The 135,530-nt window shown below is 42.0% G+C and overlaps 1 protein-coding gene and 1 long non-coding RNA gene across 3 annotated transcripts; one reads left to right on the top strand and one right to left on the bottom strand.

Moving 5' to 3' along the window:
- Positions 1-567: 567 nt before the first annotated feature.
- Positions 568-66,454, bottom strand: FAM189A2 (family with sequence similarity 189 member A2). 2 transcript variants are annotated; one of them, XM_033237140.1, is made up of 11 exons: positions 65,965-66,454; positions 55,677-55,733; positions 21,863-21,973; positions 17,579-17,707; positions 15,992-16,099; positions 15,745-15,878; positions 9,868-9,997; positions 9,602-9,680; positions 7,690-7,842; positions 4,559-4,851; positions 568-1,438 (listed from the first exon to the last, which is right to left on the bottom strand). In XM_033237140.1, exons 1-11 carry the CDS (start codon positions 66,376-66,378, stop codon positions 1,235-1,237), a joined length of 1,812 nt encoding a protein of 603 aa, XP_033093031.1. In that variant the 5' UTR covers positions 66,379-66,454; the 3' UTR covers positions 568-1,234. The 2 variants fall into 2 exon arrangements, with proteins under 2 accessions (XP_033093031.1, XP_033093032.1); XM_033237141.1 differs by lacking the exon at positions 15,992-16,099.
- A 15,388-nt stretch (positions 66,455-81,842) lies between these two features.
- LOC117099324 lies at positions 81,843-95,503 on the top strand. The gene is made up of 4 exons (XR_004443763.1): positions 81,843-82,045; positions 82,610-82,752; positions 87,111-87,249; positions 95,354-95,503. It is a non-coding gene; the product is annotated as an uncharacterized LOC117099324 (long non-coding RNA).
- Positions 95,504-135,530: the final 40,027 nt, after the last annotated feature.

Here is a 135,530-nt window from a genome sequence, read left to right on the forward strand (position 1 = left end):
ATGTAACTTCTTTACTCAGCTCCTCACCTCCACTCGTGTCTGGCCCAAACTATTCTCCATGCAGCATGGTGAGCTTTTGAAAATATGCTGACATCCATCATTCTCCTGATGAAAACTCCTTAACAATATCTCATTGCTAGCACAACAGGCAGCCTGTGCAGCTACTGCCCACCGCCACCCTGACTCGGGGCTGTGGTCACAGTGGCCTCTGGTGTTCTTCGCCTCTCTCTACCTGCAACATTATTCCCTGACCCGCTAAGTCATGACTCAGCTCAAGTGTCATTTTCTCGAAGAAGCCCCTCTAACCACCTACTGCTCTTTTTCAGCAATAATTCTCAATCTGTAATTACTTTATTGATATTTATTTCATGATCCCACGAGAAGGCAGCTCCACGAAACCATCCAGCCAAGCGCTTGCTGAAGGAATGAAGGACACGTTATCCACGGGTTTTAGGTGCTTTATAAATTAAACCGGTTCAGTGGCCTGCCCAGTGAGCCTGACCAGCACAGTTCCAAGTTCCCAGCCCTCTGTACGGTAAGGCCTGGCTACCTAAGTGTAAACAAATATTACACATCAAGCCCAGTGGCCCAAAGTAAACATTTTTATTCTCAGTTCTGCCTTAGGGGTCTCTAGTTTTGCAAGCATGAGTAAATGGAATCAACAATAATCCTCTCCTTAAATGTCTGGCATTAAAATTTGTCACTTAAAAAGTTTCTGGTTTTGCCTAAAAAGAGTGTGATTTGAGGGTGACCTGAAACAAGGTTTGAGGCTTGTGGACACATAGGGTTAATCGCCTTCTTTCCTGCCAATTCACAGAGCAGTGAAAGGCCACAGGCAGCTATAAATAGCGGTCAGGCAGATCTGTCCTTCCAAGAGGGAAAGAACTTAGCAACAAAGAGAGATGCGAGGGGTGAGGCGGGCAAAGAATCATTGGCCCAGTTTCTGCCCATGCCAGGGCATGTGACCCTTGGGAATGCCGCGAGGCCCAGCAGAGGAAGGAGAGGATCAATGCTTTCATAACCTCCAACGCGGTGCATCCCAAACCCAGACAGGCCTGGACCGACCTGTGCATTTACTCCTGAATGCCCTCGGTCAGCAGACACGGGAGCCAGCAGGTGGGAAAATGTGTCCTCCAGAGTGCTCCTTTTTTTGAGGGGGACCCAGTTCCCAGGCAGGAAATGGCAGAGAGGAGGTGGATCCTTTCCCTTGGAGTGGTCTTCCGTCTTCCAGGGTTCACAGGACAGTCTCTCGGATGACCCCAATGAGGCTGTGTGGCCGCTCAGCCTCCACTCGCCGGGACCTCCTCTCGGCTCGGGGCCTCCCCGCCGGTGTGAAGGTGCTCAGGTCGCCGCAGCTCTGGAGGTGCAGCAGGCCAGGCTGTCTCCGCGAGGGCAGCGTGCGGGCCCTGGATGTGCTGGGTTGCAATGGGGCCATTATCTTTGGGAAAAGAGAGGGTGGGGAGAAGTTAAGTAAGCTTTACCAGATGTGGCCCTTTGACCCACCTCCTAGGTCCATCCACCTATCTTAATGTGTAATTGCTTTGACAAAGAAAGAAAAAAGGCATTTTCCCAACGTGGAACTCACCTGGAATTCCAGGGGTTCTTTGTAAATCCTCCAAATGTTCTACCATTTCCGCTGTAGACCCATCAACCAGACTCAACTGATTTGTCCACTGCAATTTCTTGCTTTAACAGTCTTCTCATAGCTTTTCTCTAATTTCTCTGAAGCCTAAGTCAGTGATCCTCGCTGGCATCTGAACATTATTACTGGGTCAGGGACAGACGGGTATTGTCAGGAAACATGAATTCTCTGCTGAATTGCCACAGAATTCCCGTAGCAATGGGAACAGTTAGCCTGGACTCAAGAATCTGCATTTTTAACAAGAATCCAAGTAAAAACCACTGGTATGTGATTGGGACCAGGTGATGGGTTTATAAAATGTCAACCAAGTCAACCAAGTATAGGCACAGTGGCTCACACTTGGAATCCCAGCACTTTGGGAGGCTGAAGCAGGTGGATTACTTCAACCCAGCAGTTTGAGACCACCCTGAGTAACACAGTGCGACTCCATCTCTACAGAAAAAAAAAAAAAAAGCTGGGCATGGTGGTTCATGCCTGTAGTCCCAGCTACTGGAAGGTTGAGGCAACAGGATCACTTGAGCCCAGGAGTTCTAGACCAGCCTAGACAACATCGCAAGACCTCGTCTCTACTAAAAATAAGAAAACTTAGCTGGGCGTGGTGGTGTGTGCCTGTAGTCCCAGCTACCTGGGAGGGTGAGGCAGGAAGATCACCTGAGCCCAGGATTTCAAGGTTGCAGTGAGCTATGACTATACCACTGCACTTTAGCCTGGGTGACAGATGGAAACCCTGTTTCAAAAGAGAAAAAGTCAACCCAAACCATCCAATGATGCTTCAAATGGATCTGATAATCCTTTAATAAACAATATAAAAACTAGGCCAATTTATTTGTAAAAAGTATTTAAGAATGATTCTTTTTGCTAGATCTATTTTGCAATGTGTCACAAACATAATTTTGAATATATAATAATATCACTTACTCTGTAAAAATGGCAAAAATATGAAAAATTCCTCATCCAACTGGGACTGAAGAGGAGAAAACTGTCCCGTCAATTTTTTTTTAAATTGCACAGCCATGTCTGTTTGACCTGTAATACTGTCAGCAGCTCAGGAAAAACTCGGGGCTTTACTGTTACCTAACATCACAGCACAATCATTTGGATGACTTTTTATTTCATTTGTACCATTCTGAGCTTTTAAGGTCATTCAAAGATTATTCCCCCAAAGATGGGAAATTAAATTTTATTAACAATCTACTTAATTACATCTGTCTTTAAGGTCTGTCCTTGTCTCCCGATTAAGAATAAAAGTTCAACATTCATAGAAGTTGACTGTGCTACACAGTAAGTTAGGACAAGTGGTTTTGATATCAGTGAAAATTAAAATGGATCTAAAAACTCCAATATGCAAAGCCCGCTGGAGTCAGAAATAACCGGTCTCCTTCTGCTGTCCTTACCTTCTTCTGCCTGGGAAAAGGTGCGGAATTGTGAAACCTCACCTCTAGGGTCCAGTCCTGGAAGGCCCTGCAGACGACCCAAAACCCATCGCAACAATCTCAGCGCCTGAACTTTTAAACTGCCTGGGGCACAAAGATCTAGCAACCATTTGTGATGATAGCATCTAGTGAACTGTGTAAGTGCTTGTTCTTTTTCCCCAGAGTTACTTCCCAGGGAGCAGGACTTTGCAGAAGGTCCAGGCCCACTGCCTGGTGAATGCTCCAGCTCTTAGCTCATCAGAGCTTGGCAGCCTTCCAGAAGCAGCTCCTGTTTATTGGGCTCTTGGGGCCAGAGAGAGGGAAGGTGACAGAGAATGACATCTGGAGTAGCTAAGGGACACGAGGATGTAAAATGTTTCCCCTACACAGGTTAGTAACTAGAGCCTGACCCGGAATCATAACTGATCACTCTTGCAGAGTGCAAACGCAAGAGGGTCTGTGGTTCATGTACCTCTTCATGCGAGGAATCAGATCATTCCTCCCCCTGGCCCCTGAGGGACTGGGAGAGCGTTTGGCTTCTGGCTTCTGTAAGAAGAGACCAGCAGGTAGAAAGGGGAAACAGAAGGGAGAGTGAGAAGGGTATTTACTCCATCTGAATTAAAAATTTACCTACATCCTGAAGTTGGTAATTACCCTGAGAAATTAGCCCACTTCAATTGAAGAAGTATTTGTTGGACATTTAATGCACAAAGACAGAGAGTCACATAACATCCATACGCCATTGTGGGGTGCTGTCTACGACATCTACCCCACTACCTGCAGCAATGAAGCCAACACCTAAAAGGGAATGGCCTTTTAAAAAGGTGGAGAGAAGGCTCCTTCCAGAAGGAAACACCATTCATTCAGAAATAAAGATGTAGAGACTACCTAGTCCAACCCTTTACTTTAAAGAGGAGAAACCTGAGACCCAGCTGGATTATGTTCGTGCCCAATTCTGTCTTTTCTCCAAGTGGCTTCAGTTTTGGGGATTGCCTTGTATTTTTTAATCTATAAGAAGAAAGGTGTTTATTCCCTTAGGACCTGTTGGCTTATCTTGCCAAACATTTCATGGGAAGGTGAACAGCCTCTCAGAATCTTGTCAATATTAAAATTCACCTATGTCATCACTTTCAAAGGGCTGAGAAAACATGCCTTATCAAAGGAAACCTTCAATTCAGGAAATCAAATGTTGAATGCACTCCCCACTGTCCATATCCTCCACTTTTATTCCTAGCATGCACTCTTTTCTTTTTGCAGACATGCTTCCACATCCCAGAAAAACTGGATTCTCTTCCCTTGAGCCAAGAATGACATGGGAAAGTCACCACACTTGAAAGCTCCGTGGCTTCCTCTCTCTCTCTCCCTCCCCTGACCTCCCAAACCCATTTCCCTGAAGACTGTGACCATGAATTTACTCTGCCTTGGGCAGGAAAGCAGAGAAGCCACTTTAGCTGCTATAAAAATAAGTTATCTGATTCACACTTGAGATTAATAATAGAACTACCTGTTCTAGGAAACTGGCACTTGTGATGGCTTCCTCCATGTGCTCCTCATCAGACTTCAAAACAGATTTAATGTTTTCTACAAGTTCATGGATGTCTGGGGTCATGGTACAGGAGGACTGCTCCAGGAACCTTGCCACCAGCAGCTTGGTGTCCAGGTAGGATTTGTAATCTATCAAAGACTGTGGTCTGCATCGCGAAGCTCTCGATCTCAAGCCTCTCCTCAGAGTCACCGCAGCCAGATCCAGTCTCCTTTCGGTCTGTGTCGCAGCTTCACAGCTGAGCACTGGGGCAGCTGTGGGCAGAAACAAACAACACGTACCCATTGGCCAACCCCTTTTGAACACATGCCCATACCTGAAAGCACAGACCACAAAACTCAACATGGAAAGCATCTGACAAATGCTGATAGCCATGCACATCCTGCTTTTCATCTTGCAGAAGGGGGGAAAACAATTATGACACAAGGTTATTCCCTGAAGTCCAGTTCCAATAGGATATGGCCCAAAACATGTCATCGTGCCATGTGACATCACCCGCAAGGTAAAGCCAGATGGTGGAGAGGAGAATCCAGAATGCAAACCATAATGAAGTTAAGTTTCATGGAGTATGACAAACAGATAGGCATGGATGGGCCAAGCAGGAAAAATGTGGCTGACCCATGAAAGGATGTTCCAAGGAGCAAGGATGAAGTAGTCAATTAAGAGAGGAAGGGGCTGAAGAGAGACAAGACTTGTCAGATGAATGTAATGCTCTGATCACTTTGACTATACCTTTGTCCCAAACGTCCTCAAGGACATTGTACTGACTTGTGCTATCGATGCTCACACCATGGATATGAGGTAGATCTATAGCTATTACAGAAAGAGAAATTTAGATGCAGAAGAAGTACACATCATGCTGGAAGTCAACAGAGGGCCTGGGAAATCCATCACAGGCTCTAATTTCCATGGCTACCTACATCAGCAAGGGTGTAAAGACCAGCAGAATGCTTCTGCACTTTGAAGTGGGTGAAGCAAAACTCAGATCTGGTCATTATGTGTCCAGAAGCCAGCCAGCAGCCTTCAGCATACACAACACTGGCATCAGTCTATGAAGGCCTGATAAGCAGAAATTTAGAAATTCAAAGAAGACAAGAAGCAGGGAGCAAGAGAGCAGGTGGAAGAAGGGGAGCACTCCTTTTCCTCTGGAGAAAGGCAGGCGTGGGGAGCTTTAAACCAGGATTCAAGACCGTCCTCTCAGGCAGCCATATGCATGTCACAGAGAGCAAGAGTCTTCCAGAAGCACTCGCCAAAGACACTCATGTGTGAGGACAGAGTCAGGGTCTCCACTCTTCCACTTGAAGGCAACCTGGCGCCTTCCACAATGGAGGGCTCCAGCAGCTGCTGTCTTCACCCCTGCAGGTCTGCAGAATGAGAAGGGGTTCCAGAAAGATTTCCCTAAGCTGTGCAAACAGCTAAGTTCCCGCTGAGGCTGGAGTCCTCAACTTGCCAGGTAGGGTGTAGGAGACCCACAGTGAAGGCAGGTCTTGGGAATCAGAAGCCAGGCTGCCCGGCCACTGTGCTTCAGAGACATGCTCAGTACCAGACGGCAGGATTTCCTCTCCACTCAGAAGCTGCTGTAGAGACAAGAGGAATGTTCTCTCTGGCTCGAACATGGTCAGTCCAGAGCTGTGGCAAATAACACACACTGTCAGACAGGCAGAACCAAGACTGCAAGGGCTCAAGACAGGACCCTGAAGAAAGCAGGGTGGAGGATTACCAAAGTTTTATTTGCATAGGTGTTTTAGAGGAGCAGAGGTCAACTCTGCTAGACTACTTCACAGGAAGAAGCTGGTGCTGGTGGAGTTACAGGAGGTTTTAATTTTCTTCCTTTAGTTTATTTTTTATAATTTTCTACAATGAAGAGATATTTGGAGATGTTCAGGTATTCATATATTCAGGAAAAACTCAGTGTTGTTATTTTAATTTTTAGTTATTCAGGTAACAGCTATACACAAACAAACTCAACACAGAGAGAGAAAGTGTGTGGGTGCGTGTATTTCATTCTATCCAAAGTTCTAAAAACAAGGTCAGATTTCAATAATTTAATCATCTACTCATACATATTAAATATATAACAAATTATAAAAGAGGGAGTATACAAAAATCTTTTTTTTTTTTTTTTTTTGAGACAGAGTCTCGCTCTGTTGCCCAGGCTGGAGTACAGTGGCCGGATCTCAGCTCACGGCAAGCTCCGCTTCCCGGGTTTACGCCATTCTCCTGCCTCAGCCTCCCAAGTAGCTGGGACTACAGGCGCCAGCCACCTCGCCCGGCTAGCTTTTTTTTGTATTTTTTAGTAGAGACGGGGTTTCACCATGTTAGCCAGGATGGTCTCGAACTCCTGACCTCGTGATCCGCCCGTCTCGGCCTCCCAAAGTGCTGGGATTACAGGCTTGAGCCACCGTGCCCGGCCACAAAAATCTTTTTGACTTTTTTTAAGACAATGCATATTCCCATAGTATTGCAGCATCTAGAAATCAGAACTAGGTGTGCATAACTGTCTTCATGTAGTACCTAGCATAGTATCATGTACAACCAAATTCTTTTGATGACAATGACTTAAAAAACAAAAAACAAAAAAACCCTACCATCTTTTTTTTTTTTTTTTTTGATACGGGAGTCTCACTCTGTTGCCCAGGCTAGAGTGCACTGGCACAATCTCGGCTCACTGCAAGCTCCACCTCCCGGGTTCACGCCATTCTCCTGCCTTGGCCTCCTGAGCAGCTGGAACTACAGGCGCCCGCCACTGTGCCCGGCTAATTTTTGGTATTTTTAGTAGAGACAGGGTTTCACCATGTTAGCCAGGATGGTCTCGATCTCCTGACCTCATGATCCGCCCGCCTCAGCCTCCAAAAGTGCTGGGATTACAGGTGTGAGCCACTGCGCCCGGCCCCTACCATCCTTAAAAGACATGGTAGATGTATAATCTTAACATGGAAGTAGAATATTTTACTTTCCCAAGACCTCATAAACTCCTTCAAATGACCACTTAAACTGCAGGGTCTTGAGCTGGCCAGAGCTACCCCTCTTCACCTGGCTCCTTTAAGCAAACAAGCACAGAGCCCTGCGCAGAGCTTGGGGAATGACGTCACCTCTCTCCTCAGAATGATGAAGCACAGGGTCACTCTTCGACCTCGTCCTCAGGGCTGGGAGGGCTCTCCGGCTTCTCATAGGACGCACCAGGGTTGAACTGGGAGTTGACATGGATGCGTTTTCTTCTGCAGGTATGTTAGGAATGGCCCCACCTGATTAAAAAAAAAAAAAACAGAGGCGAAACATAAATTATTTCACCAGCTGCAGTCCTCAAAATGCACAGGAAACACCTGTGAGCCTAAACCTGCCGGGGCAAGGGTAATATAGTTAATAACATTTACTCAGGCTGCTGGCCCAGTAGGTTTTTATATCACTGCACTATGGGAAAACTTGCCTTTCCAAATCACCCCTCCACACCTAAAACAAACAAACAGAAAAATTTAAATCCAACAGCAAAATAAAGGAGTCATGCCAAAATGTCAGGGTGTTTTTCCTAAAGGTGCTTAGACTCTTCTCCAGGGAGCATCCTGGGGCAGTACTGAGAAGCACCCTGACCTATCAGGAGAGCCTGGTTCTGGGAAGGTAATACCTGCACAGGTGAGGTGGCTGTGGGCTGCAGAACTCCCGGAAGGCTGCGTTAGAGAGTCAAGTGTCCACTAAACAAATCCATAAAACCCCGCTGGAATTGGATAATTTATGCTCAGAAAAATAAAATTGCATCATTTGTGAGCCTGAGTTGCAATTCGGGAAACTTTTTAAAATGGAAAAATTCGCTGGGCACAGTGTCTCATGCCTGTAATCCCAGCACTTTGGGAGGCCGAGGCAGGCAGATCACCTGAGGCAGGAGTTCGAGACTTGCCTGGCCAACATGACAAAATCCCGTCTCTACTAAAAATACAAAAATTAGCTGGGCATGGTGGCAGGCGCCTGTAGTTCCAGCTACTCAGGAGGCCGAGGAAGAAGAATCACTTGAACCCAGGAGGCAGAGGTTGCAGTGAGCTGAGATTGTGCCATTTCACTCCACCCTGGGCAAAAGGAGCGAAACTCTGTCTCAGAAAAAATAAATAAATAAAAATAAAGTTAAAAAATAAAAAATGGAAAAATTATGAACATACTTAGGAGACAGAACACTGCTTCATAATTCTACTTAGGATGGAAGGTGAACAGAACACAAAGTATTACATTACAAATAGTACTGCTGAAAAATCACCTTCATCTAAAATTGCTAAGAGTCGATCCATTATTTATTGCCATTTGCGATTTTGTCCTGCTGGACAATTCTCTGGGCCACTTAAAACCTCCCCAAAGAGAGAAGGCCATAACAATGTTCCCTTAAATTACAAGGATAAATGTAAACTGACTCTAGTACTTACTATAGTACCGAAAACCAGATCACTAACTGCTCAGGCAGCATGACCTGGGCCCTAGGTTATAAATGACACAGCACAATCTCACTGCAAATCACCCTGCAATAGAGGAAACTTTTTTCCCCTGCCAAAAGTCTAGCTAATTCTAATAGGAGGAAGAAAATTATAGATCAGAAAACACAGGAATACCAAATCAAACGCTGTAACCTATTTCATGGTTCCTGAGAATAGTCTCTGGTTCATAAAAATGTCTAAGGATATCTTTTTTCAGTTCACGTATTTTCTCCCATTTATAAGCCCTAATAGTTGGCGGCATTTTTGCACCTAGAGAAAAAGGTAGAGCTTGAACTATTTGCTCCAAGAATATCTGCCCTCCAGCAGAATACCAGACATTATTATTATTATTATTATTATTATTATTATTATTATTCATTTGTAGAAACAGGGCCTCTCCATGTTGTCCAGGCTAGCCTCAAACTCCTGGCCTCATGTGATCCTCCCATCTCGGCCTCCCAAAGTGCTGGGATTACAGAGATTAGCCACCTTGCACAGCCTATTTCATCATGTTTTAATCTACTGAATCATGTCACAATGTATCTATTACCTTGAGTCACTTGTGTGCAGCCTGGATCCAGTGGGATCATAGCAGCTTCTGCTCCTTCTGCCATTTGGAATGAAGATCCCTGTATCACAGGAAAAAAGAGGGTTATTTTGTTGATGTTTGACTCACCGCTCATTAGACCCAGTTAACTGCTTAAAAAGATGTGTGGGGCCCGGTCTCCCTGCTGTCCTCTGGGGGCAGGGGTTGGGGAGATGCTGTGTTTACCACTTGCAGTCAATGTACTTAGAGAGATGTGGAACAGACAGTACCTGCTCCTGGTCCATCTGGCTCACCACAGCTTCATACGGCGGCGGGGGATCCAGAGGACAGAATACTTCCACACCTTTGATTCGAGCTCCATAGATGTGTGGCAGGGGAATAACATCAGGACCAACCATCCTAGGAAAAGGAACTTGGTGTCAGAAAGCACATTCTACAGACTGACCACATGACTGCAGTGATGTCTGGATACTGGCTTCACTCTAAACTGTGGGCAAAACCACTCACCTCTCCATACCGTGGTCTCCTTGGCCAGGAGAGGGAGAATAATAGAAGCTGCTCTCTGACGAAGTGGCCAGAGTTCCTTAAGCAAATGACAGTGTATAAAATGCAACCCCATCATTCCTTTTAAACCCATCAGTCAAAAAGCAAATAATCCATAGTGACACAGAGCAGATGAGTGGTTGCCAGGGGATGGGGGAGAAGGGAATGGGGAGTGACTGTTTGAGGGGTATGGGGCCTCCTTGAAGTACTGAAAATGCTTTGGAACTAGATAAAGGTGATGGTTACAAAATAATGTGAATGTACTAAATGCTACTGAATCATATACTTTGGTTAATTTCATTTTATATGAGTTTCACCTCAATTTAAAAAACAACTAAGGATTCAGGAAAATTCAATTATTTCTTACATTCTACATGGCTCTTGTTTTTGGCCTGTGGGTAAAGAACCGTCAACAGCAAAATTCAAAATAATAGCAAAATCCTCCACAAGATTTCTCACTAGTGTTGATAGAAAATTCCACAAATCTCTGCCCAAGGTGCTAGATGATCTAGATAATGATGAACCTAAGTTTTAAAATAATTTATAAAATACATATAAAAGCCAGAAGACCTGTATTCTGCTATGGAGTATCAAAGAATGAAAAAAAAAAAAAAAAAAAAAAAAACCAGCAAAAGTTTGTTCTTCAAATACAAAAAAGGATTTTAAAAAGCTAAAAGAAATGGATGAGAAAACAGATTCTGGGGCTAGTTCTTGCAGGCACTGCCTTTTGGGGAGCGGTGTTCTCTGAATTTATAGTTGTTTCATTTTATTCTTTGTGGCCATGTACAAAATGTGATTGGTGGAAGAAAAAATTTGAAAAGGATGTCATCTTCTTTCTCCCTAACAATAAAACTTCTGGAATTCTGGGACTGAGAAGAACGAGACTGCAACCTGAATGAAAAGATGAGAATGCACTCCCTCATTTTCCTCTATATTTGTCTGTTCATAAGCAAGGCTGTCATCTCTTGCTTGACCTGAAAGGGAAGGCAGAAGGTGATGTGCTAACGCCTGACAAGGAGATGTTTGCAGGTTCAGCACGCAACACGTCAAGCCTCCAGTTGAACGCGAGGCACTAGCACAAAGGGTCCCTTCGTTGGAGAGGGGTCCTGGCAAAGTTATCAAGAAAGAGAGACTCTCCCCTTAGAGCAGGACTTGCCAACAGGGTTCATTCCAACTCCCATACTCCACCGAAACTGTTTAAGAACTATAAATGCTGAGTGACTCTGGGAAGCCAGACCCTTCTTGGATCTAAGAGTGAAGATTCTTTCCTGGCAAATGAACAGTGCAATTTGTTTTCATCAATGAGACCTATGGACTTCTACCCTCTCTAGAGGGCCAGCCTTCCATCTTTAATGAGCATAGCCCCCATAAGCCATCTTCCTAGCACTTACAAACACTTGACTTTTTCTCTCCAACAAATGACACCTGTATTTCTTTGCTGCTGTGTCCCCTGCCTGGAAAGTTTCTATCCCAGCTTTGTTACCTGTTTCTTAGCTCTGATGGTCCCTGTTTGGCAGTCCCAACGCAATGGGTACCTATGTGTCCAGAGAGAGAAGAGGGCTTGCTGAGGGGCAAGAGGTCAGAGGAATAGGCCCTGTTTTAGATCCTAAACTATTGTAGAATTTCTTCCAGAAGAATAGCTTGGGAAAGAGGGGGCATACTTTATCCAAGTTGACCACAAAATAAACAGCTTCTATGGTAGTTTTGATAATGCCCATAAAAGCCTCACTTTGAAGGAAGATGCTGCTAGAGTTGACATAGAAGAAAAGTTCCTTTCCAATTAAGCAATTTCTTGTTTTACCTCATTTGTGTTAATGAGGGTCTGTGGAGGGAAATGGGTCTGCTCCATACTGGCAGGTTTTTTGTGTGTGTGTGTTTGTTTTTTGACTACTGTTTCTTTCCCCCAGATCCCCATGGCTCTCAGTCCTGGCAAGCTGAGTAGAATCACCTTGGGAGGTTCTAAAACTCTGGATGGCCCAGGCCTCACTTCTAGAAATTCTGCTCTCATCGCCTATGGTGGGGCCCAGGAATCTGCCCATTGTCAGTGCTCCTAGGGGATTCTAATGCACCATCAAGATTGAGCACCATGGCAAAAGCAAATGGATAATCGTGATTGAAATTAAAGCCCTGTTCTACTGGGAAAGTTGATCAAATTTTTATTAAGAATGAGGGTCTTCAGAAGATAGTTGCCTAATAAGGTCAGGCTAAGGTTAAGTGCTAAGTGTTTCTTAAGAGCAGGACACGTATTGAGAGCATTTTAAAACCCAGAACTAACACTGGGAAAGCCCAGGCTAAGATGCTCTTTTCAGAAAGCTTCTTAAGTCCATTATCTCATAACAATACTCCCCGCAGCCACATGACAACAAAGGTGAATGAGGAAACTGAGGCTCAGAAATGGTGAGAGACTCATCCTGGGTCACCCTCTGCAGAGACTCTAGAGCCTGGGCTCTTTCGAATTCATCACCAAGTCCCCAGGAAGCCTTCACTGGTGCAGGCTCAGGAGCACTGAAGACGGAAATGCAAAGCATGTTCTGCTTTCAGGCTACAAATAGGCCCTGGAGACTTACTCGGGGAATGCAGCAGCGAATACACCGTTGACCAGAGAATCCTCCTCCTCCTGTACTGGAAAACTGTGCCCTGTGACTGGGTACAGGGTTGCTGCTCGCAGAGTGGGAGAGAGGGAAGGGCCCTCCCGCCCCCTCTCTATGGCTGAGCACAGACTCAACCCCAGCACTGCCGGACTCCACTTGAGTTTGGGTTTGGAAATTCTTAGGAAAGGAAATGAGTGGGGTTTTGTTGGGGCTCTGCTTTAAGAAATGCCCACGTCAACCATGTCAATGCCCAAGACCCCCTCAGCCTTCAGTTTTCTTTAATAGGGTACATCCCCAGAGTAAAAACCAGGTCCATGTTCAAGAAATAGGTTGGAGACTCCTTGATTCCTGGCTCAAGCCAACTTCTGAGAACAGAGACACCCTGGAGTAGTGGAGGTGGGGTGCACGGCCCCCTCCTGTATTACGAATCAATTCACAAAGTAGCGAATCCATCTTTGGACAGAAACCTCAACTGCAATCAGGCTTCCGTTTATGACAGTAACTCGAGAAGCCTTTTCTCAAGGAGATGCCAACACACGAAGTGGTTGTATTTATAGAAGTTAAATAAACCTCTTCTGAGAGGTCATAATACCTTACAGGAAATGGGGAGCTTCTGTTGTGTGAAAACTCTGGATAAAACTGATCGTAGAAATAGTAACAAAGACATTCGTGAATATTCTTGCCTGCCTGCTTATGAGAAAGAAAATTACCAACTGAGGTTAAACCATTAGTGTCTATAAAGTTGATTTATACTGTGAATCTAGCGAAATTGGTCACATTTTAAAATATTTTTGATAGGACATATATTTAAATGTGAATAAATTCAGCCCTTTTGAAAAGGAACGTGGACTGCACTCTGATATTGGTAAAATTTCCAAAAATTAAGGTGTTTGCCCACTGGCAATATGATTATAGGGCTCTGGGCACGTTTTAGACTGGGCAATGTCTTCTTTCTCACAAGACTGTTTAGATTTAACTCCCTCCTTCTGCCTTCTTTCTAGAAAGTTCTGAATAATAAAGCCCTTGATGAGAAGCTTGTCTGTTTTCTTCCAACCTAGATTTGGCCAGAGGCTGTCTCAAGACTCAGAGAGACAAATCCGAGGATGTACCTAGATCTTAAAGAATGGAAAGATCTGCAGTGACGAGCACTATTACAGTGAAGCAGAGAAGAGAAAGAAAAGCGAGGAGACAGGAAGGTCAGGAGTGCTCAAAGCACACTGCTGGATGGCTCAGCTCCTAAACCCACATGAGTCACTTTCCCCTTCTGCCACTGCAGAAACTAAATCTGTCTGTTGCCTCCTCCTAGGTCAACAGAGTGCTCATCTGCAATCTCAGCGTCAAAGAATTCTTCTTATTGAAGAGGGTATTTCTCATCCCCACCAAGAACTATCAGTCATTTTTACTATCCTCCAATGTACCCTCTACAGACAGCCTGAGATGGTGCTAAGATTTTCACAAATGTGTCCTCAGGTACAGAAAGAACATGTGTTTTGCTGCTGTATCTCTTCATCCTCTGTCATTCTTGGCTCATTTCCTGAAAGATTAGGGAAGTCATCCCAGCCCCTGAGGCTTTGAAATTCCAGTAGAAGCCACTCCCTGAACACTAGAGAGGCCAAGCTGTCCCACAGGCCTAGCCCAAGCCACCTGTCACCCAGCTGACACCCCCTCCAGCTTTGCGGTCATCTCTGCCGCTGCCTGGGCAAGTGAGCTGGGGAGGGTATAGAGGTAGGGTTCAGGTATAACTCTAAGGGACGAGTCAGCAGCTAAGTCACTGAAAAGAACACTAACAGTGTCTGGGTGGCAGCCCCACTGGTGACCGATCTCAAAGTCACCTACAGTCACCCTGGACATTAGAAAATACTTCTCTAAAAACCTCAAGCTCAGCACCAAGTTGGTTTGATAAGTCTCTACATGTACTACAGGGATTTAAAAAATAGAAATTTCTGGCCCTCTGAATACGAAGCCAAAGACACTAGTATTTCTGTGGAATTGAGAGATTCTCTTTCAGAAAGTTCAACAGAGGTTTGCTTATCCTTTAAACTCAGCTTAACGTCACTTCTTCCAGGAAGCCATCTCTGACTGCCTCGCCACTCTGGGTGAGGTGGACCTTCTCCGTGCACCTAAAGTCCCTCTTTTGAATACTACGGTGATCCTTCCAACACATTTTAATGACCTAGACTGTGAGCTCCTTAATGGTAGGGGAGGAAGCAGGTCTAGCTCATTTTGAATTCCAGTAACCCAGCACAGAGGATTCTGTTTGTCGAATGAATAAATGAAGTCATTCTTTAAAAGAAGGTTTGTTTCTAGAAGTTGCTAACAATCAGACAAATGTATGTGGCATTTCAACGTACCAATAAAAATCCTTGATATTTAAGAAGGTCAAAATTTTGAGTTTGAAATTTGAAAAGGAAAATAAGTACAGTATCTATTTTTTCTAGACCAGGGAGAGACAATGAATAATTAATCTCTTTTTAATGGCTAGGAAGAATTTCATGATTGTTGAGACCTGCTGATGGTATTACAATGAAACATCGATTTGGCCTAACTGGGAGTGTTTCCAAGGCAACAGCGACTCTAAATCATGTCAAATTACAGCTGTTATCTCCCTGGGTGTCAGTTTCCCTTAGAAAGCTAATTGAAATGGAAAATGTCTACCTTTAGGTCAAAGTTTAACTTCTCTTTGGATTCATCTGTTTTATCAGACAAAAAGAGACAGACAAAGTAAGACAGAAAACAGAGAGAGTTACAGAGAGAATAGAAACCCCTGAAAAACAGCACAATTGTTTTTCAGTTTTCTAAAGAAGGCTGGCAGAGGTGGACTCTCTAAAAGCCATACCTCAGGGTTCACTAGCTGATTTTGTCACTCAACGGGCTAATGTCCCTTAAGTCAGGAACAATTTTTCTTTTTCTTTTTCAAAGCAAAGTGAGATCTCATGCTGTGAGTTCTAGAGACACTTCAGTCTTCAGAACCTACAGCTACCACTCAGACTGCAGGGAACTCAGGAACGATACCTGCGGTTCATCCGGGGTGTGCACGAGTAAAATGTGGCAAAATAGGAAGGGGGAGGCACAGGCGGCACAAAATCATCAGGGTCCGGGATGCGTCCATGATCCTCTACTTCTTCAGCAGAAATCTGGGATTCATCCTAATTAAACAGCAGCTCAGTCAGTCAACAGTCTTCATTACAAAGGCACGGGGAGAGAGGCAGTGGAGGACACGAAGCGGTCCATGGGCTGGCTCAGCGGAAACATGACTTACGATGCAGGATCTCCTGGTTGCGAATATCTGGAGGTAGCGGAGGGCGGCGGCCACCAAGCAGACGGTGGTGGTCAGGGCATTCAAGGCACACAGGGCAAAGAGGACTTTCTGGGGCAAGGAAACAATGGTACCACTAAGTCCTTCAACACACATCATCAGAATATAATGCAGAAAATCTTAAAAATAATAATAACGCTGCCTCCATAAGACAGTTCTCAGGAGAGGCTGCATGTAAAGGATTTAGGTGATGTCTGGCTCGTGGAAAGCGCCCACATAAATGCTGGCTATTTTATGACCCTCATGCAATAATGCTCACTTCTTAATTCCAAAAACTTATCTTAGAAGCTCCCTGTCACAGAACGACCTGGTATGACAGTATTTCTTTTTGCAAGCATCGGAATACTGTCGGGAAACATTCCTTCCGGGAGAGCAGTGAGTTTCTCTTCTGAGGCTGATTTCCCCAGGGATAGCAATTCCCAGCCTCCTCCCTCCCACAGCCTCCCACCAGCACAGCGCACTGCTTAATTTGTGGCCACTGATTCTATTTCAGGAGCAATTGGCTGTGCGGCCCCATGCACACGACGAGGACGCTGCAGGAGCCAGCCCAGCCAGAGTGGAAATAGGACTTCTCTCCACTAAACACACATCTCAAAATAGCAAAAGCCATTCCAAACACTTCTGTTGGTACAGTCCTGGCTCCTTTAGTGGGGCTTTCCCCAAGCTAAGTCCTGGCTCAGAAAGTTTGGGGGTGACTCAGCAACCAAAAATGCAGAAGCCATGGAAAGCAGGCCATTTCTACATCCCACACAACCCAGAGCTGGTAGCTTGGAACAGTTCTCTCTTTGCTTGGAGACTCTTCCTCCCCACCAAAATGAAACCCAAAACAAATATCTAAAGAAAACCGGTGGAAGTAGACTCCCTAAAAGCCATGCCTCAGGGTTCACCAGCCAATTTTGTCACTCACTGAGCTAAAATCCTTAAGTCAGGGCACAATTTTTATGCAACTCCCTGATGAAGGCTAATTTTGTACTTCTTTTCAACTGGGATCATCCGTTTGTTTAATCTCTTTTGATTATAGTTGTTGCTTATTAAACAAGAGCTAAGGTGCTTCAATTTCCCCATATTTTCTGGCCAATCTCTCTCCTTAGTCTACGTGTTGCAGACTGGTAGTACTCAGTGGTGCATATGACCCACGAAGCAAACAAATGAGCATCAGAACAATGACACATGAGTGTGCAACTTAAAGGTTTTGCTAACAGCTACACCATATATATGTGTGTATGCACACATACGTACGTATGCATATGTGTGTGTGTATACATATACATATATATAGTCAGGCTCCTTTCCATTTTTTACTATCTTACAGTTCTTCAACACAAAGAAGGCTGTCCATACATAATTTAACACACACAATGATCTGTGGTTCTTTCTGCATTCAATTCTGTCTCTGGGGTCACTCACATGCGCTTTCAGCAGCTTAACTGTTTGAGGCAGGTAACAGAACAGGAATATTTCAAGTAATTTTGCCTTCTTTGGGGGCTCTGTGGTGTGTTTACCATGGGAGTGGGAATCTGTTTAAGGTACCTTAAGTAGAAGGTGAACAGCACTACAGGGCTGAACTGGAAAGAGTTTCAAGGCATTTTCTTTGTCTGTGCACTTGGCTGGTTGAAATTCTTCACAACAGAAGCAAATCTTGCCTTCACCTAAGTCCACCTTAATGGAGGAAAGGTAGAAAAATACTTTAATTATTAAGAAAAACACCCTGGCTCCACCATGGAGCACCAATCCTGTAGAATGAGATTATGGCAGGGTTCTGTGTCAGGCAATGCCTCTCTCGGTCAGGATGGGCCAGGGTATGGCATGGTAACAACCAAAACCTACATTTCAGTGGCTTTCCCAAAACAAAGGGAATTTTAATATTCCTCCTTTCTCCTTTAAAGTCTCCAGCTGAGAACTTCCTGTTTTCACACTAATCCCGTTTAGTACTAACAAATAAGCAGCTAAATGAGACGAAGTATCAGCCTCCATTCTGCTCATGTACACGAGTCCCACTCTTCCCCAAAAGGAACCAAACTCACTTTCTTTTTCCAACACGATGCACTCTGATTTTCATTTTTTGCACTTGGTGCAAGCCTCAAGATCTTAACCTGAAAGCTCTCTCTCTCTCTCAGACAATACGAGGCATCATCTTACATAGCACTCCCTTCCCAAACAAGTCCATTCTTGATACAAAGCGTTTAGTTAAGTGGGAAACCAGGCCTATGTGGGCTGCACCCATGTAAGTGCTTTATCCATATAACATAGATGTCCAGCTCTTCAGAAACTTCAGCTACCTGGAACCTCTGCAGTAAGCCAGTCTGGATGGCAAAATTTTCCAGATGGGTAAAATTTAATCCCTTTAAACAAACCTATTTGAAAGTTTACTCATATAAATGATCATGAATACCAACTAATTTTCCCACTGGATACAAAGAAGCCCTCAGACTCTGTACAAAACAATTCCAGGCAACTGTGCATTGTGCGTTCCCGCTCCCCTATTCCTGATCCTTGCAGAATCTAATACCTTCACCTCCATTCTTAATCCCATCTCTGCCCAATATTTCTAAAAACTTACTCTCGCTTCTCATCAGTCACTTTAGCCTACCCACAAACAAATCTGAAGTCTCCCTGATCCTAAATAATGAACATCCACCCTGCATTCTTGATGCTATTGCCTGAAGAGGTCAGATCCTTGTCTTCCCCCTGTCGCCTTTCAACAGTAGCATTCTTAACCCTACCAGCACATTCGAATTTTCTGGAGAGCTTTTTAAAAAATGATGATGCCATCTTTAGCACTCAGGGAACTACAAATTAAAGTGACAGCAAGCTCTCCCTTTGGCCTCATCAGACTGGCAAAACTTTAAAGAGAGAGAAACTCTTTTTGCTCGTGGAAATGTGGAGAGCCACTGGTAGAAACTCAACAGTCACTGCGGAGTTTAAGCCCTTTAATGAAGGAACTGACTATCCATTTTAAATTAAAAATACGTCCCCAACCACTTTGGAAAATTCTTTAGCACCACATGATCCAGCAACTCTATGCCTAGGTATTCACTCAAGAGAAATGAAAAGTGCCTCCCCAAAACAACCATGCTCACAGCAGCTTTGTTCATAACACTCCCAAACTGGAAATAATCTAAATGTCCATCAACAGGAGAACAAAAAAAAACAAAAAACAAATTCTGGTATTTTTATAAAATGAAATAGTGTCCTGAAGAAAAGGAACAAACAACAGATACAATATAAAAATATGGATGAAGTTCACAAACATTACTGAGCAAAATAAGTCAGACACAAAAATATTCAAACCATGTGACTCCATTTATATGAAGTTCAAGGACAGGCAAAACTAACCTATGGTGAAAGAAATAGGAACAGTGGTTGCCTATGAGAGAGTAGAGACTGCCTGAAAAGAGAAGCTAAACAACTTTTTAAGGTGATAGAAATACTGTCTGGAGCACAACAAACAATATTTTGTTTGGAGTATAGTGATTGTTTGGAGTATAACGTGAGTGTATACATTTGTCAAAATAAATGTATACATTGGTCAAAACGTATAATGAACTGCACACTTAAGATTTGTGTTTTTCACTGTAACTTTTACCCCAATTTAAAAACAATGGATAGAACAATAAAATGGTTGAATTTGTAATAATAAATGAGACAGGCAGGAGACAAGACACTGCTGAGAACAATTCCTTGTCCTGGGAACCGACTCCGCTTAGAACTAAAATCTCCCTGAGGATATACAGAATGATATTAATGGCAGCACTGTGTCTATTGGTCAAAACCCAAGCCACAGCAGGCAATAACAAAATAAGGAACTAACTTGGTAGAAGAAATTAAGGGTGTTAGTCTGTATTTAATCTTCTCTAAGTGATAAAAACAGGATGCAGGGAAGTACATACAATATGCCCATTTTAAAAACATCATGAACAACTCCACCCCATATATATTTATGTAATATTACATGACCATGAAAACATGAAGAAATATAATTCCCCAGCCTGTTACTAAGGATTTGGGGCGACAGATACGGGCAGAGTGGGAAAGAGGAAAGAACAACCCCTTGCCCGAAAAGGTTTCATTTGTCAATAATTTCCCCAAAGGAAAACAACACTTATGACATGATCCTGTTGACTATGTGCATTTTTGTGCATAAAGAGATGCTTAACACATGGCCAAATTGTTATCCAGGGATAGTGGGAATTCAAATGATATTTAAGTTCTGCCTTATACTTTCAAGGCTTGCCCAAACTTTTGTAATTATATCATCAGAAATAATCACAGAGTTGGTTTTGTGGTAGAAAAAAAAATTTATTAAAAATAGACTAAGTGCAAACCATATTCTGATATACAGAATATATAAAGAACTTCTACAACTCAATAACAAAACAACAAATAACTCAATTTTAAAATGGGCAAAAGACTTGTATAGACGTTCTTCCTTTAATGAAGACATACAAATAGCCAGCAGGCATATGAAGACACTATCAACACCACTAATCATAAGGAAAATGCAAATCGAAACCAAATGAGGTATCACCTTATACTCATTAGAATGGCCACTTAAAAAAAAAAAAAAAAGCAGAAAATAACAACTGTCACTGAAGATGTGCGGAAATTGGAACCCGTGTGCACTGTTGGTGGAAATATTAAATGGTGCAGTTGCTATGAAAACCGATACAAAGCTTCCTCAAAAAATTTCAAATAGAATTACCAAATGATCACTTCTGGTTACATATCCCAAAGAATTAAAACCAGGATCTCAGAGACATATTTGCATGCCCATGTTTATTGCAATGTTATTCACAATAACCAAGAGTAGGGGCCAACCTAAATATCCATCACAGATTAATGGATAAACAAAAGGTATCATGTACATACAATAGAATATTACACAGTCTTAAAAAGAAAGGGAATTCTAACACATGCTGCAACATGATGAACCTTGAGGAGATGATGCTAAGCGAAATAATCCAGTCACAAAAAGACAAACAGTATATTATCCTACTTTTTGAAGTACCTAGGGTACTCAAATTCATAGAAAGGGAATGTGAAATGGTGGTTATCAGGGGCTGGAGGATGGGCCGCTGTTGTTGTTTAATATGCATAGACTTTCAGTTTTGCAAAATGAAAAGAGTTCTAGAGATCGGTTGTATAACAATGTGAATATACTTACCTCGACTGAACTGTAGGCTTAAAAATGGTTAAGATGGTAAATTTCATGCTATATGTATTTTACAATAAAATTTTTTTTCTTTTAAGTTCAGAGATGGTACAAGTCCACAACCTCTTACTCACAATGCTGAAATCCAAAAAGCCCTGAAAACCAGAAGTCATGATAACAGCCTGCTGTCCCAGACTCCACTGGCATGCTACATAATAAATAGTATATGCAAAATATTTAATCTTCTAAAATTGGAAAAACTCTAAATGCTGACACACACCTGGCCTCCAAAGGTTCCAGATAAAAGACTGTTGACCTATATTCTGGCAATATCAAAATATCCATTTTTTTTCTCTTTAGATGAGGACAGTCAGAGACTGATCGCTAGTGGACACCTAATCTATCTATTCACTAACTAACGATGCATTATATCACTATGGTTCCGGGGTTTTGCTGGCTGGTCCCTGCTTTGGAAAAAGTGATCGACAACTTGGGTGAAATAATCAGCAGGCAGCTCTTTGTTTTGTTTTCCCACTTCCTTTTACCCATTTCAGGTTTCACTTCAGGACAGTTGCCTGGTGCTGAATGTTGCAAGTCTCGCCAGGAACACCTGACAAGCCAGGGTCTGCCTAGATGCCCGGTGACGTTTTAGGACTGCTTACCAGATCACACCTGGGGACGCTGGACACAAACTGGGCCCCTTGGCAGCCTAGGATAAATCCAGCTAGATTTAAGAGGACACAAACCACAGACAGCAGCACAAAGAGGTTTACCTGAAATGGCAAGAGAATGACAGTTACTAAAAGATAACAGCTAAATTCAGACAAAGTTTTATCTAATTTTAAAAACTCATATTCTCTTCCAAGATGAAATTTTTTAAAAAAGATCAGAACTGTGTTTTTAATGTGACAAACTTTTTTTCACATTTTAGAGTTGTTAAAATTGTGCTGAGGGATGCCATTGACTCTTAAGTCTTCTCAATAACCTCAAGTCCTTATTTTTTCCTCTTTGAAAATAAGTCTTACTCCTTCATCTTTCATCCACACATTACACTAAGCCCTGGCTATTTCCTCCTTGAGCCATTCTTATTTTTTTTTCTTTTAGTTTTGTGGGATCAGCAGCAAATAAACAAATGGAGAACTTCGGAATATAAGTGAAACCCAGGTACATCAAGGAGCTCAGAGCCTTTACTATCCAGAAATCACAGTATGCAAATGGACATAAAGATGGGTCCTTTTTTCAGTTCTGAACACTTTAGGTACTAAAGAATACGTACACAAAGATTTTCCTTGTGCTTTTTTCTGAAGTTAATTACTACAAATATTACGCCAAATAATTAAAAAATTGATAGTAGTCAACTGAGAAGCCAGTATTTACTTAGTACAAGTTAGAGATTATGCAGGCTTTTCAACTTGAGAGCCATGATTATTAAGAAAATCAAATCTTGGCCGGGAGCGGTGGCTCAAGCCTGTAATCCCAGCACTTTGGGAGGCCGAGATGGGCGGATCACAAGGTTAGGAGATCAAGACCATCCTGGCTAATATGGTGAAACCCCATCTCTACTAAAAAATACAAAAAACTAGCCGGGCGAGGTGGCGGGCGCCTGTAGTCCCAGCTACTTGGGAGGCTGAGGCAGGAGAATGGCGTAAACCCGGGGGGCGGAGCTTGCAGTGAGCTGAGATCTGGCCACTGCACTCCAGCCTGGGCGACAGAGCAAGACTCCGTCTCAAAAAATAAATAAATAAATAAAATAAAAATAAATAAAAAAAGAAAATCAAATCTTATTGCAAATACAAAAGATTAGAGGAAATAATTATAAGTGTTAGAAGCAAGCGTCAATTCAGGTAGCTGATACGTCAGAGTTGGCTGGTAAACGAGTTCACATATGAACACTAAGGGAGAAACCTTGTTCTTTAACTATTGTTATTCCAAGTCAAGCTTGAAAGCATTTCCCAAGACCCATTTTGAGTCAATGTTTAATATCACATGATGCCACTTTACCTAGGGGGAATTCCTTCTTCTCTCCAAGAGAAGTTTGGCTTCTTTCCTTTTATTGTTAATTTGGATACAGCCTGCCATCAGATTTTGGGGAAAATACTAATGGAAGCTGCTGTTGTTACTGTCTCCCAGGCTGGATTCCTCAGTGTCTACTGGACTGGACTTGAGCAGCATATAGAATATGTCCCCTCCTGCACTGTATCATTTATGATTATGCCACAGTTTCTTGGAAAAGGAGAATACATAATTGGCAAAGGACAGGGCTTGATCTTCCCACATGGGCTTCTATTACACACTAGCAGTTGCTACTCAGAGAGATCGAATATATCTGGAATCTTCATACCCAATAACACAGTCACTGTTACTATGGAAAAGTCTTGAGTTTTCCTGAGGAAGTTTTCTTTTAAGACAATGTACAATGCCTTGAAAAGAAAGTGTGGTTATAATGCTCATCAGCATGCCAATAAAAATTAACATCATCAGCTATAAAATGGGTGAGGGCCCATTACTCCTAACACCAAACCCAAAATCTCTTCACTAAAATCTTAAAGCCAGCCCACTGAAGGACACAGTTAGGAAAATCAATAGTAGGCAAGCTACAGACCGGTAGAAAATATTTTCATGCATACATTCAACAAACAACTTGTGTCCAGAATATACAAGTAACTCCTCAAATCAATAATAAAGAGACAAGCAACCCAATTAAAAATTCGGGCAAAAGACTTAAATAGACATTTCATACAGACACATAAAAAATATAAGACTAGCCAAAAGGCACATGAAAAGGTGTTCAACATAATTAGTTGTCACAAGTGCAAAGTAAAAACCAAATGAGATACCATTTCACACCAACTAGAATGGTTAAAATGTAAAAGACTGACAAAACCAAGTGTTGGTGAGGATGAGGAACACTTGGACTCTCAGACACTGCTTGTCAAGTATAAGATGGCACAACCACTTTAGAAAATTGTTTGTCATATGAAAAAAAAGCTCATTATCACTGGTCATTAGAGAAATGCAAATCAAAACCACAATGAGATACCATCTCATGCCAGTTAGAATGGTGATCATTAAAAAGTCAAGAAACAATAAATGCTGGAGAGGATGTGGAGAAATAGGAACGCTTTTACACTGTTGGTGGGAGTGTAAATTAGTTCAACCATTGTGGAAGACAGTGTGGTGATTCCTCAAGGATCTAGAACCAGAAATTCCATTTGACCCAGCAATCCCATTACTGGGTATATACCCAAAGGATTATAAATCATTCTACTATAAAGACACATGCACACATATGTTTATTGCAGCACTATTCACAATACCAAAGACTTGGAACCAACCCAAATGCCTATCAATGACAGACTGGATAAAGAAAATTTGGCACATACACATCATGGAATACTATGCAGCCATAAAAAAGGATGAGTTCATGTCCTTTGCAGGGACATGGACGAAGCTGGAAACCATCATTCTCAGCAAACTAACACAAGAACAGAAAACCAAACACCGCATGTTCTCACTCACAAGTGGGAGCTGAACAGCGAGAACACATGGACACAGGGAGGGCAACTTCACACACCAGGGCCTGCCGGGGCTGCAGAGGCTAGGAAAGGGAGAGCATTAGGAGAAATACCTAATGTAGATGAGGGTTGATGGGTGCAGCAAACCACCATGGCACGTGTATACCTATGTAACAAACCTGCATGTTCTGCATCTGTATCCCAGAACTTAAAGTATAATAAAAGAAAAAAAAGAAAATTGTTTGTCAGTTTCTTAAAAATTAAATATAAACCTCCCATGCAGAAGAATTGCAAATAATTTATGAAGCCACTGCCAAATTCTACCAAACTTATAAAGAAGAACTAACACCAATTCTCCTCAAGCTATTCCAAAAAATTGAAGGAGAGGGAATTCTCCCTAATACATTTATAAAGCTAGCATTATCCTAATACCAACACCAGACAAGGACACAACAAAAAAAAGAAAATATCCAGTGTCCCTGATGAACATAGACACAAAAATCCTCAATAAAATTCTAGCAAACTGAATCCAACAGCACATCAAAAAGATATACATCATGATCAAGTGGAATTTATCCCATTCATGCAAGGATAGTTCAACATACCCAAATCAATAAATATGATACATCACATCAAGAGAAAGAAGGACAAAAAGCACATGATCCTCAAATTTAACATCCCTTCAACAGACTAGGCATAGAAGAAACATACCTCAACATAATAAAGACCATAAATGAAAAACTCACAGCTAACACCACATTGAATGAGGAAAAGCTGAAAGCCTTTCCTCTAAGAACTGGAACAAGAAAAGGATGCCCACTTTTACTACTTCGATTCAACATAGTACTAGAAGTCCTACCCAGAGCAATCAGGAAAGAGAAGGAAATAAAAGGCATCCAAATTAGTGAAGAGGAAGTCAAACTGTTCCTCTTTGCAGATGACATAATCTTATAGCTAGAAAAATCTAAAGACTCCCCCAAAAGACTCTTAAATCTGATAAATAAATTCAGTAAAGTTTCAGGATACAAAATCAACATTTAGAAAATCTGTAGCATTTATATACACCAATAACAAATGTGCTGAGAAAGAAATAAAGAAGGCAATCCCATTTACAATAGCTATAAATATATGTATACACACATATATATACACATATATCCATGTAACAAAATAGCACATTTAACCCATATGTCCATATATTATGTATCGATGTTTTAAAACTGCATTGAGTGAAATTAGCCAGACACTGTATGATTTCACATACTTAAAGTTTAGGAATAGACAAAATAACCTATAGTGATAGAAATTAGAAGAGCAATTGCCTATTTGGGAGGAGGGCAGGGAGGGAGGAGATTGACTGGAAACACATGAAAGAATGTTCTGGGGTGATAAAAATGTTCCACCTCTTGTCTTGGGTGGTAGTTACATGCAGTATTCAAATTGTCAAAATTTAGCTAACTGAACACTTGCAATCTGGAACAGGACTGTATATAAATCATACTTACCTTATTTTTTAAAAGAAAATCCTAAATCCAGCAGTCAAGGCCGGATTGTGAGATCATACAATGAATGTAGCTACTTCTAAAATATCTGATTGACAAACAAGCTGAGAGAAGGCTTCAGGGAGTCACTGCCTGGTAGGCTTCATTTCCCTCCTATACTGGAGGGGCTGCCAAGTACAAGTCAAAGTCAAATCATTAGAATGCCACTCCTGCAAAGCCCAGAAGGAAGACCTGGGGTTTCACTTGTACACACAGACTCTGTACAAAATCGCCATGCACTGTTCTTCAACTTCATTCCTGCATATGACTTTACTATTATGTTATTAAAACTCTGGTCAAACTTAGCCAAATGGTCACCTGAATTACTCTAGCACAGACAACTGTGGCATAAATCAGACATAGCTCTTTCAGAAGCTGGATCATCTTCCAGGATACAAAATACTGGAGTCCTAAAGAACTCAGGGTTTACAGGGACCTTCAGAATGGACCCCTCTAGCTTTAAACCGGTTAAAATGTGATCACTTCCAAGACCCAAATTTATATCCCAAGCTTCATCAAATGGCATCCGCCTTAAACTGGCGACAATAAAATATCAGCTGCCAAAGCACATTATAGTCACAAAGACGACTCAGCAACATCTGGGAAGGGGAGGAATTTCTTATATTTCTTATAAGAAATTACTCTTGCCTTAAAAAAAAAAAATCATTGCAGGTGATCGGAGTTTCTCTTGAAACTCAAATCTGAATTTGACATCTGGAGACCTGGCTCAAATTCAGTCTTTCCCACTTGTTTGCTATGATATCTTAGGCCAATTTTGTGAGATTTTTCTCATCCATTAAGTGGGTCTATCTTCCCACCTACCTCACAAGATTATTAGGAGAGTCACGTTAACTTATTTATATGGAAGTCCTTTATAAACTGCAAAAGACAATGCACACAGCTTTATTATTAATGGGAATTTCCTCTTTGCAGGAGCAGCTTGTTATTACAAAGTGAATTTCACAAAACACATTTCATTAAGTTTGGTACCAGAATTTCATTCTTTTGCTTGTGACACCTGAATTTATGGCAGCTGGAAGGGACATTCAAATTGTAAGATAAATCTGCAGTTATATTATTTCCAAAACTTGTCCAAAAAAGAATGATGTCTGCAGCCTCCTTTAGGAACTCGCTCTACACTGGACCACTGACATCTGCAAGTGGGGCATCTCCCTGTTTGCCCTGCCACAGCCTCTGTCCACACTTACCCTCCCTTTATTCTACCCATGGGGAAGGCTAAGCTATGCAGACTGGCTCAGTGGGGTTCCTCTGCCCTCTGGTTTCCAGTGAAGCTCAACCAACAGGGACCCCTGATAGAAAGAAGACCACAGGGAGGGAAGAGAGTGAGGCTGGGGTAGTTATTCTCCTGGTTCCTTCTCTGCAGCCTCAGGCTGGCTGTGTCCCTCAAAAGAAAGCCACACAGGCTCTCAGGGGTCCTCTGTACATGACTCTGACTCCTAGATTCTTGCCATCACCCCCACTCTTCCCTGCAGGCTTAGAAAAGGTTAACAGTTTCATCACTCCCCATACCCTGCACATACCTTTGTGAGTCGTCCCTTTATTAACCACTTGTCAATTGTAATTGTATTGTGCCATCTGTTTCCTGTTGGGAGCTTGACTGATCCAACTTCTCTATAAAATTTTTCCTTATATTAATATTTAACCTAATTTTCTTCCTGCTCATTAAGCCCCATTCCTATTGTTCTCATTTCAAATTAATCATCACTTGCCCGGTGAAGTGAACACTATGGATTACTGCTCCTGAATTCTACTAAAGCCAATGCATCATTGAGGTTTACTCTCGAGAAACAGAAAAACACGAAGTTGACAGAGAACTGTCTTTCTAGAACTTGTATTTTAGACCATGAGAGATGGTGGGAGCCAAAAATTAGAGGGCTTGCCCCACATTGCCCTGTGGTCTTTAAGACTAAGATGCAAAATCCAACCATTCAAGGATACATTGCAAAATCCAAGATCCAAAGAGCTGGTGCTCTCACGGGGACTGGCGACATGGGCGTATCAGTCAGGGTTCTCTAGATGTGCAGAACTAATAGGACAGATCAATATATAAAGGGGGGTTTATTAAGTAGTATTAAATCACACAATCACAAGGTCCCACAATAGGCTGTCTACAAGCTGAGGAGCAAGGAAGCCAGTCTGATCCCCAAAGCTGAACAACTTGGAGTTCAATGTTCAAGGGCAGGAAGCATCCAGCACAGGAGAAAGATGTGGGCCGGGAGGCTAGGCCAGTCTAGCCTTTTCACATTTTTCTGCCTGCTTTCTATTCACTGTCAGAGATTAGATGGTACCCACTCAGATTAAAGGTGGGTCTGCCTTCCCCAGCCCACTGACTCGAATGTTAATCTCCTTTGCCAACACCCTCACAGACACACCCAGGATCAATACATTGCATCCTTCACTCCAATCAAGTTGACACTCAGTATTAACCATCACAATGAGTTAAGTCTTCTATGCTTTTCTTATTTTTTGTTATTCATTTGAATCATGACTATTTTATGATACTTATACCAGGTGCCTTTATGCAAAATGAATTATGTTTTTCAATTCAGTATTTTGAATTCACCTCAGCTCTGATCTCTGGTAATTGTGCCCCCAGTTCATTCCAGGTCTCAATTAACTGACCCAATGAAAGAATGTTTGGGGAACCTGAGGCTATCAAGAAGCAACATCACCTTCAATTTGCCTATCCCTTCCTGCAAGGATTTCTTCATAATCCCTGTCACACTATATCATTAAATAATTATGCCTATCACAGCTTGGTATTGTTTGATACAAGATTTCATTCTTTAAATAGGCTGACCTTTCCCTACTGCCTAAGGACTTTTATTTTGCTCCTTGCTTCCCGCACTGCTCCAATCTCTAGATGCAACTTAAACTTACTGTGCAGGTTTAAATAAATAGTTCCAGTAACTGTGGGAAGGCAGAATAGTTTAAAAGTGAATAGGTTTTAAATGGTGAATTGAGCATAAGGATTTAGCTCTACTAGTTCCTCAAAACCCACCAAAATGACAGGAAAAGAAAATATTTTTAATGCAGAAATCCTTAAGGACACAGAGAACATGAGAAGAGCAACAAAATTTTAGAAGGTAGAAAGTTGGTGGACAAGAATGAATTGACTCAGTGGTCCTGAGAAAAGTGAATCCCACAAAAGCAATGAAGAAAGCCAAAACTCAACAGGATTTACTCTTCAGAATCCCCAGATGTTCAGAAATGGTGGCACCAGATACTCTTTGGAATGAAAGTGAGCCTCAAAATAGAACTGACAAGGGTCTATTTAAAAAACAATTAGAAAATGGTACAACCACAATGAAAAATGGTCAGCAGTTTCTAACAAAGTTAAATTTATACCATTCGATGACCTTTGCATATGTTCACAAAAAAAAACATAGACAAGAATGTTCATAGCACATGCTCCTAATGGCCCAAAACTGGAAAGAACCAAAATGCCAATAACGGAAGAATGGATGAACAAATTATCCTACATTCATAAGTGGAATGAAACTCAACAATAAAAAGAAACAGACAACTGATGCATATAAAACATGGATGAATCTCAGCAACCTTATATTGATTGAAAGAAGCCAGACACAAAAGGGCATGTGCTGTATGATGCCATATAAAAAAAGTTCTAGAACACATAAAAATAACCTATGGTAGAAAAAAATCAGAGCAGTGGTTACTCCTGCAGGGAGAGAGAGGAATCGACTGAGAAGAGGCATAAGGAAACTTTATAGATTGCTGGAAAAGTTCTGTATCTTGATCTGGATAATGATTACACAGGTGTATACATGTATAAAAATTCAGCAATTTATACATTTAAGATTTGTGTCTGGTACCATATATAAATTATCCCTTTTTTTAAAAAGTCACTTAGAACTCCTGATTCCTTTTTCTGACCACACCTTTGGACCCAGAAGAAAATTCTCAACCACAGCTTAAGGTTGAAAGATTTTTCCGCTGGAGAGCCAAAATTCTACGGAGCCATGCCTTCAAAATTTTCAGAGATAATTCCAATTTTGGAATTCTATACTTAGCTAAAAATGTTGATCAAGTTTGAATAGGATAAAAATATTTTCACTTTTTTTTTCAATTTACATATAAGATTTTTAAAATGTGTTTTTAACATACCCTTTTCTCAGAAATTTACTACAGGATGCTCCACCAAAATTTGTGGGGAGTTAGGAAAAAAAAGAAGCTATGGAATCTAGGAAATAGGGATCCAACTCAAGAGAGGTTAAGGGAATGCCCAGGATAATGGTGAAAGGATGACAAAGATGATAGTAACATATGCAGAGCCTACTGGACTGGCTAGTCCAGATAGAGCAAGTCAAAAGGCTCCAGGAAGGATGAAAGTGATAGAATATCCAACAGATGTGCTTGAATATATGGAAAAGCAACTTAAACAATAAGAGGATGGTTGACATTTGAATCAATAATACACAGAAAAATGAAGCAAATGAAGAAGGAGCACCTTTGTTAACTTGAAGAAAAATAAAATATTTTACTGGAGAGGAAAGGGGATAGTCAAAATAAAATAAGCCAAAATCATGATAGAACTGTATTGAGAAAAGGACTATAAAAGTATGTACTGGGGCAGAGAGGTGAAATGTAAATTTCCTAATTGTCTACAATGCTTCAGTGACTGATTGCCTTTAGAAATTGGTTGAAGTGATTGTGTTTGGAAAATGGGATAAAGAAGTGAGGATTTCTTCAGACTTACAGCATTATTTGACCCTTTAAACTATGTGCATACATAACCTTGATAAATGGAAAAACTAAATTTAAAGCATAAAAGGGAATAAAAAACATGAACTCAGAGCGAGATAAATGTGTGTTTAATTTCCAGCCCATTGGCTTACTGGACGAATAATCTTGAGCAAATTACTGAAACTCACTGGGTCTCACTTATTTACTTATAAAAAACGAGTAATACCTCAAATGGCTGTTGAAAGGAACAACCAAAAAAATAAAAGCAAAATAAGAACATGTCTATAAAGCTGCCCACAGCAGTGCCCAACACGTATAATACGTTCAATACATCTCTCCTCAACAGATGCACTTGTCAATTCACAAACTTTTAATAGATAGGGAACTATGGCCATCTCTCTGTCTTCCTGCCCATCACTCCAGCTTAGCACTTCTCCCTTCGTGCAGCTGTCATCCCTATCTAGCCTGTAACTGTCCTAACTGTCCCACTCTCAGTCCTCACACCTGTCCCTGACCTTTGCCATTTGTGTTAGTCCATTTTCATGCTGCTAGAAAGAACTGCCCAAGACCAGGTAATTTGTAAAAGAAAGAGGTTTGATTGACTCACAGTTCAGCGTGGCTGGAGAGACATCCCATCACGGCAGAAGGGGAAGGGGAATCAAGGCACCTTCTTCACAAGGTAGCAGGAAGGAGATGTGTCAAGTGAACAGGGAACAGCCCCTTATAAAACCATCAGATCTCATAAGAACAGGATGAGGGAAAATGCCACCAAGATTCAATTACCTCCACCTGGTCACTCCCTTGACATGTAGGAATTATGGGGATTACAATTCAAGATGAAATTTGGGTGGGGACAAAAAGCCTAACCCATATCACCATCTCACCTCAAGTTCTTAGTATGCTCATAGGTGGATGTTGGTATAAAGCAACTTCCCAGCTGGGTTTGGCCTCTATCACATCTGTCTGGCATCACATGCAGTATTCTAATCAAGAAAGGCTTTGGCTGGGCGCAGTGGCTCACATCTGTAATCCCAGCACTTTGGGAGGCTGAGGTGGGTGGATCACTTGAGGTCAGGAGTTCGAGACCAGCCTGGCCAACATGGTGGTACACGCCTATAATCCCAGCTACTCAGGAGGCTGAGGCAGGAGAATCGCTTGAATACGGGAGGCGGAGGTTGCACAGTGAGCCGAGATAGCGCCACCGCACTCCAACCTGGGTGACAGAATGAGACTCCGTCTCAAAAAAGAAAAAAAAAAAAAAAAAAAAAAAGGCTTTATTAATGCTTTAAAAAAATTTTCCTTAACAATTAAATATGTTCATCAAATGTGATGCTTCTTTTTAAATTATCAGAAATAACACATATTTTTCTTAAATGTTAACAATGAATTTGTGCAGGTATGTGTGTTGTTTTCATTTAAACATGAGCAGTTCACCAAATTATTTCCTCATGAGAAGAAACTTCTAAGAAACCAGGAACTTTTACTTCAAAAGGTGCTAATCCCACCCTAGAATTCTTCACTTTCACACTCTGTTTTGTCTTTTAATTCCCCAAGAAAATATTACTGGTCCTCATTTCATCATTGTGCCCTTTTTTCCCCCTCACATGCAGCCTTTTGATACTCTCAAAAATAAATTTTTAAAAAATGCTTTTCTCCAGTGGGGGAGAAAATCTGAAACAAGAATACAAAAACATAAGTGGTGGTAAATAATACTGAATGAACCAGTCAACCAATCAATGGACAAATGAAAGAAAATCTCTTCTTTCTGATAAGTGCTATCTACAGGTATCATACAGTCTTACTAATATTCTAGGACATATACAGACAGGCCTGAAAGGCAAACACCTGATTGACTAGCACTGCTAGCATGAAAATGGCTACCACCATTGCTTCTGCTGGGAACTCATCACTTCCCCAAGAAAGAAGACAGGAAGGGTTGGGACTTCAATTCCATTATGTCGAAGGAAGAAGTGAGAATGGTGGGTGGGTGGAAGAACAAAATACCTGTTCCTTAGAATTCAAGTTCCATTTTCCCACTGAAACAAGAACAATTGTGTGGTCATGCTGTGAATCTGCCATTTAACATGTATGTCCTCAGAGCCATGGAGTCCAAGTACCAAAAAAATCTGATTAGTCACTGGTTAATAAGACAAATGGCACAGGACCCACGACAGTTGATGTAACCACTTATTTAACTCTTAACATTTTACATTTTCATTTAATTTGGGGAAGTATTTCAATATAAAGATCTAGAATCATGAGCAAGTCATCTGAACACAACACAATGGCACTGGAAAAAAAGTTATTAAAGACAAGGCACCAAACTAAAATTTTTCTGAACTGGTCTAGCAAAATGAATGCTTGGATTGACAGCCCAGCACCACAGCAACCAACAAAACATCATAAATCACAACCACTCACAAAGCCCACATTCTCACCACTGTCAACCTATTTCAGGAGCTCCCACATGCACTCACTTGGTTTGCCTGTGTGCCTTTAATCCTTAGACCCCAACAGAACCTACTCCCAGTTTCAGTCCCTTGACACCTTTTAAACTTCTGCCAAAAGTTTGGCAGATACATTACCATCACCCAGACCAGCTCTCCTTGCCAACAAGCCAAACACAGGCCCGTTGCTGTGAACAGAACCGACTGTCTCTCTTTCCTCTCCAGCACGCTGAAGTGCCAGGTTTACTCATATTATGGAAGTCCCTGATTTTCTTTTTATAAAGTGTTTAAGATATAATAATAACCATTGGTTTCTCATTCCTCTTTCAACAGGGGTGAAAGGCCTCTTGCTTCTCCTACTAGAATGAGACACAAATATTTATCATTTGGGGACACAACTTTCAGGAGAGCTAAAAGCTCTTATAAGCCAGAGTTGCCTAGTCCTAGGGCAAACACATATGTCTCAAGGGCACTTTCAAGCCTCTTGTGAAAAGCCAATTCTGCCCTATCCCGGGTCCCTCAGTCCCTCCTTTTAGCACATTGTCTCTCATTTCTCAGGAAAGTGATTTTTTTTTTTTTTTTTTTTTTTTTTTTGTAGAGACAGGGTCTCACTTTGTTGCCTAGGCTGGTCTCACACTCCAGGCCTCAAGCTGATCCTTCCACCTCAGCCTCCCAAAGCACTGGGGTTGCTGGCATGAGCCACCACACCCAGCTGAAAAGTGACTTCTTATAAGCCAAGCAATCAGCCTCTGCAGAGAAGAGGGGACCCTCAGCACATATCTAGCTCTATAATTCCTCAACTCAAGTTGGGCATCACTGTCACCCCTACATTAACATGTTCTCATTAGGAATATGACCAAGACCAGGGAAGAGTCACAAGAGAAACAGTAAGTGAATCATGTGACACATGAGATTTATTGTTCCAATAAGGTGAACTGGTCAGGAACCCGATCTGCTATGCCCCTTGGGAATAAGGTGGCCAAAATAAATTTGGATGTGAAGATTAGAAAGGCAGCAGAAAGTTCATTATAAACAAAGTTGCATATCCATGGTTCCTGAGACTCCACTTCTCTGACTTCATTCCTCTTTTATCCTTTCCTCTGTGCCTCTCTAATTTTCTTTCTTTCCCTACTTCTGGCCCCTACTTTGCTGCTCTTAGCTTCTCAAGGTTCAGCAGGTTCAAGAGTCAGGTCATATGACTCCCCAACCACAAAGACCACAGCTCCTAAGAAGAATCTGCCAACCAGGGTCAGCAGTCTCCGAAGATGGCCAACAGCAAGTCCTCCTTCTCTGTATCATAGGGCGTTCCTCACATCAAGAGGTGAGGTCCAGTACATACCATGTAATCTCATTCAGCCATGAAAAGGAATAAAGTTCTAACACATGCTCCGACAGCATGGATAAACCTTGAAAACATTTTGGTAAGTGAAATAAGCCAGACAAAAAAGGATAAACATTGTATGAGTCCACTTACTTATATGCAATACCTAGAACAGGCAAAGTCATAGAGACAGAAAGTAGAATAGTGATTGCCACAGACTTGGGGGGAGAAGGAAATGGGGTATTGTTGTTTAATGGGTATAGTTTCTATTTGGGATGATGAAAAAGTTCTGGAGATGGACAGTGGTGATGATTGCACAACACTGTGAATGTGCTTAATGCCACTAAATGTACACTTTAAAATGCCACTGAATTGTACACTTTAAAATGTTTAAAACCGTAAGTTTTATGTTAGGTTATGTATGTTTTACCACAATAAAAAATGCACACACACACACAAAAGTAGGCCTCCTGGAACACTACTCACTTGAGACACTCCATCTCAGAAACCAGCCACCATGTTACATGAGGAGGTCACAGGGTCACACTCTAGTCACCAGCCCTAGCTGAGCTCCCAGGCAACAGCCAGTACCACCTGCCAGTCATGTGAAAGAGCCATCAGGGAGGTTCGGGGCAGTCAAACCTCTGGATGATTCCCAACCCAGCTGCCATCTAACTGCAATCACATGAGAGACACCAAACAGGAATCCTGTCAATCCACAAAACCATAAGAGACAAGGATAAGCTGTGGCTTGAAACCATTAGGTTTTCGGGTGGTTCATGATGCAGTCAGCCATGGATAATTGGAGTGCCTCACCCTGTCTCTCCCCTCTTCAACTCCTGACTGAGCAGTGGAATGAAAGCCAGATTATATGACTCTTCGGAGACAGGGATATTGCCTATTTTGAGATACGGTATGCCCCAGTGATCAGATCATTATAATCTGCTAAGTCAGGTATTTCTCTCCACGTGACATTTGAAATATTCTAACACCAGACAAGTAAAGAACCAATCAAACTTGAGAGTCCATTTCTATATATGTGTTTAATACAATGCCTGACATAAAGCAGGTGCTCGAAAAATGTTTACTGAGTGACTGAACAAATGATTTAAGGTGTTTCCCAAATAACTTTCCATTGATTACTTTTCTGGGAGGGCTTAATATGTAGTCTGTGGAGAAAGAGGCATGAAGTGAGATAAATCTGAGAAACCTTAAGTTAAATAAAGTTAAACAATTAGCACTTCCAAGAGCCATTATAATTTTACAGTAAACTAAATTATCATAATTAAATGCCATAAGTGAACCTTGATAACATCCCGTATTTTTTTTAAAGCAAGGCTACATGGGAGTATTTACACTGTAATAATTCATCACAGTATATGGCACTCCCTGAATTTATATAAGGCCCCCTTTTCCAGGGTTACCAATCTAATATCTCAAAGGACAGAATGGTTTAATGGATACGGTGTGGGGATCAATGGTTTAAAGACTCCTGCTTGCAATTGTTATTTATTGACATTTTTTAACATAAAAGGTTCAAGTTACTCAAGTGATCTAAGGAAGTGTCATCACTGACTGCCAATATCACAAAAAGAGAGACAACTGAACAATGTGTGCTTCCTGTTGGAAATACACACCACCACTGGTGAAGTGTTCTGACCCCAGAACAGAACCTGAATCAGATCAAGCCTCTAGATTTAACTATCAGTTACTGGAAATAAAGGGGACAGAGAAACATATTGAACAGCACCATGGGGATGCAATGTAACTCAATGGAACAAAGGACTCAGTTTCTTTAACAAATAAGTTGCAATGGGCCAGGTGCAGTGGCTCATGCCTGTAATTCCAGCACTTTGGGAAGCCAAGGCAGGTGGATCACCTGAGTTCAAGACCAGCCTGGTCAACATGGTGAAACCCCATCTCTACTAAAAATACAAAAATTAGCTGGGCATGGTGTTGGGCATGCTACTCAGGGAGACTGTAATCCCAGCTACTCAGGGAGACTGAGGCAGGAGAATCACTTGAACCCAGGAAGCAGAGGTTGCAGTGAGCCAAGATGGCACCCCTGCACTCCAGCCTGGGCGACAGAGCAAGACTCCATCTCAAAAAAAAAAAAAAAAGGCCGGGCGCGGTGGCTCAAGCCTGTAATCCCAGCACTTTGGGAGGCCGAGGCGGGCGGATCACCAGGTCAGGAGATCGAGACCCTCCTGGCTAACACGGTGAAACCCTGTCTCTACTAAAAATACAAAAAAAAAAAAAAAAAAAAACTAGCCGGGCGCGGTGGCGGGCGCCTGTAGTCCCAGCTACTCGGAGGCTGAGGCGGGAGAATGGTGGGAACCCGGGAGGCGGAGCTTGCAGTGAGCCGAGATCGCGCCACTGCACTCCAGCCCGGGCGACACAGCGAGACTCCGTCTCAAAAAAAAAAAAAAAAAAAAAAAAAAAAAAAAAGTTGCAACGGAGGAAACAAGAGAAAGAGGGACTTACTGATTAAAAGAAACTCAAGAGACATATCAGCTAAGTGCAATGTGAGTCAAATTAAAACAAACCAATTATTAAAAAAATATGTAAGGCAATGCCTAGATACTTGATGAGCCTGACAAATTATGTATCTGTTTTAAATATATACTAAAATATTTAAGGATTAAATGTTGTCAAGGCTGAAATTTATTTCAAAATCATCCAGTGGCAAAAGAGAAGGGAAATAGGGGTCCAGATGAGACAAGTCCGGACATGTGTTGATTGCTGTAGCTGGGCAATGGGTACATGGGGATTTTTGTATTTCTCTCAACTTTGGAGTATATTTGAAATTTTCATATCAAAGAAGAAAAAGAAGAACAACAATAACATATAAGCCAATTGGAGTAATCTCTACACTAATTCCTACAAAAAGAAAAAAAGGAAAAAGAAGAGTATTCTACAACACAAAAGACTAAAGAGACAGACTAATTAAATGCCATAAGCAAACCTTGATAGAATCGTGGACGTTTTTGCACATTATACCTACAGAAATGTGCACAAATCATACTTCAGTTACAAAGGTTTTGGTTAAGAAAAGTTATTTAAAGATTTTGAACCAAGTGGGGAAATTTAAACGTAGGCTGAGTATTAGATGACATTAGGAAATTTATTAGGAAAATTATAAGAAAGTTTTCTTAATAACATGATCATGTTATTATGGTGATGCAGAAGAATGTTTTATCTTTAGAAGGTGCTTCCTACAGCTATAGGGGTGAATCACCATGAAATCTGCAACTTTGAATAGTTGAATATAGAATATCTATTTATATAGAGACATAGCAAATGTGGCAAAATGTTAATGACATTGGAATTCAAGTGAAGGGCATATCAGAGCTTATTGTGCTATTTGCTCAACTGTTCTGTTGAGAATTTTCATAATAAAACATTGAAAAAATATTGAAGAGACTTTCAAAGATGCAAAAGTAATAGAGAGTACAAGCATTTGTCCACCAGCGAGTACTAGTGAACTTCACTCTGAGAGAGTGAAATAATCTGGCTTGGGGTGCAGGGGTCCTGGTGTGGTGTTATCTTCTTTTACTTTTATTTTTCTTAGAGGTAGGGTCTCACTCTGTTACCCAGCCTGGACTGCAGTAGTGCGATCATGGCTCACTGCAGCCTCAGTTTCCTGGGCTCAAGTGATCCTCCTGCCTCAGCCTCCTAAGCAGCTGGGACTACAGGCATGTGTCACTGTCCAGCTAATTTTTTAAGTTTTTGTAGAGATGGGGGTCTAGCTCTTTTGCCCAGGCTGGTTTCAAAGTCCTGGCCCCAAATGATCCTCCCACCTTGGCCTTCCAAAGTACTGGGATTACAAGCATGAGCCACCACATCCAGCCTTGTCTTCTTCTTTTTGGCATATTGGGGGTCATCAGCTTGCTTCTCTCAAGCACACACTAAAATGAAGCCTATCAATCGCTATGGCCCATTAAGCTGCACAGAGTTCTCAGACAGCTAGCTGGCCCTCCCAAACAAGCCTGCTATGGAACCAGGTAGTGATTAAGAAGAAAGACTCCAGAGACAGACCTGCTGGAACTGCAGCCCAGCTCTGCCACTTCTAGCTCTGTGACCTAGGCAAATCACTTAACCTCTCTGTGTCTTGGTTTCCTCAGAATGACGATACTAATAACACCTCATGTGATTAGTCGCTTAGTACATGCATCTCAGTTATGTGTTATTATTATGATTGCAAATATTATTGTAAATATTACCAATCTAGCTCTTTAGTTATGACTAGAATGAATGATCAAGGATCAACAGACATTCAAAAATCTAACAACATGGCTGGGCGTAGTGGCTCACGCTTGTAATCCCAGCACTTTGGGAGGCCGGGAGGGTAGATCACCTGAGGTCAGGAGTTCGAGACCAGCCTGGCCAACATGGAGAAACTCAGTCTCTACTGAAAATACAAAAATTAGCCAGGTTGTGTGGCACATGCCTATAATCCCAGCTACTTGAGAGGCTGAGGCAGGAGAATTGCTTGAACCTGGGAGGTGGAGAGGTTGCAGAGAGCCGAGATGGCGCCACTGCACTACAGCCTGGGCAACAGAGCAAAACTCTGTCTCAAAGAAAGAAGAAAATCTACAATACAAAAAAGAAGGACCTAGATGTCAACCAGAATCACTGACCCCAAAAAAGAAAACAGATTACTCAGAGAATAGAAAAATGTTAAATATATGTGATATGTATCTTCAAATAGGAAAAAAATACAGCATAATAACACAAGAACAGCTGCTAAGAAAAAGAATAAATCAGATCAAAAAAGTGTTCTTGAACATTAAAAAAAATAATTGTCAAACACTTCAATAGAATGGCAGGAGCAAAAATTAAGAAAATACATTAAAAAGACAAACAGAAATGGGAAACTCTGAAAAGTTAAGAAACAAAGAGGTTCAATCCAAGAGGTCCAACATCTGATTTTTAGATGTTCTAGAAGGAAAGAACAGAGCAAATGGAGGGAAGAAAATAATCAAGGAGGCTGGGTGCGGTGGCTCGAGTTTGTAATCCCAGCACTTGGGCAGCAGAGGCAGATGGATCACTTGAGGTCAGGAGTTTGAGACCAGCCTGGCCAACAAGGCGAAATGCCATCTGTACTAAAAATACAAAAATTAGCTGAGTGTGTTGGTGCATGCCTGTAGTCCCAGCAATTCCAAAGGCTGAGGCAGGAGAATCGCTTGAACCTGGGAGGCAGAGACTGCAGTGAGCCAAGATTATGCCATTACACTCTAGCCTGGGGGCCAGAGTGAAACTCGGTCTCAAAATAATAATAATAATCACAATCATCATATCATCATCATCATCATCATCAGGGAAACAAGAAAAATTCTCAGCGTTGAAGAAAGGCACATATATTCAAATCACAAAAGCTCACCAAATACTCAAAAGGATGAAGGAGAAAAGACTCCACCTAGACATAACCTCATGTAACTTCAGAATGGACTCCAAAAAATTATCTGAAACTTGAAAACAGGCAGAAGAGATTACTGGGTAATCTATTTACTGAAATGGCTACTTTACATCTGTAGGAACAGAGTTTAAGTTGTAGATGTTATTTCAATAGAGATGAAAATAAGGTTCTGTTCAATTGGAACTTCAGAAGTTACAGTTTATGGCTTTGCAGTACATTAACCAGTTTTGTGTCTATCCCAGCAATCTTCTCCCAACATTGTCAATAAATGCTAGTTTCTCAAATGCTCTTTGAACTAGTGCTCCATCGTTAATCAGTCATGTTCATTTTGTATTTGCCTGAGACTCATGATTTTATCTTTTTGAAAATCAAATTTTATTGATTTTCAAGGAAAAGAAAATATCTTAAAAGCTTCCAGATAGAAAAAGAAAAAGGTTTTCTACCAAGGAACAAGAATCAGATCAGCATCAAGATTCTCATCTATGACAAAAAGCATCAAGCAATGACTTCATTTTTTGGAAGAAAAGTTATTTTGAACCCAGGATTCTATATCCAGCCTAACTATTATTCAGGTGAGAGGGTGAAAACAAAGACACATCAAGGTGTTCAAACCCTGAGAGAGCTGTCTTCTGTCAATTCTTTCTGAAAATTACTATTTGAGAATGTTCTCTGGCAAATGAAAAAGGAACCCAAAGAAAAAGAATGCATGAGACCTAAGAAACAATGGATCTAATTTAATAATACAATGAAAAGAAATATTCAGATGACATCTGTGCAGCAGGCCAGAAAACAATTAAGTCCAGACTAGAACAGGAAGTGAGTGGTCTTAACAAGAAACACCCAAAAGGGAAAGTGGAACAACTAGCAAAAAGAACATGTTCAAGAAGCCAGACACATAAACCTCACACTTAGGGTCAACTTATTTTCAACAAAGGTGTCAAGATAATTCAATGGGAAAAGAAGAGTCTTTCTAACAAATGGTGCTGGGGCAACTGTATATCCACATGCAAAAGAATAAACTTGGACCCCTGCCTCACACCATATGCAAAAATTAACTCAAAAAAAAGAAAGACCTAAGCAAAACAGCTAAAATAATAAAAATCTTAGAAAAAATTTACAGGAGTAAGCGTTCATGACCTTGGATTAGACAAAGCCCTGCTTAAATACAACAGTGTAAGCTACAAAATTAAAAATACATGAACTGAACTTCAAAATTGTAAACTTTTGTGCTTCAAAGGGCAGCATCAAGAAAGTAAAAAGACAATCCAGAGAATCAAAGAAAATGTTTGCAAATCATATCCTTTGATTTTCTTTTTTGCAAGTCCCCAACTTGGAAAATCAAATCATTTTGCAAGCTGGGGACTTGCAAAAAAGAAAATGTTTGCAAGTCCCCAACTTGACAATGGTTCACCCCATAATATTTTGCCTTTAAAATAGTGTGAAAGCCATACTCATTCAATAGAAACTGTACTTCAAATATCCATACAACTATTCCATTTTTCATATTCAGTACGGTATTCAATAAATTACATGAGATATATAATACTTTATTATAAAATAGGTTTTGTGTTAGATGACTTTGCCCAACTGTTGGCTAATGTACATGTTCTGAGTTTGTTTAAAGTAAGCTAGGCTAAGCTATGATGCTCAGTAAGTTAGGTATATTAAATACATTTTCACTTACAGTATTTTCAATTTATGATGAGTTTATCTGGACATAGCCCCCATTGTAAGTGGGAAGCCTCTGTATCTGATAAGGACTCATAATAAAAAGACAAGTAACCAATTTTTAAATGGGCAATGGATCTCAGTAGACATTTCTCCAAAGACGATGTACAAATGGCCAATACACACATAAAAAGATGCTGAACATCAAATCAAAATCACAATGAGATGCCACGTCACACTCCAAAAAATGGCCACAATCAAAAAAACAGACGATAAGTGTTGGCAAAATCGTGGAGAAACTAGAACCTTCAAACACTGCTGGTGGAAATATAAAATGACACAACCACTTTGAAAACAGTTTAGCAATTTCTCAAAATGTTAAACATGTAGTTACCATATGAGTCAGCAATTCCACCCCTATACATATACCCAAGAAAAACGAAAACATATCCACAAAAAAAAGTTGTACATTAATGTTCATAGCAGCATTATTCCTTTTCTTTTCTTTTCTTTCTTTTTTTTTTTTCTTTTTTTTCAGATGGAGTTTCACTTTTTTGGCACCCAGGCTGGAGTAGCATGGTGCAATCTCCACCTCCTGGTTTCAAGCAATTCCCCTGCCTCAGCCTTCTGAGTGGCTGGGGTTACAGGTGCCTGCCACCACGCCTGGCTAATTTTTGTATTTTTAGTAAAGACAGGGTTTCACCATGTTGGCCAGACTAGTCTCAAACTCCTGACCTCAGGTGATCCACCTGCCTCAGCCTCCCAAAGTGCTGGGATTACAGGCATGAGCCACCGTGCCTGGCCCAGCATTATTCCTAACAGCCAAAGTGGAAATGTCCATCAACTGATGAATAAATAAATAAAATGTGACATATCCACATAATGGAATACTTTTCAGCAATAAAAAAGGGAAAAGTACTGACAGATACTATAGCATGGATGAACCTTAAAAATATTAAGCTAGGGCCGGGCGCGGTGGCTCAAGCCTGTAATCCCAGCACTTTGGGAGGCCGAGACGGGCGAATCACGAGGTCAGGAGATCGAGACCATCCTGGCTAACACGGTGAAACCCCGTCTCTACTAAAAATACAAAAAAAAACTAGCCGGGCGAGGTGGCGGCGCCTGTAGTCCCAGCTACTCGGGAGGCTGAGGCAGGAGAATGGTGTGAACCCGGGAGGCAGAGCTTGCAGTGAGCTGAGATCTGGCCACTGCACTCCAGCCTGGGTGACAGAGCGAGACTCCGTCTCAAAAAAAAAAAAAAAAAAAAAAAAATTAAGCTAAAAAATATGCTAACTGAAAGAAGTCAGTTACAAAGGATCACATACTGTATGATTCAAGTTATTTGAAATATCCAGAATGGGCAAATCTATGAAGACAAAAAGTACATTAGTGGTTTCCTGGGGCTGAAAGTGTTGAAAGGAAATCAGAAGTGACAGATTTTTTGAGGGTGATGAAAATATTCCATAATTGACAGTAGTGAAGTTTGCATAGATCTGGGAATATGCTAAAAATCCATTGAATTGTATGCTTTAAATGTATGAATTTTTTGGTATGTTAACTACATCTCAATAAAGAAAAAAGCAGCAGGTTGGGCATGGTGGCTCACACCTGTAATCCCAGCACTCTGGGAGGCCAAGGTGGGCAGATCACTTGAGCTCAGGAGTTCAAGACCAGCCTGAGCAAAATGGTGAAACCCTGACTCTGCAAAAAATTAAATTAAAAAAATTAGCTGGGCATGGTGGCACATGTCTGTAGTTCCAGCTACTTGGCCTGAGGTGGGAGGATCACTTGACCCCAGGAAGGCTGCAGTGAGCCGTGTCCACGCCACTGCAATCCAGCCTGGGTGAGAGTGAGATCCTGTCTTAAAAAAAAAAAAAAAAAGACAGAAGCAGCAACTAGATGATCTCCGAGATTAGATGCCTTTTTGTCAACAAAAAGAAAGAAAGAAAAGAATCATTTAGAACCTCTGAGAAAAATATAAAGATATACATCAAAGTCATAGTCCAAACATGAAGCAACCTAGAATGTGGCATGATATCAAGAACATACTAGAGAATAAGAAAAAATAATGCATTTGACTTGGCAAAGGAAACAGTCTTCCTATGAATAACATGGAATTACATTTCCTTCTCTTTAGTGTCAATCATTCTTCCTGGTGTTGCAGTAAATAATGTAGCTGGTCCCTTGAACAAGCAGGGCTTATGGAGGTCAACAGAAAACCACTTTGTTTTCTTGCTGCAATGTTGTTCAAGGCCACTCTGTAGGGCTCATTATTCCTGATTGTTTAAGATGAAATTTGAGTCCAGGACCATGACTTCTCTGATCAATATCAGGTACAAAAAGTCCTCCAGTTACTTCAAGTCACAAAACAACTCATTTCAGTAATTACAATCTCCAAGCCTGTGTCCCAGTCAAAACTTGGAACTTCATTTGAATGTAAGCTTCTCTCTCTGCCATCAGGCTTATTACTCTAGGCAGGGAGCAAGCCTGCTGTGGGAAGGCAAGGGAATGGCCTCAATCTGCTCTGCTTCCCTTTTTTCGTGTGGGTCTACTGCTCCCCCTACAACACAGTTGGGTCATTTTAGATAGAAGGGAGTGTGGGGAAGGCCAAAGCCATGTTGGTAAGCAAGGTAAGGGGCAGGGAGAGTTCACCTGCCTGTTATATTGGGACTTGGCAAGTGTTTACAGGGGAATCTCTCTGGAATGGAGCTTGCATTGGCTCCTCAGAGATACCTACTGCTGAGCTTCCAGCTCCCTTAACCTGAGCATCCAGGCCGAGCCTCCTTCTGCTGTGGTCCACTCACTCTCTATGGCCTCTCTGGGCAGGATGTGAGCTCACTCCACGCCTGCTATTTCCTGGGAGGCCCATCTGGTCAGGCTTAGTCTATGAACATAGAGTTATTTTACAACTACAGGCTTTAACTCTGAGGCCACATGGTGCTCCAATCCATCCTTTAGAATCCCCAGGCATAGCGACAATGGTCCAGTCAAACACCAAAGAATCCCTATCATATTCTCCAATTGTTTATCTTTAAATACTCCCCCTTTCCCCCATGAGAAGGTGGAAGTCAAAATGCCACAGCAATTCAGTAAGTTTCACCAAAACATTTGTCTCTTTAATCCCTAATCTTTTTCTAGGCTGGGAGATGGAGATCAGCTAAGGGTTGCAAAACTAGTTTTCACCCAGCAGCTTTGCAAGCCCTGCTTAGATAGTCTAACACAGACACTGGAATGTTGGCATCCCTTATACCAAGGCCTCAGGTGAATCTGGAAGTAAAGAATCTAATAAATGCCATTAGCGGTTTTCATTATCTGAGAAACAATTTATAGGCAAAGTTTGAATTATATAATACAGTTTAAGAGCAAAATGTAAATGTTAAGACACTGACAACATAAAATAATAATGTCACTATCAAAAACTGGGAAAGCAAGGTAAGAAGTAAAGAAAAGACATAATTTCTTTATCTTATATGAGAGAGGGTCAAAAGATACTATCCAAAGTTCAGAAATTAAGAAACAGAAGCTTATAATATTATCTACAACAATAAAGTCATTAATAGGAGTAACAAAAATAACTTTTTAAAAAACAAGAAAGGAGGGAAGTGGGTTAACATTAACCATGGCAAATTCCTCACTTTTAACAAGGTGGGACAACCACCAAGAATGCTAAAACCATAAAGTGTTTAAAATGTTATTTCTGGCCAGGCGCAGTGGCTCACACCTATAATCCCAGCACTTAGGGAGGCCTAGGTAGGTGAATCAACTGAGGTCAGGAGTTCGAGACCAGCCTGGCCAACATGGTGAAACCCTGTCTCTACTAAAAATACATAAATTAGCCAGGCATGGTGACACGTACCTGTAATCCCAGCTACTCAGGAGGCTGAGACAGGAGAATCGCTTGAACCCAGAAGGCAGAGACTGCAGTGAGCCAAGATCGCCACCACTGCACTCCAGCCTGGGCAACAGAGTGAGACTCCATCTCAAAAAAAAAAAAAAAGTGTTATTTGTGTGGAGTGTAAGTCAGGTTTAGGTGTGGGATAAATGAAGAGGTCTAATTATTTTTAATAAGAATAAGAAGGTAGGCCAGGCACAGTGGTTCACACCTGTAATCCCAGCACTTTGGGAGACTGAGACGGGCAAGTCACTTGAGGTCAGGAGTTCAAGACCAGCCTGGCCAAGATGGTGAAACCCCACTTCTACTAAAAACACAAAAATTAAGCCAGGTATGGCGGTGCGTGCCTGTAATCCCAGCTACTCAGGAGGTTGAGGCATGAGAATCCCTTGGACCCGGGAGGAGGAGGTTGCAGTGAGCCAAGATTGTGCCGCTGTACTCCAGTCTGGGAGACAGAGTGAGACTCCATCTCAAAAGATAAAAATTTTCAAAAAAGAGTAAGAAGCCTAAGAGCTCCCATTTTTTTAATAAAAAATATTTTCCCTCTTAAAAGGCACCTACTAAATTATAAAATATCACTGTGGTGTGTTTGAGATATAGGTAATGGATAAATAGAGAAATAATAGATTTAGATATATAAGTATAAATATGAAATAAATGAGAAACAGTCTCCGAGGGGTCAAGTATTATGCCAAATTATACAACTAACTACAGGACCCAGGTCAGATCTGGGTCTGACCCAAATCTATACTCTTTCCTCTCTTTAATGTGCAGAATGCCTGCTAACACATAATGCCCATTTAGAGATCATTATTTTCTCTTCACAAAAAGAGCTTTACCAGGAAACTCTTTGATATGATCATTGAGAGATTACAGCTCATAAGACCCAATTCTACCACCACCCATGCCCTGACACCCCGACCCAGCCTCCTTCACCTGACACTTCCCACCAATGCTGAGCTCACCACCAATCCATCTACTTTGCATGCCCACTGGATTTCTTGTTTTTCAACTGAGTTACCATGTGTCCAAATGTTTAAAAATGAATCTATTTAGTTTGAAGTATTTTTAATTATTATAAAAGTAATATTCATAGAAGAAAAATCATGGTCTTAAGCATTCAGGGTTCTTGATTCTGTTAGGAACAAGAGAAACCAACTCAGCCTATTTAAGAAGAAAAGGAATTTCTTGCAAGACTATCAGGTAGCTCACAGAATCCACAAGAACGAGGCTCAGGAACCCAGGAAGGAGCCAAAGAACCTGGGAGCCGGAACTTCTAGGAAGGTCATGCCACAGGAAAACCAGGTCCCTTGTCGTCAGCCTTGGACACAAGCTGCCTCCTTTGCCCAATAAGTTCCAAGTGGCCCCAGGGCTACAGAGCATCCACAGCTCCAGATTCAGAGTCCTGGGCTAGAGCTCTGGGGGGTACAGGTCATGGGCTCACAGGCTGGCTGCTGGCATTCAGAAACATAAGCACGTGTCCTCAGAAGCTGCATCGCTGGAGGCAGGGCCCCGGCTCACCAAGACGCACACAAAGGCAGAGACACCAACTCCAAAAAGGGAATTCAGACGTTGCAGGTACAGGGTGGCAAAAATCAAACAAACAATAACTAAACCAAAAATCTCCTCTTCACACAATACAGCACTATTTCCTCCAAATACAAATTGGAGAGCAAGAAAAGTCTTCCTCCTTCCCATTCTCATTTAACTCCACAGAGGGGCCCACTGTAAACAATTTCTTATATATCTTTTCAGAAATTTTCCCTGTAAGTACAAACACATGTATGATCACTTGTTTTTTAACATACGCACCACACACACACACATACACACACACACACACACACACACACAGATAGGACCGTACACATTATTCTGCAATATTTCTTGACAACACATAAATTTTAAGATGTTCCCCAATTCAAAATGGTCTCCCCTCTTGCCCCAAATCATTCATAATTTGAGAATTTTCTCATAGTCATATTCAGAAATTGATCACTGTACTCTGTTGGGCTCAGACAACCTGGATGCAGGACTGGTCAGAGGGCTCCCTTAAGCAACCCAAATACATATGTACTACTATTAGATTTGGTGCAAAAGTAATTGCGGTTTTTGCCATTACTTTTAAATCACAAAATAGTCTATAATGCACTTTAGCACTGGCAATGTGATATTATGTATGTACACATTGGTTGGTCTAAGCTACACCCAAGGATAGTCAAGAATTCATATTCTAGGATGGTCAGCTGCATTTATGAGGAAGGCCAAACTCCAAAAGCTTGCTTCCCTTATCTTGATCTCCCAACAACACCCAACTGATTTTGTTAAATTAGCAGAGTGAATATGGAATTGAGATGCCATTGATGAAATTATTAGCTTGTTTAATTAGCATAGTGGATGTTAAAAATGGGCTCTCATGTTTAATTGTTCATATTAAAGGTATATTACATAATGTTTTGATGTTGTGGTTTTGATTTTCATTTCCTTAGTGACTAGCGATGCTGACCAAGCTAATGATTACCTTTCCAACATCAGCTACTCAAGAGGCTGAGGCTGAGGTGGGAGGATCACCTGAGCCAGGGAGGTCGAGGCTGCAGTGAGCTGTGATGGTGCCACTTCACTCAGAAGCCTGGGTGACAGAGTGAGACCCTGTCTCAAAAAAACCAATCATCCAGCAGGTGCTCTAAAACCCTGTAAATATCCTCTCTTTGGCTCATCCCTTCTGAGAACTGACAAAGAGCTGCTCTCCCTTACTGAAGTGGGTCTTATAAACTTAGCATTGCTGGGTCAACAGGTTTTCAAGGAATCCACAGTGGTATTCAAGACAAGTGAATAGGAAAACGAGAGACAAAAACATTGTTCACACACCCTATTGTGTAAGCATGATACAAATCTCAACTCTCTCTACTTTAACCTTCAGAACAAAGGGCATGAACAATTTTTTTGTCTGATGGATAGCAATAAGTGTATGGATAGCAGAATTTGATCTGAGAATCAACTTCATTTGAACAATTAACTTGGCAGAAAGGTTACTTATAGGCTTTGGCAATTACCTGTAGCTACCAAATTAAACCCACTAATTAAAGCATACCCAAATTGGCTTAGGTCAGTCTGCAAAACAAGGTACTGCCCAGGTCTTGATTCTAACCGTAGGTGAACTATCCAAGACTGCTTTCAATTTCTGAGGATGCCAAGTTCTTACCCAATGCACAGTTCCTGGGAGAAGGTGATCAGAGGGGAGAAATCAAAGATCTGTTGCCAACAGACTAAATGCACTGTGATCACAGAGAAGCCTGAACCCAGCCTAAGACGCCTTCACAATACCTAAGTGCACATTTTTCTACCATGGGTTGTTACATAATGACACATCAAATTGAGAGGCCAGATCTTCTCTTGGAGATTTTCTCAATGAACGATTAAAAAATAATTCATAATGTGTTAACACAGCCTTAAATCCCATTTTACAGTTTAGTTTCAATGTGCATTACGATCCTGAGGAACGGGTATACTCCCATTGTACAGATGAGTGTACAAATTAGATCATTTCCTTGGCCACTCATTGGTTGAAATTGATAGGACTGAGACTCAAAACTACACCTTGTGTTACCTTGGTCGTTCCTGCCTCTGGCTCTTTTGAGTGAAAGATAAAATTCCCAAAACATTTGCCACTTCAGATCTTGAAAAAGAATTCACAAATAAGACATTCACAAATAAGACAACAGCTTATTTAATTTATATTCTATACCACAAAAAAGCCACTGTTGACCACAGTAAGATGGCTACCGATTGGCTAAATGTAAAATGTTACAATGCAAGAAGCAATGAGCTAGGAGCCCAAATCCCTGGGTTCTTTCTAAAAATCATTCAACTCATTGTGAACTGGACAAGTCTGAGCTAATATAAACTGCTGAGCTAATATTCTCTTATCCACATAAAAGGAATAATATCTGCCATGAGAAAAGGTATATGAAAGAAACTGGAAAATTCTTAAGCATTATATACATGCAAGAATGTATTACTAATAATTCTGAAGAGTAAGAAGAGTCTTCCATTTTATGCCTTAAAAAACACAGAGTGAAATAATCATAGTATTTCAGTTTATATACAAGGAGCTTATAATGACCAGTTGAAATGTCCATCTGAAATTAAATCACCATCAAGGTAATAAAGAGGACTCTGGAAATCTATAATATGAGAGCTGGAAGGAATCCTAAAATATTATTCTGATCTAAGCCACTTATTGGTTTAGACCTTGGGAAAATCTCTTGACTTTTGGGTCAAGAGATTTCCCCAAGATCACCTGACAATCAGTGGTAATGTGTCAGCATTAAAATCCAGGTTTTGTGAACTATCAAACAAGGGTTCATTTCAATTTATGGAAATGTACTTCAAAGAATTCAACTGCCAAAATCAGAGAGCTTCAAAAACTGCACATAGGTCTTCTGACCCCTCCAGCTCTCCATATCCTCAGGAAAGAAAAGACCACAATCTATCTCACAGCATAATCCACCTAAAACTATTTCTGACTTTTGACAAAGTAAGTATTCTATGACTCTCCATCCAAGACACAATAAGAGGAAAAATTCCTAGCTCCCCAAATGGCTTTGTGAGCAGAATTATCTTACCAACCTAGCCTATATGGACTCTTAGATGAAAAAAAAAAAAAAAATTAAGCATACCTTAAGCCATTTTGTAGTCTCTTTAGGTAATGAGGTTTTATCCTAAATACTATAATCTTGAAGTTAGAAAATAAACTGAAAGACCAATAGCCAATACATTTACCCTCATCTATTCTTGGTCTGGGGTACAAATCAACAGGAGCCACAGTTGGGAATAAGCCACACGTGTGTGCCCCGAGAACATCACTGGGGAAGAACCTTCGTTGTTGATGCTAAAGAATGGAGCTGTCCCTTTATCATTTTTAGGTCGTACTTATCCCATCTGGACAAGAAAACAGATAACAAAGCTCACATCACCACTTCATAAGGAACCAAAAATATAGGCAAAGAGCTAGGTGGACTTTCACAGTAGCAAATCTTACTAAATGTACCACCAAGGAAAAATACCTGCCACTAAAAATGCCTGTACCACAAAAGAAAAATTTTTTTAAAAATCTTATTAAGACCGTTCTGTTTTCTAACTGAGGTACCTAGACTAGACAATCTTTGAGGCTGTTTCTAGCATTGTCCGTCATTTGTAAACACTTACAGAACATTTTCTTAGCATGAAAGAGGAATGATGTCTAAAAGAAATAAAAATATTCTTTAAAAATGAAAAATATTAGCTCTTCATGGAAAACACACAACCTAGAATACTACACACACACACACACACGCGCACACATACTTCCTAGCTTATTCTTAGTCATAGCCATAAATAGCTACAAATATTTAGCAACTATTTTCCAATATGATCATTTTTGTTCTGAGCACACGAGTATGTTAGTATAAGAAACATGACCCGGTAAATGAAGGCTTCCCACCCTGAATTTCCATGAAAACTCGAATTTGAAGGAACTAGGTCACAGCGACCCTTCTTTGTTCAACCCAGTAAAAAACCTGATGTTATCAAGGTAACCACCACAAAAGAGGAAGCCCAAATGTAAATGGTTCTCAAAAGGGAATATTCATGTGTTCTAGACTGATGTGAACAACTAAAAACAAGGACGGCTTGCCTCTCCAAGGGCCCTGAAAAAGAGTATCCTTCCCCTCCAAACCTCCACCACCAAAATACTCCCTGATAACCTTGAAGTTCAAAAGGAATGAATACAAGGTTCTGGAGAACAAAAGCAAGTGAGAGAAACTTAAGACAAAAACAAAAGAAATTGTGAGAGTTTACCCAGGACCTAAATTTCTTATTGGCTGTCAAATTAACTCCACAGTCAACAACAAATGTGTATTGAGCACATTGGCCCTAGAGAAAGACAGTGAAAAAGACAAGACTCTTGTCCTCATGGAACTGACGATAGCCTGGGGAGAGGGGCAACAAATGTAAGGTACATAGGCTAATCACAGACCACAAAGCCAGTAAAGCAGTGCTGGGATATGGCTAGAGGCAAGGCAGGAGCCACTGCAATCAGAGTGGTCAGGAAAGGCCTCTGGCAGGAAGTGACTGCTGAACTGAGAGCCAGAAGAGAAGGCGCCAGCCAAGCAACTAGCTAGGGCATGAAAGTCCCAAGTCAGAAGGTGCCCCTAAGCCTACAGTATGGATGAGAAGGTGAAGGGGACAGAACTCTAATCAGCCAAGGCCAGGCCTGCAAGAACACAGACCCATGGGGTCCTCTGGCTCCCCTAATGGAGCATGGCCTCCCGCCAAAAAGCATGCAATGGCACATTCCCTAAACTTGGGAAACTGAGGCAGAGGGGCTTGGAGGGGGCGGAATGGAGAAAAAATATCCATTAAGGGAGGGGTAGGGTAGAGCTTCCCTTGGTATCACTAAATTATCCCCTCTGTGCCAAAAAGAAAACTAGGCTCAGAAGATTTCAGTGGCTTGCACACAGTGATGCTACTCTTAAAAGGATGGGCTAGGAATATCTGACTGGCATTTTTCCATTTTTTAACATAACATAAGCATCTGGCATGAGTTATAATGGTATACTATTAAGATTCATGTGAGCCAGGCATAGTGGCTCACACCTGTAATCCCAGAACTTTGGGAAGCTGAGGTGGGAAGATCACTTGAGCCCAGGAGCTCGAGACCAGCCTGGGTAATGTTGTGAGACTCCCATCTCTGCAAAAAAAATTTTAAAATTAGCTGGGTGTGGTGGCACACACCTATAGTCCCAGCTACTCAGGAGACTAAGCTGGGGGGATCCCTTGAGCCTAGGAGTTTGAGGCTGCAATGAGCAGTGATCACGCCACCACACTCCAGCCTGGGCAACAGAACAAGACCCTCTCTCAAAAAAAATAAAAGATACATATGAACTGAGGATTTTTCATTGATGATATTGACTAAGTCTCCAATTATCAATAGATAGAAAGTTTGCCCTTGTAGAATCCCTACAAATTAATGTATCTTCTTTATAAATTGATGCTAATTAACATTTCAAGACAATCTCTATATGACTTCTAAGTACATAACTCATAGCAGCCAAAATATAGAAGCTCAAATGTCCAACAATAGGGTAAAAACTAATGGTGATACAGAAATAAGGCAGAAGCCTGCTTACAGTTTTAAATGATAAGCATGTAGACTCCTCATACATGGAAACCTGATAGTAACTTAATTTTACATTAAACAGAAAAAGCAGTGCAGGACATAATATGTACACACTGGTTACAACTTTGTGACAAAATGCATATACTTAACAAAGATGAGAAATAAATGGATAAGAATGTAATAAGACCGGGCCATTTTCATTGAAGGCTGCTTAAACTTACATAATAAATATGTGAGGCAGCTTTTCAAAAGACAACAAGGTCAAATAAATGTCTTAATAAGTATACTTTCTTGAATCTATCCAGAACACACTTACACTCTCTTCATCATTTGGAATTTTCAAAGTACAAATACCACTGAAGATTTCCTTCTTTTAATTCAATTTAGATACTGGGGATTTGTATTACTGAGCAATTTAATATTGACTCAATGGAAAAAGACAGTGCAAAGGAGATTCCTGTTACCAAATATTCGTATAAACACTAAACACCAATCAAAATTTTTCACAGAGACTGTAAACCTAGAGAGTTATTGTGAAACACATTTTTGCCACTTATAACACAGGCTATACAACTCATCCAAAGTCTCATTTTCTCTCTTCCTGCTGTTTAATATATTAAAATGGTATGTTAAAAATTGATTCTTTCCAAAATTATTAAAGGAATTTCATGAAATACAATCATCAATGGAGATGTCAAATGTTGCCTGTGTCATCTTGTGGGCCTAAAACCACTTCAGGTTAGTTTTTCAAGACCATCAACACAGTATTGGGATCCATTAATTATTCTGACACACAAAGATTCCACAATGTGCTTCTTCTCTTTGTATTTAGGAGTTTTGCACTGATTGCCTGTTGCCTAGCAAACAACGATCTGTTTAAGATGAACTATTAAGCATATATACAAAATGACTTTAGAAAATTATTTAACTCCATTTCAAGATGGATGAGACAAATAAAAATAAGAGATACTATATAGAAAAAACATTTTAAGTATACCACAATTCAAATCTAATTTCCTGGACCCTCTATTTTATCTTTAAAAGTTGGAAACTCCTTTAGCATTGTCTATTTTGATTCACTTTAAATGGTAAGTTTAAACTTACCATTTAAAACTGTAAATGACAAGTTTACAGTCCCTGAATCAAAATGACATAGCAAATAAAAACAAAGGATGAACATTGGAAATGTTCTAAAAATGTCCCTGAATCGTATACTTTAAAATGATTCATTTTGCTATATAAATTTTACCTCAATAACAAAAAAAGGATAAAATCACCAGTATGGGCCAGGCGCGGTGGCTCAAGCCTGTAATCCCAGCACTTTGGGAGGCCGAGACGGGCGGATCACGAGGTCAGGAATCGAGACCATCCTGGCTAACACGGTGAAACCCCGTCTCTACTAAAAATACAAAAAAAAAAAACTAGCCGGGCGAGGTGGCGGCGCCTGTAGTCCCAGCTACTCGGGAGGCTGAGGCAGGAGAATGGCGTGAACCCGGGAGGCGGAGCTTGCAGTGAGCTGAGATCCGGCCACTGCACTCCAGCCCGGGCCACAGAGCAAGACTCCGTCTCAAAAAAAAAAACACCAGTATATGTCCATATTTCCAAGAGAATACAATATTTATGCGATAAAGAGATAATAGAGCAAATCTATGCAACAAAATTCTAAGGTTGTTCAACTCAAACATTGTAACAATAAAAAGTCATATATTCATGATTAATATATGAGATCTGCTTCAAAAGAATATAGAGGAGGCCAGGCGCGGTGGCTCACGCCTGTAATCTCAACACTCTGGGAAGCCAAGGCAAGTGGATCACTTGAAGTCAGGAGTTTGGGACCAGCCTGGCCAACATGGTGAAACCCCATCTCTACTAAAAATACAAAAATTAGCCAGGCATGTTGGTGCACACCTGTAATCTCAGCCACTCAGGAGGCTGAGGCATGACAATTGCTTAAACCTGGGAGGCAGAGGTTGCTGTGAGCTAAGAATGTGCCACTGCACTCCAGCCTGGGCGACAGGGTGAGACTGTGTCAAAAAAAAAAAAAAAGAATAACAGCCGGGCTTGGTGGCTCATGCCTATAATCTCAGCACTTTGGGAGGCCAAGGCGGGAGGATCACGAGGTCAGGAGTTTGAGACCAGCCTGACCAACACAGTGAAACCCCATCTCTACTAAAAATACAAGAAATTAGCTGGGCGCAGTGGTGGGCGCCTATAATCCCAGCTACCTGGGAGGATTGTTTGAACCCGGGAGGCAAAGGTTACAGTGAGCTGAGATTGCGCCACTGCACTCCAGCCTGGGCAACAGTGTGAGACTCCGTCTCAAAAGTAATAATAATAATAATAAATAAAAAGAATATAGAGAAAAAAGAACATGAGAGAAAATGAGTGGGAGTATAGCTGTAAAGATTGGCTGGAATTTAATCAGTATAGAACCTGGGCAATGGGTACAGGGAGTTTATTATATTATTCCCTCCACTATTGTGTATATTTAAAACTGCCCATAGTAAGTAGTTTTTTAAAAATTCTATCTTTAGGATGGGTTTAATGCTGGAACTAAAGACACTTGTATAGCACTGGGTACTTAAGGAGCTTAAAGTGAATCAGAAAACCAGCAACATTATTATCTTACTTACTTGTTATTATCATCTGACTTCTAATATTATCTACTGTTAACTTATTTTTTTAATGAACAAGGAAGCTTAAGCATTTCTTCAGCGGTTTATGTGAACAGACTTCCTACATAGCACATTTTATAAAGGACAGCAATTTATAAGATCAGTACATACCAGGAGTATCATAGGCCTTTTCCAAGTTGTTAATCCTATGATTCCAGAGAGTATCACCTGTAAAAATAAACTATCATAAATATAGAAAATGGACCAATTCCAATAAACAAATCCTCAGTCACAAAAGTACATATTTTTAAAGATACTGAAATTTTTAAACATTCTAAATCAAACATTTAATATTCTTCCTGGATTACAGGGTTCACCCTGGTAGACTACTTTGGACTTTTACTTCCAAGCCCTCAAAGCTTTTTTATTGACTTTAATTTTGTTTTGTTTTTAAAGATAGGGTCTTGCTCTGCCACCCAGGCTGAAATGCAATAGCGTGATCATGCCTCACTGCAGCCTTGACTTCCTGGGCTCTGGTGATCCTCCCACCTCTGCCTCTCCAGGAGTTAGGACTACAGGCGCACGTCACCACACCTGGCCTGTTTTTTCTTAATGTCAATTAAGAACACACAATCAGGCCGGGCGCGGTGGCTCACGCCTGTAATCCCAGCACTTTGGGAGGCCGAGACAGGCGGATCACGAGGTCAGGAGATCGAGACCATCCTGACTAACACGGTGAAACCCCGTCTCTACTAAAAAAAAATACAAAAATTAGCCGGGCGCGGTGGCGGGCACCTGTAGTCCCAGCTACACGGGAGGCTGAGGCAGGAGAATGGCGTGAACCCGGGAAGCGGAGCTTGCAGTGAGTGGAGATAGCGCCACTGCACTCCAGCCTGGGCGACAGAGTGAGACTCCGCCTCAAAAAAAAAAAAAAAAGAACACACAATCAGAAATTAGCCTCTCCTTCTGGTGAGTGAGGAATTACTATTTCTCAGCCAAAAGCTCCCTGTTCCTAGCAGCACCCAATCTGTTGCCAGGGTCAGCCTCATCAGATGCATGTCTGGCGGGATCCTTCCCTTCATCAGGTTCCCATCCACTATGGGACAGGTAAAGTCTTGGAAACGGGAAACAAGGCCCTTCAGGATTTTCTCTTACCTACTCTCAAGCTTGGTTTTTACATACCCCAGCCCCTCCACCACACACCTTCCTACCAAGTACCTGCCCTCCCTCGGGCCAACCAGGCTCCTGACATTCCCGGGCTATGTGCTTCTTTCTCTTTGCTGAAGTGCTGTGTCCTCCCAGCCTCCCTCTAGCTGCCTGAGAACTGTTACCCATCCTGCAAGGCCCCATTTAGCAGTCACCTGCCCTGAGAAGCCCTCACTGATTCCACCGCTCCACACTCATGGAAGCCCTCTGCACACACTTCTTTTTTTCCAAAAACTCTATTGTAATAATTGAGGGATGTGTCGCTATATTACCCACTAACTGTGAACTCCCGTCTTGTCTCTCTAAAGTCCTAGTGCCCAGTATTGTGCTCCAAGTGTTGGCAATTAATATATGTTCCACGGCATTTATTTCACAAAGTGGGAGGAACTACTGTGAGAAGGAGCCCATGTTGCAAAATGACACTTCGATAAAAAACGAGCTAAAAAATCTCGATAAGAAAAAAACAGGCTGGGCCTGGTGGCTCACTCCTGTTACCCCCAGCACTTTGGCAGGCCGAGGCAGGCGGATCGCCTGAGCTCAGGACTTCGAGACCAGCCTGGACAACATGGTGAAACCCCATCTCCACTAAAATACAAAACCTTAGCCAGGCGTGGTGACGCTACTTGGGAGGCTGAGGCACAAGAATCACTTGAACCCAGGAGGTAGAGGGTGCAGTGAACTGAGATCGCACCACTGCACTCCAGCCTAGGTGACAGAGCGAGACTCGTCTCAAAAAAAAAAAAAAAAAAAAAAAAAAAACAGTATTATTAAAAGGAAGTGTCCAGCTCCAGCCATAAAAACCCATAAAAGAGCGATATGCCTAAACTGTTCTTCTCACCTTGTCTACCCAGCCACAGCACCCCACCCTCCTCCATGTTAACAATCTAACATGTTTACATATTTTACATATGTATGTATTTTTCTCTAAATTCTTAGTACTACACACATATGTCTATGTGTATATATACACACTCACAGAGATGTGATTTTTGTGAAAAAAATCATAAAAGATATACTTTCCCTGCCTCTTCCTTTACTCTCTCAATAAATACTTCATAGAAATCTCTTCATATGCATTGGAACAGCTCTAATTCATTTCACTTCAGTGGCTACATAACATTCCATTGTGTGACTGTACTGAACATATTCAATCATTTCCATGTTAATGGGTATTCATTCTATATCTAGTTTTTTGCTCTCACAAACAATGCTGCAGTAAACATCTAGGAACACATATCTTTAAAAACAAGTGCTTCTATTTCAGCGGAAAAAAGTCCCAGGAGTGAAGTTTCTAAGTTGAAAAGTATTTCTAATTTTTTTATTGTAATAGATCATGACAGATTCAATTGTCATTTCAAATGAGGTATCTCTGAAACCAAAGAACTAAGCTATCCGTATTTCTTCCTTTGGAGGGGAGGTATTTTGTTTGCATATGGTAGCAAGAAACTATAGAAAACATAAGTTAAAAAATATGTACAAAATGTATATATGCACAAAATGAGAAACATCAATAATCTCAAAATATATATGACAAATATCTTTAAGGCCTCAGTGGGGAGAAATACAAAGTTTATCGTGCACTATTAAATAAATAGCCAAGTAAGTCAAGGCATATACCAAGTCTATGGATTGAAGACAAACTAAGAATGTCATTTCCATTTAAGTTGTTATATGGACTCAGCACATATTCAAGTTAAATCCCACCAGGATCCCTGTAAGCCACCGCTCTTTACAATGTTTTAAGAAACTATATTCCAGCTTCAGGCGGGAGCTATAGTTGTGGCTCTTCATTCCTGAACCCAGCAACAAAGGCACACACCTGTTTTTATTCAACTTCTCCCTCTCTTCAAGCCAGGTGAAGCCCTGAGGCACTTGGGGAACCCTGTGAGTGTTGATGGGGAGAAAAGCAAATAGAGGAAGCAGGCCTGGATGGTTAGAAGCCTCTCGAATGGTAATGGGAACAGAGGTGCTACAGTTGGGGATAAATTTTTTAAGAGCTCAAGACTTAAGGAATGATGCTTCCATTTCATCTGAAAGGGAGGCAGAATTCACGGATGGGGAAAGGAGTTGGGAAAAGAAGAGAAGGAGGCAGAGTATTCAATGCCTCCACTCCCTTGGTGGCAGCAGTAGCTGGAGCTCCATCAGAAATGAGTCAAAAAGGTCCCTTACCAATGTCCTTCCATGGCTCCCATTATGCCAGAATGCTATTACATGTTTAACCGTCAGTATCACGATGAGGGCTTGGACCTGTGCATACTCACTCACACACCACTAAAGGATCCCGGAAGGCACTCAGTTAGTTACGGCAAGAGTCAATGAGTGAACGAATGAATGGAGGCCAGAGAAAGGAGATGACCTTGCTCAAAGATGACTATGTAAGCCTAAACACATTTTTATCCCCTGTGCTTCCTAAAAGAGTACAGCAGCAACAAAAAGCAACTCCATCAGCATTCTTTCCATCCAGCGCAAGATGGAACTTGCCCTGAATGAACAGGTAAGAACCTATTTTCTAACACCAAACAATCTCTGTATTATTATAATGAGAGGTATTACAATTTTTGTTTCACTCACTGATAACCCATTTCTTGTAGCTTACAGGAAAAAGCAGAGGCCTTTCCTTTTTTCTGATACTACAAAGAAGGGCTCTGAGATACCCCAGGGGAGAATCATTGTTACCCACCATAAATGGTTAATGTGCTTTCATTTTCCAAAGTAAAAATCAAATCGTTAAGATCAGAAGCTTATAATTCTACTGCCCTATTTCCCCTTACTAATCCATTAACATGTGTTAGGGCAAAAACGTTCTGAATCATTTATCAAAAGCTGCTGTATGTAAACACAGGGATTTTTTAAAAGCCATGTTGTAAATGTCCTGTGTTACCTTGTAAATAAGCAGAAAATCATGTCAAACTTCTCAACAACCTACCCTGCCCTATAGCTCTTACAATGGCAATTTTTTTTTTTTTTTGAGACGGAGTCTGGCTCTGTCGCCCAGGCTGGAGTGCAGTGGCCGGATCTCAGCTCACTGCAAGCTCCGCCTCCCGGGTTTACGCCATTCTCCTGCCTCAGCCTCCCGAGTAGCTGGGACTACAGGCGCCCGCCACCTCACCCGGCTAGTTTTTTTGTATTTTTTAGTAGAGACGGGGTTTCACCATATTAGCCAGGATGGTCTCGATCTCCTGACCTCGTGATCCGCCCGTCTCGGCCTCCCAAAGTGCTGGGATTACAGGCTTGAGCCACCGCGCCCGGCCTACAATGGCAATTTTTTAAAAAATGTGTGTGTGTGTGTGTGTGTGTGTGTGTGTGTGTGGTTTTCTTCCCTATCTGTCTAGCATAGCTCATTTAAAAAAACACATTGAGAAAGTGGGCAACTGAATATTTCTAACGAAAACATGATGGTAACTATAATGTCCTACAAAAATACTGGCCTGTTCACTTTACTTTAACTATTACCTTGGTGTTTAAAAATCAGTGATAGAGGTTCCTGTGTATTCCAGGTCTGGTGCTTGGGTCCAGCAGTGATGCACTCTCCCATATATACTCTAGCTACACCTTCACAAAATCAGTCCTGAAGAAGCAGCAACCCACCCATTTTACAGATGAGTAACTGAGGCCGAGAGGCACAGAACTTATAAATGTGACTCTGCTGATATGCAAAATAAAGGACCAAAGAAATCAAAACTCATCCTCAAAATTATATTTTAAATATCCCTTAAATATTAAAGTAGTATTTGATTAGTATGATAAAAAATATTTACTATCATTTAACTGGTAGTAAGCATAATCTTTATGTTAGTTTTTCCTTTGGTCCATTGATTTTTCTTTATGTTTATTCACTGCGCTTTTTTTAAAAAAGGTTCACCCTGAAGTTCACCAATGTCTGTCTCTTTATATGAAAGTGAAACCTTGCCAAAGAATCATAGACTCAAAGAAGGATGATCATGAATTCAGACCAGTGACTTAAAGCAGAGACATGAATGTATACAACTGATAAAGAATAACAGGGCACTCAGTGAGGAACAAAAAACAACAACCAATTCTCTACGACTCACCTGAAATATCTCCTAAGGATCATGCATGTCACCGAAGTTAGGAATTTTGTTTCTGAAGGAGGAGAGACAACCCAATGCAACTCTCTCTCCTCTTTCATTAAATCTAGTGCAGTGTGGCAGACTGTCTCCCATACCACAGCGGAATGTAGTTAACCCCAGTGCAACCTAGTTAACTCCCATACCCCAGTGGAATCTAGTTAACATTAACGGCCATACCCCAGTAGAATCTAGTTAACCCCAGTGAAACCGAGTTAACTCCCATACCCCAGTGGAATCTAGTTAACATTAACTCCCATACCCCAGTGGAATCTAGTTAACATTAATTCCCATACCCCAGTGGAATCTAGTTAACTCCCATACCTCAGTGGAATCTAATTAACTCCCATGCCCCAGTGGAATCTAGTTAACACTAAACACACCCCCCAAACCGAGAGCTAGGACAGCACAGCTGAAGACGGACACTGAGACATTCCCTTAGCCACTCACCTCCAGTCAAACGTCAGATTGTTTTTCAAGATGGCTCATCTTTTAGCTTCATGAATTTTGGGAATAATAATATATTGAGTGATTTACCAGTGATACCAGGAGGAAATCGAATGCTCAGAGTGCTCAAAAACACAGACTACGTTAAAAACTCTCCCTTCAAGTTGCTGAAAGTATGAATGAAAACTATGAGAAAAGATGCTTTATAGAATTTGTTAATTCTTAAGTGTTTTAAAAAATAGATAAAATATACCTTCAAAGTTCAAACAAGTGAAAGAAGCCTCCAAAATCTCAGGCTCAGGGCTCTCTTAAGGAAATATGGATGAAAAAATATCCTTGAACTCTACGATGTTCAACAAATAGTCATTTCAAATAAATATATTTGTCTCTTGAACCTAATTTTGTATCAAATATAAAAGCAAAATTTTTCAATGAAGCCTAAAGAAGATGTGTGGGTTCAGTTGATATAGCAGGCTAAAGATCCTAATGGTCAAAGCTTGAAATATGAGAATATTCTTCTACTGTGTTCCTATGTGGTTTCGAAGTAACCTTAGACATAAGTTGGCACTTCCATTCAACTACCTAGCTTCCTATGCCAATAAAACTTGTGAATAAACAAACATGGCATATCCATACAATAAAATAGGAATGAAGTACTGAGACTTGCCACAGCATGGATGAAGCTTGAAAACATGCTAAGTGAAAGAAAATCATAAAAGACCACATATTATATGATCCCATGTACATGAAATGTCCAGAACACACATATCTACAGAGACTGAAAGTGGGTTAATCAGTGGGTGGCTAGGGGTGGAGGTGGTGGAGAATGGGGAGTAACTACTCATAACTTTGGGGGTGACAAACATTTTCTAAAACTGTAATAGTTGCACAACTGTGAATTTACTAAAAACCATTGACCAGTACACTTTAAATGGGTAAATTGTATGGCATGTCAAAGCTTTTTTTTTTAAATTCTGCAGTTCTCGACTCATACTCTTCCAGCATTTTTTTTTAAATAGAAACCTTAGTTTAGCTATCTTTGAATTAGTTACAATGTGCTATCAAGCCCATTTCTCTTATAAATACATACTAAAATACTAATGGCTGAAGTTGTGATACCTGGAATTTGCCTTAAAATAATCCGAGGGTAGGGCTGGATGCGGTGGCTCACACCTGTAATCCCAGCACTTTGGGAGGCCGAGGCAGGCGGATCACGAGGTCAGGAGATAGAGACCATCCTGGCTAACACGGTGAAACCTTGTCTCTACTGAAAAAACACACAAAAAATTAGCTGGGCGTGGTGGTGGACACCTGTGGTCCCAGCTACTCGGGAGGCTGAGGCAGGAGAATAGTGTGAATCTGGGAGGCAGAGATTGCAGTGAGCCAAGATCGCGCCATTGCACGGCAGCCTGGGCAACAGAGCGAGACTCCATATCAAAAAAAAAAAAAAAAAAAAATTAACCGAGGCTGTTAGGAAGAGGAAGCAGTGTTAGGTATAAAGTGGTCATGTGTTGATAGCTACTGGGTGAAGGGTAAAATGGGGGATCGTTACACCCTTCTTTCTACATTTGTTGAGATTTTTTTAATTTTCATAATAAAAGATTTAAAGTTAAAGGGAGTAGTTCTTCGAACTGCCCACTCAATCCTATGCTGGTTCTATTTTCTTGTAATAAAAATACACACATTGAAATATATATAGATGAAATGTGACACCTGAGATTTGCTTCCAAATAATAAGAGAACTTAATCTCACAAATGGACTAGGGAGCACGAAGGATCTAATTCCTACCCTGCTTGGAATATTCATCCTTCCTGAAGTTTATCAGAAGACACAAGGCCCGCAGCAGAGCCCAGGAAGCAGGTACAAATGAAATCGTTGTTGAAGCTGGGTGAAAGATATATGTGGGTTCAACATATACTGCATAAAATGTAAACTTTTCCATAACACGAGATTTTTCAAAAACAACCTCTGTCACATGCATAAATTCAAAACATGTGATACAAGGCTCTTTTTCCCCTAAAGCACCAAGAGAGTCATGGTGCCTAAAGCCATCCTCTTAAAACTGTATTTAATTAATTGTTCTACAAATACAGTATCTATTGCTTCTGTTGTCACTTTGCAAATTCTGAGGTCAATCTCAGGAACAAGTCACAAAAAGCAGGAATAACCAACAGTTATAGAGTTGCATATAGACCAGGGTTTGGAGGGTATGGGGAAGAATGGGGAAAGACATATAGCAGAGAACTTGTCAGTTTCAAATCACTGATTTCTTTCGCTGCTCTGCTATGCCTAGACTTGGAGACAAGGACATACCCAGCCAGCAGAGGTATTTTTTTTTTTTTTTTTTTTTGGAGACAGAGTCTTGCTTTGTCGCCCAGGCTGGAGTGCAATGGTGCGATCTTGGCTCACTGCAAGCTCCGCCTCCCGGGTTCACGCCTTTCTCCTGCCTCAGCCTCTGAGTAGCTTGGACTACAGGCGCCTGCCACCGTGCCCGGCTAATTTTTTGTATTTTTAGTAGAGACGGGGTTTCACCATGTTAGCCAGGATGGTCTCGATCTCCTGACCTCGTGATCTGCCCGCCTCGGCCCCCCAAAGTGCTGGGATTACAGGCATGAGCCACTGCGCCCAGCCCAGACCTGGAGTATTAACCTTCACCATCTGGTTGAAGGCCTTTTTTCTTTTCTTTTCTTTTTTCTTTCTTCCTTTCTTTCTTCTTTCTTTCTTTCTTTCTTCTTTCTTTCTTTCTTTCTTTCTTTTTTCCTTTCCTTTCCTTTCCTTTCCTTTCCTTTTCTTCCTTCCTTCCTTCCTTCCTTCCTTCCTTTCTTTCTTTATTATTTTTTGGTACTTCATCAAATTCAACTGTGGCTTGACTGATATCTAAGTGCATTTACCTCTGAAATGATTCACAATAGTAAATGATATCAGCTTTTAATTTTATAAGACAAAAAACAGTTTTTAATAATTCTAAACTAGCTTTGTTTGAGAAGGCAATAGATCACGATTTTATAAAGAGCAAATTCCTAAAAATATATGCAAGATTATTACTGGCCCATAGTAGTTAGAGAAATGAAATGCACCCACTCTTTGGCTGGATTTAGTCAGACAAGTAGAATAGGTAGCATAATAGGTCTAATTCCTACCCCATCTGGAATATCCATCCTTCTGGAGTTTTCCTGAACACTCATTGAGGCCAGTGGCAGAGCCCACAGGCAGGGCCACCAGGGTGGCATTTTTTCTACATGAGGCACAAATCGTGGTCTTCCCTCACCACAGCACAGCATGTACCCCAATAAGATCATTCAACATGAAAGCATTTCAAAAGGAAAACAAATTGGCACTGGATGAAGTATACAATTTCAGGCGAGTCTCAAGGAACCTAATGTTCTTATTTAAACAATTACTTTGGGTTCAACTAGTTCTTCGAGTCCTTTTTTTCAGTTTGGTCTTGAATTGCCGTATGTGTGAAACTGCAAAAGCAGTTCTTACCATTCAGGACATACACTGATTACAGATCTTACTAAAAACTAGCAGCATTGCTAGACTTTCAGATTTACACAGTGAGTTCACAGAAAGGTTATTTACGGCCGGCTGTGGTGGTTCATGCCTCTAATCCCCACACTTTGGGAGGCTGAGGCAAGAGGATCACTTGAGCTCAGGAGTCGGAAACCAGCCTGGGCAACATGGGGAAACTCCGTCCCTTAAAAATAAAAAATAAAAATTTAAAATTTAAAAAAAAGATATAAAGGTTATTTACTTTACTCATCTTCCATAGTCATTCCACAAAGATGTGTTTCCAAGTCTCTCAACACCCAGAAAACTTCAGGGGGTTATATGCCTTGGACATTGTGAGATTGTTAGGAGGTGGAGGGGAGTGACCACCCGGTGTCCGTAGATACTGGCTGGCAGCAGCTTTTCTCTGAAGTTGGGCACTCTTTGGCCCCAGGCTCAGCGGTCCCGGTTGGAGGAGTGAGTCCTGGAGAGCAGATATCTCTAGCTAGCTGCTGGGTGCTCCAGGACCTTTGGCCAGCTCATCCCTAATGACAGGTCCCGGTTCTCACAAACTGAATTCTGCACAGCAGCCTGCATGGCTCCAGGAACCAAGTGGGGTTAAGGCCCTCCTTTAATGACCAGGTCAAGCGCCAGTTCACACACACCCTCTCATTACCTCCTGAACTCGTCTGGGGGCCGAGCCACCCTACACATTTCACATTTACGTGTGTCTTAATGGAGAATAAAACAAGCGATGTGTCCGAAACTGTCCCATCCCACAAATACACCTACTATGTGCCAGGCATTCTTGATACATCGGTGAACAAAAATGACCAGAATCCCTGCCCTCCCAGCACAGACGTTGTCAGTGCAGCAAATACTCAACGACGAAAAGAAGTTTAATCACTTTCCTCCCACTTTCCTGCCACCCACACCCTGTCCTTCCAATCTCCCAAAGAGCTGGGTGTCTTTGCTTAATTCTATTAGCTTGACAGGGACAACAAAATCCTTCAGCCTGCGCGCAACAGACACTACCCAGGTGTAACCCAATTCACCCCTGAACTCGACCGTCGCGGAACATTTTTCTCCAGGCTCCAAAAACTTCAGGTGGCGTTAAGGCTCCCCCAACTGCAGCCCTGGAGGCCAACTAAGGGACAATGGAAGGGTACGACCAGAGCCCCCTATCCCAGGGATGACCGGGCGAGCGGGGCGCGCGCGCGGTACTCACCGAGGAGCCGGCCCAGAACGGGCACGAGTTCTTCACCTGCGGAGAGCTGCTCAGCGACAGCGCCCCGAAGCTGAGCGCCACCATGCAGCAGCCCAGGATCAGCTGCAGCAGCCCGAGTGACAGCAGCGGGCGGGCGGGCAGCAGCGCAGAGCCCGGGGCCGCGGCGGCAGCGGCGGCGGCTGCTCGGCGGGAGGAGAGCGCCGGCGGCGCGGCCAGAACCCCGGCGGCAGCGGTAGCCGCGCAGCGAGGCCGCGACGGCGGCTGCAGCGCGCCCCGTGGCCAGCGCGGCCGCAGCGGGGGCAGCGGCGGCTCCTGGGCGGCGGCGGCGGCGGCGCCCGGGCCCCCGGTCTGCGGCCCACCCGAAAGCCCAGCCACGGGGCAGCAGGAGCCCGGGAGCACCACGGGCAGGGACATGGACGGACCGTGAAGGGTGCGGCCGGCGGTGGCGGGGAGGGGACGCTGAGCGGAGCCGAAGGCGCCGCACACTGGGCACCGCGGGCGGGCTCCGAGGCCGAGGGGGAGGGAAGGAAATGCGCACGGCCCAACCACTTGCTGCCGCCGCTGCCGCCGCCGCCGCTGCCCTGGCTCCAGCTGGCCGCACCCACCTGCCGCCTGGCGGGTCCGCCTCCCGCTGGCCCCGGGCGCAGCCTCACTCTCACCCACGCGCACCCCGTGCTCGCGCTGCGCTGAGGCAAGTGCGCCACAGCCTCGGGGTCCCCGCCAAATCTGCGCCGGCTTCCTGGGGTCCTGGCAGGGTGCCCTGCCCCAAATATTTAAATAAGTCCCTCGAGCTGGGAGGCACCCCACGGCCAGGAGGCGTCAGCGCCGGCCACCGACAGCCTCAGCGTCTGTCCCCACCCGCCAAGCTGGGGCTAGAGAAGAGCGAGGAAAGCGCCGTGGACCCTCGGGCCCCTTTACAGTCCAGCCACTAAAGAGGCCCCGGCGCGCTTTAATGAGAAGGGAGCCCGCCTTTAAACTTTTGCCCCCACAAGGAGGGGGATGGCTGGAGGAGGGGCTTTGGGGCGACTCGATGGGAAGAGGCGTAAGCCAAGGACTTCGGGAAGGACGACGCCGAGCGCAGTTACCGCTCGCAGGGCGCAGGACCTGCCTACCCTGCATCGGCGCGAGAGTGCTTTCCTGGCATCTCGGTAGGAGCGGGAATGAAAGGACTGGGTTACCTTGGAAGCATCCAGCATCCGTAAAGAAAGTACCCGGGGCAGCCCGGAGCGCATGGCAAGGATTACACTCTATCCTCCTCTTATTGACTCATGAGCTGTATCAGGCATCTATTAGGCATCACCTGGTAGAACACGGAACCCCAAACTTCCGAGGAAATATCCTAATAAAATCCTAAACTATTTTGGTAATATATGAAAAATCTTTAGAGAGAGAAAAAAAAAAGGTGATTCCTCTTTGCAAAATGAATTCCCTTAGTAATATGCTTTTCGCCTTGGAAGAATTCTAATGCGTAGAAAGTTTCGTGCCTAAAATGATTATAATAGACTTTTTTTCCTGATAAGAACCACAGCAGTGTTCTTGGCAGTTAGTCAGTTCCAGTATTAGAAAGCTTATCTTATCGTAAGGTATTTAACATCCTCCCACCCAATAAACCAAGAAAAGTGTGTGTCAGTTTTTATACTCTGTTTGTGGAAGCTGTATTTATATTGGTCGTTACATTTTAATCCACAATGTGATATACTGTCAATGTGCCCAAGTTTACATATACACTTCTAAATTATTAAAGCACATGTCATTAATGGTGCCTAGGACTTCCTTTACAGGCTGCTCCCATGAATAAATTCAAATTCTAGAGGAAAAGGAAGATGTCTTTCAAAATAAGGGCTTAAAGTCTGTTGATTCATTTTAAAAATGCCATACAGTATATGCTCTTAAATTGCTGCTGATGTTAAATAAAAAGCTTCTTTGGGCCGAGGTTATACTCTATTTTATATACAAGCTTAACAGTATTTAATTTTTAACCATGTATTACACCATGCAATATAGTAAGTCTGACTGAGTGTTAAGAAATTCTCTCCACTAAACAAATCTATTTCATTGGCCAGTTCTTGACATCTGAAACTTACTATTAAAAATGTATTATTTGTGTCTAAGAATGTTGCTGTTAGAAGTCAGGATATCCTCTGGTCCTTGGGGAGGGACATGATTATGACTGGAAAGAGGGTTTCAAGGGGTGCTGGTGACTATTTCTTTCTTGATGTGGGTATCAATTACATGAGTAAGTTCATTGTGTGAAAATTCATGGAGTTACAGTTATGATTTGTGTGCGTCTCTGTGTATATTTTATACTTAAATACTGTAAAGTATTTCCAAATACTTTATTCTTAAAATTTTTAAACCCTTTTTCCCCATGCAGAAACAGATGATAGCAGAAGTAATTGAAATTCATAGATGATTTTATCATCTTAAAGGCTTTACTCATAAGGTGACTAAAACTTTTCCAAAGCTACTATTTAAGAGTTGTCATACAGTCATTTGTTGTTGTTGTTGTTGTTGTTGTTGGCCACATTTAAAACTGAGTTTCTTTTTCTGGTTATAAACGCAAATCCATATAACACTATCCCAACCTTTAAAATTATGCCAATAAAAAATCTCAAGTATTTGGGCTTGGTATTTTTGTAAACCAAGCTTGATTCTTTGCATCTCCCAAACCCTGCTTACCTTAAGCCTTTAGTTAGATCTGAGCAACCTGTATGTAACTAAGCTCTTATAAGATAATTCAGAGCCATTGATTTCCATTTGTCTTAATAAATTTTTTTAAAAAGTGATGACTTTTGAAAACAGTCTGGCAATTTCTCAAGAGGTCAAGTATAGTGTTTATTGTTATTTGACCCACTAATTCCACTCCTAGGTATATACCCAAAAGAAATGAACATACTCACACAAAAAAATCAGTGCACAAATAGCAGCATTATTCACAACAACCAAAAAGTGGAAGCAACCCAAATGTCAATCAACTGGATGAATGGATTAACAAAACAGGAATATGCAGCCAGTGGAGTATATTTGTCAGTAAAAAAGGAATGAGGTGCTCATCTATGCTACATGTAGAAATCTTGAAAACATTATACTAAGTTTCAAAATATCATATGTACCCCATAATATGTACAATTATTATATATCCACAATAATTAAAAAATTTTTAGACATTATGCTAAGTGAAAAAAGCCAGTCACAAATGACCACATATTATATGATTCCATTTATCTAAATTGTCTAGAATAGAGAAATTTGTAGAGACAGAAAGTAGCTTACCGGCTGCTTAGAGCTGGGGAAATGGGGAAATTGTGGGGGGATGATGGCTAAAGGATATGTGGGTTCTTTTTAAGGTGGTGAAAATGTTCTAAAATTGATTGTACTGATGATTGTATAATTCTGAATGTACTAAAAACCAGTGAATGGTACACATTAATGGGTGAATTGTATGTAGGGTATGTGAATGATATCTCAATAAAGTTATTATCAAAAAACTTAAAAATGAATAAAGTGAGGAAGAACCTGTGAAAAATTTGCCCCAGATTCTTCATTAATGTAGGCCAAAGCTCAAGGAAACAATCGCTGAGTGTGTTGTTTGGTGGAACCCGTATGCCAGTTTTCCTCAAGATCAAAGCTCAACTCCAAGCAGGTTCCATACACCTTCCACTAATGCTTCCCCTCCCTGTCCCTCATTTTCCACTCCTTGCACTAGGAGTCTCCTCCACTGAAGAGTTCAGTTTCTTTGCCCAGGTTTCTTGGACATCTTTTTTTTTTCTTTTTTGAGACAGAGTCTCACTCTGTTGCCCAGGCTGGAGTGCAGTGACATGATCTTGGCTGACTGCAATCTCCACCTCCCAGGCTCAAGCAATTCTCCTGCCTCAGCCTCCTGAATAGCTGGGATTACAGGTGCACACCACCACACTCAGTTAATTTTTGTATTTTTAGTAGCAACAGGGTTTCACCATGTTGGTCATGCTGGTCTCGAACTCCTGACCTCGTGATCCGCCCACCTCAGTCTCCCAAGGACCCTTTAAATAAACTCCTCAGTTCGTTCCACACTTCTCAGAAGACTCCATCTGTCAGTTAATTAAAGGAGGCTGTTCCACATTGGAGTGAGAGCTGTTGAAGAAACTCTTTCCTCAAAACCTCTTCCCTGGCAAGATCCTCCAGGTCTTATATTTTATAGAAAAAGGAAGTGCTTCTCTGAATTAAGGCATAGTGGACTCTAGAAGTCTCAGTTAATATGCTGACTGGAGCAGCTTCTTGAAGTGTGCTCCAAAGACCACAGGATCATGCCAGGGCGGGAAAGGGGAATGTCAAGTTCATTCACTTCCCTCCACACCTGTGGGATCAGATCCTCTGGACTGAAGGCCTGGAACCTTCATTTTAACAAATGCAAAGAAACATTAGTAGATAGTATGATTAAGACTCCAGAATTTTTATATGGGAATGCTTATATGGGAGAGGAAGGTAGGGAATTTGACTTGAAAGCAAACATACATGCAAATATGTTGGTGGAAGGGCTTTGCTGGCCCCCAGCGGAGCTCCACTGCCCAGGTGATCTTTATGCATAGAAGGAGTTCGACTACTCGATTCTAATGGGAAGGGTACGGTAGGAGAAACCAGCTGCTGGGTTCTAGCCCCTCCTCCACTGTATGCCTCTGACCCAGTCAGGAGCTTCTTGGCCTCAATAGCTTCACCTGTAAGAAACGGGTTTGTGAGTATCATCAGCCTGAGGTTGGGCTGTGCAATCATTTGGATACCCCCAGGCCTGAGATTTTGAAATTCAGTCATTCTCATCGCCATGATTTCTCAGATGGCCAGCAAGAGAACAAGCACTAAGAAAAGCAGGTAAATTTGGGGGTGGAATAAATTTATAGACTCAAAATTCCCCAACAAAAGCCGAAGCTCACTATTCTAAACTTTAAGGCCTCGGGTTCCATGGTCCTAGGTTTTTCCCTGAGGAAATCGATGAGTGTTAAGAGCAATTATAACATTTCACTTTGCAGAGAAAGGGCTGTGTAAGGTTTTTTTTTAATTAAGAGAGACGGGAAGAATAAAAGAAAGAAAGAAAGAAACCCTGAGCAGAGCTGGGCAAATCAGGCACTAGGTTTTTCTGAAGTAATGGCGCAGACTGGTTGTTAAGAATTCCTAATGCCTCTGGCCCCAAGACAGACTTATTTGTCATATAGATGAGCTGTAGCCATATTTTTCTCATTGTTCAAATTAAATACTGAAAACTTCTTACCATGCAAATCCCACAAAAGATAATTCAAGCCAGCTGCTTTAAAAATTATTCATGGCTGATCAATTACTAGAATAGATAAGCTATACATACACACACACACACACACATATACACACACACACACACACATATATATATATAATAAAGTGTGTCCTACAAGTATGTGAGTGTGTATGTATCTATGGGTAACCTTATATCAGAGCTTCCTGCAGTTTCTCATTTCTGTAGAAGTCAAAGCTGTAATTCACGAATGGAGGCTGTTACTTTGTTCTGGAGAAATCTGTTGAACAGGCCTTTTAGTTAATCAAATGTGAAGCACAGACCCCCTGAAACAGATGTTTAGGAGACAGCCGTACGTTAACGACAGAAGTGGTCTTGTAATAATGTGAACAGAGCCACCCATTCCCCGACGAAGGAGCTCTTTGTCTAAGGTGCTTGTCAGAGTCACCAGGGAAGCTTCAGGAACTATACAAAATCTAAGCCTCCAGTTGCAGATACCCTGATGTATAAGGTCTGCAGTGGGGTGAGGTCTGTACAGATATACTGGTAACATCTCCCCTAAGGTTTGAGATGCACAGTCCTCTAAAGCCATGTCTCAGAGACCAATACTCCTCTTCCAGATAGGGGTTTCTAGTACCTCCATATGTGCAGTGTGTGTGTGTGTGTGTGTCTGTGTGTGTTCTTGTTCCTGGCAACTACTCACGAAAGAGAGGACCTCAGGCCCCCCAAAGATATCCTGCCAGTCAAGCTGGAGGAAAGACAATAAGAGGGACTTGGCTTGGGCTCTGCACAGCACAAGTAGACTGAGCTGTGGTTGTTCTTATATGCTAGGCTTTGTTTGAGACTGAGAAACTCTAACTGTGGGAAATGTACAAAGTTGCTGAATTTAAAATATCTTGGTCATTATCCTGCAGAAGGTCACAAAGTCACCCAGGGAGAGAGAGGTGGGATGCCCCCTAAGAGGAGAGGGCATAACTGCTGTTAACTGGCCCAGCAGGGGTTATCCTAGGAAAGGAAAAGAGAACTGAGGGAAGTGAAGCTGAGGATGTAGGAACAGCCTGGGCCTCCTGCTAATCCTAGCTACTGATTTTGATTGCCTACTGTATTCAGGCTTTGTGTACATTATTTCTAATGCAACAGCTCTATCAAACAGGGCTTTGTTTTAATTAGGCCAGAAAAGAAGAGAAAGGAACAGAGGCAAATTTATTCACCTTTGTGTTTCTTGTACCCACAGTTTCTATCTGCTTTTCTCAACAGTCCCCGGGATAGCAGAAAAACAAGATTTCTCTCTGGTATGGTTTGGACTTGTGTCCTCACCCAAATCTCATGTCACATTGTGATCGCCAATGTCAGAGGAGGGACCTGGTGGGAGATGATTTGATCATGGAGCAGTCTTCCCCCTTGCCCTTCTCATGGCAATTAGTGTGTTCTCATGAGATCTAGTTGTTTACAATTATGTAGCACCTCCCCCTTCTCTTTCTCCTGCTCCAGCCGTGTAAAACGAACTGCTTCTCCTTCACCTTCTGCCATGATTGAAAGTTTCCTGAGGCCTCCACATCCATGCTTCCTGTAGAGTCTGCAGAACCACAGGCCAATTAAACCTCTTTTCTTTATAAATTACCCAGTCTTAGGTAGTTCTTTATAGCAATGCAAGAATAGACTAATACAGTTTCCAAGTGATTTTCTGATACGAAATCACCTTCCCAGCCACTCTGCCCCAAGAAATGGGCTGCCCTTGATAGCAGATGTGAGTTCTGTGCATTAGAAAGCCTTTCATCTTGTTCTCACTTAATAAATTGGCATCCTGACATAGATCAGTCTTTTGTGTCAGGTGCCTTTTTTCTTTGGGGCATTTAAACTTACTGTTCCATCTGTTAAGAACGTTGTTCTGTGCCTAACCCCTGGGTCCCCAATACCTATACACACATTTCCCCAGGGCACTCCTACTCATCCCTAGGTTACAGATTGAGCTCATTTTGCTCAAGAAGTCTTCCTTGATATGCCCACAAGGCACCCCAGAGACCAGGGCCTCAGGTCTCTGGATCTCCGAGTCAGAGCTGTTTCTATTTCACTGTGCTGAGGTTCTGAGTCAATGTCATATGTGTAGAGGACACAGCTTTATTCCAATCTGGGCAGCATGGTGCCTTCTGGGCTCTCACAGTCACTGTCAAATCTAGATACTGCATGTGGCATGAAGCCCTTTGGGCCACACTGATGACTTAAAGAGCATGTGGTTTGATGAAGGAGCTCTGCACGAAGAATCGAGACCTCTTGGTCGGATTGGTTCCGTTGCTGCACTAGGGCCTTTGTATCAGCTGTTTTCTCTATCTAGAGTGCTCTTCCCCCAGATATGTCTCACCACCTCAGTCCATTTACTTCATAGAGAAACATTTTCTGACCTCCTTGTCAAATTTGTCACTTCTCCTTCTTCTTTCCTCCCTATCCCTTTATTCTGGCTTTCTTCCTAGTATGTATCACTATCTGACATTACATTGTTTATCCCGGTCTTGTGACAGTATGACAAATGTAAGCTCCATGAGGGCAGGGACTTTCTGCTGAATAACCTGATATTCTCATCTCAAAGGGTTGTGCCTGATAAATAGGAATCAATAAACTTTTACTGAATGAATAAATGAATGGATGGTCTTTGCCCTTTTTCTTATTTGGAGATCTTAGACTAGTCACATCACCTGTTCAGGTTTCAGTTTTTCCATCAATGGAGGTGTGGTGGGGGGAGGGTAAGGAGGGGGTTATCCTGGATTGTATCCAAGGTCTCTCCAGCTCCAACATACACTTCTAAATGCCAGGAATACATAGATCTTTGCTCTCTTCTTGATATCATTCAATGATTCCTTGGTCTTCTTTGAATAGGAATATCCTGATTATGAATCATTGCCATAAATACAAAGAAAAATGTTAATGTGTGTGTGTGTGTGTGTGTGTGTGTGTGTCTGTGTGCGTGTGTGTAAGTGAAGCTGAAAGGGAACTCAGGGCCCCAAAGCCGTGGTGTCAGGCTACCTGCCACTGGAATATCAGGTGTCCCGTTCACAGAGGCTATGTTACCTGCCAGCCTCAGAACTCTAACCCTAGAGAGCAGGGACCGTGTCCCCTCCTCAACTCAGGGCTTTGCACCTTAGGATGTGACTAAGGATAAGCTTGACTATGAAAGACCTCTGAGGGGACCAATGTAACTACCAATCAAACCTTGTTTGCTGGGCTGGGGAGGATGAGTGGAGCCTTAAGGTAGGGGTGGGGGCGGGGTGGGGAGTGGTGCATGGTTTTCAGCTTCTTGGAAGTGGCAGGTGGATGCAGTCTGGGGAAAACCTCTGAAGACCCTGAGGAATTAAATTTTAATATAAGGCCATTAACCATAGACCTTGCAAACAAAGACCCCAGTGGCAGCACAAAGTGGAAGGGTAGAAATGCTGAGTGCACTTAACCAAGAATTAAATCTGAAACGGCTCCAGAAAGCAGTGGCCTGCAGGGCATTAAAGAATCAGAGGGAGAGAGAAGATAGTTACTGGACACTTATGTCTTCTAATGTTAGTGTCTTATGTGACTTCAGGCACATTATCTCTTCTAACCAGCAACAATCATGGTAGGCAGTTAATTTTTACTCATGTAAAGGTGAAGAGCTTGAGGTTCAGAGATACAAAGCAACTTTTTTCTTTTTTAAGACAGGGTCTTGCTCTGTCATCCAGGCTGGAGTGCAGTGGCATGATCATGGCTCACTGCAGCCTCTACTTCCTAGGGCTCAAGCAATCCTCCCACCTCAGCCTCCCAAGCAGGTGGGGCTAAAGACACATGCATGCCACCAGGCCAGGCTAATTTTTCCATTTTTTTTGTAGAGATGAGGTTTTGCCATGTCACCCAGGCTTGTCCCCAACTCCTGGGATCAAGTGATCTACCCACCCCGGCCTCCCAAGTTGCTGGGATTAAAGATGTGACAAAGTGACTTTCTTAAAGTCAAACTGCAAAACCAAAGTAAAAACCTAGGCTTTCTGACTTTTAATTCAGTCCCTGTCCCCATATATCACAGCAATATTTTGCTTGTAATTTCATCATGATTCAGGAAAGCATGGCAGAGGGCCCTTGAATGGCTTAATTAAAGAAGACATCTTCAATTCTGTCTGTTTGTCCCTTTCCAGGGATTACTCTTTGCTGTGCCCCAACCATGCCCTCATCAGGGCTACCATGTTCCTGATTGACTTTTCCTCTCTGTCTAGAGATTGGATCTGAGGCAGGCACCTGACCTGAGAAGGCCTGTTAGCATCGCTCTTGTGGGCCATAAGAGGTTGGTTTGTGTCAACACAATGACCTCATCATTGTGAACTCAAATTGGACAAATCTGTGAGAGAAGTTCAAATCAAAAAGTGGGACATCTCTGTTCATATTTCCTAGAAAGGTTTTTAAATCAAATTTAACATCCATTCCTCTAAATGAAAAAAGCCAGTCATGAAAAGACCACATATTATATGATTCTGTTTATATGAAATGTCCAGAAAAAGTGAATTTTATAGAGACAGAAAGTATACTACTGGTTACTTAGGACTGGGGTGAACAGGATATAGGTAAAGGGTATACGGTTTCTTCTCAGGAGATTAAAATGTTCTAAAATTGACTCCGGTGATGGTTGTGAGTATCTGTGAATATACAAAAATCATTGACTGGTAGACTTTAAACAGGTCAGTTGTATAGAATGTGAATTATATCTCAATAAAGCTGTTCAAAATGTATTCTTGATTTTTTAAAAAATATCTTAAAAAAACAAATGACATAATTCCTTAATGTTATTATTGATCTCAACCGCTTCAAGAGCATATAAAACAGTTTTCATTAAATTTAGAAGAAAGTCTGTTATTACTACTTTAAATATTTTTGTAGGCTTTTTAGCTAAGCATGACAAATATTTGATAGCTTCAAATATATGACTTATGCCTGGGGAAAAATAGTAAGATAACACCAAATATCCAAAACGTGAATGAATAGAAGAATCCATCAAATTCAAATATATTTAAAGTTAAAGAAAAAGCTTGTTTAAATATCATAGGTTTCCAACAATTTCAAAGTTGCATGTGACTTTTATTTTACATGAAAGCCACAGAGGCAGGAGGATCCTTTGGGACCAGAACTTTGAGACTAGCCTAAGCACCGCATCTCTACAAAAGAAAACTTCTTAAACTAGATGGGCATGGTGGCTCGTACCAGTAGTACTAGCTATTTAGGAGGCTGAGGCAGGAGGATCCATTAAGCCCAGGAGTTTGAGGCTGCGGTGAACTATGAATACACCACTGCACTCCAGTCTGGGCAACAGGCTCTCTCAAAAAAAAAAAAAAAAATAGAAAGCCACACAAGTGCAAAACCAATCACGTGACCTCTTGAGTGGGGATTTGTAGATTTCATGAGTAAACAGTGACTCAAGTATTTGGATAAACGGAGTCCAGTTAGTTGTCTACCCAACTCACATTTCTTTTTTTAAGTTTTGAACCCTATCACAGACACCAAAGAAGACAACATCAACAGTTCCGTGGTGTCAATGCCTGGATGTCTATAGCTCCAGGTCTCACACCCTTTATTTCCAGATTTAGCCTTTATTTCCAGATTTAAGTAATCCCACTTGATATGGTTTGGCTTTGTGTCCCCACAAAAATCTCATGTTGAATTATGATCTTCAGTATTGGAGGAGGGGCCTGGTGGGAGGTGATTGGATCATAGGGGTGGATTTCCTCCTTGCTGTTCTTGTGGTAGTGAGTGAGTTCTCATGAGATCTGGTTGTTTAAAAGTGTGCAGTACTTCTTCCCCCTACTCTCTTTCTCTCTCTCTCTCCTGCCACCACGTGAAGATGGGCTTGCTTCCCCTTCCCCTTTCCAACATGATTGTGAGCTTCCTGAGGCCTGCCCAGTCATGCCTCCTGTACAGTCTGTAGAACTGTGAGTCAATTAAATCTCTTTTCTTTATAAATTACCCAGTCTCAGGCAGTTCCTTATAGCAATGTAAGAACAGAGCAATACAGAAAATTGGTACCAGAGAAGTAGGACATTGCAATAAAGGTACCTAAAAATGTGGAAGTGACTTTGGAACTGGGTAAATGGGCAGACGTTAGAACAGTTTGGAGGGATTAGAAGAAGACAGGAAGATAAGGGAAAGTTTGGAACTTCCTAGAGACTTTGTTGAATGGTTATGACCAACATACTGATAGTGACATAGACAGTAAAGTCCAGGCTGAGGTGGTCTCAGATGGAGTTGAGGAACTTATTGTGAGTTGGAGTAAAGGTCACTCTCGCTATGCTTTAGCAAAGAGACTGGTGGCATTGTGCCCCTGCTGTAAAAATCTATGGAACTTTGAAGTTGAGAGAGATGATTTAGGGTATCTGGTAGGAGAAATTTCTAAGCAACTAAGTATTTAAGATGTTGCCTGGCTGCTTCTAAAAGCCTGCGCTTATTTGCATAAACAAAGAAATGACCTGAAACTAGAACTTACATAGATATAGATATAGATTTATATATATACATGTATATATACATATATACATGTATATATATATATATATTTTGAGATGGAGTCTTGCTCTGTTACCCAGGCTGGAGTGCAGTGGCACAATCTTGGCTCACTGCAAGCTCCACCTCCTAGGTTCATGCTGTTCTCCTGCCTCAGCCTCCCAAGTAGTTGGGACTATAGGCTCCCACCACCATGCCTGGCTAATTTTTTGTATTTTTTTGTAGAGATGGGGTTTCACCATGTTAGCCAGAATGGTCTCGATCTCCTTATAACTTATATTTAAAAGGGAAGCAGAGCATAAAAGTTCGGAAAATTTGTAACCTAACCATGCAGGAGAAAAAGAAAAACCCATTTCAGGCCGGGCATGGTGGCTCACATCTGTAATCCCAGCACTTTGGGAGGCTGAGGCAGGTGGATCACGAGGTCAGGAGATCGAGACCCCTCTTTCCCTTTCTCCCACTTCCTCTACCCAAAGGCAAGCGATACTCAGTCTTTTCTTTTACCAAACATACTCCTTCTGGGGACATTGTAAAACCACACATCTCCACCCTCTTGACGTTGGAAATTGTTACGTGACTTGATCTGGCCAGTTAAACATCACTTTGGAGCTGATGCTTTAAAAACCAGGGAATGAATCACCACCACCTCTCATCTTGCCTTGGCAATCATGGAAACTTGAAGATGGAGCCTCTCTCAGGCTGGGTCCCTGAGTGAGAATGAGATTAAGGCAAAGTCCTTCCAAGACAACCCAGGATAAACAGGTTGAACAAGTAAGAGATAACCCTCTGTTGTTTTAAGCCACTGAGAGCTGTGGTCGATGGTTACCATGGCATAACCATGCTACCTGACTAGTATATTTGACATGGCTGGTAAGGTTTTGGGTGGTCAAAAAGGTTTTGCCCCTCGCACTTTCTCTTGGTAACAAATTGTGTTTGCTAACGTAGGTTAACTGTGAAAACATAAACTCCTCCATTACAATTGCTCAGATTCAGTAGAAGTTTATTTTTTCTTCACGTAACAGTAGAAGGCTGATGAATAGGTGAGCAGGGTGGCCTTCGTCCATGCAGTCATTCAGATTGGTCACTGCCAACTGGTGGGATCATTGGCATATTCAATATGAAGTTTCCAAGGTTGCCCTGGGGTCCTCTCCCTTCCAGCCAACCAGAAGGGAAAAGGAACGTGGAGGAGCACATAGATTTTGAGGGGCCAGACCTAGAAGTGGGGCACATCACATCTGCTCACACTTCATTGATGACAGTGGAGTTGTCATCACACCTCGCTACAGGAGGCTGGGAAAGAACTGTGGCTCAGTGCCCTGGAATAAGAGGAGAACATGGATCTGGGGAAGCAGTCGGCAGCTTCCACCCCACAGACCCTGACCCTTGGCATTCCACCAAAGGACTAGACATGTGCCCCAAACTAGGCCACTCGAAGCTCTTCCCTGGGGCTTTTCTGTGGGTGTGCAGGAAGCTCTCTCTTGGCCTTGGAGTCAAGGTGCAGGAAAGACATGAATTTGGAGCTGTCAGCAGCCTTTTCCCTCAGCAATGGAGAAAGCACATCCACTATCAGAGAGGATGAGGGAAAACACAGAGATTTGAGGCTGACAGAGGAAGAGCTGAGGGACAGCAGGGAAGCCCTGGTGGCATTGCTTGGGGCCTAGATTCAGCACCTGATGTCAAACCCACCTTCAGCCTTTTGAGTTACGTGAGCCAGTGACTCCTTTATTGTTTGTGTTGATGGATGTCTGTCACTTAAAACTGAAAGAATACAGTGTAACGGAGGCAGTTAGCTCCTGCAGAAATGATCTGGTGTGGAAAAGTGAACACAGGTCTGCGGAGTGGCCCACTGTGTGCAAAAGGAGTCTGGCGGAGGGAGAATCAGAAGAGCTGACATCTCTTCTTGTCCCTGCTGCTAACTGCCTATGTGGCCTGAAGTAGAGCAATTTTCCTCTCAGGATCTCAGAGTCCACGTCTGCAAAATGTGAGGCCTGAGTCAGGTCTCAAAGGATCCTCTTGACCAGAAAAGGATCCTCAAAGGATCCTCTTGACTCTTATAGGAAAAGATAAGACTTGGTCTATACTGTTAGTGTCTTGACATAAATATTCCTTCCCGAAGAAGGCACAGGGACCTATATCTAATTCTGGCTTCATTGTAAACACTATCGTCATCTCTCCTAAATTTTCTTGACAACAGCATAGAAGTTAATGTGTATATCGATTTCCTAGGGCCTCCGTAATAAATTACTACAAACTTCATGACTTAGGAGAACAGAAACGTATTCTCTCACAGTTCTGTAGGCCAGAAGTATGAAATCAAGGTGTCGCGGAGGCAGTGCTCCCTGCCAAGGCTGTAGGGAGAACCCATTCTCGCCTCTTCCAGCTTCTGGCGGTGCTAGGTGTTCCTCGGCTTGCAGCTGCATCACTCCATCTCTGCCTTTACCTCCACATGACCTTCTCCTCCATGTGCCTGTCTTCTCTTCTGTCTCTTGTAAGGATACCTGTTGGATTTATGGTCCACCCAGATAATCCAGGATGATCTTATCTCAAGATTCTTAACTTAATTACCTCTGCAAAGATCCTCTTCCAAATAAGGTTACATTCACAGGTTTTAGGGATGCGGATGTGAACCTATATTTTGGTGAGGGTGGGGCACCATTCAGTCTGAAAAGTATGTGTGAAGATCATGTTAAAAAGCTGTAAAAGAAGCACATGGCTTAATATATGTTACAGGCAGCACTAATATGATCTATGAAGAAGCCAGAAAATAAACCATCACCAGCTAGATATTCCCTTCCTCCACTCTGTCATGTTAATAGCCCACCTGGGGAAAATTCCAGAACTAAGGAAGTAGCCAGGTGGCTCTTTTAGTGTTGTTGTTGTTTTGAACAAAAGATCTCAAAGTGGGCCATATTGCCCATCTCACTGTTTGCTCCTTCCACATAAGTGCTAATGTTTTTGATTATATTCTGCTCCAAATTCCATTACAACCACTAATAAGGCACATACAGAGAATTAACTGTGTCCAAACAGTTCTTTCCTCATGCCCTCATTCTTCTTGAATTTTAAATGCCTGTTGAACAGAAGCATTAGAGTGCTTATTTTCTGAAAACAAGCTGGAGAGCAATCACCTTGTCTTTTCAAAGAAGCCACTGTGTCTGGTTTTTCCATTCCAAAAATAACATAGAAATTCTTAGAGACAGTCATGTGGCAGAGAACCAAGAGCTGGAATGCAAAGCTTTTGTGTTTCTTGTGGAAGGCCTCTTGAGTACTTAAGTAGTTACATTCCAGCTTCACAGGGAAGTTGAAGAGGGGCAAATGCAGTAAGGAGAGCACTTGAGGTAGGCCTGGTATTTCTCTTCTATGAAATGCCAAGTTTGGTCATGTCCTGGAGAAGTTAGGGTGCCCTACAAGAGGGGCTGGTACTGGTGTAGTCTGTGAAGGGAGACCATGTCTTCCCAAAAATCTAACCACCTGCTGCCTACAACTTCCCCAGACACCCATCTGAACACTGTTTTACTCCTCACCACCCTCACTCTGCAGAATTACACGACAACCCAACATTGTTACTTCACCTAGTCACAAAGTATGCAGATCAATTTTATCCATTCCCTTTCCTACTGTAGTCTTTCTGTCAGGCATGTTTGAACCACAGCAACTCCATCTTGAATAGGAACTGGGTAAAATAAGGCTGAGACCTACTGGGCTGATTTCCAGGAGGTTAGGCATTCTACGTCACAGGATGAGACAGAAGGTCGGCACAAGATACAGGTCACAAAGGCCTTGCTGATAAAATAGCATGGGGCAAAGAAGCCGGCCTAAACCCACCAAAACCAAGATGGTGGTGAAAATGACCTCTGGCCGTCCTCACTGCTCATTATACGCTAATTATAATGCATTAGCATGCTAAAAGACACTCCCACTAGCGCCGTGACAGTTTACAAGTGCCATGGCAATGTCAGGAAGTTACCCTATATGATCTAAAAGGGGGAGGAACCCTCAGTTCCAGGAATTGCCCACCCCTTTCCTGGAAAACTCTTGAATAATCCACCCCTGTTTAACATATAGTCAAGAAATAACCATAAGTATTAACAGTGGAACAGCCCATGCTGCTGCTCTGCCTATGGAGTAGCCATTCTTTATTCCTTTATTTTCTTAATAAACTCACTTTTACTTTACGGATTCACCTCAAACTCTTTCTTGTGTGAGATTCAAGAACCTTCTCTTAGGGTCTGGATTGGGACCCCTTTCTGGTAACATCTTCCTGGTGACCATAAAGGGACAATACTGAAGAGACCCCTGACCCTAAGGAAATAGACTGCAGCACCAATGGGCCAACTTTGGGTAAGTGTTGGGGTACATTTTATCCGGGTAAAGGATGGGATTGGGTTAGAGGCCCAACTTAGAGGAGTTAGCGTCTCGGTCCTAAGACAGTGTGGGTTAAAAGACCCTCCTAATAAAAGGTAAGGATGCTTGACCGGACGTGGGTTTGAGGCCCAACTTAGGAAGGTTAGAGTTCTTCCTAAGATTTAGGGGGTTAGAGGTCCCTGTCAGTAAAATCCCCCTTGGCTGAAAATGGATTTGCCATTACAGGATGTTAACCATGATTCTCTTTGGATTAATTTGCCTTGCACTCTTTGCTGATGGCTATACATAACGGGATTAGACATGTACAGAATCATGAGACTTAAGAGTCTTTTCCTCCCCAAAAGGAGAAACTTGAGAGCCGACGGAGCTGCTGGGAACGATCCCTTCACAACTGACAAGTGGCCACCTAAACTTTTGATTCAGTGTCGCTGCAATGGGTCTTTCTCTGGCCTCCCTGAGCTCTTTGCCTCCCCACCCTGCTACAGGCAATGCTTTTCTTCCTTTCTCTTCTTCCCCTTTCCTATCTTTTCTGTTATTCAGGGCGATCATCTTGCCCAGAGACCTCATGTTGAAACTCTTGGTCAGAGGTTGGATGAAAGCTGACAAGGTCCATCCAGAAGCAAGTTTGAGCCTTGCCAGTTCCATTTTGGGTGCTGAGTGGAGTGGTGACTGTAGTGAACCTGGTGTACTTTGTGCTATAAATTTGTCTTTCTGTATCACTCTATCATAAAGAGGAGTACCTTAAGATAGAACATGGGGTTAGGACCTCAGTAACAAACTTTGCTGCAGGTCCCCAAAACAAAAAAAGCTGGATGAAGTTTCCCTCTCGTCTTGTTGCATGTCCTTGGGAGCTTGACCTTGTAACCACATAGTGATATTTTCTCTTGGTCTCCATCATCCAGCAGACAACAAACATGGAGTTCATGTCAATAGTTAGCCCTAAAAGTTATCTTGAGCAGTTAAAAGCCTTTGCAAGCTCTAGACTCCTTCTAGGAAGAGCAATGGAAACTGCCCGGTGCTGTAGCTTAGTGACTAAGGCCTTGTTTTTTCACAATGGCAGCCTGAATCCAGGGTTCAATTCCTGGCTTAGGGGATGAGTTCTTTCTGGTTTGATATCTGTGTGACCTTTACCATTTGTTAATTCTCTTCCCGTCCACAGACTGTCTGGAATTTTCCTTTTCTGAGGACTTAGGAGGTTACCTTTGGTGAAGTTCAAAACCCGGAAATATTGGCCATTTGTCTTGGCTAAAGCCAGGTAATGAGAGATTTTTTTTTTTTTTTTGAGACGGAGTCTCACTCTGCCGCCCAGGCTGGAGTGCAATGGCCAGATCTCAGCTCACTGCAAGCTCCGCCTCCCGGGTTTACGCCATTCTCCTGCCTCAGCCTCCCGAGTAGCTGGGACTACAGGCGCCCGCCACCTCGCCCGGCTAGTTTTTTGTATTTTTTAGTAGAGACGGGGTTTCACCGTGTTAGCCAGGATGGTCTCGATCTCCTGACCTCGTGATCCGCCCGTCTCGGCCTCCCAAAGTGCTGGGATTACAGGCTTGAGCCACCGCGCCCGGCCGAGAGATTTAAAATAATTTTTTTTAGAGTTCTATTGTTAAAAGTCAGCTTAATTAAAAGTGGATATTCAAGCTGTAACAGCCTGGCTCTCCTTAGGAAAAACAGAGGAAGCTCCCTAGATCTCATTTTGGGGGAAAACACTGTTTTTCTCATGGAACCCTAGGAATGGAAAGCAGATAGATCCCTCTCAAAATCTAAGGCTCTGTTCTGTTTTGCATTGTGTTATCTGATGGTTTTGACTTTTGAGGATTTCAGAAATTGCTTCACATTATGAGAGAATTTTAGTGTGTAATAACTAGGTAGGAAATACACTTTGGGGGATAGCTAATGGCAGTGGGGGAATACGTGCTTCTTTGCACGTTTGGATTAAAGTCACATGCTCCTGGCCACCTGGAAAGTAAGGAATGTCCCCACTCTGCACTGAGAGATAACACTCCCATAGGAGATGGACTGATTCACCCTTTTTGGGATCCAGGATCAGGTATAAAAATGGGACCCTGAATTTTGGGGGATCTGTTTTGCCTTCCAGCTGTGCCTGCATATCAGGCCCTAGAAACTGCATGCTTTAAAGAGAAACATAAAAACTGGCAAATGAAAAATCTTACAAGTACTGGATCTTCTTCTGTCTATGTATTCACATGTGTTGTATGTGTGATGTTTATATAGGAAAGAACTCTGATTAATTAGCTTAAAAGTAATAAGCACTGAAATCAAATATTTTGTCAGAAAAATAAAAACTGTAATGTCTTCACATAACTTTAGTAAGCTTTAGGAAATAAAGACAGTTTTCAGAATTATTGGTAATATAAAGACATTTGGTATAAATTAGGCAGGTTGTTAAATACTTTAAGGTCATAAATTGCTTCTTTGACTTTTGAAAATTATTCATCTTATCTACTTTGGAGCCATTAGATTCTAGGTAAGGCCTGGGGACATGTGGAGTTAGCCATGCCCCCTGGCTATGCTGAAAAGAGTCAGGCCTTACCTGCACGTCTGTGTGGTGTCCTAGGCTCCACATCTAGTACATAATTAAAATCCCTTACTTACCGAGGTCTTCACCAAAAGTAAAAGTTGCTAAGAGTTAACATTGTGACAGGTAATTAAGGCTACTGAAGAAAGAGTTTTTACATGCAAGGTGTGTAAGGAAAGCAAAATGTGTTCCTGGTGAAAGATTATAAGAACTTATGGGAATATGGATTTTTTTAGCCTAGATTAAAGGGTTAAAGAATTGTTTTAAGTTACATAGGATATAGCTAAAGGCTTCAGCAAGTTGTGGAAGGTTTGTGAAAAATTAATTTTGTAAAAGAACAGAATGTTCTGTGTGTGAACATTGGCTAAAGTTAAAGGAGTATGATTCAGTTTTTCTGTAAATTGGACATTGGGATAAAAGCACAAGTTTTTCTTAAAGCACTAATCTGCTCTTTCACAAACATTGTAAAGGGTTTTAAAAGGTTTCTGAGAATCTTATGTGATGGTCAAACTGATTAAAATTGGATAGATTGGTCTCTAAGACTTTATGAAGAACTGGGTTTAACATTAATAGTACATTAATGTAAAGGTGAAATTTTGCTTTTTCTCTTGAAAAATATTTTCATGTAATATTTTTAAAAATCAAATATTTGTGCTTGCTTTTTAAATTAATTATAGGAACAATAAGAGAAAGAAAAGAGACAAACAGTTGGCTCATGCTGTCTTTACTTGGTCCTGTTTAGAAAGCTCATTCTCTCCTCTCTCAGTGAGCATGAGTTTTTGCCTTTTTAAAATATTTGAGTTATCATTTTGGCTAAATGAATAACTTATGGTGACCTGGAATTCTATTTTGTAATAGCAAGAGTTTTAAACCTTTGATATTTGACAAACTTTCCAAAATCAAATTTTAAATTATGTCTTTTTTCTGACCTAATTAACCTTTTAGATATTAGGTCTCCTAAAGGCCAAAAATCACATATTTGGCTTATTAGGTATTAAAATTATACAGAAAGCCTTGTCAAATATGAAATGGTATTTGGCTTTCTTTGGGCTGTATTTGTGTAAATGTGTTATTGGTATGTGTGCCAAAATTATGGGAAACTCCTATAATTCTGATATGACAATGTACATTATCAGTAATAATTATTGTTACGGTAAATTATTGTGTGCCATAGAGGTAACAAATTTCCTTGTCAGCTGTGTCTTTGACTGTGGCTGCCCTAAAACTTTTCATCATACACAGACAATTATCTTGTTTTGGTTCTCTTTAGGTGAGTTTATAGTCAGCCACAGGACTTTGACAGGTGCTCCTGCAAAATGGCTTCTGATAACTTTGGAGACTATGGCATTAGAATAGAAGAAAAACCTTCAGAACTATCATGGAGAGTGGAATGTTCATTAATATCAACCAGGACAGGAGTTAACTGCATGGACTGAACTAATAGAAGACTGAAGTAATATTTTTGACTTTTGCTTAAAATGTTGCTGATCCTTTGTTTTGTTTTTCAGAGCCAAGAAAATGTTCGAGCTATTTACAGCTTTTAACAATTGAGTAAAGTATACTCCTGTGAACAAAATTTGAAGCATATTTTTTTCTTTCTACCTTATTTCTCTAGAATGTGGAAACTGTGAGTGTTATTAACTTACAGCAATATAGTTTTGGATAAGTGCAATAAGAATCTGTTTTCTTTTGTAACAGGACACAATTGGAGACACTAATTATTTTACCAAGGCTTTGACTGAAGGGGTGTGCTTTGCTTTAAGGAATCAAACTTGACTTATAGAGCCAATAAAAGTCCCTTGGGAAAATTGGCCTCATACCTTGTCTACATAGTCTCTGTACAGGGTTTCTTACCTGTGGTAAGTAAAGAATCTCACTTTCTAACAGGCCCAGGAACCCTAAGTTATCTTGGGACCTCAAGAGGAGAGGACTTTACTCAACTCATAAGTATTGGAGGATATGAACCCATGACTAGTCTTGGCTTTAAAAAAAACTCTTATCTAAAATTCCTTATGGAATAGAGTTTCATCAAAGCCACTTAAGAGACCATCCTGGCTAATACGGTGAAACCCCGTCTCTACTAAAAAAAAATACAAAAACTAGCCGGGCGAGGTGGCGGGCGCCTGTAGTCCCAGCTACCCGGGAGGCTGAGGCAGGAGAATGGCGGAAACCCGGGAGACGGAGCTTGCAGTGAGCTGAGATCCGGCCACTGCACTCCAGTCCAGTCCGGGGACAGAGCGAGACTCCGCCTCAAAAAAAAAAAAAAAAAAAAACCTATATGAAAAATAATTATTCTTGCTGCACATTATGCAAATAATCAGGCCAAGTATAAGACTAAAGCTTATTTTTGCAAACAAATGAGTCCTATTATGATTTGTCTTTAGTAAAAATGGGAAAGTAGAGAGAGAAAAAATTGTTTCAAGAACGTATTAGATTCTAGCCTCATTAGTTGTTTTTAAGTTTATTTCTGCAATTTAGACTAACTGCTTATTCCTGGGAACCAACCAGTGATCTCTGGCTGCTGCTCAGAAGAAACAAAAGGGATGAGTAATGTAAATAATCTGGATTATTATTCTAATTCTGAGCCTGTACTGGAATCAGCTAGCAACCCCATATCAGCTTGGTTTCAACAGTTTCCCAGTTTATGGTAAGCCTCCTTATTTAGTTTACTTGGGATAATTGTGCTCATTTTTCTTTACTGTTGTAGAATATATTGCCATTGAACTCTTCGCATAGGAATGCAGGATGGGCTTACTCAATCACGTCATTTACAACAACATGGATTCAGCTGGGGACCATTATCCTAAGGAAATTAGTGCAGAAACAGAAAACCAAATACCACATATTCTCACTTAAAAGTGGGAGCTAAACATGGGGTACTCATGGTCATAAAGATGACAATAATAGAAATGGGATTACTAGAAAGGGAAGGGAGGAAGCAGGGCAAGGGATGAAAAACGAACTAGTGGGTATTATGCTCAGTACCAGGGCGATAGGATCATTCATACCCTAAACTTCAGCATAACACAATCCGGCCAGGTAACAACCCTGTGCATGTACCCCTGAATCTAAAACTTAAAAAAAAAAAAGAAAAAATGCGGGCTGGGCAAAGTGGCTTACACCTGTAATCCCAGCACTTTAGGAGACTAAGGCAGGAAGATCACCTGAGGTCAGGAGTTTGAGACCAGCCTGGCCAACGTGGCAAAACCCCGTCTCTACTAAAATACAAAACTTATCTAGGCATAGTGGCAGGTGCCTGTAAATCCAGATACCCAGGAGGCTGAGGTGGGAGAATCACTTGAACCCAAGAGGCTGAGTTTGCAGTGAGCCAAGATTGCACCACTGCACTCCAGCCTGGGCAACAAAGCAATACTCTATCTCAAAAAATTAAAATTTAAATTTAAAAAATGCTGGAAAAAAATAAGATAAAAAGACAAGCTATAGACTGTGAGAAGATTTGCAAATCATGTATCTGACAGAGGACTAGTATCCAGAACATATAAAGAACTTTCAAAAGTCAAGAAAATGTCCATCTAATTAGAAAAATTAGCAAAAGATATGAAGAGATATTTCACTGAAGAAGATATACAGATGGTCAATAAACACATGAAAAGATGTTCAACATTATTAGTCATCGGGGAAATGCAAATGAAAATCACAGTGCAATATTGCTACACAACTACAGAACAGCTAACATAAAAAACAAGGTCAACACCAAATGCTGATGAGGATGCAGTTAACTAGATCACATATACTTTGCTGGTGAAAATGTAAAATGGTACAGCCATTCTGGAAAATAGTTTGGTAGTTTCTGGAAAAACTAAACATGCAACTACTGCACAACCCAGCAATGGTACTCTTGAGCACTTATCTTACAGAAATGAATACATATATTCACACAAAATCCTATACAGGAATGCTTGTAGCAGCATAATTTGTACCTCCAAACTGGAAACAATCCAGATTTCCTTCAGTAGATGAATGGTTAAACTGGTACATCAATACCATGTGGTATACTACTCAACAATGAAAAGAAAGGAACTATTGTTGATACACACAACTTCTCCAGGGAATTATGCTGAGTGGAAAAAAGCCAATCACAAAAGATTATATACTGTGTGATTCCATTCATGTAACATTCTTAAAATGACAAAATTATAGAAATGGGGTAAAGATGAGTCGTTGCCAGGTGCTAAGAGTGGAGGGAGGATGTACATACAGTTACCAAAAAGCAACAAGAGGCCCGGCACAGTGGCTCAGTTCTATAATCCCAGCACTTTGGGAGGCCAAGGCCGGTGGATCACTTGAGGTCAGGAGTTCAAGACCAGCCTGGGCAACAGAGTGAGACTCTGTCTCAAAAGAAAAAAAAAAAAAAAAGCAACACAATAGGGACACTTGTTGTGATGGAACTGTTTCGTATCTTCACTGACATGGTGATCAACTGAACCTACACATGTGACAACACTGCATGGAATAAAACACACACATGCACACACATACACACATGCACACACACATACACACACACACAGACAAGTGCATGAAAAACTGGTAAAATCTGAGTAAGATGGATCAATTGTACCAATATCAATTTTCTGGTTGTGATGTTGTTCTATAATTATGCAAGATTTTACCATTGGGTGAAACTGGGTGAAAGGCAGGTGGAATCTCATAATTGCATGTAAATCTCAATGAGCTCAAAACATAAAGGTTTTTTTAAAAGGCAAGCCTAATCACAGCCAATAAGCAGAGGATTCAGATTAAGGAAATACTTGTGTTAACAAAAAGCAAAGGGTATGGATTTCTGAAGTCAGACTGGCCTCATTAGCTGGAAGTAGCATGGAAGAAGTGGCCACCCAATCTGGAAGTCCCTAGGTTTAGCATGACATATTACTGACTTGAGATCAAGTCTACTAGGTAACTCTTTTTCCTACCCACGGGAAGGGGTGAATGAAGAAAAATGCCCTGAAATGACAGGAGCTGCTGCCTCCCTCAAAGCCCAGGGGCGGAGGCTACTCACTCCTTCCTGGGGTGGGTAGTTCTGTTTTGTCTTTTGTAGGTTTTGCAGCCTCCATCTCCTCATTCAGCAACTCCAGCTCTGGGAAGCTGCACAGCCCATTCACACACATTACCCTGCACTGGAAGGCGGGCCTATCTACAAGCTGGGCAGGTGGCCTCGTGTAGTTCTCCTTACCTCCCCGTCTTCCATCCTAGAGGGATCTAGGGATCTACTACATTCTGAGAAGGAAAAGGTGACCCATCCCTCAGCTAGGCAAGCACACATACACAGAACCTCTAAGAAGGTTCTATCAGTTTTTTAATCCAACTCAGGCAATGTAATCCAACCCATATGGGCTGCTAGGTGGTGAGGCTTCTCTCTAAAAGCCTTGAAAAGTGCCAGGCTCAAGGAATGGGATGCAGAGCAGTAGGAAGAAGGATAGACAAAACAATCACAACAGAAATCACCAGAAGGTTTTTTGGAACAGTGCGGCTTGTGGGTTGAACAGCAAGTGTCAGAATTTCTGAGGAAATTAAAGTCACATATCAAAAGTAAACTTTTTAAAATCAACATATCATAATTATACATATTTATGGGGTACATAGTGATATTTTGATACATACAACGCATAGTGATCGGATTAGGCTAATTTTCTTACCCATCATCTCAAATACTTCTTATTTCTTTGCATTGGGATCATTCAATCAGTCAACATTCTCCTTCTAGCTATTTGCAACTATATATTATTGTTAACTACAGTGGTGTAGAATGCTTAAAAAGTACGCTTTTTTATCAAGCAAATTCGCCAGAGTTGTAACAGTTTACATACAGGCATATCTTTTTTATTGCACTTTGGAGATAATGTGTTTTTTACAAATTGCAGGTTTGCAGCAAGCTAGATTGAGCAAGTCTGTTGGTGCCGTTTTTTCAACAGCATGTAGACACTTTGTATCTTTGTGTCACATTTTGCTAATTCTTATAATCTGTCTCTTGTGATTTTTTGGGGGGCACCATGAACCACACCCATACAAGATGGCAAACTTAATCGCTAAATGTTTTTTTTCTAACTGCTTTATCAACTTGCCATTTCCCATCCTTCTCCCCCTCACCAGGCCTCCCTATTACCTGAGTCAAAACAACACTGAAATTAGGCTAATTCCTGGCTCTCACCTATAATCCCAGCACTTTGAGACGCTGAGGTTGGGGAATCACTTGAGCCCAGGAGTTCAAGACCAGCCTGGGCGACATAGTGAGACCCCATCTCTACAAAACAAACCAAAAAATTCTTTTTTTAAATGGAGTCTTGCTGTGTCACCTAGGTTGGAGTATAGTGGTGCCGTCTTGGCTCATTGCAACCTCCACTTCCCAGGTTCAAGCAATTCCCCTGCCTCAGTCTCCTAGTCTCCCGGGATTACAGGAATGCACCACCACATCCAGCTAATTTTTTTATTTTTTTATTTTTGGTAGAGACGGGGTGTCACCATGTTGGCCAGGCTGGTCTTGAACGCCTGACCTCAAGTGATCTGCCCACCTCGGCCTCTCAAAGTGCTGGGGTTACAGGTGTGAGTCACGGTGCCCAGTCAAATTTTTTTTTTTAATTAGCCAGGCATGGTAGTGAACACCTGTAGTCCTAGCTTCACAGGAGGCTGGGGCAGGAGGATCACTTGAGCCCAGGAGTTCAAGGCTGTGGTGAGCTATGATAGCACCACTGCACTCCAGCCTGAGGGACAGAGCCAGACCCTATATCAGAAAAAAAAAGAAAGAAAGAAAGAAAAGAAAAAGAGGAAGAGAAAAAGAAATTCGTCCAAGTAATATCCTATAATGGCCTAAAAAGTGTTTGACTGGAAGAGTGGGGAGAATTGCATGTCTCTCACTCCAAATCAAAAGCTAGAAATGTTGAAGCTCAGTGAGGAAGCTGTGATGAGCCAAAAGCTAGGCCTCTTGACCAAACAGCTAAGTTGTAAATACAAAGGAAAAGTTCTGAAGGAAATTAAAAGTGCTGCTCCAGTGAACATATGAATGATCAAAAAAAAAAAAAAAGGTCTGATTGTTGATAAGGAGAAAGCTTGAGTGGTCTGGAGAGAATATCAAAGCAGCCACAATATTCCCTTAAACTAAAGCCTAATCCAGAGCAACCCCTAACTCTCCTTAATTTTATGAAGCCTGAGAAAGGTAAGGAAGTGGCAGAAGAAAAGTCTGAAGCTAACAGAGTTTGGTTCCTGAGATTTAAGGAAAGGAATTTTCTCCAAGACATAAAAGTGCAAGGTGAAGCAGCAAGTGCTGTAGAAGCTGCAGCAAGATATCTAGAAGACTTAGCTAAGGTAATTGATGAAGGTGGCTACACTAAACTACAGAATTGTTATAGATGAAACAGTCTTCTCTTGGAAGAAGATGTCATTCACGACTTTCGTAGCTGGAGAGAAATCAATGCCTGGCTTCAAAACTTCCAGGAACTGGCTGGCTCTCTTGTTAGGGGCTCATGCAGCTGGGAACTTTAAGTGGAAGCCAATGTTCTTTCACTATTTTAAAAATCCTGGGGCTCTGAAGAATTATGTGGAATCTACTCTGCCTGTGCGCTATACATGGAACAACAAAGCCTGGATGGCAGCACATCTGCTTACAGCACGGTTAAGACACTGCTTACTAAATGTTTTCAGTCCACTGTTGAGACATACTGCTCAGAAAAATAAAAAAGATTCTTTCAAAATATTTTTTACTGCTCACTGACAATGCATCTGGTCACTCAGGAGTTCTGATGGAGATATACAAGGAGGTTCATATTGTTTTCAGGACTGTCAACACAACATCCATTCTGCATCCATGGATCAAGGAGTAATTTCAACTTTCAAGTCTTGTTATTTAAGAAAGACATTTTGTAAGATTATAGCTGCCATAGACAGTGATTCCTCTGATGGATCCGGGCAAAGTAAATTGAAAACCTCTAGAAAGGATTCGCCATTCTAGATGCCATTGAGGACATCTGTGAGAGGAGTCAAAACGGCAACATGAACAAGAGTTTGGAAGAAGTTGATTCCAACCCTCATGGATGGCTTTGAGGGATTTAAGACTTTAAAAGAGGAAGTCACTGCAGACATGGAGGAAACAGCAAGAGAATGAGAATTAAAAGCCTGAAAATGTGACTGAACTGCTAAAATCTCATGATAAAATTTGAATAGATGAGAAATTCCTTCTTATGGATGAGCAAAGAAAGTGGTTTCTTGGAATGGAATCTAATCCTAGTGAAGATGCTGTGAACATTGTTGAAATAACAACACAGGATTTGAAATATGACATAAACTTAGTTGATAAAACAATGACAGAGTTTAAGAGAATTGACTCCAATTTTGAAAGAAGTTCTACTGTGGGTAAAATGCTATCAAACAGCATCGCATGCCACAGAGAAATCTTTCATGAAAGGAAGAGTCAATTGATCTGGTAAACTTCATTGTTGTTTTCTTTTAAAATATTGCCACAGCCAGCCCAACTTGCAACAGCCACCACCCTAATCAGTCAGCAGCCATCAACACAAGGCAAGACCCTCCACCTGCAAAGATTACAACTCACTGAAGGCTCAGATGATCATTAGCATTTTAACAATAAAATATTTTTAAGATATGCACTTTTTTTTTCTTTTTAGAGATCGGGTCTTGCTCTGTTGCCCAGGTTGGAAGGCAGTGGCATGATCACAGCTCACTGCAGCCTTGAACTCCTGGGCTCAAGCGATCCTCCTGTCTCAGCCCCCTGAGTAGCTAGGACTACAGGTGCACACCACCACACCCAGCTAATTTTTTCTATCTTTTGTAGACAGGAGGTCTCACTCTGTCATCCAGGCTAGAGTACAGAACCACAATCGTAGCTCACAGCTGCCTCAAACTCCTGGGCTCAAGTGATTCTCCCACTTTGGCCTCCTACGGTATTAGGATTCCAGGTGTAAGCAACTGGGCCCAGCCTGGTTTTCCAGACATAATGTTACTGCACACTTAATAGACTACAGTATAGTGTAAACACACTTTTCATGTGAGCTAGGAAACCAAAAAATTCATGTGACTGGCTTCAGTGTGATATTTGCTTTGTTGTGGTGGTCTGGAGCTGAACCCTCAATATCTTCAAGGGATGCCCGTCTATTGAAGCTTGCACCGACAGATGAATTTTTTAATGTGTCAGAATTTTCATTTGCTCAAACAATAAGTGTTTTTTCTTCAAACTTGGTGGTTTTGTGAAGTCACCACAATAAAAATGTCTGTGTGATGGGTCCACGCAGAGAGCTGAGGAAAGTCATGTACACCCTTTGCACAACCTGCTCCTGACTACCCAAAGCATGAAGGGTGGGTCCCATGTGAAAGTGCCTTAAGGGGGCCAAGTGGTACCAACAATGTGATTCCCATGCCCCTTGTGAGGGGCGGGACGGGAGCCATTGCATTTGCTGGTAGCAGATGATATGTTCTTTGATTCAACCCGGTGTCTGTTGTAGAAGAGGCAATGGCCCCTTTAAGACCCTCCTTTCAACCCTCGGAAGGCCCAAAAACAAGTTAATACCTGTTGATCAGTCTTCTCCAGCCAAGGTTTTTAAGATCAGGGTCCTTTCAAGAAGACGTTCCACTTCAATTGTGCCTGGCCGCTAGAGAACCTTTTGCTTCAGATCCCCCTAGTAATGGGTGGTGTCTGGTCATCCTCACCCCACCGCTCAGAGCCCCATAGGTGATGTAGGATCAGCCCTTCAAAATAGCAAGTGCACAGGGCAGAACAAAATGCCCAAGTCTGGCCTCACGTTGAAATTTCCTTAATGACTACTGATCTATAAAATGCTGATTAAACAAAATTAGAAAACAAACAAAAAAAATGGTTTCTGTTCTAAAATTGGCGTGAAAACATTTTTGTTCACATTAATGAAGGTGGCAGAAGAAAAAACTGCTATGGTTTTCCACTCCCGTAAACATAACTGCTCTGGTTCCAAATCAGAATGCTTTTCTCTCATCACTTCCGCTGCTGGGAAGATAACAAAGCAATTTAGGGCCTACTAGAGAAAGTAGACTTGACCTTGGCACAAATCTCTTTGTCAAGAGACAGAGGCTGAGCCTTCTCTGAATATCTTAGTATCTGAATTTCTTTGAATATCTTAGCTGACAGTATGATCAAAGCATTGCAAGACTGCCAGTTCCAAGACAACTATGCTGTTCAGGGGGTTTGCCTCACAGACTGTGCATGAGCCTGGGTCAATACAATGTGCAAGAAAGTGAACTAGCTCACAAAAGCTGAATTTAAGGCTTGCAAGACCCAGGGACGGGATCTAGGTGAGGAGTAGGCACAGCGTTTCATAGACAAGTCCCTGAGGCAACGTGAGGTACTTCTTGTCAAAGTTATTGCTGTGGAAAATAATAGCCAGGGAGTATTGAACTGTTTGAAATCCATTTGATGACCTAAAACATTGTCTTTGAACAATGTCTGGTTGTCTGGGAACTATGTACCCGGACTACACTTTCCTGGCCATTCCTGGAGATTCCTTAATTACCTTTACATCCTGGTTACTCCTTTGAGAGACACACTCAGAATGAGCCTCTTGAAACCACCTATTGTTTTTATTGCAGGAGTGATCTTGAAGGTATTGTCCCTTTTATATCACACAAGGGCCTCCTGGTAGTGGTAAGAACAGAAGTTCCAGGAAAGGATCTGTTTCTCCTGGGTAGCTGGGTTGTTTTTATTTTAATGATTGTGTGGCTCTTGTTATTGATGCCATTGTCTGCTTTGGTTTCAGCTACTGAGAAGTTCAGAGTCAAACCTGAATCTCACCTCTGCAAAGAGCACAGGACCCCATGGCAAACGTTGTATATACCCAAGTCATCCCTGGCGCCATCTTCATTTACTGCACCAGGCTTTCTTCATTGTGATGATGTTCTCTCTCTTTAAAAAAAAAAATACTCCTCACATTTCTGCAAGCCACAAAAATACTCCTTGGGGGATAGATAACATATAAACAAGTGAACAAACAAATCAGACAGGTAATTGGCAGAAATAACTTGTTTTAAAATACTTTTACCCCCGTTTGGAGTGGTAGAGGAGTAATCTTGCCTTGTCTGTCTTTAAATGGCTGTGTTTGCAAACTAACATCTATGATGTTGAGTGAAGAACGTGTTTTTAAATGACCGTTGGTAGTTTTAACTTTCGATGAAGGCGACTATTGGTCTTCTTCCAAGCGATGTGCCATGAAGAGCTTCTACTGAGTTCTACAAGAGCACTATGGGAGTGTTTCCCAAGACAAAGCTGACTTCTAGGTAGCTATGGGGAGCGCCCACAAACCTGGGCTGCGGTGAAAGTCAGCAGGATGGACTGGAAGAGCCAGAGGTCTGTGTGGGAAGTGTCAGCCCCTTCCTTCCGCCTCCTTCTCTTGGTCGGGGTACATGCTCCACTTTCTCCTGTGGGACTTAGTTTTCTCATCAGAAAAATGAGAAGAGCTGCTTACTGGTTAGGTCTGTCGGGAAGAGATTATGTCTGTCTTTAATAAACAAATGTAGTGTATTTAACTTTGTTGTATTTACTGATTCATTTTTGACCTTTTTCTACCACATACTGTCTATTTTATCTCAAAATATTTTTTTTTTCCTTTTCTAGACTGATGGATTGATAAAGTTTTCTGCATTTTCCCTTCCTTTCTCCCTAGGGTGATTTGTATTCTATACTTGCATGGCTTGTGCTTTTAGTATTACCCTAAGGCCAGCCTTTTTTTCTGTAAATGTTGAAAGCTATTCAATATTTCAATGCTACTGCAAGACTTGAAAACGGCCTCACTATGATTTATACACAGAAATCCTTTTGCCCACCTCCATTCTTTCATGTTGCTGTTGACCTGAATTCTAGTTTATCTTTTCTTCTGGCAAAACATAGTTATATTTTGGGGTTTATAACTCATATGGATTTAACATATATGTCAATAATAGCACAGGGTAGGGTATGAACCTATCATGGAACAATGTTGCTATATTTTAGCAGAATTAGTGTTAATCTGGAGTAGATTATTAGAAATTAAATATCAAATTATAATCCTTAGAGCAACTGCTTTAAAAGTAAAAACCTAGAGCAGAGCTGAAGGAGACAGAGACACAAAAAACCCTTCAAAAAAATCAATGAATCCAGGAGCTGGTTTTTTGAAAAAGTTAACAAAATAGACTGCTAACTAGACTAATAAAGAAGAAAAGAGAGAAGAATCAAATAGGGCACAAAAAAAAATGATAAAGGGGATGCCACCACTGACCCCACAGAAATACAAACTACCATCAGAGAATACCATAAACACCTCTAAACAAATATACTAGAAAATCTAGAAGAAAGGGATAAATTCCTGGATATATACCTCCTCCCAAGGCTAAACCAGGAAGAAGTCAAATCCCTGAATGGACCAATAACAAGTTCTGAAATTGAGGCAGTAATTAATAGTCTACCAACCAAAAAAAGCCCAGGACCAGATGGATTCACAGCTGAAATCTACCAGAGGTACAAAGAGGAGCTGGTACCATTCCTTCTGAAACTATTCCAAACAACTGAAAAGAAGGGACTCCTCCCTAACTAATTTTATGAGGCCAGCATCATTCTGATACCAAAACCTGACAGAGACACAGCAAAAAAAGAAAATTTCAGGCCAATATCCCTGATGAACATCGATGCGAAAATCCTCAATAAAATACTGGCAAACCAAATCCAGCAGCACATCAGAAAGCTTATCCACCATGATCAAGTTGGCTGCATCCCTGGGATGCTAGGCTGGTTCAACATATGCAAATCAATAAACATAATCCATCACATAAACAGAACCAATGACAAAAACCACATGATTATCTCAATAGATGCAGAAAAGACCTTCTATAAAATTCAAAATTCCTTCCTGTTAAAAATTCTCAATAAACTAGGTATTGATGGAACATATCTCAAAATAATATGAACTATTTATGAAAAATCCACAGCCAACATCATACTGAATGGGCAAAAGCTGGAAGCATTCCCTTTGAAAACTGATTCAAGACAAGCATGCCCTCTCTCACCACTCCTATTCAACATAGTATTGGAAGTTCTGGTCAGGACAATCAGGCAAAAGAAAGAAATAAAGCGTGTTCAAACAGGAAGAGAGGAAGTCAAACTGTCTCTGTTTGCAGGCGACATGATTCTATACGTAGAAAACCCCATCGCCTCAGCCCCAAAACTCCTTAAGACGATAAGCAACTTCAGCAAAGTCTCAGGATACAAAATCAATGTGCAAAATTCACAAGCATTCCTATACTCCAACAATAGATAAGCAGAGAGCCAAATCATAACGAAGTCGCATTCACAATTGCTGCAAAGAGAATAAGATACCTAGGAATATAGCTAACAAGGGATGTAAAGGACCTGTTCAAGGATAACTACAAACCACTGCTCAAGGAAATAAGGGAGGACATAAACCAATAGAAAAACATTCCATCTTCATGATAGGAAGAATCAATATTGTGAAAATGGCCATACTGCCTAAAGTAATTTATAGATTCAATGCTATTCCCATCAAACTATCATTGACATTCTTCACAGAATTAGCAAAAGCTACTTTAAATTTCACATGGAACCAAAAAAAGAGCCCATATAGCCAAGACAATCCTAAGCAAAAAGAACAAAGCTGAGCCATCACACTACCTGATTTCAAACTATACTGCAAGCCTACAGTAACCAAAACAGTTTGGTACTGGTATCAAAACAGACATAGACCAATGGAACAGAACAGAGACCTCAGAAATAACACCACACGTCTATAACCATCTGATCTTTGACAAACCTGACAAAAACAAGCAATGGAGAAAGAATTCCCTACTTAATAAATGGTGCTGGAAAAACTGGTTAGCCATATGCAGAAAACTGAAACTTGGACCCCTTCCTTAGACCTTATACAAAAATTAACTTAGGATGGATTAAAGACTTAAATGTAAAACCCAAAACCATAAAAACCCTAGAAGAAAACCTAGACAATACCATTTAGGACATAGGCATGGGCAAAGATTTCATGAAGAAAATGCCAAAAGCAATTGCAACAAAAGCCGAAATTGACAAATGGGATCTAATTAAACTAAACAGCTTCTGCACAGTCAAAGAAACTATCATCAGAGTGAACAGGCACCCTATAGAATGGGAGAAAAATTTTGCAATCTACTTATCTGACAAAGGTTTTATATCCAGAATATACAAAGAACTTAAACAAATTTACAAGAAAACAAACAGGCTGGGTGCGGTGGCTCAAGGCTGTAATCCCAGCACTTTGGGAGGCCGAGACGGGCGGATCACGAGGTCAGGAGATCGAGACCATCCTGGCTAACACGGTGAAACCCCGTCTCTACTAAAAATACAAAAAACTAGCCGGGCGTGGTGGTGGGCGCCTGTAGTCCCAGCTGCTCGGGAGGCTGAGGCAGGAGAATGGCGTAAACCCGGGAGGCGGAGCTTGCAGTGAGCTGAGATCTGGCCACTGCACTCCAGCCTGGGCGACAGAGCGAGACTCCATCTCAAAAAAAAAAAAAAAAAAAGAAAACAAACAAACAACCCCATCAAAAAGTGGGCAAAGGATATGAACAAACACTTCTCAAAAGAAGACATTTATGTGGCCAACAAACATATGAAAAAAAGCTCATCATCACTGATCATTAGAGAAATGCAAATCAAATCCACATGAGATACCATCTCATGCCAGTCCGAATGGCAATTAGTGAAAAAGTCAAGAAACAATAGATGCTGGTGAGACTGTGGAGAAATAGGAACACTTTTACACTGTGTGTGGGAATGTAAATTAGTTCAACCATTGTGGAAGACAGTGTGGCAATTCTTCAAGGATCTAGAACCAGAAATACCATTTGACCCAGCAATCCCATTAGTGGATATATACCTAAAGGAATTTAAATCATTCAACTATAAAGTCATATGCAGAGGTATTTTTATTGCTGTACTATTTACAATAGCAAAGATATGGAACCAACGCAAATGCCCATCGATGATGGACTGCATAAAGAAAATGTGGCACATATACACCATTGGAATACGATGCAGCCATAAAAAGGAATGAAATCACGTCCTTTGTAGGGACATGGATGATGCTGGAAGCTATAATTTTCAGCAAATTAACACAGGAACAGAAAACCAAACACCATCTGTTCTCACTCATAAGTGAGAGTTGAACAATAAAATCACATGGACACAGGGAGAGAAACAACACACACCGGGGCCTGTCGGCGGGTGAGGGGCAAAGGGAGAGAGAGCATTAGGACAAATACCTAATGCATGCAGGGCTTAAAACCGAGATGACAGGTTGATGGGTGCAGCAAACCGCCATGGCACACATATACCTATGTAACAAACCTGCATGTTCTGCACATGTATCCCAGAGCTTATAAAATGTAAAAATAAAAATAAATAAATAACTTTAAAATTACCTTTAAAAATCAACAGAGAACACCAAAAGCATGAGTAACAACAGAAATAAATAGATCATTTAAAATTTTTCAAAATTAAAAACTTCTGTGCTTCAAAGGGCATTATCAAGAAAGTGAAAAGACAACTGACAGAATGACAAAGCTTCCCGCAAATCATGTGTCTGTTCAGGAGCTTGCATCTAGAATGTATAAGAACCCTTACAACTCAGTAATCAAAAAGATAGCTTTAAAATGGGTAAAGGGGCCGGGCGCGGTGGCTCAAGCCTGTAATCCCAGCACTTTGGGAGGCCGAGACGGGCGGATCACCAGGTCAGGAGATCGAGACCATCCTGGCTAACACGGTGAAACCCCGTCTCTACTAAAAATACAAAAACTAGCCGGGCGAGGTGGCGGGCGCCTGTAGTCCCAGCTACTCGGGAGGCTGAGGCAGGAGAATGGCGTAAACCCGGGAGGCGGAGCTTGCAGTGAGCTGAGATCTGGCCACTGTACTCCAGTCTGGGCGACAGAGCGAGACTCCGCCTCAAAAAAAAAAAAAAAAATAAATAAATAAATAAATAAATAAATAAATAAAATGGGTAAAGGATCTGAACAGATATTTTTGCAAAAATATACACATGGCCAAAAAGCACATGAAAAGATACTCAACTTCACTGTTGTTAGGAAAATGTAAATCAAAGCCACAGCGAGATACCACTTCATACCCACTAGGATGGATACCATTTCTAAAACGACAGATAATAAAAAGGGTTGGTAAGAATGCGGCAGAATTGGAGCCTTCATCTATTGCTGGTAACAATGTAAAATGGCGAAACCAATTTGGTAACCAGTCTGGCAGTTCCTCAAATGTTTACACAGAGAATTGACCCAGTAGTTAAGCTCTGAGGTACATACCCAAGAAAAACGAAAACCAATGTTTACGCAAAGACATACTCATATGTTCATAGCAGCGTTATTCACAATAACCAAAATATGGAAACAACCTGAATATGTACCAACTGATGAATGAATTTTCTTGAAAACAGTATATGCTTATAATGAAATATTATTCAACCATAAAAAGGAATGAAGTACTGATACATGCCACAACATGAACAAATCTTGAGAACATTATGCTAAGTGAAAGAGGCAAGTCACAGAAGACCATCATATTGTAAAATTGCATATGTTTGAAATGTTCAGAATAGACAAATTCATAGAGACAGAAATTGGATCAGTGGTTCCTAGGGTCTAGGGAGATGGGGAGATTGTGGAGTGATGGCTAAGGATTGAGGGGTTTCTTTTTGGAGTAATGAAAATGTTCTAAAATTCATTACAGTGATTGATATACAACTCTATGACTATACTTAAAAAACATTGAATTATAAACTTCAAATGGGTGAATTATATGGTATGTTAATTAAATCTCAATAAAGTGGTTAAAAATTCAGAGGAGTAGAAATTGTACTCTAGAAAATATCTGTTTAATGCAAGTGATAGCAAGAAGCATGCAATAACATTTACAAACCTTAAAAACATTATGGTTACTGAGAGAAGCCAGATGACAAATAATACATATTGTCCAATTCTGCTTATATAAAATTTCTAGAACAGGCAAAATGATACAAACAGAAAGCAAATCAGTGTTAGTCTGTGGTTCAGAATGAGAGCCAGGATTGAGGGCATGCAGCCTTGTAGGAAGTTTGTGGGTGCTGGAAGAACACTAACACTGGGCTGTGGGCTGGTTGTACAACTGCATGGATTCACTAAAACTCACTGGACTGGGTATGAATATTATGGTATATAAATTATACCTCAATAAAGCTGTTTCAGGCTGGGCACGGCGGCTCACACCTGTAATCCCAGCACTTTGGGAGGCCGAGGCAGGTGGATCACGAGGTCAGGAGATTGAGACCATCCTGGCTAACATGGTGAAACCCCATCTCTACTAAAAATACAAAAAGTTAGCCGGGTGTGGTGGCGGGCGCCTGTAGTCCCAGCTACTCAGGAGGCTGAGGCAGGAGAATGGGGTGAACCCAGGACGTGGAGCTTGCAGTGAGCCGAGATCACTCCACTGAACTCCAGCCTGGGCAACAGAGCGAGACTCTGTCTCAAAAAAAAAAAAAACAAAAAAACAAAAAAAAAACTGTTTTAAAGAAGAAATAAAATGCTTTACAATTTTTATACTTGATAATTAATTATATTCACTGACATATTGTTTCAATTTCTGTGTTTACCATTTTATCTTGTTTATCTTTTTAGATTAACTTTACTTTCAACTGGACACATCATTTAATAATTCTTTTGGAGAAAGTCTGGCAGTATTAAACCATCTTAGTTTTTGTATGTCTGAATAATCTACATTTTGCTTTCACTCTTTTTGATGGTTGAGATGAATATAAAAACTATGGATTTCATGAAAAACATTTTTTCTTACCCCTACTTAATGGAGTCAAACTCCTGGCTGACTATGCCTGCTCCCAAAACTAAAGCCCAACAGGTTTGTGGTGCCAATCTGGCTGTTATTCTGCATTTCTGTTCCATTTGTTCTGCTCTCAGCATGTCTTCGCATTTGGATATGGCTTCCATACTTTCCTTCACTAGCACTCATTCTCAAACACGAATGGTCAGCCAAGGATCACCAAACACTTGAGGAAAGCCTCTCTCACAAGAAGGAGATTAAGGAAACAAAAGGAATAAGGAGCTCAGAGGAAACAGACAATGAAGAAAGCAGGAAAAGATTAAAGCAAAGCAAAACACTGTTATTTTCAGTGTGATGATAGACAATGGTAAACTGGAAGAGGATTTCTTTAAAGGAACAAAGAACAAGAAAGTGAAACAGCCGCAATACATTTTTACTAGAATATTTAGAAGATAAAATTGAGAATATCTCAATAGCAAGAAATTAAAATAATTTTTTGAGAAATTGATGGCTCTTTTGGTAAACAGAACAAAATTTGAGAAAGTCTCACAGAAAAAAACACAAAGACAAAAGAGATGGATAATAAAAGAAAAAACATGAGAAAAACCAGAAAATGAACTTAGGAGATCCAATATCTTATGAATAGGAGGTCTAGAAAGAGAAAAAAGAAGGAAGAAAATTAACAAAGAATTTTTTAAAGTCAGAACTGACAAACCTAAGTCTTCAGACTAAAAGACCCACAACATGCCCCAGTGCAATGAATAAAAAATGCTCACCCACATATATACCTTTGGGAAATATTAAAACATCAGACATAAAGAAAGTACCTAACAGCATCCCAAGATCCAAAATAAATAAACTGTTCATACACGAAGAATCAGGAATCATAATGACCCTGGTCTTCTAGCATCACTGGGTGCTACGTTTTCAACTTTAATTCCACTCCCACATTGAAAATGAAGCACAATGAGGAGGGCAGGGTGACTCACACCTGTAATCCCAACACTTTGGGAGGCGAAGGTGGGTAGATCACTTGAGGTCAGAAGTTCAAGACCAGCCTGGCCAACATAGTGAAATCCTATCTCTACTAAAAATACTAAAAAATTAGCTAGGTGTGGTGGCGTGTGCCTATAATCCCAGCTACTTGGGAGGCTGAGGCAGCAGAATCACTGCAACTCGGGAGGCAGAGGTTGCAATGAGCTAAGAACAAGACATTGCACTCTAGCCTGGGCAACAGAGTAAGACTCCATCTCAAAAACAAAAAAACAAAACAAACAAATAAAATGAAGTGTAGTGGCCGGGCACAGTGGTTCATACGTGTAATCCCAGCACTTTGGGAAGCCAAGGTGGGTGGATCACTTGAGGTCAGGAGTTTGAGACCAGCCTGGCCAACATGACAAAACCCTGTCTCTGCTAAAAATACAAAAAAAAAAAAAAAAAAAATTAGCCAGGCGTGCTGGGGCGCCTGTATAATCCCAGTTACTTGGGTGGCTGAGGCAGGAGAATTGCTTCAACCTTGGAGGTAGAGGTTGCAGTGAGCCAAGATGGCACCACTGCACTCTAGCCTGGGAGACAGAGTGAGACGCTGTCTCAAAAAAAAAAAAAAAAAAAAAGTGTAAAGACAAAGCAAAATTATTTCGAGACGTTCAAAGTCTTTAAACATGTATCTGCCTTGCACTGTCTCAAGAAGCTACTGGAAGGTAATATTCTCACAAAAATAAACAAAAAACGAATAAGTAAACCAAGAATGAAGGACATGGGAGAATTAACATGGGTGCCCGGAAGGGGAAAATCCCGATGATAGCTGTGCATCAGGCCTCGGGAGCAAGCCGTCCGCTGGGTCACCATCACAAAGAGCTACAGGAGGGAGGACTCTGGTGGGCAAATGAGCAGGCAGAGTGTTTGAGCATTTGGGAAAATGGCTGATAGGCCCATTAAGAGATTTATCAGAGAATTAGGAAACACATAGAAAACTAAACAAGTGGAAAAAATGAAGTAATTACGAACTCCAGGAATAAATGAATAATTAAGGATAAAGGATAATATGAATGCTATCTAAGTCAATATGCCATAAAAATGGCGTGAGCATCATGATGTTAACACGATTTAACTCGAAACTGTGATAGAGATTTAGCAGAGATTATTAGCTGCCTACCCAATATACACTGTCCCCATCTTCTGTAGTATGTGAACCCAAACTTTATTTATTTAGGTAAAATGTCCCAAGCTAAAAATACTACATGTTCCAGCTTCCCCGGCAGTTAAGTAGGCCACGTTTTGCCACTGAGATGTAAGTGGGGATACTGTGTAGGACTGCTGAGAAGGTTCCTTATAGGCGCCAATTTTGCTGAGAGATGAACTGCCTTTCCCCTTACCTCATGTCTGAGATGGTGCTCACAGATATTCACTGGCCCTCCCTAGGAGAAAATTATCATTCCCTACCCCATCAACTCAGGCTTGGCTGTGTGTCTCATTTTGTATAGTGATATATGAGCAGAGATGACACAAGTCACTTCCAATTAGAAAGTGTTAAGAGGTAGGGCACAGTATATGGTGCCTTTTTGATCTGCCATGATGATCTGTAAGGTCCCAGAGAGAAACTGCTCCATCATCCTGGGTCCCAGAGGGAAGGCCAGAGAAGCAGAGCAGCTGCCAACCAGTGACAGGCATGTCATGTGAGAGAATTACTGCTTCTCACAAGCCAGAGATTTGGGCCTGTTCATTACTGTGGTGTAACCTACTTCATCCTTGTTAATGCAGCCCCTTCCTCCTTCCTTCTCCTGGAAGATGGAAGCCAGAGCGGGGAAGGTTAGGGAAGCCTCCTTCCAGGTACCTGTGGATGCACCATCCCAGCCCTGAAAGGCCTACTTCCCAACTGCTTTTACTCAAGAGAGAAGAACATTCTGCTAAAACCACTGTCATTTTGCATTTCCTGTTATATGCAACGGAATCTTATCATCTCCGATAAAAATAACCCTACTGAGAAGATGGGATAAGGGAATTTATGTAGGAATAAGATTAAGTGAGGCATATCCTACATAAAAATAAGAAGTCACCAGATAGATGGTGTCAAAATACCTAAATAAAAAATGGCAGCATCAGCATACACTTTAGAAATAGGGGGGTAAATAACAGAAAAAAAAAAAAAAACAGCTAACTGAGTTTGAAAGTCATTGGCTCAGGGAGCAGAACTGGGGATGGGGACAGGTGGGACAGGGGCTGCTTTATTTTGTTATAGATGTTTTTACAAAACATTTGATTTAAAAAATATATAGACATGCATTACTTTAACAACAATCAAAATTAAGTTCTTATAAAAAAAAAAAAAAAAAAGGTCAAACCAAAACCAAAACATTTTCTCTAGGAATCATATCTAGAAAACTCAGCACTCAACATCTAGGCAAGAAAGTCTCCCTCAACTAAGGACCAGTCCTGTCAGTTTCTCTCCTTGCTGTGGAGGGACACACAGCACGACTGCTTACCAGTTTAGAACGACCCACTCCCTGTTCTCAAACCCTGATGTCTCAAATCTTGAGGACTGCGTCCATTTAACTACTGATATGGTTGCGCTGTGTCCCCACCCAAATCTCATCTTGAATTTTAGCTCCCATAATTCCCACATGTTGTGGGAGGGACTCAGTGGGAGATAATTGAATCATGGGGGTGGTTTTCCCCATGCTGTTCTTATGGTAATGAATAAGTGTCATGAGATCCGATGATTTTATAAGGGGTTTCCCCTCTCACCTTTCACTTGGCCCTCATTCTCTCTTGCCTGCTGCCATGTAAGATGTGCCTTTCACTTTCCACCATGATTGTAAGGCTTCCCCAGTCATGTGGAACTGTGAGTTCATTAAACGTCTTTTAATTTATAAATTATCTAGTCTTGGGTATGTCTTTATCAGCAGTGTGAAAACAGACTAATACAACTATATTTCACTACAACATAGTAGCCCAATCCTGGTGCAAATGTTATTTAATAGAAACAAAATATAGTAGGATGCGTATTTTCCTAGCATTTCTCCCCATTCTCTTTTGCTCCAGGAAAGTCTAAAGGGAAGAAAATAAATAAGTATATATTTTCCTGTTTTGAACCCAACACAGACTTATTGAACACCTGCCACATGCCCAGCTGAAGTTAAAATGGAAGAAAATGATTTTCTTCTCTCACAGAGTTTACAGTCCAAAACAGGGGCAGTAATTGGCATTTTCAACAATTTGATTGATTATTTCTTAGGGAGAAGCACAAGCTACTGTGGGAGCCCATGGTGGGGCCTTTTAACTCAGCCTTGGAAGGCCTCCTGGAGGAGGTGACATTTAAGATAATACTTAAAGCAAGAGAGAACAGCACTAATGAATCCAGTTGGAAGCACTCCTGAAAAACAAAACTGGTTGTATTGAAAGAGGAAGTGGGCCCGGGCATGGTGGCTCACACATGTAATCCCAAGACTTTGGAAGGCCAAGGCAGGCAGATCACCTGAAGTCAGGAGTTTGAAACTAGCCTGGCCAACATGGCAAAACCCCATCTTGACTAAAAAATACAAAAATTAGCTGGGCATGGTGGCAGGTGCCTGTAATCCCAGCTACTCGGAGGCTGAGGCAGGAGAATTGCTTGAACCTGGGAGGCAGAGGTTGCAGTGAGCAGAGATGGCGCCATTGCACTCCAGCCTGGGCAAGAGAGCAAGACTCTGTCTCAAAAAAAAGGGGGAAAAAAAGACAAGAAACAGTCTGTAAAGCCTGGGTTTCCAGAAGAGAAGTACCCCTTCCCCAGTCTACCACTCTTCCACTGGATGCTAACTTCCATTTGACCTCATTGTTAAAGGGTAGCCCAGAAGTTGCAGTGAGAGGAAGGAAGCTGAGGCTTCAGCCCCACTCTTCTCTTCCTTTTCTTTAGGTTGCCTCTCCCGACCTTGCTTGTCTCTGGTTCTTCCTTCGTTGTGTTAGCATTTCCCTATCAACTCTGAACAACTGTTGGGGCTATGGAGTCAGCAAGACATGCTCCTACCGTATTCAATGTCTGGTGCCAAATAATCACTCAATACATGAATGCAAGTCCACGTGATTAATAATGTTCCCTAGCAAAGACTTGGAACCAACCCAAACGCCCATCAACGGTAGACTGAATAAAGAAAATGTGGCACATACACACCATGGAATACTATGCAGCCCTAAAAAAGAATGAGTTCATGTCCTTTGCAGGAACATGGATGAAGCTGGAAACCATCATTCTCAAGCAAACTAACACAGGAACAGAAAACCAAACACCACACGTTCTCACTCATAAGTGAGAGTTGAACAATGAGAACATATGGGCACATGGCGGGGAACATCACACACTGGGGCCTGTCAGGGGGTTGGGGGGAAAGGGGAGGGATTGCATTAGGAGAAATACCTGATGTAGATGATGGGTTCATTGGTGCAGCAAAACACGATGGCACATGTATACCTATGTAACAAACCTGCACGTTCTGCAAATGTATCCAAGAATTTAAAGTATAATAATAATAATGTTCCCTCTCAGCAGGGACAGAATTTCTAATGGAATCATCTGCAACTTTCAGGCCCCTTCCTGAAGAAAAAGGATGAAGGAAGAACTGGGCCAAAAGGCACATACAAATCTCAAGGGCCCTCTTCATAGAGCTCCCCAGAGGTTTGCAATCCTTGCACTGCCTGCAGAATGTCAACATGTTGAGAGCATAAGCCCTCACTTAGGACGCTCGGAATGTAACCCTACTGGGCAAGTTAGGAACACAATCTTTATTCTCGGATCTTTGCCAGTACCCAGCTCCCTCTATGGCCCTCTTGTTCACACGTTGCTGGAGCTGTAGGTGGGAGGCTCTTTGAACACATCTTAGAAAGAGGCAGACTGGTGCCTGCCTTTATGGAGCTCTGTTCTTCAAGTTTGTCAGAAGATTCACTATTTAAACTTAACAACTCTGTTGTGAGGGAGTGTTTTAACCTACTGGATGTCCACTTTTTACTTGGGGTCCTTCTTTGACCTTCTTTTTTCTTGGAATTTCTCTCAGGGATGGTGGAAGGAAGCTAGACCAAACACCTACCCTTGTTTCTCACAGTAGAGCCAGCCATTGTTCCTTCCCAACACCATCACCCTTGCTCTATTTCAAATAATCATTATCCAGAGTCTTGGAAGCACCTTGGGGCATTCCCTTAGGAATGTGGAAATGTGGAAGATAGTATTTTCCAAAATTGATTACAGCCATATTTCCAGTCCCACATCCTTCCAGAACCTTACCTCTTTCCATCAAGAGGCAGATTCTATTTCCTCTCCTCTTGAACCTGGGTGGGACTTTGCAACTGCTTCAGTGAATATGAGGTAGTGGAAATAATGATGCATGATTTGTGAGGCTGCGTCATAGAGGAGATACGGTTTCCTGCTGGCTCCCTCTTGTGGATGGCTGACCTTCAGAACCCAGCTACCCGGCTGTGAGGAAGCCCTCAAAGATAAACCACATGAGAAAGTTCATGGGGTGGGGCGTGGTGGCTCACACCTGTAATCCCAACAATTTGGAAGGCTGAGGTGGGAGGATCGCTTGAGTCCACGAGTTCGAGACCAGCCTGGGCCACATGGCAAAACCCTGTCTCTACAAAAAGTACGAAAATTAGCTGAGCATGGTGGTGCACACCTGTAATTCCAGCTACTCAGGAGGCTGAGGCACGAGAATCACTTGAACCACAGAGACAGAGGTTGCAGTGAGCCAAGATGGCACCACTGCACTCCAGCCTGGGTGACAGAGCAAGACTCCATCTCAAAAAAAAGAAAAAAAAAGAAAAGAAAGAAAGTTCATGGGGAGAGGAACTGGGATTTCAGCCAACAGTAGCATCAACTGCTAGGCAGATAAGCAAAGTGGTCTTCAGATGATTCCAGCTCCAAGTCTTCGAGTCTTCTAGCCGAGGCCACAGACATCAAGGGGGAGCAGAGACAAGCTGTTCTGCACCGTGTCCAAATTCTTGACCCAGGGAATGTATGAGCATAATAAATGGTCATTTCTACCACTCAACTTTGAGGTAATTTGTTAGACAGCCATAGTAACTAGAACAGCAAAACAAGCATACAATGTTATTGAGCCTTCCCAGGTGCCTTCATTATCTCAACATCTGTAGACTCCTTGTCATACTCACTGTGGCACTGTAGCAATGCATGGATACTGTCTGGATAACCAAGGGTATACTTCTGCTGCCACAGCCAGCTCAGCCATGTGGGAAGCAAAGACATGGAAAATGGGCAGAGACTTGCAGGATCATAAGAGTAATTGGGAATTGACTCTACAGTGAATAAAATGTAATTTGCTCAACACTGACTGCTATGGTTTGAATGTCCCCTCTAAAACTCACGTTGAAATTGCCATTGTGCAGAATTAGGAGGTGGTACCTTAAAGAAGTAATTAGGGGCCGGGCGTGGTGGCTCACACCTGTAATCCCAGCACTTTGGGAGGCCAAGGCAGTGGATCACCTGAGGTCAGGAGTTTGAGACCAGGCTGGCCAACATGGTGAAACCCCATCTCTACTAAAAGTACAAAATTAGCTGGCCGTGGTGGCACATGCCTATGATCCCAGCTACTTGGGAGGCTAGGGCAGGAGAATCAATTGAACCCAGGAGGCAGAGGTTGCAGTGAGCCAAGATTGTGCCATTCCACTCCAGCCTGGGCAACAGAGTGAGACTCTGTCTCAAAATAAATTAATTAATTAATTAAATAAAAAGTGATTAGGTTGTGAAGGCTATTTGAATGGACTAATGCTGTTATCTAGGTTCTGGGTTAGTTGGCTTGGGAATGGACTCCTGATAAAAAGGCTGAATTCTACCCAACTTCCTCTCGCTGTCTCTCACTTGCAATTCCTCAGCACATGATTCCTTTTGCCATGGGATGACCCTTGCATGAAACTGGCATCATGCTCTTGGACTTCCCAACCTCTAGAACCCTGAGCCAAATAAAATTCCTTTTTACATAAATTACCCAGTCAGTGGTATTGTTATAGCAGCAGAAAACAGACTGAGACACAGATCATCTCTTAACCTGATGTTATGTTTGCTAGAACTCTGTTTTGGGCATTAGTATTTTATAATCCCCCTAACACACACACACACAGTTTTTTTTTTTGTTTTTTGTTTTTGTTTTTTTAAAGAAAGAACAAAAGGTATTTGGGGTATAGGGAGTTTGAATCAGTCCATACCTCTGTGCTTTATCACCTCCAGCTTTTGGCTTCCCTTAAGGCCTCCTGCAACTCGTACACATCCAGCCCTTCTTCCTTGGTTTGCTAAAATCAAGATTTGTAGACTCTAATGAGCTGAATACCAAATCATCCTAATTCTTGTCAGCATTGTTGTTATCATCATCTTTCATGTGACCAAATGATGCTTACTCCTGTGAAGTGTAATTCAGAATACTCTGATGTTTTTGTTAATTTATGGCCATATTGCCTTGGGTTCATTGAAGCAGAGGCCGAGACAAAGATCTTCACACAGGTTAGCCTATGTGACAGGTGATCCGAGGGAGTCAGACGGAGGAAGAAGCATGAGATCCCAAAGAAGGGGAAACCAGTACTGTCTAAGGGTGCATTTTTGAGGTTGCTACTCTGGGCCTTGGAGCTTGAGCCCAAGGGACTTCTTGAGAAACACATGGATATTCTCCTCTGTAGGAGAATATTGGCTGACATTCTTTGGGCACTTATTGCATTAGATATGCTCCAAACACTCATTTAATCATCATAACAACACCAAGAGGGGTGTTTAAATAACCCCCATTTCACAAATGAGAAAGCTGAGGTTCGAAAAGCTTACACTGCCCAAAGCTACAGAGTGAGGCAGTGAGGGAGCCCCATCCTCTAACTTCAAAGTAATTTGCTGCTTTACAACAGCACCTACTGTGCAAAGGGGGCAGAAAACTTCATTGATTTTTCTTAGAAGCTTTTAGAAAATACAAAAATATCCTTTTGGCCTCAAACCAAAATGCCTCTGAGGAAAGACTTGCAAAGGTGAAATAGAGAATTGCCTGGCAAACTTAGACCCAGGGTCCCAAGCTGGAAGCCTACTGAGAAGAAACATTCCCTGGAACTCTCCATAAGTATCTCCAGCCCATATTATTTGTGTGATTACACAGCTGACAAGATTTCACAGAAATACATGGAACAGCAAAACCACAGGCTGATGGCAAACCGAGGAGCAAAGAATTAAGCTGAGTTTTATGCCTTTTAATGAAGCCCTGGCAAAGAGCAAAGTTCCTCCCAGCCCACAGCTGTCACCTTCCTTCATCAGTCAGAGTCCTATTCTTAGCTTGAGGTATCTCAGTTGTCACAGAAGAGAACTCTCCACTGGCTGAATAATTACCGTGGCCCAGAATAGCACAGTGAAGCGGGGAAGAACAGTGCAGGCACTGCTAAATTGTTAAGTGAGACAGGGCAGATAGGAGGGAGATTCTGTGAACAGTGAGGATCCTTAAGCTCAGCGGTGACCAGATCCTTTTTTTTTTTTTTTACTTAGGAAAAAGGCCAGAATAGCCGGTTTTGCTGCAAGGACAATGCTTTAGGGGAGGAGAGGCAAGTTCAAGCCAAAAAAAACATATCTTCATCCATTTATTGTGTATCATTCATTTTGCTAGATTTAAAAAGAGGAAGTAACTATATTGTCTTGTAGTTATAAAATTAATATATTTTCATTGTTAAGAATTCAGATGGCTGGGCACACTGGCTCACGCCTATAATCCCAACACTTTGGGAGGCCGAGGTGGGTGAGGTCAAGAGATTGAGACCAGCCTGGACAACATGGTGAAACCCCATCTCTACTAAAAATACAAAAAATTAGCTGGGCATGGTGGCAGATATCTATAATCCTACTACTCAGGAGGCTGAGGCAGAAGAATCACTTGAATCCGGGAGGCAGAGGTTGCAGTGAGCCAATATCGCACCATTGCACTTCAGCCTGGGCAACAAGAGTGAAACTCTGTCTCAAAAAAAAAGAGAATTCAGACATACAGTAAAGTATAGAAAAGAAAGTAAAAATCTCTAGTTATCCTATGATCCAAAGCTCAGAGATACAACCATTGTGTTTTGGTGATTTTTTTGTACTCGACTACTAGTATTTGCTATGCAGCTCCTTCCTTCTTTCACCTAGGAAAAGTTTCCCCACCCTTCCTTTGGGAAATGCCCTCTCCCTACCAATGCTCAGGCTGGTGGTGCAGAGATTGCCTCATTCTCAGCTCCATGGTTGTGTCCTCAATGGTTTAAGTCAATCATCATAGCCCATTGCCCTGGCTGAGGAATTTGGTTCGGGATCAGTCATGCCACCCAAGCCAGTTCAATCAAAGTGACATTCATGTCTGTTTTTAGGATGTTGAAGCAAAGATATTCTCTACTCCCCCAAATGAGGAAATATGTAACCCTAGGAACTGCTGGCCACCACCATGGGATCATGAGAGGTGAAGCAACTCCCCAGCATGCAGAAGAGACAGAGAGAAACCAGCCCCTCTGAGACATTATTGAGCCCCTGGAAGCCTCAACTTTTCAGTTTCATGGTCAATAACTTACTGTTTTATTAAATGAGCTGTGAGACGGGTTTTCAGGTACTAGCAGCTGGGAAAGCATTCTAACCATGGTCAGTTCCTTCAGACATCTTTCCAGCACATTCCCCACCTCTCACCCCATCTTACCCTCATACATACGGTTGCACGAAAACATAGGTTTTCTTTTTTTTTTTTTTGAAACAGACTCTTGCTCTGTCGCCCAGGCTGGAGTGCAGTGGTGCAATCTTAGCTCACTGCAACCTCTGCTTCCCGGGTTCAAGCGATTCTCAGGCCCCAGCCTCCCAAGTAGCTGAGATTACAAGCGCCCAATACCACTCCTGGCTAGTTTTGGTATTTTTAGTAGAGATGGGGTTTGGCCATGTTGGCCAGGCTGGTCTGCAACTCCTGACCTAAAGTGATCCACCTGCCTTGGCCTCCAAAGTGCTGAAAAATAGGTTTTCTAATATCTTTTCATGTCAAGAAATACAGGCTTGGCCAGGCATGACAGCTCACACCTGTAATCCCAGCACTTTGGGAGGCTGAGGTGGGCTAATCACCATAGGTCAGGAGTTCGAGACCAGCCTGGCCAACATGGTGAAACTCTGCCTCTACTAAAAATACAAAAATTAGGCAGGTGTGGTGGTGTGCACCTGTAGTCCCAGCTACTCAGGAGGCTGAGGCAGGAGAATCTCCTGAACCCAGGAGACAGAGGTTGCAGTGAGCCAAGATAGCACCACTGCACTCCACACTCCAGCCTGGGCAACAGAGTGAGACTCTGTCTCAAAAAAACCAAAACAACAACAACAACAACAAAACAAGCTTATATACATAATGATTTCTAATATCCCTCTTGCCATCTTCATCTCCCCTTAAGTGATACTGCTTCAGACTTTTCCTGACCTACCTAAAGTAACCCCACCCCCAGTCACTCTTTATCACATCACCCTTTTAATTCTCCTCACAGAACTCATATGACCTAAACTTTAAAAATTTATCTGTTTATTCTGTGTCTCCAACCTCTCCATAAAAACAGATAATTTTACAACAGCATTTGGTACAAGGCAGGTGCTCATTAAATGCTTGTTGAATGAACAAACGAATATCTGAATATTCCATGGATTTACCACAATTTATTTAAAACAAATCCCTATTGTTGAACATTTAGGTTGTTTACAACTTTTTTTCTCATAAAAACATCTCTGTGGCATCTTTATACACTTATACATTTATTTTTATTTTTACTTTTATTTTTTGCGACAGAGTCTCTCTCTGGTTGGAGAGAGATGTTGGAGCACAGTGGCATGATTTTGGCTCACTGCAACCTCCGTCTCATGGGTTCAAGTGATTCTCATGCCTCAGCCTCCCCAGTATCTGGGATTACAGGTATGCACCACCATGCCCAGCTAATTTTTGTATTTTTAGTAGAGATGGGGTTTCGCCATTTTGGCCAGGCTGGTCTCAAACTCCTGACCTCATGTGATCCACCTGCCTTAGCCTCCCAAAGTGCTGGAATTATAGGAGTGAGCCTCCGTCCCCAGCCATCTTAATACACGTATATATTTAATCTATTATATCACAAAATGGAAGTGTGGATCAAAGGTGAATCTATTTTAGGGGTTTTGATGTATATTGCTATGTTGTCCTGCAGAAAATTTGTGCCAATTTACACTTCCAACTACAAAACATTAGACTCTAGGGTTCTTTCTCCGTATCCTTCCCCATAGATGAAAAATATAATTTCATTGTTTTCTTATTTTCATATTGTTATTAGTGGAGTTGAATATTTTTTCATACACTCATTTGCTATTTGTATTGCTTTCTCAAAAATTTTATTCCTTACCCATATTATTATTGGGCTTTCCGCTTTCCTTGTCGATTAGAAGGAAGTTTTTTTTTTTTTTTAAAGAATAGATCAAGGTATTAACCACACATTTATATTATATCAATATCCAGAAATTTAGACCTGAGCCTTCAAACATTCATTTGGAGTTAAAAAGTCCAGCTGCAATTTCTGATCCTTTCCCTGTTGTTGGGCTTCTCCGACAGGGAAGTGATGGGAACTCTGGATGGTAGAGGCCACGTGGCTACACCTGATTGCCAAAGACATGGTGAGCATGGTTACAGGGACGGGTATGGTTACAAGGACAGGCCATAGAGTGGATCAGTAATCTGCAGCCAGACTGGCGGTGATTTAGTAATGAGCTAGTAGATTAGGCTGTCCCTAGAATTGATATACATGGCTAGCTTTCTAAAGTCTTACTTGTTTGTACAAGCTAGAAAGCTCCAAGTTTGGTCAAGAGAAGTCGGATTAGAATCATCAAAATGGAGACACATGGTCCCCTAGTCAATTTCCACACTTGCACCAGTTCTTAGACCCAGGGCCCCTTGAGGAAAAACCTTGCTACACCACCAGAAATTTATACCTCCCAGCCTTCCCCCAAGGCACCTGGGGTCACTTACTAAGTGACTTTGGATTGGAAAAGGGGGAGTAACCAAACTTTGGGAGGGATTACTAGTCACTGGCTTTGAATGTACACTACTTTCTGGAGACCCAAATGCCACTGTTGCCCACCAGTTAGAGAGGACCTGTGGAGGTCCGTGATCTATGGAGCTCAGGTTTGTATCACAGTAGCGGTGGTGGGTCCCTGAAGTCATCTGTGGTTATTTCCCCTTTTCAGAAACGCAAAATTGGAATAGATCTGATATAGTTTAGATATGTGTCCCCTCCAAATCTCATGTCGAGATGTTATCCCCAGTGTTGGAGGTGGGGCCTGGTGGGAAGTGTTTGAGTCATAGAGATGGATCTCTTGTGAATGACTTGGTATCTTCCTTGTGATAGTGAGTTCTTGCAGAATCTGGCTATTTATTTTTGAGATGGAGTCTCACTCTGTCACCAACTGGAGTGCAGTGGCGTGATCTCAGCTCACTGAAACCCCAGCCTCCCAGGTTCAAGTGATTCTCATGACTCGGCCTCCCGAGTAGCTGGGACTACAGGTGCGTACCACTGCATCTGGCTAATTTTTGTATTTTCAGTAGAGACAGGGCTTCACCATGTTGGGGGGGTCCAGGTCGGTTTCAAATTCTTGACCTCTGGTGATCCACCCACCTCGACCTCCAAAGTGCTGGGATTATATGCATAAGCCACTGTGCCTGACGATCTGGCTCTTTAAAGGTATGTGGCACTTTTCCCTACTCTCTATTCCTTGCTCTTGCTCTAGCCATGGGATGCTCCTGCTCTCGATTCACCTCGATTCATGAGTAAAAGCTCCCCGAGGCGTCATCAGAAGCTAAGCAGATGCTGGTGCCATGCTTGTACAGCCTGCAGAACTGGGAGCTAATTAAACTTCTTTTCTTTGTAAATTACCCAGTCTCAGATATTTCTCTGTAGCAATGCAAGAATGGCCTAACACAAGATCTATACAGCAACTGGCAGAATCCCCCATCCCCAAAGGACTGAACTGATGTTTATTTATCTATGTATCTGTCTACCTATGTATGTATCTATCTACCCATCTATCTGTTTCTCTATCTTACTGCTACTGCTAGTACTACTATAATTAATAATCAGAAAATAATCCACCAATCAAGGCACCATGATAACAATAATAATAACAGCTAACACCCATTGAATACCATATGCCAGACCCTGGTTTAAGCCCTTTATGTGGATTCACTTATTTGTTCTTCATGACACTGACATTCCTAGGACCTCATTTTGTTAATTTTCGTGACCCTAGTAGCCAGGCACTCAATAAGTGCATGTTACAGGAAAGGACTTACGACTGGTTGGTTAGGTTGATAACTTTCTTTTAAAAGGAACTTCTCCCTGGGAAGGGCTTTGGGCTGCCATCCCTGGAGTTTCTCTCTCCTGCTCCTAGGGTGAGGCATTGTTGACCCCTTTGCCTGTTATCTCAATGCTCAACACCTGCCTAAGGCCCAGTGACATGGAGAAATGTGGACACAGTTCTTCATGCTGGTCTTTAGCATTCTGTTCCCCAAATGTTGGTATTTGCTCTCCAGCCTCATAAACTGTAGCTGTGGGTAAGGGAAAATTCAGCCCTAACCTGTTCCTTTGGGTCTTCCCACTAGCAAGGCAGGCACATCCCGCCCGGTCACTTGTGCCACTGTGGGGCTTCAGTGACCCAGGGATAGCTTTCTTTCCCACTTACTCCAAGATGTCTGACACTTAAACATGTACAGAAAGAGGCTCCATTTGTCCAGAAAGAGCATTTTAACCATTAACTTGTTTGCTTTTTTAAAAGTACCTTCACTCCCCAAAAGTAAGCTGATAATTCTGGGATATTAGCCAAGGAGTTCAGAGGATAGCAATAATCGAAATGGCTTTTGAACCTCAAAAATATTATGGTGAGCCATAGAAGTCCTTCTTAAAAGGTTACACATTGTATGCATCCTTTTATATAAAATATACAGAACAGGCAAATCTATAGAGACAGGAAGTAGATCAGTAGTTGCCAAGGCTGAGGGAGGGGTACATGGGAAGTGACTGCTTAATGGGTACAGGGTTTTCTCTTGGGATGATTAAAATGTCTTCAAACTAAATAGAGGTGATGTTTGCCTAATATTTTTAATCCACTAAATTTCACTGAACTGCACACTTCAAAATAGGTAATAGGCCAGGCACGGTGGCTCACGCCTATAATCCCAGCATTTAGGAGGCTGAGGCAGGTGGGTCCCTTGAGGTCAGGAGTTTGAGACCAGCCTGGCCAACGTGATGAAACCCCATCTCTATTAAAAACACAAATATCAGCCAGGCGTGGTGACGTATGCCTTTATTCCCAGCTACTCGGGAGGCTGAGGCAGGAGAATCGCTTGAACTTGGGAGGTGGAGGTTGCAGTGAGCCAAGATCATGCCACTGAACTCCAGCCTAGATGACAGAGTAAGACTCTGTCTCAAGAATAAATAATAATAATAATAATAATAATAATAATAATAGCTGGGCTCGGTGGCTCACGCCTATAATCCCAGCACTTTGGGAGGCCGAGGCGGGTGGATCACGAGGTCAGGAGATCAAGACCATAGTGGCTAACATGGTGAACCCCCGTCTTCACTAAAAATACAAAAAATTAACGCGGCTTGGTGGCGGGCGCCTGTAGTCCCAGCTACTCAGAGGCCGAGGCAGGAGAATGGCGTGAATCCGGGAGGCGGAGCTTGCAGTGAGCCAAGATCGCGCCACTGCACTCCAGCCTGGGCAACAGAGCTAGACTCCGTCTCAAAAATAATAATAATAGGGGGAAGGGGGGAGGGATTGCACTGGGGAGTTATACATGATATAAATGATGAATTGATGGGTGCTGACGAGTTGATGGGTGCAGCACACCAACATGGCACAAGTATACATATGTAACAAACCTGCACGTTATGCACATGTACCCTAGAACTTAAAGTATAAAAAAAAAAAAAAAAAAAAACACTAGCCTCAAATCTTAAGGATGACACTTCTAATTTTTCCTGCTACTAGAACAAAATTCTCACAAATAAGTGCCCTTTATCCCTGGTCAGGACTAGTCAGGACTTGGGGACACAAGTAGCAGGAACCCAACTCAGATTTTACTAAATAGACTTAGTAAAAAGGGAGACTGTTGATTCACAATGCTGGTAAGAATGCAAAGTTACTCATAGGACTGAATGAAATGCTAGACTAGAATGAAGTTCTCCAGGTTAGCACCTGGAAATCAATAACCCAGGTCAGAGTGCCTGTGGCCAGAGGGTTAGAAGTGGACATCCAATACCAGAAAAAGGAGGTTTGGAGGAATAATGTGATGAACAGTCACACCAGAATGAGAGACTTTGGGAGTCCATGGGCTACTCCAATTACATACTCATAGCAACCATAAATGGCTTATTGGGGGTGTAAACCCTATCACCAACTGTTATGGACTGAACTGTGTTCCCCTGCTAACCCCTAATGTGACTGGATTTGGAGACAGGACCTTAAAAGAGGTAATTCAGGTTAAATGAGGTAAAAGAGGGGCGGGACCACAATCCAATATGACTGCTGTTAAAACAAGAGACACCAGCAATGCATGCGCACGGAGAAAAAACCATGTGAGAACACAGTGAGGTGGCCACCTGCCAGCCAAGGAGGGAAGACTCAAGAAACCAAGCTGGCCAACACCTTGATCTTGGACTTCCAGCTTCCAGAGCTGTGAGAAATACATTTCTGTTAAGCCACCCCCCACCAAAAAAAAATAATAATAATAATAAAATAAATAAATAAATAAATAAATAATAGTTAATCTTGTATTATGTAATTTTTACTTCAAGTTTTCAAAAAAAGAGATGAACTTTTGCATCTAGTTTTGTTTTTTTTTTTTTTACGGAGTTCTGCTCTTGTTGCCCAGGCTGGAGTGCAATCTCAGCTCACCACAACCTCTGTCTCCCGGATTCAAGCAATTCTCCTTCCTCAGCCTCCCGAGTAGCTGGGATTACAGGAATGCACCAACACGCCCGGCTAATTTTGTATTTTTAGTAGAGATAGGCTTTCTCCATGTTAGTCAGGTTGGTCTCAAACTCCTGATCTCAGGTGATCCACCTGCCTCATCCTCCCAAAGTGCTAGGATTATAGGCGTGACTGGTTTTTTTTTTTTTTAAAAAGACTTATGTTTGTTGAGCCTCTACTATATGCCTGGCCCTGTGCTCAGGGCTTACCTGCACTATAGTGTATAATCCTCACAATCAACCCTTTGAGATAGGTGCAATTTATATACCTAGTCTATAAGTATTAACTGAGGTACAAGGAGGTCGTATAGTTAGCTCAAGGTCGCATCATCACCAATTTTCAGGCACAGGCAGTCTGCTCCAGGGCCAACATTCTCCACCACTGTACTTTGTCCATTCCTTTCCCTCGGAGCGATTCCACACCCTAAGCATTGAGAAGAAAAGAAGCTAACATATATTGGCGGGAGGGGCAGGGCTACTATTTTTGCAGTGTCTACTCTGGCCAGTCACTCACACAGGTTCCTCATTGAATTCTCACAACCACACTTTGTGGAAAGAAGTTCTGCTGTCCCCATTTTGCAGATGAAAAGCCCGACGCCCAGAAAGGGTAGGCAACTGACAGGCACAAGACCCGTGAGGAGCTGAAGCCAGATCTGCTGAGATGTCAGCCCTTGCTCTGAACCCGAAATGAGGTGACTAGCTGTCTACCAGCCTCACAGCCTCGCAGGTTCCCTCTCACAAGGCCCTTTTCCTCGCACAGAGCAACCATTTGTGCAGCAAGAAACAAAGTGCTGAATAGGGACGAGGCACCTGCCTCCCCTTCCTGTCCCACTGAGCATTGTTACCCCTTGGGATGTGAAAGTAAATCAAATCTTGGGAACCCCAAACTCACTAGGCCAAAGGTTGGGAACTGAATCACACAATACTGTCTTTCCTTTTGTTCTCAGGTGTCATTTCACAGCCCTGTGTCATAGCCTCATCCATAAGCCAGGCTCCCACAAGGATAGGAGGCCACATATATCTTCAGATGGCCTCTCTCAAAATTTGCTCACAAGGAAATTTCTTGTGAGCCCCTACATCTTTCTGGATAAATATCATCCCCTATAAACTAGCCCTAAAACCAAGTTCTGTTCAATCGCATCCTGACAATGTCAATTGCCCAGCTTACCGACAAGGACAAGACCAGAAATCAACCCCCCACCTACCCTGAGGCAAATGCATAATTGACTTTTCAGCTACTCCCTCTCTTCACGTTCACTTTATCATACATAAAATGTAGATTTACTGAGTACTAATCAGAGCCTCATTTGCCCACTGCCCACCCTTCCTCCTTTATTTCCCTCCTGCTTGTCCTTTTCCCTTTAAATACTGAGTTCTCAAAACTCTCTTAGGAAAGCACAGGTTGCAGGATTTTCCCCTGGGTGCATCCTCAAACTTTGGCTAAATAAACCTCTATCGACTCCTCTCAGGCAAGTTAGTCCAAATGGGGAAGAGTAGGCCATTAATTTCCTTTCGCCTCTGTCACATAAGTATCTATTGATGAATAACTAGTGTTCAATTTAGGAGATGTTAATTAACTTAGTCCTAAAGGGTTAGGGTTAGGGTTAGGCACAGGGAGCCCTGAAGCTGCAACTAAATTATCTAATCTCCTGTTCATGTGCTAGAGAACCTTCTATTTCTTTAGGTAATTATCAGAATGCTTTTTCCAAGACCATGTCCACAAACCTAACCTAATCTAACCTTTGCTAAACCTAACCTAATCTAACCTACCCTAACCTAACCGAACCTTTGCTAACACAGGTGAACAGCAATCTTTCAGAAAGCACAGCTTTGGGAAATAAAATTCTAAACCACAGAAATATATTTCCCATGTTCCCCTGAATCTCTATGTCTTATTCCAACCCATTTAAACTGTAATAGCCACAGAGAACAGGACCTGAAAACATATGCTCATTAGTTCGCACCAGAGCCTGGTGACACAGCCTGTCTTCCCGAGGAAGCCGCAGACCCACCCAGGGAGCTTCAGAGTTCCTTCTGCATGAACGTTCAAAATGCTGGCTCTCCTTAGGGCTATGTGGGTGCTGCATGTTGCATGGGACTCGAAGGGGAAAGAGGAAGCAGCAAAGAGGTGAGCAAGGGTTGCAAACTCAATGCCCAGAGACATTAGCAGGGCCATATGAGTGAGTCAGTCTGGGTGGGTGCTGTCTGTAAGGAGCAGCAGCCACCCAGCTCCAGCCCACAGTTGTCATGCAAAGATGGATGTCCAGCACCACCAAACTTACCTTTTCTTTTCTTTTCTTTTCTTTTTTGATATGGAGTCTTGCTCTGTTGCCCAGGCTGGAGTGCAGTGGTGTGATTTCGGCTCACTGCAACCTCTGCCTCCTGGGTTCAAGCAATTCTCGTGCCTCAGCTTCCTGAGTAGCTGGGATTACAGGTGTGCACTACCATGCCCGGCTTTTTAAATTTTTAGTAGAGACGGGGTTTAACCGTGTTGGTCAGGCTGGTCTCAAACTCCTGACCTCATGATCCGCCTGCCTCGGCCTCCCAAAGTGCTGGGATTACTGGCATGAGCCACTGCACCTGGCCAAAACTTAACATTTTTAAAAAGAAAAGTCCCAGCCAGGCGCAGTGGCTCACGTTTGCAATCCCAGAACTTTGGGAGGCCAAGGCAGGCGGATCATGAGGTCAGGAGTTTGAGACCAGCCTGACCAACACGGTGAAACCCCGTCTCTACTAAAAACACAAAAAATTAGCTGGGTGTGGTGGCGTCTGCCTGTAATCCCAGCTACTTGGGAGGCTGAGGCAGGAGAGAATCACTTGAACCCAGGAGGCAGAGCTTGCAGTGAGCTGAGATAGCGCCACCGCACTCCAGCCTGAACAACAGAGTTAGACTCCATCTCAAAAAAAAAAAAAAAGAAAAGAAAAGAAAAGAAAAGTCCCAAATCTTGACTTAATTTTTAAATTAAAAAATGTCATCACCCCATGCAGGCCAAATAAATCATATTTTGAGCTAGGTTAGTTCCATGGGTTCTGTCAGTTTGCAGACTCAGTTCTAAAGTGCTTTTTAAAAATGTAAATAGAAAACCAAAAGACATGATCAACAAACTATTTCAAGAGATGCTTCAGAAGAGAGCTCTAGATGGAAAGAGAGGAACACTGGACTCAAAGGCAGGAAACCATTTTGAATCTAGACTGTATGTGCGACTTATAAGCTGAAGGACTCCGACCAAGTTACAGAACTAAGGTATGGATTACTAATAAAATGGACATAGTCACACCTGCCATTCTTACTATGCAGGGCTGTTACAAAGAACAAATCAAACTATTCAGGACATTTTATCATAAACTCTAAACAATAAAGCAAACTAAAAAATTTACAATGTTAAATGTGAAGGCAGAGAATAAGCCATATTTAGTCCATAATGCCTGTGTTTATCTGCACACAGAGGCAGTCAATAAATATTTAATTGACTTAACATGCCTTCCTGCTATAATCCAAATCTAGAGAATTGAGTGACCTACAAAATAGTTTGGGTGATTACTAAGCATAGTAATTCCATAATGACTAATTAGTGCTAAAACTATTGATCAAAATTCCCAGACTTAGTGAAATTACATGTTAGTGTAAATTTTTGTTTGGTAGAGATGTAAATAATTTCTGTCTAGTGGAAAAGATATTTACAAAGGTTATCATTTACTGTTCTGTAGGTAATTAATCAATTTTGTATCAACTCAAAGTTCTTATCCGAATATTTCTTAAATTGCTTATTACCTAGTTCCTCAAATGCTCTTTAAATGAGTCTTAACATCTTATTGGTTCCCTCTTTTAGTACTGAGTTCATTTTATATTTGGATAAGAATAACTTCACCCCTTTGAAAATTACACTTTAACATTAGCCTGGTCAAATTAAGATCTTAGCAGATTTTCTCCACTTCTACTAATGTTTTCCAGTTTGTGTCAATGGCGTCAAGTTTAAACCAGGCATGATGTGAGAAAATCATCATGTCATCAACCCTCTTTCGTCATAAAAGCAAATAGTACATTTCAATTTATTCCTCTCCTTATTAATTCACTCCATTTTTCTTTTCTTTTCTTTTTTTGAGACGGAGTCTCGCTCTGTCACCCAGGCTGGAGTACAGTGGCGTGGTCTCAGCTCACTGCAAGCTCTGCCTCCCGGGTCCATGCCATTCTCCTGCCTCAGCCTCCTGAGTAGCTGGGACTACAGGCGCCCGCCACTACGCTCGGCTTTTTTTTTTTTGTATGTTTAGTAGAGATGGGATTTCACCGTGGTAGCCAGGATGGTCTCAATCTCCTGACCTCGTGATCCACCCGCCTCGGCCTCCCAAAGTGCTGGGATTACAGGCATGAGCCACTGCACCCAGCCAATTCACTCCATTTTTCATATAGGGCACTGATAAGAATACATAGGTGGATACAGATACACCTCCCTTAATGGAACTTAGAAGCAAGTGGGGGCCAGGTGCGGTGGCTCACGCCTGTAATCCCAACACTTTGGGAAGTCGAGGCGGGTAGATCACCTGAGGTCAGGAGTTTGAGACCAGCCTGGCCCACATGGTGAAATGACATCTCTACTAAATATACAAAAATTAGCTGGGTATGGTAGCATGTGCCTGTAATCCCAGCTACTCAGGAGGCTGAGGCCAGAGAATTGCTTGAATCCGGGAGGTGGAGGTTGCAGTGAGCTGAGATCGTGCCATTGCACTCCAGCCTGGGCAACAAGACCAAAATTCCATCTCAAAGAAGAAGAAGGAGAAGCAGGAGGAGGAGGAGGAGGAGGAGGAGGAGGAGGAGGAGGAGGAGGAGAAGAAGGAGGAGGAAGAGGAAGAAGAGGAAGAGGAAGAAGAGGAAGAGGAAGAGGAGGAGGAGGAGGAGAAGGAGAAGGAGGAGGAAAGCAGCAGCTAGTGGGAAGCAGATTTGTTCATCAATAACTAGAATGCCAGAGGATATAGATAAAGGGCTATGGGAGCTTTTTGAAGAAGTCAAAGACAAATTTGATTGGAGGCATCAGAGAAGGCTTGACAGAAAATGTGACACAGTAACTGGACCTAGAAAGATAATAGGGTTTTAAAAGATGGTAAAGAATAAGGAAGGATATCCCCTAGTGGAGGGGGCCACAGAGAATTCAGGAAGTGCATTGAGGACAAGTGCTTCCATGTAATTGGAGCATATGTGAGTTTTGCAGGACAAAGTTACATGGAAAGGATCTGGAGGTTTATTGTTACATAACAACTCACCCCCAAACTCAGTGGCTTAAAACAACCCTTGTTTATTATTTCTCATACATCTATGGGTTGGCTGGTCTAAGCTAGACTTAGCTAGAGTGCTTCTGTTTACATCTCTCTCGTGCTGACCTGGGCACACGGCACCTCTCATGGGTGGCAGAGGTGCAAGAGAACAAGTCATGTGGTTAATCCAAAGCCAAGGGTCAAAGAAATATCTTCTGATCATTAGTGGGAGGAGCTGTAAAGTCACATGACAGAGGACACAGCTACATAGAGGACATAGAGGGATGAAGAACCGAAGCCAGTGATGTAATCTACTATAGGGACAGATGGTGTGGAAAATCATTTTGAATGCTGTAATAAAATTAAATTGGGGTCTGGCGCGGTGGCTCACACTTGTAATCCCAGCACTTTGGGAGGCCCAGGCGGGTGGATCACGAGTTCAGGAGATCGAGACCATCCTGGCTAACACGGTGAAACCCCGTCTCTACTAAAAATACAAAAAATTAGCTGGGTATGGGGGCACACGCCTGTAGCCCCAGCTACTCGGGAGGCTGAGGCAGGAGAATTGCTTGAACCCAGGAGGCGGAGGCTGCAGTGAACTGAGATGGCACCATTGCACTCCAGCCTGGGCGACAGGGTAAGACTGTCAAAAAAAAAAAAAAAAAAAATTGGTTCTAGGCAAGGGGAAGTCATCACTGTTTTTCAAGCAGGAGGGAGACAGTCTCAGATCCAAGTTAGAAAGATGATTCTGCCTGCTAGCTGAGTGGAGGATTAGAAACTTTACAACCATCTGAACTAGGGTAGTGGCTGTGGGAAAAGGGACAGAGGGACAAGTTAAAAATAGTTATTAAGTATAATAAAGTAGGTCATCATTTGGAGGAAGAGTAAGAAAATCGAAGACACCACGCAGGTTTCTAAATTGATATGGCAAAACCACTGACAGTGATAATAATACTAGCTGCTTTTATTGAGCACTTACTTTGTGCCAGCCACTACTGCAAACATTTTATATATGCGATCTTCTTAACATGCCACAAGAAACTTAGGACATCATGTTAGTTATAGCTTTCCATTCCTATTCTATAAATGAGAAAACTGGGGCTTAAAACATTTAAATAACTTGCCCGAGGTTTTACAGCTTGTACCTGACGGAGCTGGAGTTTGAATGAAAGTCACTTTGATTTCAGAATCTGAGTTCATAACTTTTGTGGGCTGCCTCAGGAGGATGGGGATAATAAGGAAACCAGCTTTTGGGAGGAACTAACATCTGATTTGGGGTAGGGACTTCATTCATGATTTTTATATTCTGACTCACCATATTACTTTGAGTAATAAAAGGCCAATGTATTTATAGATGTATAACATCATTTTAATATTTTAAAATACCTGGTGTGACTAATTTACATATTAGATTTACCCAGAGAATCATATGTTTCATTGTGACTCAAAGGTGCATTCATTTGGACAGCATTCAGGATCTGTCCGTCCCCTGTTTAATACTCTTCCAAACCGTCTTGCCGTCATCCCTGTTTCCCAGGCTTCTCATGAGGTGGAGCCATGTTTCCTTTGTGGAGTCACCCTTTCCATTTCCCACAGATCCTATGGTGGACCCCTCTGTGCTTCCTAATGGAAATGTGTGAGAATGGCAGGGGGCAGAGGGCAGGGAATTAAAGCAGAAAAGAAAGAGCATGTGGTGGGAGATTAGGAAAGGAGGGAGAGGAGGAGGGAAGGGGAAGTTCCTACCCTGCTCCAGACCTCCCCTCCTTTCTTCCAGGTCCGGGTTCTCTCCATTCCTCTCTCCCCTGAGCCTCAGAGGTGGGTCTCCTGGACACTGGGCCCTCTATACCTGCAGGTTCTGCATCCTCGGATTCAACCAACCTCAGACCAAAAATATTCCCTGGGAAAAAAACAAACAAACAGAAAAACAATACAGGATAACAGCAATTTACACAGCGTTTATACTGTATTGGCTACTATAAATAATCTGGAGATGATATTTAAAGTATACAGGAGGATGTATGGAGGTTATATGCAAATACCACACTACTTTATTTTTTTGAGACAGTGTCTTGCTCTGCCACCCAGGCTGGGGTGCAGTGGTACGATCATAGCTCACTGCAGCCTCACACTCTTGGGCTCAAGCCATCTTTCCACCTCAGACTCCAGAGTAGCTGGGGCCACAGGCAAGTGCCACCATGCTGAGCTAATTTATTTATTTATTTATTTTAGAAGTGGTGTCTCACTATGTTGCCCAGGTGAACTCCTGGCCTCAAGCAATCCGTCCCCCTCAGCCTCCCAAAATGCTGGGATTACATGCATGAGCCATTGCACTCGGCCTACCACTCCATTATATCAAAGACCTGGGCACCGCTGGATTTTGGTATCCATGGGAGGTCATAGGAAACATCCTCCACAGATACCAAGGGACAGCTGCATTTTCAAAGCTCAATCCATGTCTTTCGGGATACTTTCTTTCTGTTTTTTTGTTTATTGAGATGCAGTTTCACTTTTCTCGCCCAGACTGGAGTGCAATGGTGCGATCTCGGCTTACTGCAACCTCCACCTCCCAGGTTCAAGCGATTCTCCAGCCTCAGCCTCCTGAGTAGCTGAAATTACAGGCAAGCACCATCACGCCTAATTTTTGTATTTTTAGTAGAGATGGGGTTTTGCCACGTTGGCCAGGCTGGTCTTGAATTCCTGACCTCAGGTGATTCACACCCCCGCCTTCGGCCTCCCAAAGTGCTGGAACTACAGATGTGAGTCACCACACCCAATCTTTTTTTTTTTTTTTTTTTTTTGAGATGGAGTCTCGCTCTGCTGCCCAGGGTGGAGTGCAGTGGTGTGATCTTAGCTCACTGCAGCCTCTGCCTCCTGGGTTCAAGTGATTCTCCTGCCTCAGCCTCCTGAGTAGCTGGGATTACAGGTGCTTGCGACCATGCCCAGCTAATTTTTGTATTTTACTTAGTAGAGACAGGGTTTGACCTTGTTGGTCAGGCTGGTCTCGAACTCTTGGCCTCAAGTGATTCACCTGCCTCGGCCTCTCAAAGTGGTGGTATTACAGGCATGAGCCACCAGCACCCGGCCCCAGGTTACTTTCTTTCAGTCACGACCTTCTTCCCCAGTTATCCTTCTTAGAAAGACTCAAACTCGGGGGGCGGAGCAAGATGGCCGAATAGGAACAGCTCCAGTCTCCAACTCCCAGCGCGAGCGACACAGAAGACCGGTGATTTCTGCATTTTCAACTGAGGTACTGGGGTCATCTCTCTAGGGAGTGCCGGACAATCGGTGCTGGTCAGCTGCTGCAGCCTGACCAGCGTGAGCTGAAGCAGGGCGAGGCATCGCCTCACCTGGAAGCGCAAGGGGGAAGGGAATCCCTTTTCCTAGCCAGGGGAACTGAGACACACAACACCTGGAAAATGGGTAACTCCCACCCCAATACTGCGCTTTAAGGAAACAGGCACACAGGAGAATATATCCCACACCTGGCCGGGAGGGTCCCACGCCCACGGAGCCTCCCTCACTGCTAACACACCCGTCTGTGGCGATCTATCCGCAAGGCAGCAGCGAGGCTGGGGGAGGGGCGCCCGCCATTGCTGAGGCTTAAGTAGGTAAACAAAGCCGCTGGGAAGCTCGAACTGGGTGGAGCTCACAGCAGCTCAAGGAAGCCTACCTGTCTCTGTAGACTCTACCTCTGCGGACAGCGCACAGCTGCAGTCCATTAGGGGAAAGAGCGGGGGCCGGTGCAGACGCGAACGACTCTGTCTGACAGCTTTGTGGAGAGCCGTGGATCTCCTAACGCGGAGGTTGAGATCTGAGAACGGACAGACTGCCTGCTCAGGTGGGTCCCTGACCCCTGAGTAGCCTAGCTGGGAGACATCCCCCACTAGGGGCAGTCTGACACCCCACACCTCACAGGGTGGTGTCACCCCTGAGAGGAAACTTCCAAAGAAAGAATCAGACAGGTACACTCGCTGTTCAGCAATATTCTATCTTCGGCAACCTCTGCTGCTGATACCCAGGCAAACAGGGTCTGGAGTGGACCTCAAGCAATCTCCAACAGACCAACAGACAGTCCTTCTGACTGTCAGACGGAAAACTATCAAACAGGAAGGACACCTATACCAAAACCCCATCAGTACGTCACCATCATCAAAGACCAGAGACAGATAAAACACAAAGATGGGGAAGAAGCAGGGCAGAAAAGCTGGAAATTCAAAAAATAAGAGCGCATCTCCCCCTGCAAAGGAGCGCAGCCCATCGCCAGCAACGGATCAAAGCTGGTCAGAGAATGACTTTGACGAGATGAGAGAAGAAGCTTCAGTCCATCAAACCTCTCAGAGCTAAAGGAGGAATTACGTACCCAGCGCAAAGAAACTAAAATCTTGAAAAAAAAGTGGAAGAATTGACAGCTAGACTAATTAATGCAGAGAAGATCATAAACGAAATGACAGAGATGAAAACCATGACACGAGAAATACGTGACAAATGCACAAGCTTCAGTAACCGACTTGATCAACTGGAAGAAAGAGTATCAGCGATTGAGGATCAAATGAATGAAATGAAGCGAAGAGAGACCAAAAGAAAAAGAAGAAAAAGAAATGAACAAGCCTGCAAGAAGGATGGGATTATGTAAAAAGACCAAATCTACGTCTGATTGGGGTGCCTGAAAGTGAGGGGGAAAATGGAACCAAGTTGGAAAACACTCTTCAGGATATCATCCAGGAGAACTTCCCCAACCTAGTAGGGCAGGCCAACATTCAAATTCAGGAAATACAGAGAACGCCACAAAGATACTCCTCCAGAAGAGCAACTCAAGACACATAATTGCCAGATTCACCAAAGTTGAAATGAAGGAAAAAATCTTAAGGGCAGCCAGAGAGAAAGGTCGGGTTACCCACAAAGGGAAGCCCATCAGACTAACAGCAGACCTCTCGGCAGAAACTCTACAAGCCAGAAGAGAGTGGGGGCCAATATTCAACGTTCTTAAAGAAAAGAATTTTCAACCCAGAATTTCATATCCAGCCAAACTAAGCTTCATCAGTGAAGGAGAAATAAAATCCTTTACAGATAAGCAAATGCTTAGAGATTTTGTCACCACCAGGCCTGCCTTACAAGAGACCCTGAAGGAAGCCCTAAACATGGAAAGGAACAACCGGTACCAGCCATTGCAAAAACATGCCAAAATGTAAAGACCATCGAGGCTAGGAAGAAACTGCATCAACTAACGAGCAAAATAACCAGTTAATATCATAATGACAGGATCAAGTTCACACATAACAATATTAACCTTAAATGTCAATGGACTAAATGCTCCAATTAAAAGACACAGACTGGCAAACTGGATAAAGAGTCAAGACCCATCAGTCTGCTGTATTCAGGAGACCCATCTCACATGCAGAGACATACATAGGCTCAAAATAAAGGGATGGAGGAAGATCTACCAAGCAAATGGAGAACAAAAAAAAGCAAGGGTTGCAATCCTAGTCTCTGATAAAACAGACTTTAAACCATCAAAGATCAAAAGAGACAAAGAAGGCCATTACATAATGGTAAAGGGATCAATTCAACAGGAAGAGCTAACTCTCCTAAATATATATGCACCCAATACAGGAGCACCCAGATTCATAAAGCAAGTCCTTAGAGACCTACAAAGAGACTTAGACTCCCATACAATAATAATGGGAGACTTCAACACTCCACTGTCAACATTAGACAGATCAACGAGACAGAAAGTTAACAAGGATATCCAGGAATTGAACTCATCTCTGCACCAAGTGGACCTAATAGACATCTATAGAAATCTCCACCCCAATCAACAGAATATACATTCTTCTCAGCACCACATCGCACTTATTCCAAATTGACCACATAATTGGAAGTAAAGCACTCCTCAGCAAATGTACAAGAACAGAAATTATAACAAACTGTCTCTCAGACCACAGTGCAATCAAACTAGAACTCAGGACTAAGAAACTCAATCAAAACCGCTCAACTACATGGAAACTGAACAACCTGCTCCTGAATGACTACTGGGTACATAACGAAATGAAAGCAGAAATAAAGATGTTCTTTGAAACCAATGAGAACAAAGATACAACATACCAGAATCTCTGGGACACATTTAAAGCAGTGTGTAGAGGGAAATTTATAGCACTAAATGCCCACAAGAGAAAGCAGGAGAGATCTAAAATTGACACTCTAACATCACAATTAAAAGAACTAGAGAGGCAAGAGCAAACACATTCAAAAGCTAGCAGAAGGCAAGAAATAACTAAGATCAGAGCAGAACTGAAGGAGATAGAGACACAAAAAACCCTCCAAAAAATCAATGAATCCAGGAGTTGGTTTTTTGAAAAGATCAACAAAATTGACAGACCGCTAGCTAGACTAATAAAGAAGAAAAGAGAGAGGAATCAAATAGACGCAATAAAAAATGATAAAGGGGATATCACCACCGACCCCACAGAAATACAAACAACCATCAGAGAATACTATAAATGCCTCTACGGAAATCAACTAGAAATCTAGAAGAAATGGATAATTTCCTGGACACTTACACTCTCCCAAGACTAAACCAGGAAGAAGTTGAATCCCTGAATAGACCAATAGCAGGCTCTCAAATCGAGGCAACAATTAATAGCCTACCCACCAAAAAAAGTCCAGGACCAGATGGATTCACAGCTGAATTCTACCAGAGGTACAAGGAGGAGCTGGTACCATTCCTTCTGAAACTATTTCATCAATAGAAAAAGAGGGAATCCTCCCTAACTCTTTTTATGAGGCCAACATCATCCTGATACCAAAGCCTGGCAGAGACACAACAAAAAAGAGAATTTTAGACCAATATCCCTGATGAACATCGATGCAAAAATCCTCAATAAAATACTGGCAAACCGGATTCAGCAGCACATCAAAAAGCTTATCCACCATGATCAAGTGGGCTTCATCCCTGGGATGCAAGGCTGGTTCAACATTCGCAAATCAATAACGTAACCAGCATATAAACAGAACCAAAGACAAGAACCACATGATTATCTCAATAGATGCAGAAAAGGCTTTTGACAAAATTCAACAGCCCTTCATGCTAAAAACGCTCAATAAATTCAGTATTGATGGAACGTACCTCAAAATAATAAGAGCTATTTATGACAAACCCACAGCTAATATCATACTGAATGGGCAAAAACTGGAAAAATTCCCTTTGAAAACTGGCACAAGACAGGGATGCCCTCTCTCACCACTCCTATTCAACATAGTGTTGGAAGTTCTGGCTAGGGCAATCAGGCAAGAGAAAGAAATCAAGGGTATCCAGTTAGGAAAAGAAGAAGTCAAATTGTCCCTGTTTGCAGATGACATGATTGTATATTTAGAAAACCCCATTGTCTCAGCCCAAAATCTCCTTAAGCTGATAAGCAACTTCAGCAAAGTCTCAGGATACAAAATAATGTGCAAAAATCACAAGCATTCTTATACACCAGTAACAGACAAGCAGAGAGCCAAATCAGGAATCAACTTCCATTCACAATTGCTTCAAAGAGAATAAAATACCTAGGAATCCAGCTTACAAGGGATGTAAAGGACCTCTTCAAGGAGAACTACAAACCACTGCTCAGTGAAATCAAAGAGGACACAAACAAATGGAAGAACATACCATGCTCATGGATAGGAAGAATCAATATCGTGAAAATGGCCATACTGCCCAAGGTGATTTACAGATTCAATGCCATCCCCATCAAGCTACCAATGACTTTCTTCACAGAATTGGAAAAAACGGCTTTAAAGTTCATATGGAACCAAAAAAGAGCCCGCATTGCCAAGACAATCCTAAGTCAAAAGGACAAAGCTGGAGGCGTCACGCTACCTGACTTCAAACTATACTACAAGGCTACAGTAACCAAAACAGCATGGTACTGGTACCACAACAGAGATATAGACCAATGGAACAGAACAGAGTCCTCAGAAATAATACCACACATCTACAGCCATCTGATCTTTGACAAACCTGAGAGAAACAAGAAATGGGGAAAGGATTCCCTATTTAATAAATGGTGCTGGGAAAATTGGCTAGCCATAAGTAGAAAGCTGAAACTGGATCCTTTCCTTACCCCTTATACGAAAATAATTCAAGATGGATTAGAGACTAAATGTTAGACCTAATACCATAAAAACCCTAGAAGAAAATCTAGGTAGTACCATTCAGGACATAGGCATGGGCAAGGACTTCATGTCTAAAACACCAAAAGCAATGGCAGCAAAAGCAAAAATTGACACATGGGATCTAATTAAACTAAAGAGCTTTTGCACAGCTAAAGAAACTACCATCAGAGTGAACAGGCAACCTACAGAATGGGAAAAATTTTTGCAACCTACTCATCTGACAAAGGGCTAATATCCAGAATCTACAAAGAACTCAAACAAATATACAAGAAAAAAAAAACAACTCCATCAAAAAGTGGGGAAAGGATATGAACAGACATTTCTCAAAAGAAGACATCCATACAGCCAACAGACACATGAAAAAATGCTCATCATCACTCGCCATCAGAGAAATGCAAATCAAAACCACAATGAGATACCATCTCACACCAGTTAGAATGGCAATCATTAAGAAGTCAGGAAACAACAGGTGTTGGAGAGGATGTGGAGAAATAGGAACACTTTTACACTGTTGGTGGGAATGTAAACTAGTTCAACCATTATGGAAAACAGTATGGCGATTCCTCAAGGATCTAGAACTAGATGTACCATATGACCCAGCCATCCCACTACTGGGTATATACCCAAAGGATTATAAATTACTCTACTACAAAGACACATGCACACGTATGTTTATTGCGGCACTATTCACAATAGCAAAGACTTGGAATCAACCCAAATGTCCATCTGTGACAGACTGGATTAAGAAAATGTGGCACATATACACCATGGAATACTATGCAGCCATAAAAAAGGATGAGTTTGCGTCCTTTGTAGGGACATGGATGCAGCTGGAAACCATCATTCTTAGCAAACTATCACAAGAGAGAAAACCAAACACCGCATGTTCTCACTCATAGGTGGGAACTGAACAATGAGATCACTTGGACTCGGGAAGGGGAACATCACACACTGGGGCCTATCATGGGGAGGGGGGAGGAGGGAGGGATTGCATTGGGGAGTTATACATGATATAAACGTCATGCACATGTACCCTAGAACTTAAAGTATAATAATAAAATAAATAAATAAATAAATAAATAAATAAATAAAAGAAAGAAAGACTCAAACTCAGGACAGAGCAACCTGGACTCTCGAAGGCGGAATGGCATCCGAGGACAGTGCAGAAGCAATCAAACCACATTTCACTTCTTACTGCACAAAATACATGCCAAAGTGCTACAATTGCCTTTGCAGTCACTAGTGTGGGGAATATAAAATGTACCAATTTTATATATATGTATATATAAATGAGATTTAAAATAAAAGGCAGGATGGAAATAAGACATGTTTTATCTGTGTCTCTGTATATATACACAAACATATATACATATTTTTGCCATTCAGGCTTTTGTCTCATTTATTTCACTAAATATTATTTTTAAATGTGAAGTATTTTATTTTTATTGGGGTTTCAGCTCTATTATGCAAATTTCATTCGTTTTTGTTTCTTCATGTTTAAGGCTTTTCTTTTCTTTTTGAAACAGAGTTTTGCTCTTGTTGCCCAGGCTGGAGTTCAATGGTGCCATCTCAGCTCACCGCAACCTCTGCCCCTCGAGTTCAAGTGATTCTCCTGCCTCAGCCTCTTGGATTACAGGCATGCGCCACCATGCCCAGCTATTTTTTTGTATTTTTAGTAGAGATGGTGGTTCATCACGTTGGCCAGGCTGGTCTTGAACTCCTAACTTCAGATGATCCACCTGCCTCAGCTTCCCAAAATGCTGGGATTACAGGCGTAAGCCACCACACCCAGCCCATTTTTAATGCTTTTCTATTCATTAAAATTAAATTTGCTCATCTTTATTTAAAACAAAATATAGGCTGGGCGCGGTGGCTCTATAGTTCTGTAGTCTGTAGTTCTAGCACTTTGGGAGGCCGAAGTGTATGGATCGTTTGATCCCAGGAGTTCAAGACCAGTCTGGGCAACATGGTGAAACCTCTTCTGTACAAAAAATACAAAAATTAGCCAGGCATACTGGCACACACCTGTAGTCCCAGCTACTTGGGAGGCTGAGGTGAGAGGATTGCTCAAATACAGGAGATCGAGGCTGCAGTGAGCTGTGACTGTGCCACCGCACTTAAGCCTGGGTGAGTGAGACTGTGTCTCAAAATATAATAAACAAAAAACTTATAATATATGTATATCCAGAGTATATATATTGTATAAAACCTATATGTATGTGTAAATGTATGTAATTAATCCTTCCTTTTTCTGGTTCATTCATTCACTTATGCTTAAACAAAAAGGATGGCCGCAGGGTGGCCTACATGGTAAACGGGATGAGGGATTGTGATGGTTAATTTTTATGCATCAACTTGGCTGGGCCATGGTGCCCAAATATTTGGTCAAACATTATTCTGGTTGTTTCGGTAAAAGTTTTGTTGTTGTTGTTGTTGTTTTAGGAGATTAACACTTAAATTGGTGGACTTTGAGTAAAGCAGATTGCCCTCTGAAGACCGACCTCACACTAGCCAGGAGGATTGGACTGTCTCTCCCCCCTGGTTCTCCAGCCTGCTGGTCTACCCTTCAGATTTTAGACTTACCAATCCCCTACAATCCTGTATGACAATTCATTAATATAAATCTCTCTTTATATGTATATGAAAGCTAGAACTGACAAAATGACCCCAACTGAAAAGACGTTCGAAGGGGACAGGGAGGATTGACTGGGAACCTCTCAAAAGAC

Source organism: Trachypithecus francoisi, unplaced genomic scaffold (assembly GCF_009764315.1).
Source record: "Trachypithecus francoisi isolate TF-2019V2 unplaced genomic scaffold, Tfra_2.0 Lachesis_group16, whole genome shotgun sequence".
In the NCBI taxonomy this organism is placed as follows: Eukaryota; Metazoa; Chordata; class Mammalia; order Primates; family Cercopithecidae; genus Trachypithecus; species Trachypithecus francoisi.

What these genes read in the sequence shown, in the direction of transcription:
- FAM189A2 (XM_033237140.1), bottom strand. Translation starts at nt 66,378, where the DNA reads ATGTCCCTGCCCGTGGTGCTCCCGGGCTCCTGCTGCCCCGTGGCTGGG. An exon ending in CGTTCTGGGCCGGCTCCTCG is followed by an intron (nt 55,734 to 65,964) that starts GTGAGTACCGCG and finishes TTATTTTTACAG; the next exon opens with GTGATACTCTCTGGAATCAT. An exon ending in GCCAGATGGACCAGGAGCAG is followed by an intron (nt 9,681 to 9,867) that starts GTACTGTCTGTT and finishes CCTGTGATACAG; the next exon opens with GGATCTTCATTCCAAATGGC.